This window comes from Tasmannia lanceolata, unplaced genomic scaffold (genome assembly GCF_043159265.1).
Source record: "Tasmannia lanceolata isolate RefF3 unplaced genomic scaffold, GAP_Taslan_0.1 ptg000018l, whole genome shotgun sequence".
NCBI classification, from domain to species: Eukaryota; Viridiplantae; Streptophyta; class Magnoliopsida; order Canellales; family Winteraceae; genus Tasmannia; species Tasmannia lanceolata.
In genome coordinates this window covers 68860364-69004542 of record NW_027518695.1, presented here as the reverse complement: position 1 = coordinate 69004542, position 144179 = coordinate 68860364, and the positions used below count along the sequence as shown (strand labels likewise).

The 144179-nt window shown below is 38.2% G+C and overlaps 4 protein-coding genes and 1 long non-coding RNA gene across 6 annotated transcripts; 2 read left to right on the top strand and 3 right to left on the bottom strand.

Annotated features, from left to right (window-relative positions):
- The first annotated feature begins 36842 nt into the window (after window positions 1-36842).
- On the top strand, window positions 36843-50294 carry LOC143851550 (PPPDE putative thiol peptidase family protein). 2 transcript variants are annotated; one of them, XM_077361016.1, is made up of 4 exons: window positions 36843-37034; window positions 38861-39135; window positions 47804-48091; window positions 49642-50294. In XM_077361016.1, the coding sequence occupies exons 2-4, from the start codon at window positions 38925-38927 to the stop codon at window positions 49884-49886; spliced, it is 744 nt and encodes a 247-aa protein (XP_077217131.1). In that variant the 5' UTR covers window positions 36843-37034; window positions 38861-38924; the 3' UTR covers window positions 49887-50294. The 2 variants fall into 2 exon arrangements, with proteins under 2 accessions (XP_077217131.1, XP_077217129.1); XM_077361014.1 differs by having other exon boundaries at window positions 36844-37153.
- A 969-nt stretch (window positions 50295-51263) lies between these two features.
- Window positions 51264-53675, bottom strand: LOC143851043 (homeobox-leucine zipper protein ATHB-40-like). The gene is made up of 3 exons (XM_077360368.1): window positions 53516-53675; window positions 52943-53244; window positions 51264-51619 (listed from the first exon to the last, which is right to left on the bottom strand). The coding sequence occupies exons 1-3, from the start codon at window positions 53604-53606 to the stop codon at window positions 51383-51385; spliced, it is 630 nt and encodes a 209-aa protein (XP_077216483.1). The 5' UTR covers window positions 53607-53675; the 3' UTR covers window positions 51264-51382.
- Window positions 53676-64291: 10616 nt separating this feature from the next.
- On the bottom strand, window positions 64292-96078 carry LOC143849538 (uncharacterized). The gene is made up of 4 exons (XR_013235696.1): window positions 95604-96078; window positions 65060-65171; window positions 64830-64963; window positions 64292-64390 (listed from the first exon to the last, which is right to left on the bottom strand). It is a non-coding gene; the product is annotated as an uncharacterized LOC143849538 (long non-coding RNA).
- Window positions 96079-101388: 5310 nt separating this feature from the next.
- On the top strand, window positions 101389-109503 carry LOC143851095 (uncharacterized). Its single transcript, XM_077360421.1, has 4 exons — window positions 101389-101541; window positions 104104-104724; window positions 107486-107661; window positions 108562-109503. The coding sequence occupies exons 1-4, from the start codon at window positions 101459-101461 to the stop codon at window positions 109158-109160; spliced, it is 1479 nt and encodes a 492-aa protein (XP_077216536.1). The 5' UTR covers window positions 101389-101458; the 3' UTR covers window positions 109161-109503.
- A 1938-nt stretch (window positions 109504-111441) lies between these two features.
- LOC143851502 (NEDD8-conjugating enzyme Ubc12-like) lies at window positions 111442-136313 on the bottom strand. The gene is made up of 6 exons (XM_077360959.1): window positions 136156-136313; window positions 135003-135116; window positions 112809-112917; window positions 112367-112445; window positions 112102-112218; window positions 111442-111885 (listed from the first exon to the last, which is right to left on the bottom strand). The coding sequence occupies exons 2-6, from the start codon at window positions 135109-135111 to the stop codon at window positions 111748-111750; spliced, it is 552 nt and encodes a 183-aa protein (XP_077217074.1). The 5' UTR covers window positions 135112-135116; window positions 136156-136313; the 3' UTR covers window positions 111442-111747.
- Window positions 136314-144179: the final 7866 nt, after the last annotated feature.

Sequence of the window (144179 nt, the reverse complement as noted above, 5' to 3'; positions counted from 1 at the left end):
GAGGAAGATTTTTCGAAAACAGGTTTATGAAATATTTTTGTACTTTTTTAAAGAGTTTGAATGATTTATTTACAAAGGTTTGGCTGGACCTGGGATAAGAATCCCAAGCTGCACTACGTACCTCGTGAAAGAGGATCAAGCCAACGTAGTTCGAAACGAACTCTCAAACTACGCTTCTAAAAGAAACACTCACACTTCAGATTTTTTAAGGTTTTTTATATTTTCAAATGTTTTTGATACTTTTAAAGTTTTCAAATGTTTTTGAGTTTTAAATTTCTAATGTTTTTGGATTTTAAAGCTTTTCCAATGCTCTGGACCTTTAACTGTTTTCAATCTTAAAGGGAACACGCAAGTAATACCACAAACTAGGGCAAAGCCCTAAATCTAAAGGGGAAACCCCGAACAAGCAACTAGCGTCTCAAAGAGACGAACCACAACACGTAAAAATACACAACCTAATAGCAATCATAAAATGATAAACAACATAAATTAGTCCAGACCAGCCGCTGGATAGCCTAATAAAGCAAAAACAATATCAAACACTTCTATGCCCAACCACAAACACCACCCCAATATGGGGATGAAATCAGATGATGCTAAAGTAATCATCTGATATCATAATACACAAGATAATATTTCTAATCCCGCCTTGAAATCAGACAGTACTCATGTCGATAATATCGAATAGAGTAGTCATCTGATCTCCTTCTTTCCTAAAACAATTTATTTAAATAAAATTAAACAAATATGATAAGCTTCAAGATAATCTCACCTGAACAGTCCATTCATTATTGTCTTCACAACCTAACTCAATGCTGAAGATAAGAAGAGTATTAGAAATATCAAAAGATTATGATAATCCCAATTAGTAAAAATTTCAGTGCATACAGGGGACATCAACTTGTGCAGATCCAAGTGCGAAGCGGTGAGCCACAAAACACAAAGACGGACTCCAAGTAACCTTATCATTGCCCAGAGAAGGGTTCTTTTTTAAAAAAAAAATGGTTAAAAGAAATCCAAAAGGTTGGGTAGGCCTACTAAACAAAAGAGGAGAGCGCTACTTGGATTGAGCGAGTCCCCTAAAGATGGGCTTCGGCTATCACCTTCATCGCCCTAAGGCAGCCGAGGTCTAAACATTCGAATGCAGAAACCGCACTCCTAACTTTTAGAATGTAAACATTAGAGCAAAAGATGATCACCAATAGCTCTAAGTGCTCTGCAACAGGGATGGGGCTAGACAAAAATATTTAATCAAGAAGATCACGAGTTCAGCAAAACAAGATGATGTTTTGGTACAGGATTCAATGCTCTCATGCTATATATACTTACAAATTCAAAAACCTAAACTTGAATTTCTGACAATATAACGCATTCAGTGCAAAATTTTCTCTAATGAATTTTTCATTAAAATAATGAGAATCGATAAGGTAATATCATCACCAGAATATGCAACCTTCAAGTTTGGTACCATTATCCTAAATAGAATAGACTATTATTAACCACAATGCCCGATCCATGAAAGAATGTGAAGCCTGCTTATTATGTTTTGATCTTGGCATAAGGAAAGAGAACTATTTTCATCGGACTATTACTCCTTTCCTAATCAGTCATCAACAAATCATCATGCAAGCATATTGCAAAACACTACGCTTCAAGAAAAGAACATAATCGAGTGACACCAATTTCCCCCAAGAATTTCAAGGTCCTTTCAACAAACTCAATTTCAGTCATTTAATTCAATGGCAAACAATTTTCAGTAGTTTTTAACTCATTAATATCATAATCGAAAGGACAGAACTTCATCTCACCTTACTGATATCATTCAGAATACATATTATACCCTATAATAATCAGCGAAACAACATGGCAATGATATGGCCATATGAAACAAATATTGTACTTCAGAACGATCAATCAAAGAGCTCTAAGAAAGGATGAAATCTATCATTTATTATCATAACACTGACTTTCTCATCAAAAGAAAGTCCAAGCCTTATGCAATATTTTGGAAAGATATAGATCAGGCTATCACATTATTTTCTAATACCAATCAAAATCCACTGACTTAAACTTTTGCTTGTAAGCATCTCCAAACGAGAATCACTTTTTCAAACCGAAAGCATAGCATAACCTTTTGTAAACACAAATTATTACCACCTCATGAAGGAAACCAGGCTTTTAAAACACACGGCAGCATCTGATCTTGCATATTTTACATTTTTATGAGATTGAATTATATAAAATCACATCAGATGATCAAAATGAAAATTATTGCACAAGAACAACTTATGATTCAACATATTCAATGTAAGACATCAATTCAGCATAAATCTTTAAAAAATAAATATACATACCTTCCTCTTTGTGCGGAACAGAATTGTCCTCTAGCTCTTCAACTTACAGTGAAATCCTCAAATGAAAATCTGCATAGCTTTCTCTTTATGCAAATCGAATGCGAATCCTCCGAAGCTAGGGTATAATAATTCTTCAGATCCAACACTTATGAATAAGAATTCATGATTTGAGAGATCAAATTTGACAATCTTAGGGTTGCTCGATTTTGCAGAAATGGGTGTGGATGGCAGTGATGGTTGCTGTAACTTGAAATAAAGAGGGTGGGGTGGAAGAAGATGGCCGGCCGGACGGCGGGAATGAGTTGGGTCGAGATTCCCAGTTAGGGTCGAATTTGTGATGAAAAAAATGAGGGAAACGAAATGGGTTTGGATATATATAAAAGAAAATGGTGGAAGTAGGTGGCTGTGGTGATCGGAATCTGGGTTGGCTCCTCGGAGAAGATGGGATATGGGTCTGGGAAAATATTAGTGTGGGCTTCAAACAATGGCTGACAATGATGGGGTTCTTGGGAAATTGAGGAATGGGTTGGGGATAATAGGATTTAGAAATGGGTTTGGTATGTTTATTTTATTTTATTTTATATGTGGCTGCTGTGAGGGGAAAGGGAGGCAGAGGAAGAAGATGGTGGAGGAGGGATAGGCCGGAGACAGCGACTTCGCCGGATTCCGACGAGGTGTTGTCGGAGAAGAGGAAATAGGGTAAAAGAAGGTTTGGTTATGGGGAACCCAAATGGGTTTGACGAAAATGAAGATGAAGGTGATGGCTGTGAAGGAAAAATGAAGAGGGTTTTGGAATGGGTTGAGTGGAGTATGGGAGATGGGTGGAGGAGCTCAGAGGTGGTCGGAATCCGGCACTACCTTGCCGGAGAAGAGGAAGGAGAAGGGAAGATGATGGTGGTGCTGAGTGGTGGTGGAAGATGGGTCCGGCCGGAGTTGATGCCGGAGAAGAAGGCCGGCCAAAAAAATCCCTCTCTCTGCTTCTGTGCTTTCTCTCCTTTTCTTTTTTTCTTTCGACCGATGAAAATGGGTTTCAAGGTGGATGGGGTTGGCCGGCGGGAATGGGTCGGTGGAGAGGAAGAGAGAGTTTGGGTGGTGGAAGAAGGCCGGAGGATGAAGGTGGCTCGGATTCCGGTGATGGTGGTGGTGGTGCAGATGAAGGTGGGTATGGGGTGGCTGCGAAGGAGATGAGAATGGGTTTAGGAGAAATAGGGGTTTGGGATATTGGGTTTTAGAGAAGAAGATGATGGTAGATGGATTGAGGAGGGTGGAAGTGGTGGCTGAGAGAGGGGGGTTGATGGAGGCGGTGGCCGGTCGGTGGGTGGCTTACCGGAGGCGGAGGCGATGCTCTTCCTCCCTCTGCTTTTGCTATGCGGCTGCCCTCCTCTCCTTTTTTTTTTCAAAAACGAAATGATAAATTTGACCCATCTATTCTACCCGTGGACAACCCCCTTTAAGATGATTCACCCTCCCTTTCTACATCTGTACTACGCACATTCTCTCGGCTCGTTGGCTAGGTGAATGGGTTCAAATCTCGACGAAATTTTGTGAGGATCTGGACGGGACCCTAATCTACGCTGGGGTTAAATTTGGGGCACGTAATCACTCATTGGACAGGATTTTGCACAATCAATACGAATTTGGGTTTGATCAAAATGGGGTGTCTACACCGATGCTCTCAATAAGGGACTGAACAAAGATCGAATATTCAAAACTGTGGGGGAGATGGGGTTAAAGACTGTATAGACAGGTCTTAACCTACATCCATGTTATTTTGAATTTTTTGAATCTCCCTATCTTGGCCAAGATAAGTACTTGATATGTTTCAATGATGTTTACAGTTGTCTTTATGTCATTCCACATTTGAAGACATGCCCTTCTTGGGAAAGTTATTTCATTTCAAACTTGATGATCAGCTTAACTCAATTTGGGTATGATGACTGTAACATTCTAAATGGAAACATGGAATGATTCTTTGCAAAAGAAGCTATTAAGGTCTTGTCCTTGAATGAACTTGACATTGATGCTTATTGATATTTACTTTTCAGCCATTATAAAATTGTACTAAGTTCTTCTAGTAGAATTAGATACTTTTAGTAATTTACACAAATTATTGGATTCATTTTTAATGAAATTCATATTTGGTAATTTACAGGAGTTGGCAAAAATGGAGGAGATTGCCTCGATTTGGATTTTGATGAGGATGACTTACTAGATGAGTGAATCCTTATAGAGCAATGGGGACTATTATTTTCATTTTAGTTAAAAAAATAATTCACTTACATGTGAAACTGCTTTTGTTTGAGTTTAGATTATTTCTAAAACTCTTGGTTATTCTTAAAAGTATTCTTGTTTTCAGTTGGATTACAAATCTTTTTTGATATGGTGATATGGATGATTCAATATTTTGGTTAGATATCACATTATCTATCTAATGGATTGTGCTATATTGTAAGCCCAATGGTTCCCACTTGGCATTACCTTCTTGTTTTGATGATTCCAAACACAAGTTGATGTGTTTTGTTTATCAAATGTGTTTGATGTTTCAAAGTGCATACATTGAAAATCAAGGAATCAAACACCAAAGTCAAGGAAGCATGGATCGTGGCATGACCCAATTGAAGACATCTCATTGGAAGCCAAAGGAATTCGAAGGCTTGGATAAATCAAGGAGACATCTTGAAGAGCCAAAGAATCAAGAGAAGATCCATGGAAGTGACCAAGATATGAAGACCTTCAAAGTTGAAGATTTGTTTGTAATTGTCTTGTGTTAGAATATAAGTCTAATCCCACTTAGACATCCCTTTTAGAGGCATACGTAATTGAGTTTCAAAGGCCTTAAAAACTATTTGAAATTAATTTGAAAATGCATTTGAAATGAACTTGAAAATGTATTTGAAAGCATAGGGAAAAGCCCAAAGACCTTGGCCCAAAAGCCCCTGAATTGGGTCGTTTGCCTCTCTCTCTCTCTCTCTCTCTCTCTCTCTCTCTCTTTCTCTTCTATCGTTGAAATTTTTAGTGGGTGTTCTACTATTCTTGGTGGGCGTGCTTATTAACGATTCGTTTAGGGTTGGGGCAGATTATATTGGGTCCTTTTTTCAAACTTGGGTTAATCAACGTTCAATGTGTGAATTAAAGTAAACAATTGGCCAACGTTCAATCTGTGAATTAAAGTAGACAATCGGCCCCTACCTTCTCTCTTTTTCAAACGTCTCGATCTCAAAGCCTTCTCTTTGGGTAGATTCTTTGGAGGAAGCCACCGAGCATGGGAGAACAGCGCACAAGCTGTGGGTTCAAGTGAACAATCGATTTGGCTGTGCGTTTGTTTCCCACAAAAATTGATTTGGGCGTGGCCTCAAAATTCATTTTTGGTAGTGGGTTTCTTCTCCGACAGTATTCGTTTGGGCGTGAGACTCTTCCCTACCTCATCACGTATTCCAAGAGACGTGGTTGTGGTCCGTTCGAGCGACCGGTTGTTGTGGCTCTTATTTGGGGTTGATTACTTTGGTAATCGTTTCGGGTCCATTGGATAACCTTGCCGTCGGGTTCTTGCTATTTTTCGCGATCGTTCTTTGTTGTTCAAGATTCGGTTCTCAGAATTGGTTCGTGATTCGATTCTCGGCTTTTGTTTGCAATTTGGTTCTCAGATTGGGTTCTCGCGATTCGCAATCAGGTGCACTCTTTCCAACGTTTACTATTATCTAAATAATACAGTGGAAAAGAGTTCTCTTCTGTTTGAGATGGTCAAACTTCAGTCCTTTGGTGGGTCTGAGTTTAATTCATGGAAGCGAAAAGACTCAATTCGGTCTAAAATATATGAATTGTTTTTACACCGTTTTGAGTACATTTGTTGTGACGACTGAAGAAGTTGATGGATCTCAATAGCTTAAAGACTACTTGTTGAATTGTCTTTCAGACCGTCTTGCAGAAACCTATAGTAAATTTACAACTGCTCAAGAAATTTGGGATAATTTATATGCTCAATTTAAAAAGGAGGAGGAATTGTCCAAAACTCATCTGGTGGACAAATTCACGGATTTCAAGTTCCAAGAAGACAAGAAAATCACTCCTCAAGTGACTGATCATGAGAACTTGAGATCTAAAATGAATAATGAGAAAATAGTTGTCTGTGTTTCGTTTCTAGTGGGTGCAATCATATATAAGTTACCATATGCATGACACTCTTTTAAAACTGAAATGTATAAAAAAGGTACAAGTTGGACTGGATGATCTCGAATGAATCGAAGATGAGAATCGAGTCAGGAATAACTTGGAGATGGTTAGACAGCAACAGTCTGCTGCTAATGCGGTAACAAATCCCAAGATTTTTTTTTGAAAATCTAAGTTACCTAAAAGTGAACCCAAGTTGCAGGCCAAAAAAACTATCTTTCAGAAAAAGAAGGGCAACTGCCACAACTGTGGGAAATGGGGTCACTTTGCTGCAGATTGTATGCAACCTAAGAAGGTTAAATCTGGCACACCACAGAAGGAAGCTCATATGACTAGCATGTGTTCTTCATTTTGGGTGGTAGAGTAACTTTATCTGTTAACTCTTACTATTTTGGCTGTGCATTTTTAATCCTTGGTATGTATAGATTGAGTTAAGCAAATGATACTATTAGTCAGGTTAGTTCAAATCTAATTGATCATAAGTTGTTACACTGTAAGCCCAATAGTTCCCACCTTGGCATTCCCATCTTCTTTTGATGATTCCAATACACAAGTGATTTTATATCACTAATGTGTTTGAATGTCTAAGTTGTAGATCATGATTGTGTTAATCAACCGAACCCTAACTCTTAATTCTTCTCCTTCTCTGGCCGTTCTCACTGGAGCGCCAACGAAACTCCGGCCAACGCATTTTCTTCTCCGTTTCAGCCATAGATCTCCTCATGTTTCCTTCTTTAGAAACCCTAGCTTGGAGCTTTCTATAAACCCTAGATCCGGGAGGTTCACTGTGACATTTTACCTTTAAAGAATTCAGCGATTCCCGCCGGAATCCATCCGGCATTTTCCTTGGTTCGTTCCATCAGATCCAGAGAATAAGAATAAAATTTGAGAAGGACTAAAAAGAGGATGCGAGGGGACTCAAATTGCAATCGTTCAGCTTCGATTCTCATCTTGTCAAATTTAATCAAGTGGTACAAATCATTGAAGAAAAGAAAAGGTCAGAAAACAAGGTGACATCTCTGATTTTTTTTTTTATACCTGAAGGTATTTCAAGTTGTCAATTTCTGTTGAAGACATGCTTTGTGGATGTTTGCTAGTACCTGTAATCTTTTATACTGTTTATCCTCTCTTGTCCAATTCTTATTTTGATGAAAGATGGTAGGAAATTAGGATCGGGGGGCTTAAGCATAAATTTTTGTTTCATTGAAACCTTTCCTTTAATAATCTTCCTGAATTGATAATATGAGAGAGCGGCCACAAAGGCTCACTTCTCAGCAGATTTTGTTCTATCCAGTTAACTCACCTGTTTTAGAGGCCGTTCACTGTGAGCTTTGTTTTTATTACTCATGGTTGGACATGGAGTGTTAGATATAGAACGTGTCTAATGTCCTGTGTTTTAGCTGTGACATGTCAACTAAATTAAAGTTAAGGTGCATCTTATGTCTATTTCAGTTTTCCGATGTGTTTATGTAGAATGGGAAGTAGGAAAAGTAAGGTCATCAATGGGTTATAGGGAGTAAATCGACACTGGAAGTGGAGGGGAGGAAGTGGAATTGGTGGGCGCCTATCCTCTTAAATGCTCTTTCAATTAGGTTGTGGATTGGTGGTTCTTGTGTGTCCTAGCAGCATGCTCTATCTTGCATGATATGGAGGTTAGTGATGGGGAATGGTTCTTTCTCATTTCCAAATGCATTAGTGGCACAATGATCTTATCAAGCTCTTGTTCTGGCTGGACTGAACAACCATGATCCATGGGGTTAATATGGTATGCCATTGAAATACCTTGGGCTTATTTCGATGTTGAGCCTTCACTAGTGCAAGATTGGGATCCTGTGACTGCGAAGACATTGGTCAGGTTGAGGTAATAGTATGAAGGGGCTGTTGTAAGGGGTAAAGAGGCAATAATTATTTTGGGCTGCAATAGTTGACTGAGAAGGATAATATGTTTGATTGTCTTGAATGAGTGTAGTGACTTTTAGATCAGGGAATATTATAATATTTGGATGGTAAAAGCTTGCATGTTAAAAAGTAGTTGAATACACCTAAATTATGAATATTTGTGGTGATCAACTTGTTTTTCTTTTAGTTCTATTAGATTTACCTGTGAGTCTTGGAAATTTGTTATGAACTTGAGAATTACAGATTTTTGAGAAGGCAGGTTGTGCTATCTTCCTCAAGCTAGACTACATTTTGGTATAATAGCCTGAGTACTTTGCGTAGTATAAAAGTGGATTTGACTCTTGGCTTTAATAGTTCCTCACCATTCCATTTCCATACCTTGGTTTAGGTCTTTTCAGGTTGATACTGTAGATTTCTTAATGAGCATGTCTTCTTAGTATACATGTTTAAGCCTAGCATTGATAGATCTTAAAATGTGGTAGATTGATAGTGATACTCCTGTTATACTACATTTCATTCAACCCCTGTTTAGTAGGAAGTTTAGTCTTCATATTTAGTCCATGTTTAGCATAAAGTTCAGTTCATAATGCAGTCCATATTTCAGCCCTGTTTGGCAGGCACAGTTCAGCCCCTGTTTGGCACATTTCAGCCCTGTTTGGCAGGCACAATTTAGCCCATTGTTGCTCCCTATGTTGCACCAGCACTAGTTCATGGTTCAACCCTGTTTTTTTGCACAAATTCAACCACGACTCAATCCCTATCTTGTATGATATAGGGTCAGCTCATCCATTTGTATGATATAGGGTCAGGTCATCCATAACCTGGAATGATTTGCCATAACCTGGAATGAGTTACCATAGCCTAGAATTAGTTGCCATAACCTGGAATGATTTGCCATAACCTGGAATGAGTTGCCATAGCCTGGAATGAGTTGCCATAACCTGGAATGAGTTGCCAAAGCCCGGAATGAGTTGCCATAGCCTGGAATGAGTTGCCATAACCTGGAATGAGTTGCCAAAGCCTGGAATCAGTTGCCATAACTGGAATGAGTTGCCATAACCTGGAATGAGTTGCCATACAACCTGGAATTAATTGCCATACAACCTGGAATCAGTTGTCATAACTTGGAATTAGCTAACAAGTAACCTGAAAATAGTTAGCATCTGAAATCAGTTCTTCCATTCGTAGTATAGTTCATATTTTGAGTGTTTGTGAAATCATCTCATTTGTTTGAGGTTTAATTCATGTTCTATGTATGTATGTATGTGTGATATGTGTGCATATGTGTGTGTGCATATGTGCGTAGATGCGTATGTACTTTTGAGTATATGAATATTTATGTTCTTGTGAGCATATGTGTATGTACTTATGCGTGTATATGAGATGATCTTCATGCCTCATTGTTACTTGGACAACTGCACATGAATAAATGTGTTCTTTTATTCTTTACTCACGCTAGAAAGGTCTTTTTATCATATTAGAGGTTTGAGTTTGTTGTAGTAGTTTACGATATTTCCTTTTTGCATTGTTGTAATTTCTCTCTATTATATTAAATTTTTTTTGTTCAGTTCACCTGCTCTAGTATTAAAAGCCTAGAGATAGTGCTTGTTGATTTCAAGCTAGTCCTTGGCTAATCTTAAGACATTTCGTGAAACCTCAAGAAAATTCTCTATTCCCGAATACTTGTTACTAGAGCTATTGAATGCCCTTTTCATGATCACAGAGCAGATGATGAATATTTATGCTTTATGATTATTTACATGTACCTATTCAAAATAGGTTCTGAACGGGTATGCATAAATAAGGTAACGCTAATGTCATGATTTAATGGAGTAATTCTCTTCTTAATAGAGATTAGCTAAATCTCTTAGACATTAGAAGCCCGTTCATTGCAAGGGCGATGAAGGCGTTAGTCCAAGCCCATCCTTAGGGGACTTGCTTAGTCTAAGTAGTCTTCCCCTCTCTATTTAGAAGACTTTCCAAGTCTTTTAGATACATCTAGATAGAATCTTTCCAATGAAAGAGTCGTCTAGAGCCCTCATTTAGGAGACCATTGTGGTTTCATTAGGGTGTTACGCCAGGAGACATACTTTGTCTCGTTAGGCACTCCTCCCTTAGAGACAAGCCTTATCATTTAGAATCTCCCTCTTTGGGAGTTCGCCTTAGTTTGGTAAAGAATTTACCCATAGGAGGCATGCCTTGCCTCGCTTATAGAAACCCCCTATTTTGGTGGCTTTATTATAGAGTCTTTGACTCGTTCATCCTCTGTTTTGGTAACTTCATTAGAGAGTCTTTGACTCATTTATCATTTTGGTGGTTTTCTTAGAGAGTCTTTGACTCATTTGTCCTCTTAGTGGTATTATTAGAGAGTCTTTGACTCATTTGTTCTTTTGTTGGTATTATTAGAGAGTCTTTGACTCATTTACCTTCGCCTTTGATAGTGTTATTAATTAGGAGTTTGTCCTTAGTGTTGTTGTAGCTCTTCTTTATTAGAGACTAGCATAGTCTCGTTAAAGCTTTGCCTTTTGGGATCTTAAATCATTTCCTTGTCTTTGACATTGGTTTACCTGGTTCAGGGGTCTCCCCTATTGACCCTAGGGTTTGGCCCTAAGGTATTGCTTTGTGTTCCCTTAGGTCTTTGACCAAAAGGGTGAAAATATTTGGAATCTTAAAATCGCAAAAACATTAGAAATTTGAAACAAAAAAACAATTGAAATATCTTAAAATTCAAAAACATGTTAAAACATTTAAAAATCCCAAAAGATTAAAATATCTTAAAATTCAAAAAACAGTTGAAAAATATCAAAATCCTTAAGTCATTTGAAGTGCTTTAAGGTTTTAGAGAGAGTTCGTTACGAACTACGTTGGCTTGGTCCTCTTTCACGAGGTACGTAGTGCATCTTGGGATCATTATCCCAAGTCCAGCCAAACTTTTTGTAAATAGTATTGAAAATCTTTTTTTTTAAATAAAACTTTAAAACCTTGTTTTCAAAAAGTTCTTCCTCTAGAGTTAGGGTTTTGTTCTAGGTAGAGAGTTTTTTTTTTAGAGTTAGGGGTTTGTCCTTGATGTATTTGTTTGTTGTGTGCTTGTTTTAGAGTTAGGGGTTTGTCCTTAGGGGTGGCAACGGGGCGGGTCGGGGCCGGATGTTGGGGTCCCCTTACCCTTCCCCTTTGCGGGGAATTTTCCCCCTCCCCTTCCCCTTCCCCTCTGCGGGGATGGTGGGGAATCCCCCTCCCCTCCCCGCGGGGAATATCTAATCCCCTTCCCCTTCCCCTTCCCCTCCCCGCATCCTTCAGGGACAAAATCCCCGCCCCGCCCCCTCTTTGGAACCCAACCAAACCAGCAAACAGAGCTTCTTTCTTCTACGTCCATTACAGACAATATTGTGATGAATGCTATGATTCTATTCATGTGATCAACAAACAGATGGACAAAATCAGAAATGCATGGATGAGACAACAAACATAAATAACAACAGGACCTCATCTTTCAGCAATTTTCTGCATAAATTATGGAATGATAAATAGGAAATGAGCACCAGGATTACCTTCATTAACAGGCAGCCAATGTGCAAAAAGTAACTATTTCAGTAGTCACAATGAACTTTAAAAGTCCATAAGTGGGCGCTCACACACGCAAAATAATGTTCATTAGTTCATTCTGTATAGCATGTTAACCCCCAGATGAGCATGAGAAATGAGAATGGAGAAGAGAACAAAATCAACAAATGACTTATTTCTTTAACTGCAATTCAGTCTAGTGCTGACATGAAACAAATTTCTAGTAGCTAAATTTTTCTTGTTGAAAATTAAAACCTGCAATCCAACCCTAAAATTCTGTTGGCACTACGATTTTTTGAGAATTGCATACACTCAGCGTCTCAGGCTCTCAGCTTGTCTTTATTATTTCAACATCTGTGAAAAGGTTATTATAGTTCCCAAAATGCTCTCAGAAGCTAATTAAAAGGAAAAGACAAGCTAAGTTTATGTTTGGGGGAATCTTGTAGCCGATCCAGAGTTTCTAGTCGTTTTCCTTAAAAAAAACACTTAAAAATTTACAAAAAAATGGCATTGATTAGCGGGGCGTAGCGGAGCGGGGCGGGGCGGGGCGGGGCGGGGTGGGGACAACTCCATCCCCTTCCCCTTCCCCTCCCCGCACCGGGGAATTTTTATATTCCCCTTCCCCTTCCCCTTCCCCTTTCAAATCGGGGAATCCCCTCCCCAAACGGGGCGGGGCGGGGCGGATCCCCTCTTTTTCGGGTGAAATTGCCAGCCCTATTTGTCCTAGAGTTATAGGAGCGCCTCCGTCCGGTCAGTTGGCGATCCACATCGCCGACTGATGACTAGAATAGGATGCGTTAGTCCGCCCTTTGTTTTCCTTAAGAAACACAACCTAGTTACACATAGGTTGTAGGAACCACCTGCATTAGCTTAGGGCTAACCTGCATTTAGTTAGGGCATATAGGGTGTCCTAAAATCCACAGTCCACTGGAATTTAAATAATCGCTCAAGGAACTTTAATAACTAATCCGGTCTTTTAGGTCGAGTCTAGGATAGAGGTCTAGATGTGTTAGGCATCATAGCTTAGAATAGGTGCGAAGAACTACGTTGCCTTGATTCTCGTAGAGGCGGGGATACGTAGGCTTCTTTGGATGAACATCAGACCATCCAAGGACTCGGGCTAAATCGTTTAGAGTCTTAGGATTTGTTGTTTTGTCATGTTGTGTATTTTGTTGTGTTTTCTTATTTTTCTGTGCAGACATTATACCTTTAACTGTAGTATGCATGTGTTTGTTCACCAGAACTTAGACACCAGTTAGGCATGTCAGTCATAACCTAGTTGTAATTAGGTGACACATCTTTTATTTTATTTTGTGTGTGCTTATTATTTTATCCCCTGGTCATGCATGATTAGGTAGACGTCTTCTCGGGGATATTTTGTTCCCATTTCACATGATTTTACCCAAAATTCTTTGGAGTTAATGAAAATGGCATAAGAGACCAAGTGCTTGCACTCGAACGAATTGGGGGTGCTCTTCAGACTTTCTCCATTTGTAATCAGGCACGAGCCCATATATATTTCTGGTTATCCATTGCATAGAGGATTTGATTTTGGGGTTCCATGGCCTATCCATGGATGGCGACTCTGAGTTTATTTTAGGTACCTCTTGGTTTAGGGATTTATCCTTGGATCAAGAGGTATCTCATTCATTCTGTATCACCACTCATGCTATGCTATGAGAGTGACACTTATTTTGAGAGTTCCTTGGTAGAGCTCTCCTTCAGATGTGGAGATCTTTGAGGATTGCAGGGGATCTCGTGTCCTTCGCACTCATCCTTCTCGGGATCGGGGTCCACAAATTCAGACTTGGCTTTCAATAGCGGGACGGTCGACCACAGATGTGTTTTTGGAAATCTAGAAACAATCAAGTAAGGTCCGGCCGGTCGACCGCCATAGGGCCGGACGACCGCGGATAGAAATCTGGACAAAAATAAATATGTCCAGGTTGCTCTCCCGGGCGATCGCCATGGCCCGGTCAACCGCTGCGGTTTGAAATTTGAAATTAAAAGATGAACCCGATAAGGCTGGGCAACCGCCACACCCCGGTCGACCGCCGTGGCCTGGCAATGTAGCCGTTGGAGCCTACGGGACTTGACTTTTTCAACCCAGTTTTTTACCCTTTTGCCCTCAAACGGTCATATTTTCAAATGAGCTATATATACCTCATTTGAGACCTCTTAAGGAACAAATCTTACATTCCCAAACATGTTTTAATCTTGTGAAGAGTGATTAAACACCCTTGTGCCTCATTTGGGATATATCTAAAGGGATTAGATCTAGAGCTTCAATTTGTACATCTTGTGAGCAAGTTTTATTTGTATAAGCTTGAGAGCTTCATCCACCCTTGAAGAGGGTTTTATATTTTTATTTTCTTTTTAGATTCATTTGTATATTTGGCGAGTGCGAAGAGACGCGTAGCCATCTCAAGAGCGAGTGTTGGAGACACGAAGCTTTCTCCGGTTCGTGGTGAGTCTTGCAAGGCGTAGCCGAACCAAGTTGCAATGGGGTTGATTCCTCGCCATTAAAGGAATCCGTAGTGAAGCCATAACGGTTTTGTTGGTGGAGTGGAGTAGGTCCGAGATTGGGACCGAACCACTTAAAAATCTCGGTGCACTCTTTCTTTACCCTTGCTTTTTATTTTGTGTTGTGCATTGGATGTTTACTTTGTGTGCTTGATTGTTTATTTGCCATTTGATTTCGCTTCAACATTTTTTTTTGCAAGAATTTTTTAATACCCAATTCACCCCCCTCTTGGGTTGCTATCTACCATTTCATATATGTAGAACATAGGAGGAGATTGTTGGGTATATGATATAACCCACATATGTTATAATATAAGCCAAATAAGATAATGGACCGGTGTAGTGGGCCTATATGGGCTAGAGTTCATTTACCAGTCAATAAAACCCTAGTGTATCTCTATATATAGGAGCTGAAGGCAACAAACTAGGTATTCCAAACTAGATACCTAGGGTGTAATGCTTCAAGCAACCTCTTGCTTGACCTAATTCCTCTAACATTTTATTCATCAAAGCGGTGAAATTGTTTACAAAGTTGCCTATTTATAGGCTTTCATTGTCCATCGACACAAAGTAAGAAACGAAAACAAGAAAAAGAATCCCAAAAAAGCTCTCGTCCAACTCTATCGAAAACTCTACGGCTTTAATCTTCTAAAACAAAAGTTCCTAAAATCTCTCCCTACTTTCTACTAAATCCTAAACCAAAGCTTCCTAAAACCTCTAACTCAATCTTTTAAAATCCTAAACAAACTCAAACTCCTAAAAATACGCCCCCAAAGTCCAATTTTAACTTTTCTACTACTTCTAAAATTCCTAATTTGCTAAAACCATGGCTAATGCGAAAATTGCTAAATAAACTAAAATAAAATCGAATAACCCTAAGACTCTAAAGCTATGTGATCAATGTGAGCGGTTGATCTTTGTAATATGGCGGATGCAGCTATATCAAAACCCTAGTTTAGTTGATACAGGAGAACGCTAGGGCATGAAACTCGACCAGAAGAACACAAGTGGGGTTGGTAAATTAAGACCATGGGACCCTTAACTCCTTGAGGTTACATAGTACTTGAATTATTGCATGCATTGGTAGGAGATGAAGAATGTCCAAATAGTATGACCTTAGAAAATGCGACCAAGAGAGCTAAAGGTTAAGTAAATGCATCGTCGATTGATCCATCATGTCCCCTTCGTACCTATTTGTCATTTTCCCAAACCATAAAGTTGACAAAGACCCTAAAACATACGAGAGTTTTCATAATTTTTATAGGGAAGTGATATATCCATCACCGTTTTTAATTCTTTTTACTTGGGACAGCTCCTCTAGGGTATTTATATATGAGTTAGGGTTACTCCTTTACACTAAAGCGGGCTGTCCCAAGTAGAAAAAGGGGACAATATATCATTTCCCTTTCTCATATCCTCTCATTAGCCGATCATAGTAATAAGGGATTTGTTAGGGACCATCGAAGAAGGCATTTCGCAGGCCGGCTGTTGCATAAGAGAGCATTTCCCTTCCACACTCCCATGTTTCAGTAATAGCACTCCATTCTTAGTATTATGTCTTTTATAGGCTCTTGGAATTTTCTTATTAATAAAGTACGGAGTGCCATTATCAAAACAAGGGAGTGTAGATATCATTTCTCTTCTTGATATTTCAAGCATACCCAATTACCATACTACCCATAGAAATAGAGGAAGGAACGAACGTGGGCCCAATCTAGAAGTATTGAGGATATGTTATTAGTGCCAATCCATGCAATTTACACAGGTGGGCCCTACAGTTCTATTATGGGCATGACCCAATTTTCGAACAAACGTGGGCCCAATCTAATAGTTGTGATGATATGTTATTAGTGCCAATCCATGCAATTTACACCTGGTGGGCCCTATAGTTCTATTATGGGCATGACCCCATTTTCCAACCAACGGGTGCCCACTACTAGGCAAAATTACAAAAAATGTCCTTCATGCTATCTTAAACGACCACTAAAAAGGCCCCACTTTTTAGTGTAAAGTGGTAATATTGATTGAATTGATGGGACCCACTTTTTAAATGCATTTCAGTTACTTGGTTTGGTACTTTGTAGTTTTGTACCCCATATCTTTATTTTAGAAACAGACATAAAATCAAGGGAAATGACATCAACACAACCATGTTTTAATAATTGCACTAGCTCTTCTTGTCTTTTATTATTTGAAGGGGTGTCAAAGGTTATTAGTTATTACAGTTCCCCAATACCAGGGGTGCAACTCGGGTCGTGTTGAATCGGATTGAGGCCAACCCTAACCCAACCCAAGATAGCATTCGCTCAATCCTAACCCAACCCAACCCGAGCCTCGGGTTGAGGATGGTCAACCCTAACCCAAACCGCATCTAAATCTCTACCCCCTAACCCAACCCAACCCAACCCAACCCGCGGTTTTAAATTTCGACCGGAATCTGAAATTACGGATTTTGGTCAATACCGAAATCGAAATCGGTAATATCCGAAACCTTACTTTATTTCGATCGAAAATTTGAAATTTTGGTCCAAAATTTAAGGAATTTCACCAAAAAATCCAGGATTTATTCATTATTTAATATTTTCCCGAAATCTCCGAATTTTGGTAATTTTGGCCGAAATCTTGTACGGGATAAAAAAATATATTTTTATTTCGTTTGATTTCGGCTGAAATTTTGAAATTCAAGTTTAGGTGGGGAGCGAAACGCATTTTGAAACCGAAGTTTGAAACCATGATCCAACCCATCTAACCCGAAATCGAGCCGGGTGAGTCGGGTTGGGTTTGGGTCCACCTAGGGCCAAATAGCAATATGCAAGGAAAAAACATAATCCAACGAAAATCAAGATAAAATTACAGGAGGGAGGTCGGGTTGTCAATGCCTCAACCCTAACCCAACCCAAAATTAAATTGGGTTGGCTTATCCCAACCTTAGCCCAACCCAACTCGAAGAAATGCCAACCCAACCTGAGCAAAAATCGGGTTGAACCCGTCAGGTTCGGGTTTAGCCCAACCCAAGTTGCACCCCTACCCAAAACTCTCACAAGCTAATTATAAAGGAAAAAGACAAGCTGTGTTTGTGTATCAAAATGGAGATGCTTTTTTCAAACCCCCCTAAGGATGGATATGTTCGTGAGATAAATGGCAAGTCTTCTGCCATTCAAGACAACTTGCCTCATGTTGAGTTTTTCGCCGAAGAAAACCCACTTTAATTAAGAAGCAAATAAATATGTGGATTTAAAGAACCAAACAATCAAGAGAGCAATCACACAAGAGAACACGAAGATTTACGTGGAAAACCCTCCAATGAAGAAGGAAAACCCAAGGGGCGAATCCGACGAAATATCTACTAATCAAATAAGTAATACAACATCTCTTTCTCAAGTTTTTCACCCAAAACTTGAGACCATACAAGAAACAAGAGAGATAAAAGGTTACTTCATTGCGAACAAGAAAATCAACTTTCTCACCCAAAATTACCCATTTCGATCTTCAAGTCGAAGAAACCCAAATCTTCGCGAAGTCTCCGTGCAACGAGAGAATCCAACGGCGATGGTGAAAATCTCCAAGAAGAACGCCCCAAAATAGGCCTTAGGTTTTGACTCCAAGCAAAACTCTGAAGAAGAACTGTAAGCCCAAGGGTTCAACCCTGCCTATGTTTTGATAATCCACGAACTGATCAAATTGATTATATGATGCTAATGATTTTGCGAGTGTTGTGATTTAGACAGGTCATATTCATATCAACACTTGAAGCAAGAAGAACAATGGCTAGTCTCGGAGAAAGTCAAGTCTTGGTGGTCAACCTTGGAGCCGCATAGTCTATCGAAGAATCAAGGGAACCACAAGTGCGAGATCAAGTTTGAAGACTATCTCAAGATAAGGAAAGGCTCAGCTGTGATTTGCCTTGTCTTCTTTCTGGTTAGCTAATGGGTTGATATCACTCCTTGGTTTTGGCAATGTGGCCCCATTCTTCTACATTCTCTTGATAATTGCAGCCCACACATTTTTTCTTTTTTTTTTTATAATTGTTGCCCACACATCTCTTGATAATTGCAGCCCCACATCTCATTTTTAATAAGGAGAGCCCTCATTCCTTTTGATATGGACAGCCCCATACCCTTTTGATGTGGACAGTGTAAGCCCAATGGTTCCCACCTTGGCATTCCCATTTTCTTTTGATGATTCCAATACACAAGTGATTTAAGTTCACTAATGTGTTTGTTTGTCTAAGTTGTAGATCATGATAGTATTAAGACAAGATTGCTTGGATTGAGGCCAAGAAGCTCTCATTGGACCACATTCGGAAGGCCAAAGACATCAGAGATCCAAGAAGCATGAAGACAAGCATGAAGACTTGAAGCATAGCAATTGAAGATCGAAGTCACTTTAGAATGTATAAGATCCAATCATAGTTAGATTTTAAGAGGCATAAATTAAGTAATAACACACACCCGTAATTTGTCTAAGAGTTTGTCCTTGTGGTGTTCCAACACTTTGGAACCCTCATAACAATCCCAACTTGGTGTAAAGTTTGAAGCCCAGAAACAGAATTGAAAATTTGCTGAAAATAGGCTTCTCGGAACTCCGAGAGAATTCTCGGAGCTCCGAGCTCGGAACTCCGAGAAATCCTCGGAGCTCCGAGAAATCCTCGGAGCTCCGAGTTTTGGTCCAGTAGCTTTTTCCAACTTCTGTTTGTATTCCCGGAACTCTGAGATAATTTCTTGGAACTCCGAGAAAATCTCTTGGAACTCCGAGAAAATCTCTCGGAACTCCGAGAAAATCTCTCGGAACTCCGAGAAAATCTCTCGGAACTTCGAGAACACTATAACGGGAAGAAATATATCCGTTGGGGAACTTTGCCAGAATTACGACTATGCCCCCAAACGGTCATATTTGGTTTTCCTATATATATGGGTACTCTAAACTTCCCAATTATCATTCCTAACACTCAAAAACTCTATTTGAACATCCAAAGAGTGATTAAAGCTTGTTTATGCCTCTCATCCTCTTGAATTAGGATTTGGATCATTAGGCTCAAATTGTACATCTTCTACAAAGTTTGTAAGCCTTTGTGAGGGATTTTTGTTCTTTCTTTCTTATGCTCAAGATTGTATTCGGGTGAGTGTTCGGAGAAGCGGAACCCACTCTCCGTGGTGAGGATTGCCACCAAGGTTAAAGCAATTGGATTTGTAATCGGCACCGATCTTCGCCGAAGTTAAGAAGATCAAATAGTGAAGCCATCAACGGGTTTGGTTGGTGGAGTGGAGTAGGCCTCGCGTTTTGAGGACCGAACCACTTTAAATCTCGGGTGCACTCTCTCTTATCTCTTGCTCTATATTTTGCACTGCACTTAGGATTTAACTTGTTGTGCTTATTTTCATCTTTGATCTCCTCATTAGTTGCCATACTCGGGACCACCCTTGGACTTTCAGACAGCCCCCACACCACTTTTGATATGAACAGCCCCACATCTAATTTTTGATATGGACAGCCTCATACCCTTTCGATATGGCCAGTCCCCACACCACTTTTGATATGGACAGCCCCCATACCCTTTTGATAATGGCAGCCCCCATGTCTTTGATAATGACAGCCCTCATCTCATTTGATAATGGCAGCCCATTTTCTTTTGATATTCACAGTCCACTTATCACTATGATGTTTGCATTTTCTCTTTATTTTGATATTCCCAGCCCACATACCTTTGATTATTTGCAGCCTTCTTATAGTTTTGACTTTGGCACCACTCTTTCACTTCGAAATTGGCAGCCCTTTATCCCTTATCCCCATGTTGGAAGGTGATAATGATAAAACTATGACTCTACTTTGGTTACATTTTCATCTTTACAGCTTTTATATATACTAGCAACTTTATATATAAGAAAAGTATAAGGGAAAAATAAGCTGACCATCTTGAAATTATTTCATCAAAATATCTAGTGTGTTGGTTGAAAGTTTAGCATGTCAGGGATTCTTTTTTCCTTTCAAAATAATATTGGTGACCTGCATTTTGGCAAAATTGTAAAAATTTTGGGTCTTTTGTGTATTGACTTTTGCAAAAATGGGAAATATCTTGTATTGGGAATTATTCTCACTAGATTAATGATTACCCAGGTCAGATAGTGTAGATGTTGGGTGTTTAGTTTAAATAACCATGCAAAATCAGTTGCGATTGTAGTTTATGTTTTGAAACTTTGGGGTCGAGAATAATAGGCATAGTTTAGAATAGCAAACTCCTAACTTTCTGATTTGGTCCCTATTAGTGTGGAAGAGCATGGATTGCCCACCTATAGCAACAACAGTTTCATTTATAGATGGAGCCTTTTCCACTCTAGCTAGAACAATGACACTAAATTTATCCATTTTCAGTAATTACACTGCTACTCTTTTTTTTTTTCCTTTTTTCTACAAAGTCTGCTATTGTGCGAAATGGCCTTCAATCTTATGATTCTTTTGATGCTAATGATCAACCTTGAGTGTTAGAGTGCTTTAAATGGACACTGAGTGTCAGTGGTTTTATTCTGAATAGATACTTAATGTGAATCTTGATCATCCATTATGTGGTATTCTTAATGTCCATTTACCCTCGTCCTTAAATGACTCATGAAACCTAATATATTTTATGGTATTAGAATTATTTGGATTGTCTATGATATTTTATATTAGTGTCAGCAAAACAAGGTTTTAAAGTTGTTTGAATAATTTTTGAAAGATTTACAAAGTCTATTTACAAAGGTTGACGGAACTTGGGATAAGAATCCCAAGCTGCCTACGTACCTCGTGGAAGAGGATCAAACCAACGTAGTTCAGAAACAAACTTTCCTAATACGCTTTTAAAATCTTTGAATATTCAGATATTTCAAATATTTTTTGAATTTTAAAGGTTTTCAAATATTTAAATGGTTTTTGAGTTATTAAATTTCTAATGTTTTGAATTTATAATGCTTTAATCCTTTTAGCCAAAAGGAACAAAATAAAAAAACACATTCTGTAATCCAAATCGCGGCAGAGTACAAACACCATAAGGTAAAAACTCCCAGGGCCCAAAGGTAAAAAACTGAAAAAAGGTAAACTGATGTCACAAGAAAATGAAATGATCTCAAAATGAGTAAACTAGTGTCCCACTATGAAAGCTAAGGTCCCAAGTAAGCAAAGCTCTAGCGAGGCTAAAGGCTAAACAAATCTCTTAAGGGAAAAAGGGGAGTGACAACAACATTAAAAAAACAAACTCTTAAGCTAGAGGTCAAACTAATAGTCAATGAGATAGACTCCTAAACAATCAACACTAAAAGAGGTGTAATAAGACAATGTATGTCTCTCTACTTTATAAAGGGGTGTAAATAAGTCAAAGACTCGCTAAAAACGCTACAAAAAATGAGGGTGAATAAGTCAAAGACTCTCTAATAACGCTGCAAAAAATGAGGGTGAATAAGTCAAAGACTCTCTAATAACGCTGCAAAAAATGGATGCTAGTGAGACCGGGCAAGTCTCCTAGAAACAAAGGTGGGCCTTTGAGATTTGTTTAGCCTCTTGGATATATATTTTTGGTTAGTTATTCCTTCATCATTGCAAGGGCGATGAAGGCGTTTGCCCAAGCTCATCCTTAGGGGACTTGCCTAGTCCAAGTAGCACTCCCCTATTTTATTTGTAAGACTTGCCCAGTCTTTCAGATGTGTAACCCTGTACATTAGTTCCCTCATTCATTGCTAGGGCAATGAAAGAGTCATCTAGAGCCCCCATTAGGAGACATGTTTTGTCTCAAGAAGGCAGTTCTCCTTTGGAGACAAGCCTAGTGTATTAGTAAAGCACCCATAGAAGGCTTGCCTAGCCTCATTTATAGGATCTTCCTCTAGAGTAAGGAGTTTGTCCTAGATAGAGAGTTTTAGAGTTATGAGTTTGTCTTTGATGTATTGTGTGTTTTTTTGTGTTTGTGTTAGAGTTAGGAGTTTGTTATGCCTCCGTCCGGTCAGTGGGCGATTCACATCGCCGACTGATGACTAGGTTTAGGATGCGTTAGTGATCATATTATTTTCCTTAGAATACACAGCCTAGTTACACATAGGTTGTAGGAACCACCTGCATTAGCTTAGGGCTAACCTGCATTTAATTAGGGCATATAGGGTGTCCTAAAATTCACAATCCACTGGAATTTAAATAATCGCACAAGAAGCTTTAATAACTAGTCCGGTCTTTGAGGTCGAGTCTAGGATAGAGGTTTAGATGTCTTAGGCATCATAGCTTAGAATATGAGCGAAGAACTACGTGATGTTGATTCTCGTAGAGGCGGGGATACGTAGGCGGCTTGGATGAACATCAGACCATCCAAGAGTCGAGGAGTACGTTTAGATTTTAGGCATTAGTCTTGTTGTATTGTATGTGATGTTGAGTTGTGTTGTATGCTTTGTTGTGTTTTCTTACTTTCCTGTACAGACCTTATACTTTTAGTTGTAGCATGCATGTGTTTGTCCATCAGAACTTAGACACCTGTTAAGCATGTCAGTCATAACCTAGCTGTGATTAGGTGACACTTCTTCCATTTATTTTGTGCATGCTTATTATTTTATCCCCGGGTCATGCATGTTTAGGTAGACGTTCACTCGGGGATATTTGTTCCTATTTTACATGATTTTCACCCAAAACTCTTCAAGGTTAATAATAAATGGCATAAGAGACCAAGTACTTGCACTCGGACGAATTGGAGGTGCTCTTCGGACCTTCTCCATTTGTAATCAGGCGAGCCCATATATATTTCTGGTTATCCATGGTATACAGAGCATATTTGTTTTTGGGGTTCCATGGCCTATCCATGGATGGCGACTCTGAGTTTGTTTTAGGTACGTCTTAGTTTGAGGATTTATCCTTGGATCAAGAGGTATCTCATTTATCGCCACTCGTGCTATGCTATGAGGGTGACATCCATTTCGAGAGTTCCTTGGTAGAGCTCTCCTTCACACGTGGATGATCTAGAGGCCGTTGGGGGCTCGTCCGCCACCTCTCTCTCTCTCGGATCGGGGTCCACAGTACTTAAAACCAAGACTTGAATATTTATCTTGTAAGGTGTGCTGAAATGTAATATCATTTGAAAATAAACTTTAGATGCATGTGTGTGCCAAATCATTTCATAATTTCATTTAGTCTATGGAAAGCATGCAATATTGTAGCCCAAGGGTTCTCCTTCACCTATTCTCATTATTAACCCTTGAAGACTATGGTAGGACATCCCTTTAGATTCACTTATTGTGTGAGTCATTAATAAAGGAGGAGTTTTAAAGTTATATATGTCCCATTTTAGACTTATCAAGTGGTACCTCATGTGTTCATTATTCGCCCTTGATAGGATTTTGACTTTGAGCATTAACCTGCAATTCCATTGAATTTCATCCATAGGATTCCATTTCACCTGATTAATCCTTTATCCTATGTATCTTTATGCTTATTATTTGCTTTTGAAGATATACACATCTATCTCCATGATAAGTTTGTTCAAGATAAGCTATCATTGTTATATCTTTAGCTATCTTGCTTGTCATGCCTTACCTTCAATGTTGTATCTAAGGCCAATGACAAATCCTTAGGGGGAGAGCTTTTGAGTCTCATTTCTCATATTCATATGGACCATCATAATATTTTCACATTGCTCATTATCCCTCTAGTTGTGCTCAATAGGTCAAATCATTTTAGTTCAATAAAAAAAAAGGGGGGGGGAGAAAACTACTTAATGGTTATATCTTGTCCCCACCTTTTTGATGTGACAAAAATATGGACTAACTTTGTTCATATTTCCCATATCATGCTCATATGTCCCTTTATGATCACATAGCATTCATATTCTATGCTTATTGTGCCTTAATGTTGAACACTTGCTAAACATACTTAATATCATCATTTGAAATATTTATTATAAGCATAGATTGAGGAAGAGCTAGATTTATATTTTTCAATCCCTAAGGAGGAGCTTCCACCTCATAATCAATTTGGTTTGTCATCATCAAAAAGGGGGAGAATGTAAGCCCAAGGGTTCAACCCTACCTATGTTTTGATGATCTACAAACTCAAATTGAGTATATGATGCTAATGATTTTGCTAGTGTAGTGATTTAGACATGTCACATTTATATCAACACTTGAAGCAAGAAGAACAAGGGCTAGTCTTGGAAAAAGTCAAGTCTTGGTGGTCAACCTTGGAGCCGTATAGTCTATCAAAGAATCAAGGGAACCTCAAGTGCGAGATCAAGTTTGAAGACTATCTCAAGACAAGAAAAAGCTCATGCAAGTGCCCAAGATTGAAGCTCGAGAAGACTCAAGGTTCTTTAGATTTTAGAATGCATTGGAGTCCTCTTGGCATTTAGTGTTTGCATGACTTAGTATTTTCAAAACTCAGTTAAACCTATCTTTACAACTCACAAAAAGTATTTGAAAACACATGTACAAAGCCCAAAGACCGTGGCCCAAAGACCCTTGAACTAAATCTTTAAAATCAAGTTTTTAACACAGGGCCGGTCGACTGGGATAGGCCGGGCTACCGCGGAAGGTTAGCTGGAAATCCATGAACCTCCGAATTTAAGCGGGCCGGTCGACTGAGGTAACACGGTCGACCGCGGATGGAGTTTCTAAAAGTTAAGAAACCTTCCAGGAAGGTCTTAGCGGCGACCGCAATAACCCAGTCGACCGCGGAAGGTTTTTTGAGCCAAACAATTTTCAAAACAGAAAGCCCTTAGCGGGCGACCGCGTAAGTTCGGTCAACCGCGCCATGTTTTTGAGCTTAAATGTTTATCGGACAGGTAGCCCTCGGCGGGCGACCGCGGCCACCTCGGTCGACCGTGGATGTTCGAAATTCAAAAATAAAAAAGAGCGTCCGATAAGGGCGGGCGACCGCTGTAGCCCGGTTGACCACTCTGGTCTGGCGAAAGAGCCGTTGGGACCTGCACAGGTTACTTTTTTTTACCCAAAAATTACCATATTGCCCCCAAACGGTCATAAACTGGTTAGGGCTATATAAACCCCATTAAAGACCTTAATTACAAATTTTGAGAGATTTTTATCAAACTCTAGAGTCTTAAAATTTGCGAAATCAAAAGGAATCATCTTCTACCTCTTATGCATTTGAACTTGCATCCATTACTTGTCAAGGGGATCTACATGAGCATTTAGTTTCAATCATTTGGAGACTTTGTGACCTTGAGAGTTGTATTTGCCTATTAAGAGGCTTGAGAGTGTTTATTTCTTTCTTTCTTCCATTTTTGTAAAGAGGATTCTACGCTTCAATCCAATAGAAGAAGAAGTTTGCTTGTAGAAGGGGTTTCACGCTTCGGCCCTTGAGAAAGGAGAAGCTCATGTGTAAGGGGTTTTACGCTTTGACCATTGAGAAAGGAGAAGCTTGGTTGTAAAAGGTTTTACGCTTCGGCCTAAGAAAGGAGAAGCTTGATCATTATAATCGGCTCATTGATCCGGCCATTTGAAGGATGATCGAGATAGTGGAACTGTGGACGTGAAGAGTAGAGTAGGTCTTGTGATAGACCGAACCACTATAAATCTCATGTTCATTGTCTCTTTCTCTTTTCTCTCTTTTGTGCAAGAATTGTGGTAATATCTTTTACTTATTTATTTATTAATCAACAAGGGCTAGTTGCACTTTAAATTTCTAGGGTTAAATAAATTACAAATTGTGGAGATTTTTAATTAGACCCAATTCACCCCCCCGCTCTTGGTTTTCCTATTGGAATTTCAAGAACCCACAAAGAAAAACCCTAGCTTTCTTTCCTTCTTCTCCTCTCTCTCTCTCTCTCTCTCTCTCTCTCTCTCTCCCTTTCTAACATTTTTCACTAAACGTCAACACACCCCCACTCATGGCACTTTTTTTCCTTTTTTTTCAATCAGAACTCTTGTTTCTTATTTCGATAAGGAAAACTTACTTTCCTAATCTTGTTGGGAATCGTGTAGTGTAGAGGGTGTTGGGCCTACACATGGGCTGGACCCACAACAATCTCCCCCTCCAGGCCCATGAAGCGAAGACACCAACCTTGACTCTCACTTGGAGTCCAAATGAGCTATATCTACGCATAGCTCAAACTTTCCTTTGGAAACAACCTTCATATTAGACAGATTCCTTTCGCTTTGAATCTTATTCAACTACACTAACTGTGTCTCGATCACATCACGGATCCATCGGTTCCTGAAAATCCATTTCACTATTGTCCAGTGTTCTTTGCCTTTTATGAGATTGTATCTTCTGAAACATTTTTGGCTCCCTCTCACTAGTAACCAATATATAATCAGAGGTAGGATATCTCGTTGATGACTGATGCTCTCTAGTAGATCTTCTAATTTGAGATTCCACTATCTCTGTCTGTGGGGGTTGCTCCCCCTACTCATGATTTATCACAGTATCATGATCACTTGCATCTGATCCATGATCACTACCATCTTCTTGTACTTCCCCCCATGTGTAACATGCTTGAATAGAGAACAAATAGATGTAAGATCAATAATACCATCAACCACACCTTTACCTCTAGGGTCTTCAAGCCTCTCAAAATCTGCAAAAGTCTGGTATTCATGGAACACAACATCTCTGCTTCTGACTATCTTTTTTTTTCAACCTTTACTCTTTGGGCACATGAGCAAAAGCTTTACACCCAAACACTCTCAAATAAGAATACGAAACATCTTTTCCTATCCACACTCTTTCTGAAATATCAAAATCTAACGCAGCTGTGGACCCCGATCTCGAGGCGCCCGAGGGGCCTCTCGATCTTCCACACGATGGAGAGCTCCGCTGTGGCTCTCTCAAAGTAGTGCCCTCACAGCATGAGTCATGGCGTGTATGATTCCTCTTGAGTCGGAGTAGAACTCGGAACCAAGACGTACCTAAATATAAAGAAGAATCGTCATCCAGGAAGTAGGCTTGGAACCCTTAAAGTGCTCTGTGCAACGGATAACCAGAGAAGAAAAGGTTCGTGCCTGGTTACGAGTGGGGAAGGTGTTAGGCACCCCACTCGCCCGAGCGAACTCGGTCTCTTATATCATTTTTATTATTTTTGAAGAATTTTAGGCGAAAATCATGTGAAATGGGAATAGACGTCCCTAAGAAAAAGACGACCTATCTAAGCATGCATGACCCGAGGATGAGTAAAGAAAATGAAAACATCCAAGTCCTAAGGAGGGTTGATATCAGTATCACCTGATATTGGAATGAACACTAGAATCCGCCGTCTCCTCCTCTCAAAATGAAAATATATACAATGCTGAGTACGTACATTAGAATATCTTCACATCACTCATGAGGTGGCGAAGAAGACTAATGATGATCAAATACCAGATAACCCTACTACCAGTCTCCACACATCACATCTAATCTTAACTCATCACATCTAAGAAAGCAGTAAACAACTACATGGACAGCTATAGCTAAGCAGATAATGGGAGATATAACAAATATATGATGAGATAAAATAAGCAGATATCTTGAACAGATAAGCAAGAAATAATAAACAAGTAATCTGAAAAGAGGTACAGCTAAGCAGATAATCAAAAGATAATGAGCAAATATATGCTACAGCTAAGCATGTGAACAAGAAAATAGACAAGATAAGATAAACATGTAAATGCTACATCTAAGCATGTCAAGGAACCAGTTAAACTGCGCAAGAGATGTATCTAAAGTGAATAAACGCTCAAGACAAGGAAATAAACACACTAACATGTCCTTATACAAGAAGTCATGAAAAGCAACAGACCACAAGCCCTACGACCTTAAAAGCTCTAAAAAATGTGCCACGGTATGGTCTGGACCTGGATGGCCGTCCAAGCTGCCTACGTATCAAAGCCTCTTTTTGAAATCAAGATCAACGTAGTTCAGTGGCACTATTCTAAGCTATGATGCCTATTTTGCCTAGAACCACTAAACTAGACTTGACTTGACTTGTGATTACATTTTGTTGAAGGTGATTAGTTAAATTGAAGTTGATTGTGGATTTTAGGACACCTTATATGCCCCTAACTAAATGCAAGTTTGATCCTGGACTAATGCAGGTAAGCCCTACATCCTATGTGCAACTAGGCTGTACCCTAAAGAAGCCTAAACATTACAGCACTGAAAAATGACTCCTAATATTTATACTAAAATATGGTTGTGACAAGATGAGTGTCCACACAAAAAATGAAAAGTTTCAGAGAAGAAAACATAAGCCCTCTGTTTCTCAAAAACAAAAGCCAAGAATACTGAGCTATGAAAAATTGAGTTTGCATCATCATGAATTGAATACAAAAAAGAAAAATTCTATCCAAATCACCAATTAAAGATCAATGAAAGAAATTACCTGAATGGTGGACTAAAGATATACCTTGGCTTTTGAACTAATGATGATGGCTGCAGAGCCTATAGATCTGACGGGCAAAAAGAAAGAACTCGCCTGTAATGTCAAATGTCACCTTAGTAGCCAATTCAACTTCTAAGATTGGCCTGATTACTATGAATTTTTTTTCTGAGTGAACAAAACTGGAATAGAGATCATTTGCTTCTATTGTTCCTATTTTTTCTTTGCCATCAATTCTATGACATTCAATTCCGTTTTGATGCCAATTTTGCTAAAATCAACATGAAGTTTTGGAGATTTCGATCTCCTTTGTTTTTTTTTCTTTTTTGACAAGAAGATCTTGATCTCTTCCTCAGATTGCTAAATCAATTCTTCAACTAGTCTATTAATTTTTTTTTAAATGATCTGAAGAATTAGAATAAGCTTCCAACAAGAAATTTTGACCGAAGCTTCCTAGTGCAAAAAATCAGCTAGAAAACTTGTTCCTTTCTTTTTTTAGCCACTCTATTGAACAACATGAACAACATTCCTAAACCTATCAGCTGATTGAATTGCAGAGGAAAATCGCGATGCCGCCCTATTTTGTCTCTCTTGAAATTGAAAATTGGAAAAAAGAATTCATGATTTGAAGAAGAAAATGAAGCAAAACCGCAGTGGATTTTCAAAGATCGAGATAAGATTAGAATTGACCGGAGCTAAAGCTAAAGCTACTTCAATTTAAACAAGAACGATCATATCTTTGCCAAAAATTCTTAGAACTAAGAAACTATAAGAGGATCTGAGCAATTAAAAAAAAATTAAACCAAAGAGATTTGAGATCTATAGTATGAGCAAAGGAAGAAGAACTAGGAAAACAAAATAGCTAAGAACAAGGATCTAACCTGAGATTGGCCGGAGCTCCGGCAAGCATGCCGGAGAAGATGAACAGAAAAAAATGGAAAAGAGATTCTCTCACTCTGTGTGTGTGTGTGTGTGTGTGTGTGTGTGTGTGTGTGTGTGTGTGTTTGTGGATAAGCTAGGGTTTTTCACCCCCTGATTTTCCCCCAAAATTAGAAGAATACCTCTCTCCTCATTTCTAAACAAAAATTCTCATCCCCTGCCGTAATCCGATGACCTCATTTTATAGACAAATGATATATTCACCCCTTGCCCTTCCTACTGGACAACCCTTTCTAGTGCATTATATGACTACTCTTTCTATCCTACAGGGGCTGGGTGAAAATGAGCCCTAAAAATGTATAGTTGACCCCTTTTCCTCTTTGGACAACCACCTTGTTAATTCATTTATAACTACTCTATTAGTCTAAAAGGGGTGGTCCGGGTAGTAGATGGGAGGGGCATTTGAATCTTGGTTTCAATGTACATGGGTTGGTATTGGCACACCCTTACTACGATAAACCACCTCCCTTTTTTACACTAAATTACAAACGGGTTCAGTTAGGGTCGGGTCGGGTTCGTGTTTGGGTTGGGTTCGGGTTGAGGGCTTGGGCAACCCGACCTGAGTTCAACCCGACATTTTTAATTATTTTTTTATTTTTTTGAGCTTAAAATCTCGGGTTGGGTCGGGTTGAACTCGGGTTGGCAAAAAGGGCTCCTAGGGTTGGGTTGAACCTCGTCAGGTTGGAACTCGGGTTGAGTAAATGGTTGCTCGGGTCCCGAGTTGCACCCCTACCTAAATGGGATTCTAACCTACCCTAGAGTTAAATTTGGGACACCAACTCACGTAGTTGAAGGAATTTTTATTCAAAATAAGAGTTTAGGGTTCGGTCAAAATGGGGTGTCTACAGCAGCCGAGGGAGATCTGTCAATCAAGTAGCAAGCAGTGCAAACTGCTTCACCCCAAAATGACTGAGAAAACAAACTTTAGCACTAGAATCCAAGCACAATTGCCGGAGATAAGCCAAAATCTGGTAGAACTGATCTGAGAAGATGATCGGAACAAAGAATAGGGTTTGGGTTTTAGTGTTTCCTCACAGCTCGTTCTCTCTTCTCAAAATTTTTAACGAAAATGAGAAACCCCCTCCCTTTTTTCATCGAGCTTTTTAATACTAAAATATGGTGATCAATATCAGCACTATTCGACTTGATGGGCGCGCGGTTGCGCACCTTTTGATAGAGCTTTTTAATACTAAAATATGGTGATCAATATCAGCACTATTCGACTTGATGGGCGCGCGGTTGCGCACCTTTTGATAGGCGTGCAACAACGCCCTGTCCTTTTATATATTTTTTGAATCCCCCCCTTTATTCCAAAGACAGCACCCTTCTAGTGTATGTTATAACTACTCTTTAACTCTACGGGAGATGACTCAGGTAAGATACGGGGCTAAAATTTGGCTCTCTTCTTTATGTCCACAATTGGTATTGACACACCCTTATTGTTTAAATCACCCCCTATCACATTACGCTACACTACGCCATAAACTACGCTCATTTATTAGGCGAACATTAACGGATTTGGACGAAATTTTAGAGGGATCTACCAGGGATCCTAACCTACTATAGGGACAAATTTGGGACTCTAAAACACTATTTTACTAAGGTTTTATTTAAATCAAGGGGTAAAAGGGTTCGATCAAAATGGGGTGTCTACACTGACACCTCTCTCTTCGTGTGTTTCACCCCTTCTGGCTGTGTACTGTTACTCTTATATGTGGATGATATAATTGTCACTGGCAGTGATCTAGCTGGTATCCATTCGTTGATCGCATTTCTCTCCTGGCACTTGGACATGAAGAATCTGTTGGAGCAAACGGTTGAAACAATGGATTTTAACTAAGAAAATAGTGCAAAACTATAAAATTATACTGACTTGAATGGAAGTTTGATTAGAAAAGATCTTGATTGTGATACTGTCGTACGTCTTTGAACACCCACCTTAAAGTGTTATTCGGCCCAACTCCAGTGCAAGGATCACATGACCGAACCACCTCCAGGAACAGCAGGAGAATGGATTGTTGTAATGCACGGCTCAACAATCCGATTAGCCAAGCTCTCTAATGAATCACACTTTCTATTATCTTTAAAGGCTTTAGAGTAGTTTTCTTTTTTAGTGTCTCTGGATGTTAGAATGAGGGCTCTATTTATAGAGTTCAAGTAGCAACCCAAATGACACCTATTAAAGGTGACCATTAATGGATTCATGTATTTATAGGTGAGTCTTCTAAGAGTCATACATGAATCCTTAATCATAAAGGTCATGCATGAATCTCTAGATGACTCTCCATAAATTCCAAGTCCTTAAGAGCCATGCATTTCCATGTCCTTAAGAGCCATGCATGAATCTCCACATTCATTGAAACTTCTAACATTTAATGTTTCAGTAAATATAGAGCCATACTTGAATCCTAATCCAAAGAATCGTGCATGAATCTCTATATACAATGTTCACTATTATTAGATACATGTTCAAGGTTTAATAGAAAATTTGAAACTCATTATTGAAACAAAATCCAACAATCTTGGTGCCCTTAGCTATTTTCTTGGCATGGAAGTTGTTTGCACACCTGCTTCAAGCCTTCTCACACAAACCAAGTATACACTTGAGCTTCTCGATTGGGCCTCTATGCTTGGGGCAAAACCCCTCACTACCCCTGTTTCTCCTGGTTCCAAGATCTCTCAAAATCAAGGCACCCGTCTCATTTACCCGACGTTCTACCGCTGCATAGTCGGAACCCTCCAATATCTCACGATGACACATCTTCTAAAAGATACCTATGGTTAAGAGACAAAGTCACCATCGATAAACCTCCAGTGCATTTGAAGGAGGGTGTTCGTGAGATAAAAGGCAAGGCTTTTGCCATTCAAGACAACTTGCCTCATACAACATCAGATTGCAATTCCCATAGAGTGAAATATAGTAAGCTACAGTTGCAGCTTTCTCCAAATGGAAATAAGGATATCCATGCCAATAGCAAGAAGTCCCAAAATGGAAGCCAAATGTTTTCTCCCAATGACTGCCATATATCATGAGATCCTATGATCTCTTCAATTGGCAACCATGCCCATAGTTAGCAATCACCAGCTTCTCTCCCTTTATCTCCTGAATATATTACATGTATTTCCTTTACAAACTTTATGTGAGAATCATAATTGTAAATGTAATATTCCTCACCATTGTATCTATAAATACAAGTTGTTCTCCCATGCCAAAATAAGCTAGTGTGGAGTCTGTTTCCCAAATCAATAGCCTTCTTCATTTTCAGGATACACTCCCCACAATTCACGTAAAAGGGGGGGTGTACCATCCTACAGTGGGGGTGAAAAAATCATCTCCCTAAACATTGTTTTGCTGATATCATTTACCAAAGTTTAGATCACATAATCAGTGTAGGTGTACAATGTCATGGAGAAACAACCTCATTCTAAATACCCTCCAATGGGGAGTAAAATGAAATCTTCCTTCATAGGTAAGGGGTGGCCCCTCTTGCCAGTCAGATATGTAGGGTTATTCATGTGAATTGAGTGAGTGAGTACGGTTATTCGTTTTATTTCGCAATCCCGTGATCATGTCCTTTGAAAGCTATCAACGTTAGCCCTTTTCTTCTGTTGGCTTGACCGAATTTAGGTCACTTCCTTTCTCGCTCGCCATCTTTCCATGTGCAATACTACCCTAGCTTTCGAAAATATTTACCCTTTTATACAACCACTTGATCCAACTTATGATTTTCAATACTGATATTTTCATCCCCTGTTTTGATTTTGACACACACACACACATCCCTTTCAATTCAAGAAGCTCTAGAGGCTGTGATAAAACATAGAAGATAATTTTATATTGTCCTTGGAAAGACTTGCTATCTTCTTTTTTATATGGATAAGCTGGGGTTAGGCGGACCCCTACCACTTATATTAAATATAAAAAATTGATACAATAGCAGGAATAAGACCACTGACCAATGTTTAGAACAATGTCTAAGGAACAATCAGCTAAAAAGAGGGGCCACACACGAGGGAGAGTGTTAAAGTAAAAAAGATTTAATAACACCTTCTCCAACAGCTTATGCTTTTGGAGTAATTGGTTGTCTCACAATATCCTGGAGATAAACTCAAAACAAGCAAGAAAAAAGGAAATACACCAACTGGTGGGGCTTGGAGGCACATGATACTTACAGCCAGTCCCATACTTAGGTGAAGCCGTGTTTACTATGATCCAAGTGGGCATTTGATAAAACATAGAAGTTACAGTTTTAAGATAACTTATCCAAGTGGGCATATCCTAAGAACAACTTATCCAAGGATTTCTGTCCCCCCATGGAACAACCCCGATACAAGAACCGTCCAACCGTCCATTTAAACGAATAGACAATTGAGATTAGGGAAGTGATTAATTCACCCCCCCTTTCTTTCTTGGGGCTCCCCTAGTTTATTTATGAGTTATGACAACCCTTTTTACACTATAGGGGATGGCCCGGGAAAGAAATGCAGGCAAATATATAATTTTTCTTGAGATTATTTTTTGAGCGTTGATTTTCTTGTCAAACCATCTTGTCTAGGGGTGTAAACGAGCCTAGCCTCGGCTCGTAAAGCTCAAAAGCTCGGCTCGGCCAGGCTCGCAAGCCTTATCGAGCTCGGGTTATATTAAGTTCATACCCCTCTTCTTCCCTGGACAGCCCTATCTAGTGTAATTTGACTACTCATTTTACACTACAGGGGGGTGGTCCAAGTAACAAATGGGGTTCTAAAAAAGAAGTGACATATTTTGCCTCCTCCTTTCACTCCCCTAGACAACCCTTTTAGTGTGTGTGTGTGTATATATATATTAAATTCTTAACGAGCCTTAACGAGCCGAGCCTGGCCTAGCTCGGGCTCGGCTCGTTAAGCTTAATGAGCCTGGCCAGCCAGCTCGGCTCGGCTCGGCTCGTTAAGGATTCCAGCCGAGCTTGAGCCAAAATCGACACCCTTAATCTTGTCATAGGGCTTACAAAATGAATGGTCTAGATCACAAAAAAAATGATATGGATAGACAGTAACTATTGGGTTTGTCATGACATTCTCATATTAGTTTTTTCTTACGGTATCTGTCCATTATGCACGTGTAGGCAAAACATATAGTGGGGCCCATATTATTGGATGATCCAAACCGATCATTTGTTGGGCCCGACTTAGGTAGGCTGCGCCCTAAAAATCATATCCATAGAATGATCCTGACCATTCGATCTATAGAGGTTTATATGGACAGCATGATTTATATAGCATGGTATTACTATTCGATCTAGCATGACTCATAATGTGGGCCCCCACTATTATTTTTTCACTACCCTTGCATGTAAGGATATGATTTTCACATTTACCATTTTCTCCTTTTATTTTAAACTTATTTCTGGAAATTGCAACAACAAAGGAGGGAAAGCCTGAAATAAAAATTGCAGCGACAAATTCGCACTCCCTGTAGGATAATTCGCACCCTTTAACGTGAATTGTGGCAGACTTTTTTACCACAATTCACGTTAGGGAGTGAATTATCCTGGGGCGTGCGAATTTATCATCTCCCAATAAAAAACAGGGTGTTCATATCAAAAGGAGGGAAAACGTAATACGTGTACGGTTAAAATATGACGGGTTGAATTAAAAAAAAGAATAAATGTAGGTGGACTTTTGTAAAAGAGCTGGCAATATCCTTGAAGATATTCCTCGTGTTGAAGGAAAATTGCAAATCTACTAGACCCTAGATAATATTTCCTCGGATTATTTTTTCTATGGAATATTTTTTCCATGCCGAGTTGGGCACGACCACAGTGTAAAACAATGAGGCGTGGCCGCTATCAAATAGTAGGTCTCATCTTTGAATGATCCAGACCGTCCATTCATAGGGTTCGTTTTGGATCTCGGATGGCTAAAAAATGGACGGTTCAGATCAATCAAAGGTGGGACCCCAAGCCATAGCCAAGTCTCTCACTGCATATTTCTACCATCTATGATATCAGATGCAGATTTTCTAAGGAGGGTGTTTGGGTCTAGAGAAAAATTTATTGGAAAAAGTTTTCATGGAAAAAAATTTCAGGCCATGGTGGAAAATTCGTTATTCGTGGAAAATGTTTTTGGAAAAAAATTGCCATACATCCAATCAGCCCCATGTGGACAATCCTAGCCATTGGATTGGAGGAGGCCCACTAAATATACTGTGGATCGTGCCAATATCATGTAAGTGGACCCTATTGTGGGGACTCTGAATTAGGTCCAACTCACAGCAGTCATCATCAGTCAAGGAATAAAGTACAAAGAATTATTTTTTTAAAAAGTAATTACAAAAGGGTATTTCAGTTATTTAAACGGCATCAAGGGGCAATATCGTCATACGAAAAGAGGACAGAAAAGAAAAATGGTAAAATTTAAGTCTGGATCGTGCCAATCCTAGCCATTGGATTTGGGTTATGTTTCTGTCCGAACAATCCTAGCCATTGGATTTGAGGGGGCCCACTAAATGCACTGTGTGTGGATCGTGCCAATATCATATAAGTGGACCCTATCATTGCATACTATGGGGACTCTGATTTAGGTCCAACTCACAGCAGTCGCCAGTCATCATCAGTCAAGGAACAAACGACAAAGAATTGTTTTTTAAAAAAGTAATTACAAAAGGGCATTTTAGTTATTTCAACGGCATCAAGGGGCAATATCGTCATACGAAAAGAGGACAGCAAGATAAAATGTCCCCATACAAAATTTTACTTTCAAAGCATTTGTTAAAAAAGGGTTGAGATTCTCGAAAATGTTATGTTAAATATAAAGAAATGCATTTTTATATAATTTTATTTATAAAAAATTACGCTACTGATATTGGCACTACCATCGTTTAATAACTTCACAAACACAGGTTGTCTTTTCTTTATTAACTGACTTCTGAGAGCTTTTTTGGGAACTGTAATAACCTTTGACAACTGTTTTAGTAATAAAAGACAAGATCAGTTAGTATAATTATCAAAACATGGTAGTGCCAATATCAGTACCCAAAAAATAACATTTGAAAAAGAAAAGAGCCTGTCTGTGATTTAACAGTAAGAACTAAGAAGATAAAGAGTAGAGAGAGAGAGAGAGAGAGAGAGAGCGCTTTGCCACCTTTATTTCTCTCTAAATTTCAGATATTCTTTTCTCTTTTTTTTTCTGGGGTTTTTTTGGAGGATTTCAGATTCCTGGTTTCTTGTTTTCCCGGTTTCTGGTTTCTGGTTTCTGTCAGAATAAGTGGTTTTCTTTCACAATAACAATGGTTTTCTCAGGTGGGTTTTTCAGGCTGTGAATTTTAGTGGGTTTTTTTTCTCTTCTAGAAGGTTGTTTACAATGTTTGGTGGTGGTGGTGGTGGTTTCCTTGGATTTTGATTATGATTTTCTCAAGACGGTAAGTCATTTTATTTTCTCTTTCTTCTTTGTACTTTTATTTTTGTGTGTACTTTTCTTTGTTTTGGTCATTGTTCTTGAGTTTTTCTTTGCTAGAATTTGTAACTTTAGATGGGTTTCTTATATTTTTGTTCATCTTGTTGTTTTGATATGCTTTTTAGCATGATTTTGTTGTGTTAGCATGAGTTTTTCTTTGATATCCATTTGATCTGTTCTTTCAAGGATTAGATCTTGTAGTTTCATTAGACTTTTTGTAGTTCATTTTCTTTACTGGGTTTTATTTTTCTTGGAAAATGTACATCTGACCTCTTATTAAAATCTAAAGAATTTTAGTATTTTCCCCATTTAGTTTTTACCCAATATATATCCTTATTGTTGATGAAATGTTGGTTTTATTGATTTTTTTGGGCCTTTTCTTTATCTAGTTTCTTTCTTTTGTTGTTTTTATTTCCTTCAATTGATTCTTTTTTGGAAATTTTCTAATAATCTCATGTTTTCCCATTTTATACTTATCTTGGAAAAATATGTAATACTGTTGTGAATTCAGATTGTCACATTCGGTGGTCAAAGTACTTTTGTGTGAGAAATTCTCAGAAATGCTATGGAAATTAAGAGTCTTAAAATGTTTTTCTGCTATTTCTGTAATTTTTCCTTTTTGCCTTTTCTTTTGGAAAATTTCCAAGAATTGTGGGCTTCCATAGATTGCATGTTCTTCCCTATTTTACTTTTTCCTTGGAAAAATGAAATGGGTATGATTTTAATTTAGAATTGTTCTTTTGGGTAATCAGGAGTTCGTCTCTTGCATGAGAAATTTTCAGTAATATACTGTAGAAATCGTGATCTGTTCTGGTGGCCTTAGGAATTTCTTGGTATCTTTTTGACTGGTCATTTTCGTGTTCGTTTTCTTTTTCAATCTTATGAAACTTATATTTAGAACTGAACAGTTTCTGGTCATATTTGATTTACAAATTTGGTGTTTTTCCTAATAAAGTTGAATTTTCTGACCCTAAACATTGACTTTGAATAAGAATAAAGCATGGGGGTACGAATGTAGTTCTGTTATAGTCTCTAGTTGTGATTGATGTTGACATTTTGCGGTTATCTTAGAAAAGATGAATTTCCTGGTCCTGAACATTGACACTTAATAAGAAGTTAATCATGGTATGTATGTAGTTCTCAATTTTCACTAAATTGTTGTTCATAGATCGCAAGCTTTCCAAGCTAATTCTTGAATTTATATTCTTTCTTTACTGTTTTCTTTTTGCAACTCCCATGGTGGATGTGTTTTGGTTTTGTTCAGTATCTTCATCTTCTTCTTCTTGATTTGTTTTTGGTCATTTTCCAGGAATAATAACTGGTTTGATGGTTGGAAATTGTTTAATAGTTTTTTTTTTAAATTAAAGAGAGGGCTACACTTTGCGATATTTTCTTTCTTTTCCCTTTCCCTTCTTGTACAAATGCCCGAGCTATAATTTTTGTTTCTGGTCAGAAGTATTCACTCTTTGGAGTCGATGACTGATAGAAATAAATAATATGTCGTTTTTTTGGTTCTTTAGTCTATTGTAAAAAAGTGCATAAATCCTCTGATCCCACGGATTATGCCCCATGATTTTATTTATTTATTCTCTTTTTGTCTGTATTTTCTTAATTTTGACATGTTTTCATAGAGAGGGCTGTCGGTACATATGTTGTTTCTCTATATGTGCAGGCTGGAATTGGGTATTGATTAATTCCCATTCCCATTCCCATTCCTACTGTTGAAACTACGAGACATGAAATCAGGTTCAAAGAAGAGTTGGAATGCCATCACACCACTTCGCCTGAGGGGAAAATCAGCCGCCCGTTTCTGCTTGTTCTCCAAAGTGCGTTCCGCAGGATTGACTCCAGGCAACGCGGCAGTTTATCTCAATGTCTACGACTTAACACCTATGAATGGCTATGTTTATTGGGCAGGACTTGGTATATTTCACTCTGGTGTTGAAGGTAGTACACTCTAGCTTCTAAATTGCACTTGTCTTGACTAAATACTATTTTTCATCTAAAGCATTAATTTATTGATAATTTGCTCTCGGAATGGATGATTTTGGTTGGTGGTGCTTGTCTAAGAACTATGAAGTTTTGAACATTTCCTGTTCTTATATTGATTCCTTGTAAGAAGTTCTAGTAGTTTTATTGTTAACAAGAAAAAAAAAAAAAAAAAACAGGCCTCAGTGTGTGAATACATGCCTCCCCCTATACTAGCTCCTGAATTGTAAGAACTATAGTACACTGTTGGGAAGTGTGTAGTCGAATTGAAGATCTACATATCCTATATGGGATTTCACCCTCTTTACCAATCATATTGTAGCCCATTTCTATTGTGATAATGTACTTTACAATTTGAAATATTTCTATGAGTCAAACTAGGTTTGCATCAATTTATTTTTCTTACTTGTTTTCTTTTGGGAAAAATCCATTTCGTCCAAGTTCTATCATTGTCAGTAGAAATGCTTAAAAACATGATCTTCCTCAAAACCCATATACAGTAATTGTTCTTTAGAGGTAGGGTATACCGTGTATAAATACTAATGGATGTGTATCGTAGACAAGGATGCATGTAATGGGAGGGGATCATGTTACGCTAGAAAAGTTATGGAAATGGAACTAGTTGAACTGCCTTCAAAATTACTTGGGCAAACTGCCAAAGTCCCCTAATCTTATTTTAGCTTGTCCGTCTTTGCTATTTTTGGATTAAGGAGGCATTATTTTGGAGTCGCCTGAAAATGATTATCTTGAGAGGTGCTTTAATGAAAACAAGGAGAGACAATGCTTTCGGAACTCAATTGAGTAATCATTACGATTTTCAATATTGTGATACCCGGTTAGGAGAATGAAGCTTAGGGAATTCTCATGAGATCATTGCTTATTTCAAACTATTCTATTGAACCAAGATAAATGATATCCAAGGTTGGATGTTATAAATTTTACATGGCTAATCATGGACAAGAAGTTTTTTTGGAGTCATCTTTCTCCATTGATATGGAATATGCCGTCTTTAACTTCCAACACAGCCTAATACTTGGTCCTAATGGTCTTTTTACCCTGCCTTCGTACACGACTCTTATCTTGTAACCGTAACTTTGTGCAGGTCTTTGAGGATTGTTGATGCTTTTAATACATTCTTATTCATAAAGTTAGAAATTCTCCTTAAACAAAGGAGTTCTGTCCCAATAACCTTGTGGGAGGAGTGCACAAAATTCCGAGAAAGTTTTTAGCCCCTTGTTGTCGTACTGATAAGCTTGCAAAATCAAGGTTGTCTAGACTTATAAGGCATTCAGGACAATTACTGCCAGTTGATAATAGAATGTAAAATAACCTCATCAATAAATTGTCCTTTTTCTAAAAGAAAAAAAAAAAAAAACTATAGTAGGAATTGTAACTGGATCAATATAAGATAAATATGCCCTAGGCGAAGATGAAAGTGACTCATATAAAGCGAAGTTAGTGATTGGATGAGAAGTGCATGAATGTCTACCCTTTTTGTCTCTCTGTTTTTTTAACAGGTAATGTCTACCCTTTCTTAAGGCAATAGGTAGGTCAGAATGATCCCACGGGAATTAAAATAAGGAACACATTCATACTCATGAGATGTCTCCATTGAAACGTATCATTCCTTTGTGTTTGGATAATAACATTTGTAGCCATTTTGGATGTTTGTGTATCCAAGGAAGACACTCAACGACTTGTTCTCTTGGAGTATTACTTCCTTGACCAAGATTATGAACGAAACATATAGGTCCAACCGTCCAAGTATATTACGATTGACGAAAACAATGAGGAATGAGTTTTAAAGACTTGAATTGGATATTTACCACTAAGAATTTGAGATGACATTTGGTTTGTCACATACGATGTCGCAAGAATGGCTTAAATAAACCTTGTGAACAGTTATTCCTAGAAGGAAGAGATCTGGTGACTTCAAGGTGACTATTTTCTTTGTCTATCTTCTCCATGTTGTTGAGGTTTCTAGGAATAAGAACTTTGAGACTCAAAATTGTTCTTCAAAATATAATTTGGTCATGATAAATATACTCACCACTCACCATCATAATCAACAAAGGATTTTGATATTAGTCTCAAATTGATTATGGGTCATCTTATGAAAGGAATTATAGATAATTTATTCTTTATTTATAATCTTCTATAGCTCAACATAGAAACTACATGAGGGGAGCGTCCCCACACACCAGAATTCGCAATATGAAAATGAATTAGACTTTTACTAATACTCGGAAGAAAAATGGTTCTACAATGTATTGATAGCTAGCATTTCTCACATTTTAATTTGAAGATAAAGTTATTGTAAACAACTAACAAAGACTAAACAAAGGAATGTGAAAAAGTTGGGAATGCCACAATATCACCTAACCTGTATTTATAACGGACTATGAATGAAGGGCCACTAGAGACGGATGTTCAACACTCTCAAGAAGAAATAAGCAACCAGTCTCTTGACCACCACCAATCACCCTCCTCGTTTTTAGGGGAATGCCACAATATCACCTAACCTGTATTTATAATGGACTATGAATGAAGGGCCACTAGAGACGGATGTTCAACACTCTCAAGAAGAAATAAGCAACCAGTCTCTCGACCACCACCAATCACCCTCCTCATTTTTAAGTCCCAACAACTGCAATACAGAGTAAAAAAGTTTACACTGCCATTTAGTTATCTGATAAGATTGGTCACAGAAAAATGATTTGAAGAAAAAATGAAATATGAACGGAGGATAGGGTCAAAGAGGGAGACGCCTTAAGGGTCATGGATAATGCCACATCCAACTCCATTGTGAAACCAGTCTCCATTCACTTGGTTTCTTGACTATGTAGCCAAGGCCAAGCACTCAGGAAGAGAATTACCAACTTCTAGAGCCTTAGCATTAGCTCTTCTGCTACTCTCACTGCGAATGCAATTTCAGATCACATTCAAGAGAAGGGGAGAGTCCTTTCCCAAACCTAAACTCTGCAACTCAAGATCAAGGTTTCAGTGGGAACTAGCAAGTCGAGTTTCCTCCTAGGATCCATAGAAAGAAGTTACAATGGTACCCCTAAAAATAGGGAGGTTTTCACGCACTTGACAACCACAAAGAAGATTTACCTCTGAATCCGACACACACTCCTCAATGTCCCTTTAAAGATTCTCATGTTCCTGTTCTGCCGGACTAACCAGAGTGAAGCAACAAAGAAAAGGTTCCAAAGAACTCTTCCTCTTGAGTGCCAAGAAGAGAAGACTCATTGCTTGAAAAAATTTGTAAAATGTCTAGAAAGAACCCAATTTAGTTCGAATAGACAAGAAAGTACTAGATCTCACGAGCAAAACTACAATGAATTAACAAATTGTCAACAAACTCAGCATCAGCAAGACATATACACAATGATTAACAATAATATTTCGTCTTCGACAGAAATGTCTACTGTTGATATCTTGTCCAGACACTTTCGAACAAAATGCTTTGAATGTAAGAAGAGCCTGAGAATTCTAAAATCTCCAAGCAAGAGAGGCTTAACTCTTCTAAGAAAACCGTGTCTTCGAATGAAGTTTGCCCAAAAACAATAATGCTTTCGAATAGGCATGAGAAATTAAATGGAATAAAGCAGCTCGATAAGAACCCATCCCTGGAGCTAACATAATATAACCCAATTGAGACATTGTTGAATAAGCTAAGCTTCTCTTAATGTCTCTTTGAGCAAGAGCCAACTCCTAAAGAAGCACTTCACGAAGCTTCCCGTAATTAGTTTCTTATCATTCAATGAGCATCTTGTATTTCATAGAAAGAGTCAATCCTATCCAAGAAAGAATTTACTATATCAATCTCCCATTCAAAAAAATTCCTTCTAAAACTAACATTGCAAAGTATTTCCCCATTATGTCTCTTGAATGTATCATCAACTCTAACTCTTTATCAGTAGCCATGTAAACCAACATCAGAAAATATCCTTCTAAAGAGTTTCTACTGACCGCTCATCTCACCAAAATCTAATCTTCCCCCCATTTCCAACTCTAATCACATGCCAGCTTTGAAAAGAACTCAATACTTCCTAGTATCGCTAGCTGAGGATCCAAGAGATCTACAAACGCCCAACGAGTACCATACTCTAAAATTGGCTCCGTACTAAGACTCAGTTAACTTATCGGTCTCTAATGGCTAAGTTTATCCTCACCAAACTTCCATATCCATTTCCTAAGAAGAAACCCTATTCATCAATTTCAACAATATGGTACCAAGACCACCCTTCTAATTTGGCTTGTAAACCTCGTCTCATCTAACTGAATGATATTTCCTATTTTATCATCATTCCAAAGGATGTTTCTTTGGAGCTGCTCAACTGTCTAGACCACGATAAAGGGTCAATGAAAAAGTGACATGTAGTAAATGGGAAGGTTAGCCACCGCGGCCTTGAGAGTAATTCCCCCGTCCGTATAAGTTACTTTTCTTGTGAGGAGCTAATCGTTTTCCTTACATGTAGGCCTCAACTCTAGGAGGGGGCTGAGAATTCCAAACTCTGCGATCAGTAGAGGGACACACATGTCGAGCGAGATCATTATAATAGGAAAGCACTGCAGAGGAAGTTTAGCCAACACGACCTTGATGAGAGTAACCCAGTCTTGTGCATCTTCTTCTTTACGCCCTTACGACATTGCATTCGAGTGCAGCTCCACTGCTCGACGTCAGCTCCAATTATGTCTGGGACCCTTATGTTTCAACCCGGTACATGGTGCATGTTGGATAATATATTCTTGACGGTTGTTTCATCCAAACTGCCGGCTTCAATGGCGACAAACATGCTGCTGGAATCTTCCATCTGTGATACAATTGTTATTGGGAGGAGAGTTAGCACTTGCAATATCTACTGACATGCCTTCAATCATGGTTTTAAATTTCGGCCGAAAGACCAAAATTTCGACCAGGACCCAAATTTAAAACTGAAACCGAAATTTAAAAATTTTCGCAGAAATTATAAGATTTTCACTGAAATTTCCACCGAAACTGAAATTGCCACCAAAATTTCGTTTTCGGCTGAGGCCAAAACCGAAATTTCAATCCTTGCCTCCAACCAGGTGGTGCCCGAAGGAAAGGCTATCATCGTTGGGGGACGTGCAATTCAGCTACGAATTTTATTCAAAATCTGACCTACTAATAGAAGATGTTGAATATAACTGTCTCTACCCTTTCTTCCAGCTCAATGTTGATGGAAATATCTTCATCATTGCTAACAACGACACCATGTCACTGGACTACAAGAAAAATGTAATTGTACAGACATTTTCAGAAATGTCCATTGGCAAGCAGTTAAATTCCCATAGCATGGTGTCGTCAGCTCTGCTTCTTTTGAAGAAATTCCATTCATTGGCGATGGCGGAGGTCGACTTTTTGATCTGCAGAGCGCAACGATCGGGCCTAATCTCAATATGATGTACAAGAAGTTCGTTGGAGCTATGCAAATTTTTGGAAGTATAATAATCACCGATTAGCCGCCAAAATGGTCGATGGAGTCAAGACGGTGGTGAGTCTCGAGCGTTTCAATTCAAAGCCAATCAATAGGGCCCACCAACAACTACAATCCCTCATATGTGCCAGTCCTCCTTCATTCTTCTCTGTGATGATTGAATTGTCGTAAGGAGAAGAAATCCTCATGAATCATATAATTTCACTAGTGTTGTGTTGCCGGGGGAGCTGAGTTTGGATTCATACTCCAAATGGATAAGATAGAGGAGTGATGTGAGGCTTTCGGGAGATGTGTGAAGAGATGCAGAGAAAAAGTGAGTGATGAGGGAGGGCGTGGGAGTCATGATATCATAACGTATCTCAACTCTCCATACAATCTCCCTTTCTATCATCTATGTTCGTCCTCTCCCAGCTAACCTTTTTTCATTTTTCTTTCTTTTTTCCTTTTGCTGTCCTGGCTAACGTCTCTTGCAAATTGAGAAAAACTGCAGCTGGAGTTTTATTTTTTAATTAGAATGAAATAATAAGATGAAAAAAACCCAGGACAGATGGTTTCCCGATTAGTAGTTTCCCTTTTTGTCACTCATGTCATCATTCACACAAACAAAATTCCAAAGGCAGTTGAAATGCTGAAAACTCTCTCTCTCTCTCTCTCTCTCTCTGACATATGCACAAGGGTAAAATCATCCTAGTCTTTAATTTGATGGTGGTTGATTTGAAGTATGTTTTTATATTCACATAAAAAATTAAATACGTTATAGACATAAAGCAGAGGGTGATCCTTGGCGCAACATTAAGGTTGCTCCATTGTGACCTGGTGGTCATGGGTTAGTCACGTAAACAGCCTCTCTACAAAGCAGGGGTAAGGCTGCGTACATCTAGCCCTCCCTAGACCCCGCAATGGCTGGAGCCGCGTGCACTAGTCCGCCCTTTATAAACATAAAGCAATATTTTAGTAGGCTTTAGTATTTAGTTTAACACTACATAGGTTTTGGTTATTTTTCTTTTAGACATGAGCATGAAATGTTTGATCTCTAGATGTCCAACATTCTTCCATATCTGTACTTTATATTGAGAGATATATAAATACTAGGTCATAAATGTGTAAGATACATATCAAACATAATATAAGCACAAGTTGCAGAAAAATGAAGAATTACATTTTGTGGATAATTCATTAAAAATGCCAAAAGTTGATTAGTTGAGATTTTTCTTTTCTTTTCATTTTCAGATACTTCTTAATGTGTCTGACCCAGACACTTCTTAGAAGACAACTGTACTGGTTTTGTAGAGAATCTAATTGGGTAGAACTCACCCCTAAAAGCTAGCTTTTCCGATGTGGGACTATTTTTGCTTTCACGTGGAACCCCCAACAATATCCCCCTCCACGTGGAAGCAACGTGGATAATCTCTCCCATCCACGCGGGTGCAACGTGGGAACTACGAGATCTACCCCGAGGGATTTTTCCGTCCTCGTAGGCATTATCGGGAGATCTTCTCTGACGGATATTTCCATCCTCGGAGACTAAACCGGGGTTACCACGGCCAGGCTTTGATACCACTTGTTGGGACCCTGGTAGAACTTGCCCTCAAAAGCTAGCTATTAAGGGGAGGGAACCCATTCCCTTATAAGCCCATCCACATCAATTTCACATGTCCAATGTGGGACTATTGCTTTTCGTCGAACCCCAACAATCTCCCCCTCCACGCAGCAGCAACGTGGACCATCTCGCCCCTCCACGCGGCGGCAACGTGGGAACCACGAGATCTTCTCCGAGGGAATTCCACCGTCCTCAGAGGCACACCAGGGTTACCGAGATCTTCCCGGGGTTTACCATGCCCCAGCTCTGATACCATTTGTAGGGAATCTAACCGGGTAGAACTCACCCCTAAAAGCTAGCTGTTAGAGAGAGGGTGCCCATTCCCATATAACCCATCCACATCCATTTCACATGTCCAATGTGGGACTATTGCTTTTGTGTGGAACCCCAACAATCTCCCCTTAACCGGGTGTCCGGGTAGAACTCTCCCCTTAACAGCTAGCATTTAGGGGTGAGTTCTATCCGGTAAATTCCCTACAAATGGTATCAGAGCTGGGGCGTGGTAACTCCCGGGAAGATCTCGGTAACCCCGGTGTGCCTCCGAGGACGGTGGAATTCCCTCGGAGAAGATCTCGTGGTTCCCACGTTGCCGCTGCGTGGAGGGGGAGATTGTTGGGGTTCCACGCAAAAGCAATAGTCCCAGATTGGACATGTGAAATGGATGTGGATGGGTTATAAGGGAATGGGCACCCTCCCTCTAACAGCTAGCTTTTAGGGGTGAGTTCTACCCGGTTAAATTCCCTACAGGTTTCATTGCTAGTAACAAACCATAGTTCATTTTAGGCACAGATCGATAGTTTAGGAAGCCCAAGAAGTAAAATTTTGATGTATCTGTTTAATTATTTGGATAAAGGAAGTTGGTCTATGTGGGCTACACTGTGGGTTGACAGTCATTGAGACGATAGGCCTCATAATGAATTGATGTGTCTGTCTCCTTGGAATTTTTTTTTTTGTCTCCATAATATTTTAGAGATGTCTCATTTGATTCCTAGAGGGCGAGCCTTGGCGCAACGGTAAGGTCGCTCCATTGTGACGTGGTGGCCATGGGTTCGAGTCACGGAAACAGCCTCTCTGCAAAGCAGGGGTAAGGCTGCGTACATCTAGCCCTCCCCAGACCCCGTAGTGGTGGGAGCCTCGTGCACTGGGCCGCCCTCATTTGATTCCTAAATTGAGAAAAGCAAATGATGTTGTGAATCTGTGGGCTAAGGAGGGGCACATAGAACTGCTTTAGTTTTGGGGAATCTCTACCCCTCCTGTAACTGCTGCTTTTCAGTTTTTTCTTCCTTTTGAATAAATTCTTGTTGTCATTCAAAAAAGTAAGTGTCGATAGAACATGTTGAATAAATACTCCTCTTGTGGGGCTTAATAGTTCTATGTTGGTCAATTTCAGGAATTTGATGGGATTTCTGTTTACTCTAGTCAAAGTACTACATTGGTTTCGTGAAAAATCCATTTTAATATTTATTCTCTTCTGTACAATAAACTGTATAGAATTTTTTTTTTTTTTTTTTTTTTTTGAGAACTGTTCCACATCACTAATGGCCTGTTTGCATGTATACAGTTCATGGTGTAGAATATGCATTTGGGGCGCATGACTATCCGACGAGTGGAGTTTTTGAGGTTGAGCCTCGGCAGTGTCCAGGCTTCAAATTCAGGAAGTCAATATTTATGGGGACAACATGCTTGGACCCAATTCAGGTCAGAGAGTTCATGGAGCGCCACTCTGTAAACTACAATGGGGATACCTATCACTTGATTGTTAAGAACTGCAACCATTTCTGCAAGGATATCTGTTACAGATTGACTGGAAACTCAATTCCAAAATGGGTTAATCGACTCGCAAGAATAGGTATCACTTTCTACTTTGTGGAAGATATTGATATACTCCTATACATTACTAGCTGACACGAGCATCTTAGATTTCCAATCCACTGCACACATACCTTATTTCTAACATTATTTCAGTATTTGTTAAATTATCAAGGTTGCCATCTATGGTGATTTTGCGAAAAAAATTTAAGGTTATTTAGGCATTTTGTTGTTAGGAAGGGAACTCAGCGTGTGTAATCTTTGTATATGTGAATTTCCTTTTGCAAAAGCATCTGTGCATCCTACACCCAAATAACTGTTTTTTTTTTTGCTTGCCAAAAACTTTTTGATTAAAATGTTACAAAGGATGCTTTGGTCTCCGGAATCTTTACCTTTATTTTCTTGTGTCGTGCTGAATTTTACATTTTTTATGAAATGTAATTTATGTCACCTCTTCCTCTTATACACTAGTGGTTAAGCATGCCAAACCTTTCTACCATCTGTCAATTGACTTCGTTGTTTAAGCTTATCCTGTATTCCTGTGATTGCATGGGACCAACCCTTGAAGTCTGTCTCATTCCTTTTTAAAAATAAATGACAAAGACCTTGAATTGTTGCCATGCTTGCATTTCAGACACATGACAAGAACACATGGCAAGACTTTAACATACCTTCCCCTATTTTGTTGTATAAATCATATGCTGTCTCTATTTGTTTGAGGGAGATTAATAGCACTGTCAATGGGCTGCCATGGTCTGATGGCTCTGACAGATCGAGCCCAACTTAAAGTCAATTCTGGACTGGACTTTCCTGTTTGATGGATCCAGTCTTGATCCAAATTCATGCTTCGATTATGTAATTGGTTTGTGACCCTGACTTAGGCCCTGTTCGTTTTAGATTGTGACAACCGATTGTGGGCCCCAAACCGATTATTGGAGTCAGAATTAAAAGCATTTTTGAGTCCAATAATCAGTTTGGGGCCCACAATCGGTTGTCACAACTTGAAGCGAACAAAGCCTTACCTGGGTCTGCCCCAAACCCAGCTGTTGTACTGAATACTGATAGTGTACCCTTTTCTATATTTCAAACATCTGTCATTTCCTGTTTATGACGATCATCTCCGTTTTCTTTAATTTAATTTATTTCTGTTTATGCATATTTTTATATGCTATTTTTAATATATAAATCTTTTATCGCAATATCAATTTATAGTTGGCTACTGATATTGGCACTAGCATGTTTGATAATGAGCCGAAGCCACATCGTTGGTTCTTTTTTAATTGGACGCTGAGAGCTTTTTGGGAATTTTAATAGCTTTTCACAGTTGGTTAACTAATAAAGGACAAGGTGAGTTTGGCCCATTATCAAAACATTTTATTGCCAATATCAGTAGCATTTATATATTTTTGCTTTTTTTTTCTTCTTCTGACACCCATTATTCCTCTCTGATCTTTATGTGTTCCTCTCCAAGTTAACATAGCCTTATCTATCAGCATCATCCCTATTAGACTGATCTTCCTACTTGTCCATGTAATAAACTCTTCAAATATCAAGTTGTAAAATTTAGTTGTTCAACCATATTTTCTGTAGGATCACTCTGCAACTGCATACTACCAGAGGCTCTCAAGGTTTCTGCCGTGCGGCATGAGCCCGACTACCAAGCTTTAGATGGTGAGAAGAGGAGACTGAGAAGTGCTTTCAGCTGTTTGTCTTCGATCTCAAGTCGACAAAAACAATTATCAACTTCATCTCTCTTCTTACACTCACCCCTGAAAGGTTGCCTGCCACCATGGGAGTTAAGAAGGTCCAACACCAGCTCATCGAAAGAAAGGTAAGGATTTTATTTTCCTCAGAAAGGTCTCAACAATCCTTCTCAACTAAAGGCTGTTTTAGGATTTCATAGCTTCATTGTTATGTGGTGACCAAAATCTCTATAAGCTTTCATGCCACTTACAGAAAGTCCACGAGGGTAAGCTGTGTAGGATGTTGTTCTTTGTGTCTGTACTAGAAAGATACAGCTTTGCTGCTTTTATAGCTTCTCGGTGATTCCGACTGTCCTTGTGACTTGGTAATCTACTGTTACACCTCTGAAATAGGCATGTTTCAAAAGCATGAGAAAAACCCGGGTGTATTGGAGATTTTTTTAAAAACCTTTTTGAGTGTTTGAGCTTGTACGTGACTGACAAGAAGATTTTGTATCATGCCATTGAAACAACAAAAAAAGAATGTTTTTAATTTCCGTATTGTAACGCCTTTCTCCAACAGCTTAAGCTTTTGGTAGTTTAACATGGTATCAGAGCCAAAGTTCTCGAGTTCAAACTTCTTGGATAGCAAAAATTCACATGCGATAGTCGGCCCAAAGTGGGACCACATGTGTGGGGGGGAGTGTTAAAGTATAAAAGATTAAATAACGCCTTTCTCCAACTGCTTAAGCTTTTGGAGTTACTGGTAGTTAACACGTATCACTCGAAACAATCCATTTTCTTTCATCTCTGTATTCAAAATTAGCCTAAAAGAAATTTGCTGGCCCCCGCTCGTGACCCCCTCACTATCACATTGTGGGTCCCACCTTTGATTGATCTGAAGATCTGAACCTTCCGCTTGACATTCGCAACCTCTTAAGACTAAAAAATAAGACAAATAATACAATCCTTAAATCCAATAATATGTAATTTGTGTTGTTCCCATGCCAAAGCAATATATAAGCAACAGTTCACAATCAATGACAAACAGCACATATCATGGGATGTTCTCAATGCAAAACAAGTATGGGCCATAAGAGATCAAAAGCAACTGCTATCAAATGAATGGTTTGGATCAATCAAATGTGGGACCTCTATACTTTTATTACAAGCAAGTGCTATCAAATGAACGGTTCGGATCAATCAAAGGTGGACCTCTATGTTTGCGGGGTGCCACATTTTATTACCAATGAGGTTTCAACCTACTGAAGAACTCCTCCTGAATAGTCACCATCAAGTGGATGGTTAAAAACAAAAAAAACTAATCAATAATCCGTATTTCAGGGATGAAGTCCACTAATAAGACATGTCTGGCATGATCTATGTATAGTAGCACGTCCATATTGAGGCCCACCATAGGGAGTGCCCATATCAATTATCCATGCGCCTTCATTTATGATCTTGATTAATGAAGAACTCCTTTGAATTGATGTAATGCCATGAGTTATGCAGTTGCTAAGAAACTATAGCTAACAATTGCTAAAATAAAGTGCTGATCACATTTCAAAATCTGTACAATAGATTACAAAATTATTTTCCTATGTAGAGAACAAAAAAAAAAGAAGATCATTTACATGGATTAATAAGATTTATAGTAAAAACCTTGACATGTAATCATCCCACTCCATACCAATAGTGTAATAGATTTCAGGCAAGCAAAACAAATTCTCATTTTCTTTGAATCCAAATTCTCCAAGAAAAGGGTGGTAATAAGAATTCATGGAAGGTGAAAAGCTTGGGCTCCAGCTCTGTTCTCCATCTGATCCCTCCAAAAGCTTTTGTGTCTCTTTTTGAGCTTCTGAAAGTTGCTCTGTGAGCTCTAATACCTGTAACCCATATCTTTTTATTCAGCCATAGAGAAATCTTTGTGTAGCCTTAAATTCATGTTGAAAAATGTTTTTACTATGGAAAAAAGAAAGTAATATAGTAAAAAAAAAACAAAGAGGGTAGAAATGAAATCGTTTTTGGGCAAAGGCAAACCAAATATGGTGGTGTCAATGATGGTAAAGGTGGTGGAAATTATCACCCCCCCCCCCCCCCCCCTTTTGTCTTTTCCTAAAAAATGGCTGCCAAGGGATAATCAATGAGGTTAAATGCTTAAAGCCTAACCATCCCATCCCATCCCAAGCCAATGGCAATATAGAAATGATATTTCCAAAACCTTTCCCAGCATTTTCACCCCCTGTTGTTGTTTGTCTTGAAAAACAAAGATAAGAGGGTGGAAATGAAGTCATGTTCGGGAAAGGGTGTAAATTCTATGAAGGTGGAATTGGAAATATCATTTTTGATTGCAATAAAATAAGGGAAATGATTAAAAAAAAGGCTGCATTGACACTCCCTTTTGTTTGTCTTTCTCTTTAAGATTACTAAATTTTCAGGAAAAAACAAACAAAAGGGGGTGCAATGCTGGTAAAAGAAGGGTGCAATAATCATTAACTAATAAGAACAAGGGAGATGATTTCAGTGCTCCAATGTTTTGATAAACCTGCGCTCTACATGTTTGTCGTGTAGTTTTTAAGGGCTTTAAGAGCTTTCTAACAACCCTAATATTCCTCTGACAGCCCTTTAAATACTACACAACAAAAGTTAGAACATGTTTATCAAAACATTGGAGCGCAGAAATCATTTAAGAACCAAAATACGTACACCCAATGTTTTGATACAATCACGCACCTTGGGATTCTTAACTGTCAAAAGGTAAGAAGTTAGAAAGAGAGAAGGTTTGCCTTTACACCTCCTTGGGAATTATACCAGTCAATGACAAATGCTAAGGCAAAGTTGTGTAATTGGTGGAATTAAATCATGTTTTGTGAAAGTTTTGAAAATAAATGCAGCTGATTATATATAAACATTTATTGACGTTTAGTGAACGCTTGTGATTAATCCTGGCAAAATTAATGTCGGGGTCGCGTGAAAATTCTATTCACCGGCGTTAATGAAATAGCGCCGGAAATTATTTTATTTTCCGACGCTTTTTCTGGACACTAGTAAACGAACGCCGCTGAAGGTCAACTTTCTTCAGTACTACAAAAATGAAAGGGTTAAAACTTAAAACCTCTCTCTCTCTCTAATCCAGTAACTCTCTCCCTTACTATTTTAGAAGAGCAATGTAAAACAGATCTCTCTCTCTCTCTCAAACACACACAGACCTTAGCTTCAAGCAGGCTCTTCTCAACGACGATGGCCTCATGCAAAGTCTTCAATCTTGCACACTCCTCTTCCAATTGCTTATTCTTCCACCTTGCTCTCCGGTTCTGGAACCACACCGCCACTTGTCGGGGATCGAGTCCGAGCTCGGCCGCCAGTTGATCCTTCCTCGCGGACTCCAACTTACGCTCACACCCAAAATTCATCTCCAAGAAATTCGCTTGCTCCACACTCAACTTCCTCTTCCTTCCCACCTCCACTCCTACTTTTCCCTTCTTCATCCTTCTCCTCGGCTTCGCTTCACCTACACATACCAAAAAGATTACTACATAGAAAGACGACTAAGTACACACACATCACTATCTAAGCGCTCGATCAACCTTTTACCTTGGCAGAGTTTGAGTTTTGTCCTACCAAGTCAATAAAAACTCCTTTGACTCACTCGAGTTGATGAAAATTTGATTGAATCAATCATTAACTCGACTGACTTAACTGTCTTTTACCTTGGCTGAGTTCTTGTTAGGACTTTGAAACACTAGAATATATTAAGTATAAGAGCGAGAGCGTCTTCTAACCTTTTGGTCTTTGGGTCTGAAGGCCTGAGCAGAATGAAGAGAAGAACATCATTTGCTCTTCTTCAATTTCATTCACTCTCTTCATTGCCATACTTTTCTCTTTCTTGCTCTTGCTTAGAGTAATAGAGTCTAAGGTCTTGTTGGGCTTTTTTTTTTTTTTTGGGTTGTTAAGGGGACACAGTAATCTTGAGGTTTACCTTATTTATAAGAGTTTATTTGTACAATAGCCTGGATTCTTGGAAAAATGTCTGTATTGCCAGGCTTTCATTTTGAGAAAATGACTATATTAACCTTGACAGGGATAAAAGCCCAAAAAGGAAAAAATAGTTGTTCTTCTTCCTCTTCTTTTTACACGTCTCTTCGTGGAGGGCACAAAGACCACATATTTGGATGCTATATGTAATTTGGGATCCCAATTTTAATTTATTGGCCTTTTAAACTATGTGGCCCAATAGGGTGCTGCCTTTCCTTTAGCCAGCCGAGCCGTGGCTCGGCTTTTTGCCTCGTCCATGGCTTGTGACAGTTTTGCCAGTTTTTATAGGAACAAATGTGACACTCCTACACGAGTTTTTATACCGTGTAAGCTCTTATAGTCCTGTATTTTTTCAAAAAGTACTATACGTACTATATTATAGGATGATCCAAACTGTCTATGTCATGGGCCACAACATAGATAGGCTGTACCCAAAAACTCATTTCTATAAGATGATCTCAACCCTCCGATCCTCTATAGATCGGAGGGCTAGGATCATCCCATGTAAATGATTTTTGGGGAACAACCTATTTACGTTGTGTTCCATCAAATGGACAGTTTGGATCATCCTATGATGTGGTCCGTACGGTGCTTTTTAAAAAGGGAAAAATACACTTAGACCCCTGTGGTTTCAATTTGTGTAAGGTAGACCCCCTCAGTTGACGGTTCGTTCACAGGTTGAAGGGTTAGGATGATGATCCTATGAAGCTGATTTTTTGGGCACACCCTATCTATGTCAGGGCCCATCAAATGAACGCTTTGGATCATCCAAACAATGTGGGCCCGCTGTGTTGTTTTTGGTAGTGGGCCCAAACCCTATACCCTCGAATCCAAACACTACAAAAAACACAGTGGGCCCACATTGTTTGGATGATCCAAAGTGTTCATTTGATGGGCCCTGATATAGATAGGGTGTGCCAAAAAAACTAGCTCCATAGGATCATCTTAACCCTTCAATCTATGGGCGAACCGTCAACTGAGGGAGTCTACCTTACACAAATTGAAACCACAGGGGTCTACTTGTAACTTTTTAAACAATAGGGGTTAAGTTTAATGTGTCAAAAATAGGGGTGTTCAATCGGTTATAACCGAACCAAAATAACTGAAATTTGATAACCGAAATAATTTCGGTTATCAAATTTTGGAAACCAAAACCGAACCGAATTTCATGAAAACTGAACCGATTAAAAATTCGGTTATTCTGTTATAACCGAATAACCGAATAGTGGTAGAAAAAAGACAAAAAAAATATATCTGGACGGTTTGATCGGAGGGCTATGATCAATCTATCGAAACGGTTTTTTAGGCACAACCTATTGAAGTTGTGATCAATCAAATGGACGGTTTGGAATATCCTACGGAGTGCCCATACATAATTTTTTGAAATAATAATGTTTATTTTTGGTTAATTCGGTTAACCGAATTTTTTCCCGAGATAACCGAAACCGAATAACCGAATTAACCAAAAATAAAAACCGAAACCAAACCGAATTAGCAAAAAACCGAACCGAACCAACCAAATCAATTCGGTTTGGTTCGGTTATTCGGTCAAAACCGAATAATGAGCACCCCTAGTCAGAAACCACAGGGGTCTAAGTGTATTTTTCCCTTTTAAAAAATACGGGACTATAAGGGCTCATACCATATAAAATCTCCTACTACACGAGCATAAGAAGAGAGGGTTGCATGAGGTGTTTCTTTTCTTTACTTTACGATTGTTCCGGAGTGTAAAACATTAAAAAAAAGTCTACTGATATTGACACTATGATGTTTTAATAATTTCATAAACTCAGATTGTCTTTTCCTTTTGAATTGGCTTGTGAGAGTTTTTTGGGAACTATAACCTTTCAAAGCTCTTTAAATGCTAGAAGAGAAGATGAATTAGAGCAATTATCAAGACATGGTTGTGATGATATCCTTGAAAAATCTTACTCAAAACGAAAAACAATTATTTCATTTTCTCGCCTTTTTTTTTCCTAGGAGGATTCTCCACTCGCTTTCATTTAATATTTCTAAAATTTCCTATTTTTTGACACACTGAGAACTTGAACTAACTCTATTCAATTTGTAATAGGAAATGATAAATGTGCTCCTTTTTTCCACTTGGGACACCCAACTGCAGTGTATGTGACAATCAAATACGTTGATCAGCCCCTCTGCAGTCATTGATACACTGCTGCTGGGTGTCCCTAGTGATGAAAAGGGATGCATTTATCATTTCCCTTTTTAATATTGGGATCTTCAATTCATCATAATATCCCTCCAAATTAATCATAATCTTATCCTTTTACATCTAGATCTTGGAAAGAAAAATTTTCCCGAGAAAAAAAATTCCATCATAAATGTTTTTCATGGAATCCAAACATGGCCTAAGCCTAAATGTGCACAATATAAGTAGAAACTAGAACACTCAGATGGTTGAATTCAAAATGGATTATGACCCATACTCGAAAAGAGAGATCCGAACAGGATTTGTCAAAGCAATCCGAACTAGTAGTGACCCAAGATAAATGTGGATCCGATCTGTCAACAATCCACCCAGAAATCCACTCTTCGATAAATGGTAAAAGGCATTTTTTAGTCTTACATGATGAGGCATGGGGATGGGAATGTATGTGAAATCAAGAACGTTGATCTTGTGGAACATCATGAGGTGGCTCACATGGTCTTGGTCTCATCCCAAACAGACATTGCATGCATAAGATTAACACATACAAAAATCAATGGTATATCTTTTTATTTTTATTTATTTTTGGATAGGTAAGCTGGGATCAAACCCTCGACATCAGGGTGAAGGAACATAGAAGCTCAACCCCCATATATGTTTTTATTGATAAAACCATAAACGAGACTTTGATGGATCATGGGCCTAGAATCATCCCAATCAAGCCCTCTCAACTTCATTAGATCAGACAGAAGGGAGCCCAATAACTGTCTTTTAGGTGGTAACCCCGAGCCTTAAAACCTTAAACCCTATAACCCAAAAACCCTAAACCCGAAACTCTAAACCAAGGGCCTAGGATCATCCTGATCAAGCAGGCCACTTTCAACAACATTTGGTCAGACAGAAGGGGGCCCAATAACTCTCTTCTAGGGGGCAAGCCTAAACCCTAAACCATTAAGCCCTATAAACCCTAAACGAAGGGCCTAGATCATTCCAATCAAGCCGTTGTCAACGGCAGCATTTGGTGACATAAGGGGTCCAATAACTGTCTCTTAGGGAGGAATCCTAAACCCCAAATCTTAAAATTAAACCATCTAAACCCTAAAACCGTAAACTAAATCTTAAGTCCGAAACCAAGGGCCAAGGATCATTCCGATCAAGTTGGTCTCCATGCCATTTGGTGTGACATAAGGGGCCCAATAACTGTCTTTTTCCCTCTCTCAACATGTCCACCCCTTTTGCTTGTCTTTTACGGATGCTTGAAATGGGGTGGACATATCATTTCAAATGCCCTGACCTCAATACCAGTTCCACTCCTTTTCTCTCTTTTTTTTCTGAAAATGCGTGAAAGGGAGTGGAAATATCATTTTTCCGAACCTAAATCCAATATCAATAGAAAGTTAGCCGATTAGCCGAGTTTTAGCCAACTTACAATGCAAAAAAGAAAAACAAAAGGGGGCAATGATGAATTCGCACCCCCTATAGGATAATTCACACTACTTAGAACGCATTAAAAGTCCGTCACATAAAGGCCCCGCCACACAGAAAAGCACGTCATTGTTGAAAAGAAAAGAACTTTTACACGTGTTGCCACCCTAATCTCCTATGAGGACCACAAAGACCCCTCGTCCTCCACGTTGTACTCTGTCATTGGTCCACGTGTCCCACACCACTCCTCTAATCACGCAAAAGCTTATACAACCTAGATAGTTCATAGTTGATAAATGATATCCACACCCATATTTGCCTAAGTTACAATGTCATCCACCATTTCATAAACTATGCTTCTGTCATGGTTTTTTTTTTTTTTTTTTCTATTGTAAGAGAGCTTCCCTGTTTTTGGGGGTGGAAATATCATTCAAGCCTATAAATAGATAATGGGTCACTTAGGTTTTTCACCTTTTTATCTTATAGCTTGAAACCCATTCTTTTTTAATCCCAACCTTATCTTCTCCATCTACATTTTATATATTAAACTATACACTTGCAATTCTTATCTCTACATCTTTGCCATTTAAATGTCTTAATACCACAGTTGGTGCAGCTAAATCATGTGATTGTTTTCACCACTATTTCAGGGTCAAATTTAGGAATGTGGGTTTGATTTTGCCTCAAGAGTTTAACAAGGTGGGCCCTGTTTTGAAAACCTTATTGTGATTCATCAACCACTATTTTTGGGAGGGTCATATTTAGCATTGTGGGTGTCATTTTGCCTGAAGACTTAACCAATGTGGGCCCTATTTTGAACACCCTTTAACAATAGAGTCAAGAATTGCACTGTAAGGGGGGGATGTACCCCAACTGGGCGTTTGGGTAGTGAGTGGAATTCTTCTGTGTTTCCATCATTGTTGTCTGAGTTCTTGTTCTACATGAATTGGATTTGTTACATACTTACATCACACCTTTTCTTTGATGTGTTCACCTGGAGATGAAGGGGACCATTCTACTTCCTTGTGTTCCATTTTAAGGTAGTTTGAAAGATAAAGGTTTCAGTCAGAAAGTCACTATTTGGAGTTAAAAGTATTAGATTGCAAGGTGGTAAGGATAAGATCATTTGATCTTTTGTATAGGAGAGAGAGAGAGAGAGAGAGAGAGAGAGAGATTCTACAAGTAAGCAAATTGGGTTTTGACTACCTCTCACGTTTTGTACTAGTTTAATGAGGAAAAATTGCACTATAGGTGGAAAGGGGAGTTGAAGATACGCACGCACCTTAATGGATTCCCTGCACATGCATGAGACCTTTTTATATGCTTAATCTCTTTTCCTTGACTGTATAACATAATTTTAAAACATTAAACTATGTGTGTTATCTTTATACCGACACCCCTAACCCTCGTTTCCCATCTACCAACTTCCTCTTAAGATATTAAACAACTATAGAGGCTATTCTCGAAAGGGGTTAGAATTCCTTGATAAGCTGTTCTTCGAATTCTTGGATAAGTATATCTTGAAATTATTTTCTTTATGTTTCACCAATTTTGATCATGTAACATTTTATCCAAGAACAATGTCGATATGAACAGAGGTTTGCAAGCCTACCTAAGGACAAATTAAATGAACCGCTTCAAGTATAAATCATTAAATAACACCCTTTCTAACTGCTTAAGCTTTTGGACTAATTGGGTTTTTCACATGGTATCAGAGCTATTGCCTCACGGTAGGTCCTAGGTTCAAAACCCAACAACTCCTTGGTATTAGAAATCCACGTGTACCGGCAACCCAAGAGAGGGGCCACATGTGAGGGGGAGTGTTGAAGAATAAATTATCAAACAACACCATGTCTCTAACAGCTTAAGCATTTGGACTAATTGCTATCCCTACGAAAGTGGGATAGGGAATCCCACCCCCACTTTATATGTCAAATCAACCAATCCCCTTAAGCTTAATTCTCATGTATTAGGAAAACATTATACTTAAAAGAGCCTCAAGGGCTAGGGGTAGATAATTTTTCCGTAAAGATCCTCAATAGCATCGTTTATATTTTGTCGGGTTGATGAATGTGGTGGGACTACCCTCTATCGTGTTCATTTGTCAGGCATGGTCCCAACCTTTGCACTGACTAGGATAGGTGTCCAAATTCTCCCTTCCGAACATTTCCTCTATATATCTCCAAAATGTAAGAACCAATCGTATTCTCCATTTCATGATTAATCAAGGTTTTCTATTGATTAAGCTAAATTAACACCCCTTTGAAGCTGATTTAGAAACCGAATCGAGAATCAGAAGGGGAGGAATATCCGTGACACGTAAGTTGATTGGGCCCAGAGGAATATGTCGCTATTTTGTAATGGTTTTGTTGTTCTTCATTCATTGGAGTGGTTACATCATGCCTTTTCTTTGAAGTGTTCACTTGAAAATTAGGGACCATTCTACTTTAATTTTGTTCTATTTTAAAGTAGCTAGTTTGAAAGAGCCCTAAAGGTTCAAGTCACAAACTGACTATTTGGAGTTGAAAGGATAACTAGATCAAGTTGCAAGGATAAGATCCTTTGTTCTTTTGTATAGGAGAGAGAGAGAGAGAGAGAGAGAGAGAGAGAGAGAGAGAGAGAGAGAGAGAGAGAGAGAGAGAGAGATTGTCCAACGCTAGTAGCTTGCTTTTGATTGTGTCTTACGTCTTGTACTTGTTTTATAAGAGAAATACTAGAAGTGGAAAAGGCAGTTGAAGGAGATGCGCTTGCACTTTGGAATGGATTCTCCTCACATGCATAGGATTTCTTTCTAAAGTTAATCTGCTTCTTTGACCATATAACTAAAGTTTAAACCATAAACTATGTGTGTTATCTTCATACCAACACCCTCTAACCCTTGTTTCCCATCTTCCAACTTCCTCTTAAGATATTAAACAATTATTGGGGCTGTTCTATGTGGGGATAGAAATCCTTTGGCCTTGATAAGTTGTTCTTGGGATTGTCTGTGTTGGGTTTCCGTGCATGTATTGTTCTCCACACAAATGGAGTGGCCCTAGGTCCATCTTAGTTTGACTATGAGTGGGAGTCTCTTCTCTTATCTTTTTTCAAATAGGAAACCAGAAGAAAAAGGACATGAGGTTGCTATGGTTGTATCATAGTTTAACTATGAGAGAAGCTTACCTGCCTAAGTGTATATAAGGTATTATGTCCAATAAAATTTCATAGAATTTTTTTGAAAATATCATCTACCACCAATTCAATAATCATAAGCAAAAATGAAAAGATACATAAATTAAAAAAGTTTGGAAATAGCCTGTATATGGATCGAGGCATGATAGAAATCACTCACTCTTTATTGTCTACAATGGGTTTGCCGTCGGTTGTCTCCCAAGTTATAATGATCGATCATTTGAGTCTTTTCTGTGCAGAGTATTAATCCCATGAACTTTTAACCACGTATCGCAAAAAGGATGATACAAAAGTGAAAAATGAAGAAATTTTTTTTATGCAGGGGTTTTTTGGAGAGGTACGAGAGAGTGAGAAGAGAGCATGTTCAAAGAATATGAAGAGATACTAGCATTCTTGACCCATGCTATGCATGGGTGCAAAATGGTGAGCCCCATCCTATGCATGGGTTTGGCTAGAGATGATGGAATCCACCAATCAAGACATGTGGTGTGAAACGGTCGGCCCCACCCTGTGCTTGGTTTGGCTAGAGATTATTGGACCTGCCAATCAAGACATGCGGTGTGAAATGGTGGGCCCTAGGCCATAAAAATGAAGTGACCCCATTAAAATGATGGGCTCTACGCCTCTACCCATGTATGCATGAGCATGGTTTTAAATTTCGGGTTTCGGTCGAGACTGACACTGAAACGTCTAATACCTGAAATGGTATTTTATTTCGTCGGTCAAAATTTTGTTTTTTCCAAAATTTCACCCAAAAACATTATTTACTGAAATTACTGACATTTCGGCCAAAATTTGGTATCGAATAAAATATTGTTTTTAACATTTCGCTGGATTTCAGGTATTATTTCGAAATTTCGGTCAAAATTTCAATTTCGGTGGGGTCCAAAACCGGTACCGAAACCGAAATTTAAAACCATTGCATGAGAAGTAATATGATGGGCCCCACCCGCTTCATGGGTTATTTTAGGGATGAGGGGACCAACTCACCGAAACATGGGGCATTAACTGGTAGGCCGCATAAAATTGAAGTTTAAAATGGTGACCCCTATCCTATGCATAGTTTGGGTGGAGATGGTGGCACACCCTGTAAAATGTGTTTTGTAAAATGGCACGCCCCACACATGTATGCATGAGATGTAAAATGGTGGGTCCTACTCATGCTATTCATGGGTGCAAATCGGTGTGCCCAGGCCCATCCAAACATGGCGTAGCTGGAAACGAGAAGAACAAGCTAAGTCGGAGTTGATCACCGTCAAACACCGATTCAAAGGAGGCTCTTTGAACCTAAAGAAATAGAATGCAAGCAAAGCCTTCTAAGGGGAAAAAAAGTCTGTATTTCTGAAATTGTATCCAAAAAAAATGTTCGTGCAACAACTCTGGACAAGAGTATTGATATGGAAAATGAAAAAGAGAGAAAGAAATTCCTACCTTCCTAATTATAGTTCAACTCTTGCACTATTCTAGGATTCTTGCTGAAAACGAAACATATTAAAAGAAATGAATATGTTGCATATTCAGAAATATGGCCATGCAAGAAAGGAATTTGGAAATATGGCCACGCCATTCCCCTCCACTTGAGGAGAACTCGACCTCGAGTTCATTGGTTATGAAATTCATAGAGGTCCGAAACATTGAAAGTCTTGGATATTCTGAGCTCATTCGGTAAATCCACCACATATGCATTATCGTTGATCTTCTTTAGAATCTTGTAAGGCCCCACCTTTCTTTTCTCAAGCTTGTTATACGAACCAACCGGAAAGGGCTCTTTCCTCAAGAAGACCATCACATCGTCCCCAACCTCAAAGACTTTGGCACATCGACGTTTGTCCTTCTTGGCCTTGTATTGAGCGTTAGAACAAGCTTTTTTTTAAAATTTACGCCTTCGTATATCTCTTTCATATGTTCCACCATATCATTTGCCCGCTTGCTGTTACTGGTGGAATTTGGTAAAGGAACCAAATCAAGTGTATGCCTTGGAAGCCGCCCATAAACAACTTCAAATGGTGATAAACCAGTAGATCAACTCTACATGTTGTTGTATGCGAGCTCGGCTTGAGCTAGAGCAAGATCCCACTGCTTTCGCTTCTCACTTGACAAACTCTGTAGTATGTTGCCAAGCGTCTTGTTCACCACCTCTGTTTGTCCATCCCTCTGAGGGTGATAGGCACTACTATATACTGCAAAGAAGTATCGAACCGCCGCCATAAAGTCTTCCAAAACAAGCTCAAAAACTTAGTGTCTCGGTTTGAAGTAATTGTCTTGGGAACCCCATGAAGCCGAACAACTTCTCGAAAGAAGAGATTTGCAATGTTCTATGCATCCTGTGTCTTTTTGCAATTGATAAAGTGTGCCATTTAGAAAATCGATCAACCACAACAAATATAGAATCCGTACCTCGTTGAGTCTGCGGAAGACCCAACACAAAGTCCATAGAAACGTCTTCCCATGGTGCATCTGGAACTGGAAGAGGCATGTGTAATCCCGTATCCTGAGATCGTCCTTTTGACGTCTGACAGGTAATGCATCTCTCGACAAATCAAGCCACATCTCATCAGAGCTTAGGCCAAAAATAGCGCTCTGCGACCATCGCAACAGTCTTGTCACGCCCAAGGTGACCTCCTAGACCACAACCATGTAGCTCTGCTATAAGAGTCTCTCTTAGCGCACATCTAGGCGCACACAACTTACTACCCCAAAATAGGTAGCCGTCCTGCACAAGAGAGTCGTATTGCTTCCCTGCATGATAATCTGCCCAAATCTGCGAGAAATCCTCATACGAAGCGTACATCTCCTTTAAGAAGTCAAAGCCCTCAACCTCCATCCTCATAGTAGTAAGCATAGTAACACGCCTACTCAGTGCATTCACCACCTTATTTTGCTGGCCTAACCTGTGTTTCAGAACAAAAGTGTACTCCCGGATATAAGAAATCCATCTGGCATGGATACAGCTAACAACTGATTGGCTATTAATAAACTTCAATGCATCATGATCGGTATAAAGAACAAACTACAAGAAACATTGGTATTAGCGACCCACTAAATTGGGTCTCTAATACTAAAAATACCGTCGCTAATAGTAATAGCGACCATTTTTTTTGGTCGCTACATGTCAAACCGTTGCTAATGACATCATACAATCGTAGCTAAAGGTTTGTATGCAACCAAAATAGACAACCAAATTAAGCATTAGCGACGGTCGGAGCGGTCGCTAATGACGAAATATGTTGGTCGCTAATAGTGATTATTAGTGATAAGAATAAATTCGCGACGCTAAAACTCTGTTAGGGACCAACATATTGCGTCGTTATTAATCATTAAATCTTTTTAGCAACCAACTTAATTTGGCTGCAAATACTATCTTCAACGTAAACATGTTCTCCTGTGACCAAATTAATTGGGCAGCTAATACTCAATTTTAAGATTTTTTTTTGGAAATTTTATTTTATTATCCTGCACCTGCACTTGCACCTGTACAATATATATATATATATATATATCAAAACTTACATAAATATCCAGTCATAACACATTCAATATTAAAATTGAAATGACATAAATCAAAACTTACGAAAATATCCACTCATTACATACGTTCAATATTAAAGTAAAAAATTAATTGTAGCCATCTCCATACACCCAACACCCTTTAAAACTCCAAAAAAAAAGTGAGTATTCATGTATATATATATATATATATATATATATATATATATATATATATATATATATATATATATATATATATATATATATTATGAGTCCTAATACTCCCCATCCTCTCCGTCAACATCTTCTCCACCATCATCTTCCCTGCCACCATCTTCTCCATTATCAACATTTTCTCCTTGCTGAGTTGCTGGCTGCAAAAAAAATGCGAGAAATGATGTATTTTTAGAGAGTTCAATTGAAAATGAGTAGTGTATTACTATTAGCGAATTAAACACCAATTAACGAAAGGCACATACAAACAAAGTCGTGTATTTTTAGAGGAGAAAGTATATGATGCCCGACAGTCAAAATAAAGGGCAGAGAGAGACAAACCTCATCTCCCTTAATTTTTAATCCAAGGGAAAGCACCGTTTTTGACTTTTTCTTGGTTCAAAAACCAAGGCAACAGGTTTTGTCTCCTTCCGCCCTTTACATTTTGACGGTTGGGCATCATATAATTTCTCTTTTTAGAGAGAATTCAATTGAAAATGGGAAACACATATATGAGAACCACAATAAGCAAACATATATTTATGTTTTCAAACAACTACTTGTACAATTCCCATTTATTGTAATATGGCTTGCACCTGCCTGCATCTCGTCCCTCATTGCCTGTATTCCTTCATAGACATGGAATATGACAATTAGGGCACAAGCCTTTCCTCATTCTTCTCAATATTTGTAGGGTAACTGTCCTGGATAGAATGAATTTCCAAAGCACCTGCAACAAATTGATGTCCTACTCAGATCAGCAAATTTTGCATACATATATATTAGCAAATGACAAGTGTAACATACAAAAGGATCGGAACATTACTAGCATTGTCCTTCTCAAGATCCATGGGAAAAGAAAGCAATCTTTTATAGCCCAAGGAATTTGGAGTCTGAAATAGCTTCAGCCGTGTGCAAACTGTGCATAGAACTAGTCCCTACAAGATACATGTACCGATTGTAACAAAGAGACGAAAGAAATATACATAGACAACTATAAGTAAAGGATTCAACCCCAGCTACTGCTAGTATCAATACAGTTCTTTTTCCACAATCAAGTGTAAACCACACACACACACACACACACATATATATATATATATATATATATATATATATATATATATATATATATATATATATATATATATATATATATATATATATGAGAATAGAGTTTCTGCGCTTGAGCGCAGCTAGGCTTCGCTCTGCTAAAGCACAGAAATAGGGGGTGGGGCCATTGGGGGGTGATCCTAACCATTCATTTGGAATGCCCCATCGTGGATGCGGGGTCTACCAAAAATCAGCTCCATTGAATCACCAATGGGTGTCCATTTGTGGGGCAAAAAATGGACAGATACTGTTTGTCCACAAATCTGTCCATTTTTTGCCCCACAAATGGACACCCTAAGTTGATCAAATGGAGCTGATTTTTGGTGGACACCCTACCCATGAAAGGACCCATCAAATGAATGCCTTGGATCCCACCCAAAATGTGGCCCCACCCTGTTTCTGTCCTCGAACGCAGCTAAGCTTAGCTGCGCTCGAGCACAGGAACTCTACTCTCTCTCTCTCTCTCTCTCTCTCTCTCTATATATATATATATATATATATATATATATATATATATATATATATATATATAGAGAGAGAGAGAGAGAGAGAGAGAGAGGTGGGGGACGAGCCCCTAGCGGCCTCTGGATCATCCACGTGAAGGAGAGCTCTACCAAGTAACTCTCGAAATGGATGCTACCCTCATGGGATATCACGAGTGGCGATAAATGAGATACCTCTTGATCAAAGGATAAATCCTCAAACCAAGACGTACCTAAAATAAACTCAGAGTCGCCATCCATGGATAGGCCATGGAACCCCAAAAACAAATATGCTCTGTATACCATGGATAACCAGAAATATATATGGTCTCGTGCCTGATTACGAATGGAGAAGGGCCGAAGAGCACCCCCAATTCGTCCGAATGCCAGCACTTGGTCTCTTATGCCATTTATTATTAACTTTGAAGAGTTTTGGACGAAAATCATGTAAAATAGGAACAAATATCCCCAAGTGGACGTCTACCTAAACATGCATGACTCGGGGATAATATAATAAGCATGCACAAAATAAATGGAAGAAGTGTCGCCTAATCACAACTAAGTTATGAGTGACATGCCTAACTGGTTTCTAAGTTCTGGTGGACCAACACATGCATGCTACAGTTAAAGGTATAAGGTATGTACATGAAAGTAAGAAAACACAACAGAACATATAACATAACTCGACATCACATATGATACAATAAGACAAATCCTAAACTCTAAACGTACTCCTCGAGTCATGGATGGTCTGATGTTCATCCAAGCCGCCTACGTATCCCTACCTCCACGAGAATCAGAGTCACGTAGTTCTTCACACCTATTATAAGCTATGATGCCTAAGACATCTAGACCTCTATCCTAGACTCGACCTAAAAGACCGGACTAGTTATTAAAGCTTCTTGTTCGATTATTCAAATTTCAGTGGATTGTGGATTTTAGGACACCCTATATGCCCTAACTAAATGCAGGTTAGCCCTAAGCTAATGCAGGTGGTTCCTACAACCGATGTGTAACTAGGCTGTGTGTCCTAAGAAAAATAATGGGATCACTAACGCATCCTAGACATAGTCATCAGTCGGCGATGTGAATCGCCAACTGACCGGACGGAGGCGCAACAAACTCCTAACTCTAACACAAACACAAACAAAACACACAACACATCAAAGACAAACTCCTAACTCTAAAACTTTCTATCTATGACAAACTCCTCACTCTAGAGGAAGATCTTTTTGAAAACAAGGTTTTAAAGTTGTTTGAATGATTTTTGAAAGATTTTCAAAGTCTACTTACAAAGTTTGAAGGTTTGAAAAGATTTATTTACAAAACATTGGCTGTACTTGGGATAAAGATCACAAGCTGTACTACGTACCTCGTGAAAGAGGATCAAGCCAACGTAGTTCGAAACAAATTTTCCTAACTACTCCTAAAACCTTAACATTTCAAATGCTTTTATAGTTTTTCCAAATTTCCAGATGTTTTTTAGATTTTTAATATGATTTCAAGTGTTTTTGGATTTTGAATTTCTGATGTTTTTTATTTTTTTAAAAACGTTTTCACCCTTTTGGTCAAAGACCTAAGAGAATACACAAAGCAACACCCTAAGGCCAAACCCAATGTCTAATAGGGGAAACCCTAAACCTGGTAAGCTAGTGTCAAAGACAAGGAATGTTCTAAGATCCCTAGATAGGTAAACTTTAATAAAACTGAATTAGTCTCTAACCAATGAGAGCGACAACAACTCTAAAGGAAAAACTCCTAACCAACAACACTAGAGAAGGGAGTACAAATGAGTCAGAGACTCTCTAATAACACTACCAATGAGGCAAGGCATGCCGCCTAAAGGCTCGCTAGAAGAAAGGGAGGCTCTAATATGAGGCTAAGTAAGCCTCGTAAAGGGTCTCTCTAAATGAGACAATGCTTGTTTCCAAATAGGGGCTCTATCAATGAGGCAAGGTATGCCTCCTAGACACAAAGGTGGGCTCCAAGTATACCTATCATCGCCCTTGCAATGATAAAAAAGTTAAGGCAACTAACATACCAGGTTGGTCTTCAACTAGTAGGGAGTACAAGTTTGCAATGAGGGAAAGATTCTATCTAAAGGGTGTATAAAAGACTAAGAAAGTCTACTAAAATAAGAGGGGAATGCTACTAAGACTAGGTAATTCCCTTAACATCATTATCCACCTTTACTGCTATTCCACTAAAGAATTATTAATGAAAAAGACAACAAATCATATGAAAGCTTTTCAACACAAGTTTCTCTAAGCAAGTATATGGAGTGAAATTATGACTGATACCATTCCAAATGAGTAATTCAGAATGAAACCTTTTCAGTACAAGTTTCTCAAAGCAAGTATATGGAGTGAAATTATGATTGATACCATTCCAAATGTGTAACTCAAAATTTCAACACCAAAGCTATTTCGACAAAATCAAAATCTTATCTTTTCCTTTGAAAGCATCCAACACGTAACATATATGCATGCATCTAGAACAGTAGAGACATTAGTAAGTGTTACAAATTCACAAAACACTAAAACAGTTTGGGACCATTCCCCTTTTATGTATAGTGATTTAAATCCAAGTTTCTCAAAAGGTATTCCACTCAGAACTTTAGCTATTGAATAAGATCAAGAGAAGTAAATTCATTTTCATTCTATATACATACCAATAGAAATCAAAACAAATTTACCATATCATTCCAAATTTTGCAACACAAAGAACGTGAATGGTTAGAAAATAAAGCTTACAACAATGTGATAAACACTACAGCACAGATTCAATAAAAACTGAACTTGCTATTCTCATTTTTATACTTGGACCACCAAGGAATAACTAACTGATTTTACAAAAGAGTTCATTTCTATTGCCTTAATACATACATGCATACATTAAAAAATGTAGCCATGATCAAAATATGGTGAGCTTCATATGAGGGAGTCTAAAACTTCTCTATTTTGTCTCCTACCATAGAATACTGTATCTTTTAATGACTTGAAGATAACATGTAAATAAGAATCGCAACCATATGTATTACCTCTTAACAAGTGGCAAATAATTTGTCTTCAAACAAGGTATATGATTCAAAATCGATAAAAATTACTTAAAATATGGGACCCAAAAAGTCAGTAACCATGGTAAAAGAATGAGAAACTGTATAAGAATTAAATCCATGGCACTCTTCTATACCTAACAGAAGTTTAAAAAGGGATATCCTAAGAAGCAAAAGAAGATTGTATTCATTAGTAACCATTTCAAGAGGAACATCGAAGAGATTAGGAGAAGAAAAATAAATTTAAGCTAATTGTATTTGCAGCTATGAATCAATTGGAGGTCAAAATTCTGGACTGGTAACCATGAAGTTAAAGTGCCAAAATGGAAAAGAACTCAAGATGAAATAGAATATGCTCAGATAAAATATTCAAGCCTTAACCATTTGAACAAAAGAGTGTAACAGCCATGAAATTAGAGATTGAAATTACACAGGGAATGAAAGATAAATCTCCAAGTTATATATAGAAGAACGTAACCACAATCTCTTTGCAAATGACCCACTAGCTCGAACCCAAATATACCATAAAAGAAATGATCTTTGGGACATTACCCGAACACATCAAAAAGAAAATCTCAGCTAGTTTTTACAATTATCCCAATGACTTGAATTCATGTAGCAGGTTATACTTTCCCTACTTCCTTTTTATCATAGCTCTATGTGAAACTCTCAGAAACAAAATTTCATAAACAAAATTTTAACTAGTATGTAATATAAAATATGCAAGGTTCATACTCATACAAATCTCAAGAAAGTACAACTAATATCCAAGTGAAAAGAGAGACATAATCATCAAAGAAGAAATGGCCGCAAATATCAAAATGAAGTGTGGGCTGCCATTATCAAATGGGTGGAGGCTGTCATTATCAAATGGGTAGGGATTTCAAAATCAAGGTATAAGGGCTGCAAATATTAATTATCCATGATGATGTTCTAAAAAATGATATTACCACAGCCATGTCCCCACAAGTACAGTAACTCATTCTAATTCACACAGACACAGACAAGATGGATCAAAGATCTTGCTAATCTTTTAGCCTCATGAATGAACTAATAGAATTAAAACCTGTTTCAAGGCCTCGAAAATTGAAATGGAATTGAATTTACCATGTAAACAATCTCAACTTCCAGCTCAAGACTCAAATATCAAAGGAATCAGGGATCATTATCATGATAATCAGGCTTTATACATGATCATTTGAGTTACTAAAAAAAAACTTTTAGCAAGAACACTCCCAAACAAACAAAAACTGTAACCAAAGAGTAGACATAATTGATAGTAGTAATGATAAAACATCTACACTCAAGCTTTAAATATTATAAACTTTACAAAAATCGGTTCAAAGAAGATGAAATCTACCGTTGGCTCATTTTGGTGAAAATAAGGGCATTAAAGTCAAAGAAATATATGAGCGGCACAATTACCGTGCAATTAATCTAACAATTTAAAACCTTCATGTGTCATAACAAGATGTGATTTCCAATTCATATTACCAGAGGAAAGAAAGAGCTATATTCACACAGGTATAAGAAGAGTTTTATTTACACAGTCATAACAAGATGTGACTCCTAACTCATACTATCATAACAAGTTATATTCACATGGGAAAAATCACATTTCTTGTCAAAACATGTTAATGAAAACCTGGATCATCGATGAGACTTTGATTCAAACAGATTATGATTAGTTCAGAATAGAGCTATGTATTTCAATCCTTTACTCTAACACTTGAAATGAGTAGTTCAGAACGGAAATAAAGCATAATTGATAAAGATGGATACAGTAAACATAACCGTCTGATCTAAACGTCTATCTTCCAAGAAAACATGAATACAAATGATATATCTAATAGGGGAATAACCATCCAAATGACAAAACATCATATCATCTGATAATTCAAACATTTATACCTTCGACATGAGGTAAAGAAACGAGATCAAATAATGTACACAATCAAACCCTCGACATGGGGTCTCCTGTGAAATCAGATGATACTCATACCCATGACATGGAGTAGAGTAATAATCTGATTTCCTACATCAATTAAGCCTACATCCCTCCACCATCCATTCATCAAAAAATTAGATTACCACCTCATATTCAAGAGCCAAATTAGCACCAAATTCATGAATTACTGCTACCATACCGGAAAACAAAGTAGATATCTATGTAAAATTTCAGCCATACAAGGGTTAGAAGAGTTACCTGTAGGATTATTAAAATTATCAAGCAGATGATGGGATAACTGCTCTTGGTGTTGATGAAATCAACGAAGAAGATGACCACGCTCCACTTCAACAACTTTCAGATCCTGCGCTTTTGAAAACACAGCTGAGATTGGTGGTGTCGAATCATGTGGTAAAGAGGGAAAGGAGATTTGGATAGAAGAGAGGGTTGGTTGAATTAGCAGAGAAGGTGGAGGGGAAAGGATGAAAATAAGATAGAAATAGGTTTGATGATGGGGATAAATGAAATGGTGTTGGGCTAATGGTCGTGGTGGATTTGGGCCTTGGGTTTTAGAGGTTAAGGTGACTGGAATCCATGGAGAATGGTCTGATGGTGGATGGCAATCGAGGAAGAAATGATGATGGTGGAAGTACAGGTTGGGTGGTGGAACAAGATGGTGGTGGTAGTGACGATGGTGGAAGAAGAGTAGATGGTGGCTGTGAGGATTGGAGGGGAGCAGATGGGGATTTTAAGTTAGAAAATGATGGAAATGAAAATGAAAGAGATGAGAGAAACGGAAGAGATGTGGATGTTGATGGTGTTTGGAGGATGGAGGACCGGATCTAATGGAGGTTGTGGCCGGATTCCGGAGAGAATCCCACCGGAGAAGAAGGGTTTAATGGTGGTAGAGAGGTTTGGGTGAAATGGGCTTTGAGAAGAAAAAGATAGAAGAAGAAGAAGAAGAATACGATGTAAGTGGGTGGCTCGGCTGGTGGTGGGAAGGAGAAGAAGAAAAAGAAGATCGGAGGTGTATATGGGTCGAATGTCCGGTGGATTTGCCGGAGAAGAAAGCAAACCCCTCTCTCTCTCTCTCTCTCAATGAAAATGAGAATCTCCTCATTTTTTCGTTGTCTTTTTTATATATCTAAAAGATGGTTGCTGATATTGGCACTACCGCTTGATTGGTGCGTGGTTGCGCGGAGAAAGTGAGCTCACGACCAAATCGTGTCCCATTTGCCCCTAATTCGTCTCTCGCAGGATAAGTTCACCTCCCTTTCAGGATAAATTCACCCCCCATCTGCAATTGCACTACGCTCATTGTCTCCACTCGTTCGCTAGACAAACACGCTCGGATTTCGACGAAATTTTATGGGGATCTTGGTGAGAACTTAACCTAGCTTATGGTGGAATTTGGGGTCCTAACTCACTGATTTGATGGGGTTTGGCACAAACAAATGCGAACTCGGGTCCTGTCAAAATGGGGTGTCTACACCCGCGAAAAGGTAAACCTTGTTCTAAAAGGAATTGAGCATTCACAACTGAAGTATGCAAGCGAATTCGATAGTCACTTCATTGTTGCTCTGTTTGCTTATTTACCAACGCTTCAATATGTTGCTCTTGATTCCTAAAAGCTTCACATTTACTCTAAGCTTGATTATGAGCACTATTAGGACCCCTTATATGTTTTCCAAATCTTTCTACTTTCTTTCAATTAGAGAACCCCTCAACAACAAAAGCATCACAACTTCCCCCATGCTCCTTACTATCCGATTTAAAAAGATAGCGAAACAAGGAATAAGCCGCGTCTTTTGCAATGCTATACTCCAACCAAGTAGGATAATCATCAAACCATTTTGGATTAAACCGCCTATTCTCTTTTCCTTGCATAATTTGAGGGAAATCATGATTACGTGGTTGAATTGGACCCATTCCTAAGTATATCATTCGAACTTTTGTCCTACAATTAGGATGATAATAAGTTATTGGCCTTCGTAATCCGGGATCAGCAGGAGGATTTTTAGGATCAAGTTCCAATCGAATTCTTTTAGAATTTTCTCGTTCTTTGGTGGGGACACTTGAAGTTGTAGGAGGGGTTATCAACTTTAATGACGGTACTCTCGAAAAATATTTTTCCATAACTAAAAAAACAAACAAGAAAGACAAAGAACTTTTATCACTATATCAGAAAAATATTTAATTATCAATCACTATATCAATGTAAAAGAATGCTAAAAAAGGTATTCAATAACTATTGATTCAATAACAATTAGTAATGACTTACCCTAAATAAAAAGCTTCCAGGAGACAAGGAGAGGAGAGGGAGACGCTGCAATAGTAAGCAGGGAAAAAAAGAGAGCAAAAGAAAGGGCGTGTGGTGGCGTCAGGCGTGGTGGACCTGCTGCTGCTTAGGGAAAAAACACAAGTAGAAGTAGTGGATGGATGTGGACGGAGACCTAGGAAGAATAAAAAATAGAGAAAGAGATGAATAGGTTACGGGAAATGTGTTTTACAAGACTTGTGGTATTTATTTTAATTGGTTTTGGAATGGTGGAGCATTTACTTGGGAAGGGAAAAATATATTTTTTAGAAGGAAGGGATATAAAAATGGTAAAATTAAAATTTTAAACTTATTTTCTATCTTAGGGATGATTGGAAAGGGGGGCATATTTTTTTAAAAAGGGGGTAAGTATAAAAAAAATATTAAAAAATAAAGGTATATTTTTTTCCCAAAAAATTAATGGGGGCAATTGTCCCCCCTTCCCTTTCAAGTGACTTCGCCCCTGATTACCGCATAAAACTTCAACTGATATGTAGACCACTTCTTGCGAGCATCACTCAGCTTCTCGCTGTAGTACGCCACAGGTTTGCCCTCCTATAATAGAACAGCTCCAATCCCAACTCCAGCAGCATCACACTCCACCTTAAATAGCTTCTCAAAGTCAGGTAATGCCAGAACAGGAGCTTGAGTCAACTTCTTCATTATAAGATGAAATGACTGCTTAGCTTCCTCAGTCCGTATAAACTTGCCTTTCTTCAAGCACTCTGTCACTGGAGCCATGATAGCACTAAAATTTTGCACAAATCTTCTATATAAAGTAGCAAGGCCATGAAAAATTCTGACCTCACTCACACTACGACGTGAAGGCCATTCTTAAATAGCCTTGATTTTCTGCTCATCAACATATATGCCATCGGCTCCGACTATAAAGCCAAGAAAGACTAGCTGACTCGTCATAAAACTGCACTTCTTAAGATTCAAATATAATTTCTCATCCCGTAAAATAGTAAGAACAGCCTTAACATGTTCAATATGCTCATCCTCTGACTGGCTATAAATCAAAATATCATCAAAGTAAACTACTACGAATTTACCAGTGAAGGTATGTAATACCTGATTCATCAGCCTCATAAAAGTACTCGGCGCATTAGAAAGTCCAAACGGCATGACCAGCCACTCATATAAACCCTCCTTAGTCTTAAATGTCATTTTCCATTCATCTCCCAGTCGTATCCGAATCTGGTGATCGATAACCGCTTCTTAGATCTAGTTTGGTGAAGACTCTGGAATCGGCTAACATATCAAGCATATCATCGAGCCTTGGTATTGGAAACCTGTACTTAGCTGTAATCTTATTGATAGCTCGACTATCAACGCACATCCTCCAAGATCCTTCTTAGGAGTGAGTAATGCCGGGACTGCACATGGGCTCATGCTGAGTCTCACAAAGCCCTTTTGAACCAAGCCATCCACAATATACTGCTCTCCTTAGGATTCATCTTGTAGTGGGGTAGGTTCGGCAAATTGGTACCTGGAACAAGATCAATATGGTGCTGTATGTCTCTCAAAGTTGGTGTCTAAATTCTGGTGTGCAAACACATGCATGCTACAGCTAAAGGTATAGGATCTGTACATGAAAGTAAGAAAACACAGCAAAACACACAACACAAATCAACTCTACACATGACTGGACAAGACGAATCCTAAAACTCTAATGCAAGACTTGACTCGGACCAGAATGGCCGTCCATCCCAGCTGCTCTACGTATCCCGGCCTCGGGAAGAATCGGAGTCAATGTAGTTCGATGACCTATTCTAAACTACAATGCCTAACCATCTAGAACCGCTATCCTAGACTCGATTCTCTAGACTTGACTGATTTTTAAAGTTTTTGCACAATTTACTTAAGTTCAAATGAATTGTAATTTTTAGGACTCTCTATATGCCATAACTAATGCAAGTTGATTAGCCTTAAGCTAATGCAGGTGAGCCCTACATCCTATGTGCATCTAGGCTGTGCAACCTAATGAAAATCAGGAGCTGACTATATGCTTCCCAGTCTAGCCATCGGTTCGACTAAATCTCTAATCGATCGACTCGAGGCCTCCTAACTCTAGGGACACTCACACGACAGGACACACCATATTAATACAAATCAGGACAGACTCCTAACTCTAAAACACCCCAAACAGCTAAGACAGACTCCTAACTCTAGGGGAAGATCTTTTTTAAAAGGTTTTGAAGAATTTTTGTATTTTTTGGAAGATTTGAAATGTTTATTTTTTAAAGGTTTGGCTGGACTTGGAATGTGGATCCCAAGCTGCACTACGTACCCCGTAGAAAGGGATCAAGCCAACGTAGTTCGGAAATGATTTTTCTAACTACTCCTAAATGACTCAAGATTTTTGAGATTTTTGGTTTTTAGATGTTTTTGAATTTTCAAGAGTTTTTGACTTAAGAGGACAAATTCCTATCATCATAGGGGTAGGATAGACTCCTGATATCCCGCAAACGTTGGACAACATCTTATGCTTTGCGGGGAAAAATGACAGAATAACAACTCTGCAAGGGTTGGACAGCATCCTATACCTTGCAGGAGTGGATAAAAATCACATGATTTGATGAGAGGTTGGAAAGAATCCTAACCCCTATGATGATAGGACAGACTCCTGAAAGATTGACTCTCTAACTAAAGACAGACTCTCTAGCTAAAGACTGACTCATATACGAAAGGACTGACTCCTAGCTAAGGACAGACTCCTATGCTAAGACTGATTCTTTTAGACTAGCGACTCTAAGAGGGGGTGCTATCTAAACAAGGCATGTTTCCTAGGGATGGACTCACTAATGAGACAAAGGTTGTCTCGAAAGGATAGAACATTCTCTGTATGAGACATAGCCTGTCTCCCTAAAAGGTAAGCTCTAAAGGGTGTCGCATTTCTACACGAGACATAGCTTGTCTCCTAAAATGGTTTGATCTTTCTGTTGAGATATAGCTTGTCTTTCTAGATGGTGGGCTCTAGATAACTCTTTCATTCCCCTTGCAATGAATGGAGACCTAAGATTTAAGGAATGCACATTTAAAAAGACTAGGCAAATCTTTTTAAATCAAAAAAGGGGAGTGCTACTTAGACTGAGCAAGTCTCCTAATGATGGGCTTGGGCTAGCCTTCATCGCCCTTTGCAATGATAAGGGCTAATGAATAACAAGGGAAAACATCTAAAAGACTAAATTAGTCTCTATACAGGGGAAGAAAGAAGAGTGAATAGAGGTCACTATTTGGACTAAGCAAATCTCCTAAAAGATGGGCTTGGGCTAACGCCTTCATTGCCAAATCTCCTAAAAGATGGGCTTGGGCTAACGCCTTCATCGCCGCTGCGATGAATGGATTACCTAAAGTATAAGGGCATCTAAAAGATTACAAACTCTCTACCTAAAGAAAGGGAGATAAGAGCAGAGGGTACTACCACATCAGGTAAGCTCCTCTAAGACTGGGCTTGGGCTATCGCCTTCATCGCCCAAAAAAAGACAAAAACATTCCTATCTTAATGACTTGCAAACATGGTCATCAAATCTGAGATCGTCTTGAATAAGGTCATACCATTTACTTGTGACTGAAATGTCATTGTGTGCAAAATTACGAAAGTAACCTCAAAGGAGACCAAAGCACTCATGGTAATAGAGATAGATATTGACAGACGGATCATAACTACATCCGAATCCTAAATGGCTTAAATGCAAGGAAGCGAGGTTATTCTCATAGCACAAAGTCACTAAAGGCATCTTGATCTTCTAGTAAAACAGACCTTTCACTACAATGTAAAACCACTTGGATTCATTTTCACAAGATAAACAAAGTGGGTCATAAGTGTCTCGGGTTACAAGTGAATGAGATAACCTTGTTTATGAGTTTGACTCCTATTTGATGACCATGCTAACAAATCATTAGGCTACATAATCTATTATAGAGTATGAACAAAGTAACAAGACTTCTACTGCAGAAATTCCCATAGATCAGTAAAGCTTGTTCAAACCACTTGATTGGGCATTCTTACTAAAACATGGTCATGATGACTGCTCGAAACTCAAAAAAAATATTACAGCTATGGAAAATTATTATAGGCACAAGTATTATATAAAACTCATCAAAACCATGAGAACTATCATGTTGTATTTATTTCCCTTTCATAGGATTCATTTGTTATTTCTGAAACAGGGTTACGGGAACACCATTTGAATGGACAGAACCAATCACAAGGAAAGGCCTAAATCCCATTTTTACTGAATCATTTTACCAAGATGAAGAAAAAAGATTTTTTTGGTCATTCCTATAGCAAGAGTGGCATTATTTAATGATCCAAACACAAACAGTTCACATTATTTGATGATCTGAACATGGCTGGTCCACAACAGGTTTGCCTTATTTGATAGTCCAAACCATTCATTCACTATACCCCGTCATAAGCCCAGAAAATGTTCCCTGTAAAAGAATTCTAATCATAGGATCATGATCAAACTTGTGGAGAGGATTTACCGGGTACACCTCATTCGGTTCAGGGGCCAACAAACGAATAGCTTGGATCAGTCAAATAATATAAGCCTTGCTATGTTTTGGGCTGCATTTACACCACAGTGCCCTATGTAAATTCTTATGTAGATTCAGCCCTATGATGTGTGGACTAATTGTAAAATTATTCAAAACATGCCAAGCCTAATAAATTCAAATAGATGACTCTTTTGGCTATCTTCACAATCACTATAAGCGATTAAACATCACCCAATTTTATGCAACTAAGAGGATAAACTAAAAGGTACTATAAGGAAAAAAAACTAAAAAACTAAAAAAAACTCACCAGGAAGAATCTGAGAGATCTTGACCGCCGGATGCTTGATGGAGGCATTCCGATTCCTCTCCGATGGAATGTTGATAGCCACAAACAAATATGTCCTAAATTCGCTTGTTCTTTCTATGATCACGTGCAACCCCAATTAGGTAATCGGATCCGAAATCGACGGAAATCGAGATGATGATGGCGAAATTTTGCGGATCCGACCGGAGAAGGAAGAAATTCGCCGGGGAAGATGATAATGACCGACGACAAAGGTGAAACTAAATGAAGACCAGCCGAAGATGAAATGCCAACAGGAATCGATCGGCTGGTAGAAAAAGATGACTGATGGCCACTCTCTCTCTCTCTCTCTCTCTCTCTCTCTGCGCATCATTTTATCATAGATCTCTTTATTTTCCTGCAATTTCTTCACATATTCTCTTTTGAAACCTTCACTGGATATGGAGACTGGATTTTCCACCGGATTCCGACAAGATTTGCCGGAAAAAAAAATGAAATTCAAGAGGACAAGAAAAGAAATGTCTAGATTCCAGCAGAATCACCAGAATTGCAGAGGAAGTAGAAGAGATAACAGAGATTTTTGCTAAAATTGTCAAGGAAACGATAAAAATGATGTAGATCTATAACCTGTATAATCGAAGATTACGATCGGGAGGCGAAGAAATTCGGACGGATTGTGACTGGAGCTTCGATGTAATGACCGGAGAAGATGGAATTTAAACCAGATAGATCAAGCTAAGAAGTTAGGGTTTCAGCTCCCTCATCTTCTCTCTCTGTCTCTCTGCTAGGATGTTTTGGGAAAATGAAAAAAAAACTCTCCTGAAAAATCTAAACAAACAGGTTTTATAGATGGGGATTGTGCTGATTTCAGCACACCTCTGCTTTGGTATTTGCACACCCTTTTGCAATATTTCACCCCTCTACTCTAACTACTCTCTCTCTCTCTCTCTCTCTCTCTCTCTCTCTCTCATTTTCACTCACACCCCCTCTGTTTTCTGGAAAAAAAATGAGATCCCCTTACCAACAGACTTTAATTTGATGGTATATAGATGAGGGGTGTGTTGATTTTGACACCCCCTTGCCTTAGTAAATGTACACCCCCCGCTTGATTTATACCCACCTTAGTGACTTGCACAGCCCATGGCAATTATCTTGCTTCAAATTTTTGTTGTCCATAGGGGTAGTCCCAATAAAACAACCCTATCTATAAATGATATATTCACTCTTTTTCCTTCACAGGACAGACCCCTCATGATATATTTCGACTATTTTTTTATTCTAAAAGGGGAGGTCTAAGTTGAAAATGAATAGGTATGGCTTTGACTTCCACCCCTTGAAATATTGGCTTTAAAGTTAATAACCCAATAAAAAATGCATCCAACAACCCACATATCAACAGCACTTTTATAATGCTCGGCCCCATGGAGCAACTCAGGTGCACGATACCAAATAATAACCACAACCTCTTTTTCAGATAAAGGCGCCAAGGGAGATTGATATATTCTATGAAGATAAATCAGCCCATTGAGCAGCTGCCAGAGCAATGACTTGGCGGCATAATTGATGTGTAAATTCACAAATTTGACCACATTTTTCATGAAAAAATTTCCCGCATCAACATGATCTCTCTAATCGTGGTGAGAGAGACATCATCCCCATCCTAGGACTACTTGAATTTCTTGATGGCAATGCATTTTCCTCTGAATTTTTTCGAGCAGAAAATTACGGCCACTCTCAGTAGGACAATGACAATCTTTCAAGGGATTTATTCAATTTCGGGTTTTCAACTTTGGGGTTTGTCCAATTTTAGGGGTATTAGGGTTCGGTCAAAATGGGGTGTCTACAGATACTAATGAATAGCAAGGAAAAAATCTAAAGACTAAATTAGTCTCTATACAAGGGAAGAAGGAAGAGGGAATAGGGGTTGCTATATGGACTAAGCAAGTCCCCTAAAAGATGGGCTTGGGATGACTCCTTCATCGCCCTCTACTTACCTATTCCTGTATAGACCTCAATCACCAATAGACCTTTATATACTCTACAATTCTGTCCTTTATTAACTTATCAAAGACCTAATAACCTGATTAATCTAGCCACCTATTATCCAGCCAGTAACAATCCCTTACCCTACTTCTTTCCAAACTCAGTAATTCCTGCATACTATTATCTTAACCTGACCATTGCCATATTATTCACCGAATCAAATAATCTAGAGACCCCTTATCATTTTACTCTTCTACCTATAATTAAGCACCTCTTGAAGGTCATTTGGTCAACAAATTGAATAGCCTTTAGAGGAAACTTTGCCTCTTAGATAATGAGGTACGATTATAATAGGATAAGAACTTCTAGAACCTGATCATGTAACAGAAATTGTACCATAATCTGAACGAATGAATCAATATATCATTTGCTCTCTTTAATCTTTACAATTAAACACATCTCAATTTGCATGCTTAACAAACATCAAATTCCCTGTGATCCTTACCAATGTAAACCATTTATGCTACAATTATTCCATTCCTTAATAACTAAAAAAAATCCATTTATAACCCAAGTATTTACTAAGATCAAAACCAAAGCTAAACTCTGCCATTCATTGAATATCATTTTTCGCTATTAGACCAGTGTTGGTATTATCACCATTTCACTTTTGAAATGAAACCTTGTAATCACACAACAGTTGAATAATTAAATATCATCAAGAGAGAGAGGGAGATATATATACATGTCATCAAGCTTATTGAATTCATTTTCACACCAGTAAAAGTCATGACAATTTTTACATGTTATTCCTAACTTTACAATACACAAAAGAACACAAATGATTGGAAAATAGAGTTACATCCAGATGATAGACATTACAACACAAATCTCGTGAAAACTAAGCTCACTATTCTCATTTTGCATTCAAACTAATTATTTTACAAAGAAATCTACCTCTATTTTCATCATTACACACAAGCATGCATAAAAAAATGTAACTATTGACAAAATATGATGGGGTGTACATAGGAAAATCTAAATTCTTTCTGTTTCAATTCTTATTATAAAATATTGTATCTTTTAATGACTAAACAAGTGTGAGTCAAAACAGTGCATAGAACTACAAGTATTATTCATCTATTTAGAAATTGACTATTCAAATCACATGCATCACACTTGAGATTACCATCAGAAATTAATTTCAGGGCATGAACAGGGAAGTAGTATTGCCATCAAAACGAAATAGCAGATTTATAAATCCCTTATAATTACTTCATGGATATGTGTGGACCTCGATCTGAGAGGACCGGTGCCGAGGGACGCGAGACCCCTCCTGCAATCCTCTAAGATCTCCACAACGTGGAGGAGAGCTTTACCAAGGAACTCTCGAAATTGTTGCCACCCTTACAACATAGCATGAGTGGCGATACAAAAAGAAAGATATGCATCCTAATCAGGAGCCAGGGCTCGAAACCAAGATATATCTAAAAATAACTCAGAGTCGCCATCCATGGATACGCCATGGAACCAAAACAAATGCTCTGTTTGCAATGGATAACCAGAGATACAAAATGTCCGTGCCTGATGACGAATGGAGAAGGTCCGAAGAGCACCCCCAATTCGCCCGAGTGCGAACACTTGGTCTCTTATGCCATTTATTTATTAACTTCAAAGAATTTTAGGTAAAACCAAGTGAAATGGAAACAAAATATCCCCGGGAAGACGTCTACCTAATCATGCAGGACCAGGGGATGAAATAATAAGCACGTACAAAAAATAAAAAATGTGTCGCCTAATCACAACTAGGTTATGAGTGACATACCTGACTGGTGTCTAAGTTTTGGTGGACAAACACATGCATGCTACAGCTACAGGTATAAGATCAGTACAAGAAAGTAAGAAAACAAAACAAAATATACAACACAACAAATCCCAAGACTCTAAACGATTTAGCCCGAGTCCTTGGATGGTCTGATGTTCATCCAAAGAAGCCTACGTATCCCCGCCTCCACGAGAATCAAGGCAACATAGTTCTTCGCACCTATTCTAAACTATGATGCCTAAGACACTTAGACCTCTAGCTTAGACTCGATCTAAAAGAACGGACTAGTTCTTAAAGCTTCTTGTGCGATTATTTAAATTCCAATGAATTGTAGATTTTAGGACACCCTATATGCCCTAAGCTAATGCAGGTGGTTCCTATAACCTATGTGTAACTAGGCTGTGTGTCCTAAGGAAAAACAATGGGATCACTAGCGCATCCTAGACCTAGTCATCAGTCGGCGATGTGAGTCGCCAACTGACCGGACGGAGGCGTAACAAACCCCTAACTCTAACACAAACACAAACAAACCACACAACACATCAAAGACAAACTCCTAACTCTAAAACTCTCTATCTAGGACAAAATCTTAACTCTAGATGAAGATCTTTTTGAAAACAAGTTGTTTGACTAATTTTTGAAAGATTTACAAAGTCTACTTACAAAGTTTGGTTGGACTTGGGATAAAGATCCCAAGCTGCACTACGTACCTCGTGGAAGAGGATCAAGCCAACGTATTTCGAAACGAACTCTCCTAATACTCTACAAAACTCAACACTTTAGCTGATTTAAGATTTTTTAATGTTTTTCAAATGTTTTTGATATTTTTAAAGTTTTCAAATGTTTTTGATATTTTTAAAGTTTTCAAATGTTTTTGAGTTTCAAATTTCTAATATTTTTGGATTTTAAAATATTCCAATGCTTTTGGATCTTTAGATGAATTCACTCTTACAGAGAACAAACAAGCATAACCATAAACTAGGGCAAAGCCCTAAAGCAAAAAGGGGAAACCCCAAACAAGCAACAAAGGTCTCGAAGAGACGAACCACAACAACCAAACAAGCATCCCAAGAAGAGAGAAAATGATCCAAGATCCCAAGCAAGCAAAGCTCTAATAAGACTGAGTTAGTCTCTAATCGAAGCGAAGTAATCAACAATTCTAAAGGAGAAACTCCTAACTAATAACACTAAAGAGGGGTACAAATGAGTCAATGACTCTCTAATAACGCTACCAAGACAAACACTCACTCTAAAAGAGGAGGCCACTCTAACATGAGGCTAGGTAAGCCTCCTAAAGGGGAAACTCTCTATATGAGACAAGGCTTGTCTCTGAGACACAAATGACGTAAACAAGAGTTCTGATGAGACTGGGCAAGTCTCCTATATACAAAGGAGGGGTACGCTAATTGGACTGAGCAAGTCCTTTAAAATATGAGCTTGGGCTAACGCCTTCATCGCCCTAACAATGATTAAAGACATAGGCAACTAACTGACCAAGTTGTTATCCAACTAGCAAGAGTACAAGTTGGGATACAACTTGGAGAAGAACTCTATAAATGAGGCAAGGCGTGCCTCCTATGGGTACACTATCTTTCAAAAATCAAGGCAACCTCCCAGAGGGTAGGCTCTAAATGAGGCTCGCTTCCAAAGGAGCACGGCCTAATGAGACATAGCATGTCTCCTAGTAGGGGTCTAATTTCTATCAGTGTTTAAAAGACTAGTAAAGTCTACTACATAAACGAAGGGAGCTCTACTTGGACTGAGCAAGTCCCCTAAGGATGGGCTTGGGCTAGCGCCTTCATCGCCCTCTCCTCTGTTACCAAAATGAGACCCCCTTCTCTATGCTAAGGTTTGCACAATTAGGGTTTGAGAAGCCTTGATCTAGTTCTTGATGATGTGAAATTGAGGGAATTGAGAAGAAGGCTTGGAGTGGCTGCCATGGAAGCAAGAGATGGAGGCAAAGATGATGCTGGATCTTGAATTTTTGAGAAGGAAAACCATTAAACATAGGTTCTAGGGCAAACAATAGCAGATCTAGGGTTTTTAGAGAAATGGAAATGGAAGTGATCGGAGTGAGGGTGGATCCAATCGGGTTAGGGATTAGTGAGGGGAAAGCATCATAGAAATTTCAAAATTTGAGTACCTGCAGCTACTGAAATGAAACAACAAAATTCTATTGATACTTATAACACCATATCTTCATAATGAGACAGACCAGGGGATGTAAAAAGAAGATTACGCCACAAGGCCATTGACGTAAACTATACAGTACGTGATCAACAATTAAAACTTCAATCACCTCTTCTTCAATTCTTACATATAGCATTAGCACAAACTGCAATAACCTTTGTCGGTTGACAGAGTCATAAGAGAAAGATGAATTTATCTCATTTCAAAGCATAGAAATGGCTTACACAAGCTAAGTTAAGGAATTGAAGCATGATACATAACAATATCGATATGCATAAGCAGTGGTAAGCATGAAGTTGAGACAACAACTTAAGTACAACAACTTGACAAGCAAATACAAATCATAATAGGATTATGTTTGTATGCAAACTAGAAAATAAATTTAGAATAAAAAAAAATAATAGAGTTCTAAGTAAAAACTTAGATCAAGCCAATTTTCAGAAAATCAATGTGAAGGTGAATTCTACAGACTTGCCTTTATCTTTCAGAATATCAAAGAGAATGATCAAATATGGGGCATACAAGGCATCAAGATCCATTAAAAAAACCATCATTGAAATGAACATCCATGGAAATGAGATCTAGGGGCAGATTAAAAAGCAGGCATACCAAAGATAAGAAGAGGAGTTAAAAGGGTAACCTTCCTATCAGTTATCCTTCCTCGAAGTTACGGAATGGCGAGGTTGCAGGCTCATCTTTTCTACTCCGAGAATCTCCAACGATGGAACCTAGTGATGATCGGTAAATGAGGTTTTAATGGTGATTTGAGATGCTCTTCTGAGAAGGTAAAAATGATTGGAGCATATTGGGGTTGAAGGAAAAGGAGGCTGAGATGGCACAAACTAGGGCAAGTGCGAGAGTTTTTACGGAGAAGTGAAATGGGTTTGTGAATGGAAATGGGGTCGAATAGGTGTGGAGATGGGGAAGAGATGATGATAGCTCGTAGTGGTTGATTTGGGCGAAAAAAAAGGAATGAAAATGGAGATGGGGTGAAGCAGATAAGACAAGATGGTGGTGGATGGTGGTTGGGATGGTGAAGCTCCGGTGGAGGTAGAAAAGGAGGCCGGGAGTGATGGAGGAATTGCAGAGGTGGGGGTTTTGGGTTTGAAATGGAGGAGATGATGGCTGCTACCGGAAGAAAATTGAAGTGGGTTTGATGGTGGCTGTGATGGGGATTTGGGTATTTGAGAGGGTTCTACGAATCTGGGGTGTGGGACAAAGGTGGTGTTGGTGGTGGAGAGATGGGCGAAAATAATGGGGTTCAACTATGGTGGAGGTGTGACCGGAGTTAGGGTGGTGGTCGGAATAAATGGGGGTTGATGGTGGTGAAGATTGGAGACACAGAGATGGTAATGGAGGTTGATGATGGCTCGGATTCCGGTGGGGTTTGAATGGTGTAAGAAGGTGGTGGGATTCGGGGAGAGTAAGAGATGGGGTTTAGGTTAGATTGGGGGTTCTGTAGAGGGGGATGATCGGATTCCGGCAAGGCCACCGGAATCCATGGAGGTTGGAAGTGGATGGGTAAATGAAAGGGGGTTTTGGTGGTGGTGGAGGACCGGAGAAGATGGCGTTGGGCCGGATTTCCGCAAGGATGGCCGGACGGTTGGGGAAGATGATGATGGGGCAAGCTCCTTCTCCTCCTCCCTCTCCTTCTCACTTGCCTGCCTCGAACGAAAATGAGGCTCCCCCTTTTTCAACCCTAATTTGTTTAGTATTTAAAGGAAAAATGATAAATTCTCACCCCCACTATTTCATGGACAGCCCCCTTTTTAGTGTATTTGACTATTCTTTTATACTACAAAGGGGGGGCTCGGGTAAGAAATGGGGCATAAATTATTTTCTCTTTGCATGCTCTTAACCCTCTGATTTGATCCAGCGGCCAATAAAGATTGCTTGCGAAGGAAGCAATATAAAATTGCCAAGAATGCCCTCCTTCACATGGGAAATGACGTATTTCACCCCTCCCCCTCTGAACTTGCACCACGACACTGCCTTAGCTCGTTCGCTAGGCAAACGTGCTCGGATCTTGACGAAATTTTACAAGGACCTTGGTGGGACCCTAAGCCAGCCTAGGGTGCAATTTGGGGCTCTAACACACTGATTTGAAGAAGTTATTCATAAAACATGAAGGTGCAGGGCACGGCCAAAATGCGGTGTCTACAATATGACATCACCACAATCATGTTCATAGATTTACACTAAATCGTCTTGTCTTCTAGCCTATAAGGAACCACATATTATTGTGACTCTTATAACAAATTCATTACAAGTCAAAAATGAGTCAAAGCCATGCAATTCACAGAATATGGTGATAGTGTTGAATAGGAAAACGATATTAACAATATCATGTTTTGTTAATTCCATCCAAGTATTCCATCCCCTAGTGGTTAAAGAACTCTAGAAAATGCTATCACAATTTTCAATCCAAATAAAAGAAGAGTATAACCATAATAACTTGGGAAAACAATTAGAACATGATATGGTTCATATTAGCAGATCAGAGTACTAGTATTGACACTATATATATATATATAAAAAATCATTACTGAAGGAGTAACAAAACAAGAGAACCAAATAGGCTTTCTCAATGGATTCGAAATTGGTGTCTATACCAAAAAGTGGTCAAACAAACTCTTTTAAAATAAAAGGAATAAGTTACGTAATTGCAGCTATCAAAACAAGATAAAAGAAGTGGATTTAGTGTCATTAACACTATGCAATGTGAGCTATACACATAGGAAATCTAAACCACAAAAAGTAACCCAAATTCCAAACCCCTTATACAAAACAAGCCATGAATGGGAGGAATCTGAATAAAAAAAATTGACCAATATCTAAATAATGAAGCAAAAAAAAACAACCAAATATAAGAAATCCAAATCAAAATTTTAACCTTTCACAGTCGCAACCTGAAAATTATGAGTGAAATCAATGAAACTTGTAAGCTCTGTGTACTTTAAAGCTATACAACATGAGAGATATTAACAATGAAAATGCACAATGCAAGAGAGACAAGTTCAGCTTTTGTGCACTCCTAGTGAGAAACAGGTGATTTCTAAACATGTGATGACTTTTCTACTCATACACAACCTGTTCATTTTTCATCTTAATAAGTTTTAATATGAACTGAAAAGCTTTACCATCTTATCTTATCCAGTTCAAAGTTCAAAAATGAAAATTTCTTGAAAAGCTAAACTGGTGAAACTGAAATACACAAGAGGGGGGGTGAATTGGTTTTAACACTAAATTTATACCTTTTTCGTTTTGAGCATTAAACCTAATTTGAATTTTCTTCTCTTGATTAGATTTTGGTTAGTTCAACAAGATCAAATCAAAAGAAAATACCAAACCAAAATAAGAATGAAAATACAAGACAAGGAAAGAACACACCGATGTATAGTGGTTCGAGCAAAGCCCTACTCCACTCTTCTTAAGATCGTACTTAAGGATTTCCACTATTGTGAGACCTCGACGATGCCCGGCTCTGAGGCGATTACACTTCCAAGGGATATTAAATGAGGATGCCCTTGACACCTTTACACCGACTCTCCTTCTTCGCCGAGTTCTAAGCGATACTCCTTAGGGAATTAAGATAGGATGCCCTAGCCACCTTTACAAGAATACAAGATGACTAGCTTGGCTTCTCTTGAAAGCTTGATGCACGTTGTAGTCCCTTGAATGCTTCTCCAAAATAGGTTGCAAATGAAAGCCTAAATCCAAACTCAATCGATTTGCAAGAGCAAGGCAAGTTTAGGGAGAAAATTAAATTCTTAAGCTAAAATGAGTTGCAAGTTGTTTTAATGCTTAAGGAGGTTTTTTCAAATATTCAAGAGAGGAAAATAATCCTCTTGAATGTGTATATATAGCTTCTCAACAAAATATGACCGTTTGGGGTTAAAGAAATCAAAAAATAATTTTTAATTCAAAAGCTAACGGCTATATTTTGAGCTGTCGCGACGTTCTCGGAGTTTCGAGAGAACGGCCAGAAGAAGAAAAATTCTACTGAACCATTTCTCGGAGTTCCGAGAGAAGGGCCAGAAGTTGTTAAAAAACTACTGGACCATCTCAGAGTTCCGAAAAGCCTAAAATTAGCAGACTTTTTATATTTTTGATGCTATTTGATTTTGGGCTTTTGGAACTCAATTCCTAAGATAATTTGGAATGTTTATGAGGGTCCCAACATGTTGGTCCACCACATAACCATTCACTAAACCATTCAAGTTCTTAAGTGTTTTTGAAAACTCTTTTGGAAAACCTTGCATTGACTTAGAAATCTAAAGAGAAAAGATGTACAATGAAATCTATGTAACATTCAACTTCTATTTAGCCTTGGTCTTCAATTGGTCTTCCATTTTGTGTATGCTTGCTTGAGAGATGATGTGAGCTCCACTTAGCTCCTTTGACTCTTGTGTGGTACATCTTCAAGCATGACCATGTGGAGTGTTGGTTTCTTCAATGATCAACCTATCTTAACACAACACTTGAAGGCAAATTGATTAGTATTCAAGAACATAATCAATTATGTTTAGAATCATCAAAACAAGATAGGAGAGTAGACCCTTGGGCTTACAATCTCCCCCTTTTTGATGATGACAAACAAAATTGATTATGAGGTGTGTGTGGAGTGACATAATAGGCAAGTGAATGCAGGAACTCCCCCTCAATATATGCACACTGATAAATGATAAAAAGTAAAAGTATATAGTGCATATAGGCATTTGAATAGATAATCAATTTCAAACTTCTCCCCCTTTTGTCATCGACAGAAAGGGCGAACTAAAATGTACAGCAGTTTAGGAGTGAATGAAGATTGAGTTAGGTACTCCTCCTAAATCAATGCTTATGGTATAAAATATGTAGCCAAGTAATGCACATATACCTGTTCATGATCGAGATATTGATATATTGTCAAATTTGTTAGGTATTTTAATTAAGGTAAAGGTACCTCTCCATCTTAGAGAACTAAGAAGGCTAAGAGTACCAATTGAGTGATTTTTAAGATTAATGTTTGACATCTCATTTATGCAGATACTACCAAACAAGGATGATATATATATATATATATATATATATATATATATATATATACTTTATAGATAAGCTGTTGAAAGGCACAAAGTATTTAGTTGGCAATTTCTTTGACTTGATCCGCACTCCAAATGTTTAAGGCACTTCGGATATAACATATTATATCATCGCTAAGGGGTTTTGTAAAGATATCAGCCAATTGTTCCTCAGTGTTGATATATTTTAAGCAAATAGCCCCTTTTTGTTAGTGATCCCTAAAGAAGTGGTGCCTAATCTCAATATGTTTTGTTCTAGAGTGTTGTATGGGGTTCTTTGTCAAGCTTATAGCACTAGTATTGTCACATTGGATGAGAATATTTTTCATTTTAATTCCATAGTCCATCAATGTGCTTTTCATCCATAGGACTTGTGCATAGCAAGCTCCAGCTGCCACATATTCTGCTTCTGTTGTGGATAAAGCTACTGAATTTTGTTTCTTGCTAAACCAAGAAACAAGTAATTTGCCCAAGAATTGACAAGTCTCACTAGTGCTTTTCCTATCCACTCTACATCCAGCGAAGTCTGCATCTGAATATCCAATGAGAGTGAAGGCAGTAGATCTTTCATACCATAGTCCCAGACTTTGGGTTCCTCTAAAGTACTTGAAGATCTTCTTGACTGCCGATAGGTGAGACTCCTTTGGATCCGATTGAAATCGAGCACAAAGACAGACAGTAAACATAATGTCTGGTCTGCTGGCTGTCAAATAGAGTAAGCTACCTATCGTACCCCTATACATCTTTTGGTCCACAGATTTGCCAAATTCATCATTTTCTAGCTTAGCAGTTGTACTCATGGGAATTATTGATGTCTTACTGTTATCCATGCCATACTTCTTTAATAACTCCTTTATATATTTTTCTTGATTTATAAATATCATATTTTGGTATTGTTTAATTTGGAGTCCTAAGAAGTAGGTTAACTCACCCATCATGCTCATTTCGAATTCATTTTTCATTAGAGTTGCAAATTCATCACACATTTTTTGATTTGTTGAACCACAGATGGTGTCATCCACATAAATCTGGACAAAGAGGATATCTTGCTTTTCTCTTTTGATAAATAATGTTTTATCCACCTTTCCCATCTCAAAACCTTTTTCAACTAGGAATGTGCAAAGCCTCTCATACCAAGCTCTATGAGCTTGCTTCAACCCATATCAAGCCTGAAGACATGATTTGGATGTTTGTAGTCTTCAAAACCTGGAGGTTGCTCAACATACACTTCCTCTTGGATATAGCCATTTAGGAAGGCACTTTTGACATCCATTTGATATAGTTTAAATCCTTCATGAGATGCATATGCCAAGAGTATCCTAATAGCTTCCATACGGGCAACAGGAGCAAATGTCTCATCATAGTCTATTCATTCCTCCCGATTGTACCCTTGGACTACAAGCCTAGCTTTATTTCTAGTGATAATTCCATTTTCATCCATTTTGTTTCTATACACCCATCTCGTGCCAATGACTGGATGATCACTAGGCCTAGGCACTAGCCTCCATACCTTGTTCCTTTCGAATTGACTCAACTCTTCTTGCATAGCCATCAACCAATATTCATCTTTTTCAGCTTCCTTGATGGACTTAGGTTCTAATTCGGATAGAAACGCCAAGTTGTTACTCACACTTCGATAGTATGATCTAGTTCTTACCGGCGATGTAGCATCACCTAAGATTTGGGATTCAGGATGATCTACCAATATTCTCCTATCCCTAGGTAATGAGTCTTCATCTAAACTCTCAACTTCCTCACTAGGTAATGTATTACTTGTAGATGCATGGGGAGGAACATTTGTCTTAGGTAAGAGGTGTTTAATAGGTTCATCATCATCATGTGGCATTTCTTGAGGTGTTGGCTCTCTCTCATCAAATGTAACATGCATGGATTCTTCTACAACTAGGGTTCTTCTATTAAATACTCTATATGCCTTGCTATGTGTAGAATACCTTAAGAATATGCCATCATCCGACTTCTTATCAAATTTGTGTAAGTTATCTTTAATGTTCAAGATATAGCATTTACAACCAAACACTCTAAAATAGCTTATATTTGGTTTCAAGTTTTTCCAAAGCTCATAAGGTGTTTTCTTAGAAATTGGCCTCATATATACCCTATTTATGATATAGCAAGCGGTGACCGCTTTCGCCCAAAAGTATCTAGGGAGATCATTCTCATGTAACATAGTCCTAGCCATTTCTTGGAGGGTTCGGTTCTTTCTTTCTACAACCTCATTTTGTTGAGGTGTCCTAGGTGCCGAAAAATTGTGTTTGATGCCATGTTCATTACAGTAAGTGTCAAAGAGTATATTTTCAAACTCCGTTCCATGGTCACTTCTAATGTAAGATATGGCAATACCTTTTTTCATTTTGGATTTGATTACACAACTTAAGAAAATTTTCATAGGTTTCATCTTTATGTGCTAAAAATATGACCCATGTAAATCGTGAGAAGTCATCTACAATGACAAACACGTACCTCTTTCCACCTAGGCTACTTGTCTTCATTGGTCCAAAAAGATCCATATGAAGTAGTTGCAAGGGGTAAGTGGTTGAGATCATATTTTTAGGGGCAAATGAGCTTTTCAATTGTTTCCCTAATTGACAAGTTCTACAAATGTGATCTTTGGTGTACTTGAACTTAGGTAATCCTCTAACAATGTCTTTTGAGGAGAGGGTTGAAATGAGATCCATTCCGGCATGACCCAATCTCCTACGCCTTAACCAAGAATCTTCACTAATGGCATTAAGACAAGTTATGTTTTGGAGTCTAGGATCATCTAGCCCAATAGTGTAAATGTTATTGTCTCTAGAACTTATGAATTTTACTTTTCCATCTATCTTATTTTTAACAATGCATTTGTCGGGATTGAAGACTACTTCAAAACCATTGTCACACAATTGACTAATGCTAATAAGATTATGAGATAAGCCATCAACATAAAGTACATCATGTATGGGAAAGGTAGAGTTACCTATGGTGCCTTCTCTTTTGACTTTTTCTTTCTTATCATCTCCAAAGGTAACATCCCCACCATCCTTGAGTGATAGGGATGCAAATTGAGTGAGATCTCCGGTCATGTGTCTAGAGCATCCACTATCAAGGTACCATGTGTTCTTCTTATTATGGTTTTTAAGGCATACCTACATATGAATAGGCAAGTGAGTTCCCTTAGGTACCCAAATTTTCCTAATCTTGCTAAGTTCATTTATTTTTACTTTAGAGTTCAATTTGATTTTATCTTGTTTAGCATATATGCAAGCAACCTTATAATGTCCTTCTAGACCACAATAAAAGCAAGTTTTAGTACCACTAGAAGAAGCTTTTACAAATTTATTTTTATAATTTGACAATGTAGTATTCCATTTATGTCCAAGTCCACTTTTATCATGTGACAATCTTTGAATATTAACAAGCCTATCCAATTTTAGTGAACCATGTTCAAATTTTTCAAAGAGTTTCTTTAACTCATCATATTCATAAGATAGTTTACTATTTTCATGCTTTAGCTTGTTGTTTTCAATAGATAGTTCTTGTCGGTTTTCATTTAAAATCTTGATGGTAGCATTTTGATTATGAATTTCAATTTTATATTTTTCATTTTCATCATCTAAAAATTCATAATCTTTCTTTAACCAACCAAATTCCTTTGTCATGTTAGAAAGAGAATTTTCAAGTGATACATTTTTATCAAATTCAATTTCAAGTTCATCATGTGCATTTTGTAAGGAATCAAGAACTTCTTTTAAAACAATAACATCATTTAAGGTACTTACCTCTTGATTGTCATTTGTTGAGGCCATGAAGCAAACATTTTTTGCTATCAAGCAATCTTCTCCATCATTTGGTTCGCCTTCACTTTTATTTTCCTCATCCCATGTGGCGGTCATTCTTTTCTTGCCTTCTCTTCTCTTGAAACGATTGTTTGAGGTAGGCTCATTGTTGAGTGGACAATCCGGGCGAATGTGTCCAAGTTTCTTGTATCCATAGCATCGGGGTTGAGATGATCCGTCACTGAGCTCTTCTTTCTTCTTGAGTGGACAATCCGGGCGAATGCGTAGATAGATGATTCATTTTAGATTCTTTAACTTGGTTGGTTCCCTCATGGGTAACTTCTAAGGTGTCCCAAATTTTCTTTCCCGAATTCAAATTTGACACTCTATTGAATTCTCTAGGTGACAAAGCACAAATTAGGGAATTCATGGTTTTGGCATTGTAGTTTGAAGCTTGTTGTTCGGCTTCGGTCCAATCATTTAGATTTCTAGTGGGTAATGTATATCCATTATGAATGGCTCTCCACATTTGGTAATCTTGGGTTAAAAAGATTTTCATTTTGGTTTTCCAAAATCCATAATTTGTTCCATCAAAATAGGGTGGCCTAGTGTTTGAGTATCCTTCATGGTGCTGAGGGTAGTTTGCCCTTTTTAGAATCTTTTCTCTAGACCGGTTAGGGTTTTAAATAAAGTAGAGACGGGGCTCTGATACCAATTGAAATACACAAGAGGGGAGGTGAATTGGTTTTAATACTAAATTTATACCTTTTTCGTTTTGAGTATTAAACCTAATTTGAATTTTCTTCTCTTGATTAGATTTTGGTTAGTTCAACAAGATTAAATCAAAAGAAAATACCAAACCAAAATAAGAATGAAAATACAAGACAATGAAAGAACACACCGATGTATAGTGGTTCGAGCAAAGCCCTACTCCACTCTTCTTAAGATCGTACTTAAGGATTTTCACTATTGTGAGACCTCCACGATGCCCAACTCCGAGGCGATTACACTTCCACGGGATATTAAATGAGGATGCCCTTGACACCTTTACACCGACTCTCCTTCTTCGCCGAGTTCTAAGTGATACTCCCTAGGGAATTAAGATAAGAAGCCCTAGCTTGGCTTCTCTTGAAAGCTTGATGCCCGTTGTAGTCCCTTGAATACTTCTCCAAAATAGGTTGCAAGTGAAAGCCTAAATCCAAATTCAATTGATTTGCAAGTGCAAGGCAAGTTTGGGGAGAAAATCAAATTCTTAAGCTAAAATGAGTTGCAAGTTGTTTTAATGCTTAAGGAGGTTTTTCCAAATATTCAAGAGAGGAAAATAATCCTCTTGAATGTGTATATATAGCTTCTCAACAAAATATGACCGTTTTGGGTTAAAGAAATCAAAAAAAAAAAATTAATTCAAAAGCTAACGGCTATATTTTGAGCTATCGCCACGTTCTCGGAGCTCCGAGAAATTCTCGGAGTTCCGAGAGAACGGCTAGAGGAAGAAAAATTCTACTGGACCATTTCTCGGAGTTCCGAGAAAATGGTCAGAAGTTGTTAAAAAACTACTGGACCATTTCTCGGAGTTCCGAGAAGCCTAAAATCAGCAGACTTTTTATATTTTTGATGCTATTTGATTTTGGGCTTTTGGAACTCAATTCCTCAGATAATTTGGAATGTTTATGTGGGTCCCAACATGTTGGTCCACCACATAACCATTCACTAAACCATTTAAGTTCTTAAGTGTTTTTGAAATCTCTTTTGAAAAACCTTGCTTTGACTTAGAAATTTAAAGAGAAAAGATGTACAATGAAATCTATGTAACCTTCAACTTCTCTTTAGCCTTGGTCTTCAATTGGTCTTCCATTTGGTGTATGTTTGCTTGAGAGATGATGTGAGCTCCACTTAGCTCCTTTGACTCTTGTGTGGTACATCTTCAAGCATGACCATGTGGAGTGTTGGTTTCTTCAATGATAAACCTATCTTAACACAACACTTCAAGGCAAATTGATTAGTATTTAAGAACATAATCAATTATGTTTAGAATCATCAAAACAAGATAGGAGAGTAGACCCTTGGGCTTACAGAAACTTATAGTGTAATAGTGAAGAGAAAAAATTGAACGCATACCACTTGTAATGCTAAAAGTGAAAAGGAAAATTAGACTCATGTAGCTTTATTGTGTAAAAAAAAACATCAAAAATTAAAATGAAACAATGGCTACAAGTTATTCACCACACAAAATAAAATGAAATGAAATAAGAGAATACACTGTCCTCTCCCAACATCATTTATACAATAGCTATAGATTTTCACATCTGCTAATCACTCTGGGTTAAAATTTAGAAAACTCATAATGACTATACCTATATAATTCAATCCATCTGATTCTAACAATTCCATGTCCCAGAATTTCAACATCAATTAACAGAATCACAGTAGCTATTTTCCTTCATCCAATCCCCATATATCTTGCTTTTCATCTTCTTCTTTTACACATGTATTATTTATATCTTCTTACAACTCAAGATTAATAAAACAAACAAATTCCTTTCTATTAAGAATTATTTCATCGATTAAAGCTAAAATTAAGACACACCAGTGAATATGAACTCATGGATCAGCATCATGAAGGAGATTTCAATGAGATTCCTTCAAAATTTTAGGCCAAATAATAGCTTCTAAAACAACTACATCATTTTTCACAAAGAAATTGAACAGGATTTAGAGAGATTTCACCTATCTGAACTTTAAAAGCATATCAAGAACAATCATAGAGCTATCTATATTACAGCCATTCAATCACAAAAATTTACTAACCTGAAGTGAGATTTTCCTTCCTCTTTTAGCTTTCTATTTCCACTGATGTTGCAAAGAAATAAGAGCTCCACAAGAAAATGCTTGATCTGGTACAGATCTTACAAGATTTGAACCTTGATACAAAATCGTGCTTGAGAGAAATGAAATCTGACCGAAACTACAGATCTTACAAGATTTGAACCTCGATACAAAATTGTGCCAGAGATAAATGAAATCTGACCGAAACTCAAATGAATTCACCAGAAGAGGTAACCAAAGGAGATGATTATGATCGAAGAAGAAAGGTTTAGGAGTTAGGGTTTCTAGATTGAGCTTCAAAACAGATCAAAGATGGAGGCAAGAGTAAAAAGATTGTAATTGTAATGGATGTGTCACCGGAAATAGGCCTGCATCTCGCTGGAATCTGGCAAGGATCTGATCAGAGAAGAAGGTTAGGGTCTAGGAAATTAGGTTTTCTCCTCCCTCTCTCTCTCTCTTTCTCTCTCTGATTAAGTTAGAATAAAATTCTAGATTATCACAAATGATGGCTTAAGGTTATATTTATAGTTTTTTTTTTTTGTGTTGATATTGGCACTATAAGTGGATTGGGCGAGCGGATTTGCGCGAAAAATTGATGGGCGCATGCCCAAAACGTGTCTTATTCGGCCATGCACGGCCCTCTCCAGGATAAATCCACCCCCATTTTCTGCTTACACTATGCTTCTTGCCCGGCTCATCTTATTTGGCAAATCTGCTCGGATTTCGACGAAATTTTGCAGGGCCTAGCTGGGACCCTAAGCTAACCTAGGGTGCAATTTGGGGTCCTACATCACTGATTTGATGGGATTTTCACAAATATAGAGGTTTCGGGTACGGTCAAAATGGGGCGTCTACACATAGCCGCTCAATATTATCCAAACTTCAACTATCTGATTAAGACGGGAACTAGAACTGACGATGCTTTGGCTAATGATCGCGTTGCGAAACTGCCCACTGATCTGAGAAATGAAAAGAAACCTTTGGTGGTTCTTAAAGGAGTTAACAATGTGGAGACCTCTCGTTAATCTTCCAAGAAGACAATTCAGAAAGGAGACAAGCCTATTCATAAGCCGAATAGAGAGTTCACTCCATTGTCTACCCCTCTTGATAAAGCTTTGAGAGAATTGGTCGAAGTGGGTAAACTTGAACTTCCTGTCCGGATTACAAGAAAAACAATCTCTATGCCTTCTAGGACCCAAAGAGCACACCCTTGAAGCCCTTTAAAAGAGTGCCTTAGAAAACCCACACATTTTCTTCTCTTTCTTCAAGTCGGATATGTACTCTTTTTTCCTTGGTTCACAAAACTGTGCATCAAGAGTTAAAGACGTTTTACTTCTGCTTGTTTTTTTTCCAAGTCGTACAACCACTCTCCTATTCACATTGAATAGATCCGAGAGCAACAAAAAAGGGTCCCGTTTGGTTTTTCCTTCTTGGGAGTTATCCATTTGGAGATACAACAAGTGTCCCTTTGTAAAACAGTTTCTATTCTATAAGAAACCCACAAAACATATCCTGCTGACCTTGCCAAATTCTAAGGTAATCGTAACAGTTTTACTCTCTTGGGCTGCGGCAAAACAAGAGGAAACGTGAGAGAAACAGAGAAGGGAAGAGACAGATAAAAAGAGAAAGAAAGACGGAGAGAGAAGGAGAAGGAGAAAGTGGGTTTCTTCTTTAGTGTTTTTTCTTGGGTTTTCTATTGTGGTTTTCTCTCGGGTCACTCTTGTACGGCCTTTGTTTGAGTGAACCATGGAAAGGGTTGTGGGTTTTGGTTTTGGTTTAATCCATTGTTTTCTCTTAGTGAAAGATCATGTTTCTTGCCCGTGGATGTAGGCTTGACCGAACCACGTAAAATCTTGTTGTTCATCTTGTGGCTTGATTTATTACTTTTACTTTCTGTTTAATTTGTGCACGATCGGATTGTTTTACACAATAGATTTTCTCAACTAGTTGTATCAGAGCTCAGGGCGTGGTAACCTCGGTTGGCCTCCGAGGGCGGGAATGTCCCTCGGTGAAGATCTCGAAAACCCTGGTGTAGTATCTCGTGGTTCCCATGTCGCCGCTGCGTGGAGGGGCGAGATGGTCCATGTTGCTTCCGAGTGGAGGGGGAGATTGTTGGGGTTCCACGCAAAAGCAAATAGTCCCACATCGATTATGTTAAATGGATGGGGATGAGTTATAAGGTAAAGGGCAGCCTCCCTCTAATGGCTAGCTTTTAGGGGTGAGTTCTACCCGGTTAAGTTCCCTATAACAAATTACTAAGATCTGGTGCACGATCAGTATGCATGTATTTTAAAAGGAGACTGATATCCGCATTACCACTTTGTTTTTCACTTTTTAAATGCAGTATCATCTGAAAACTGTAAAACAAAGTGAGTAGTGCCATTACGAAAATAGGTAGTGCTGATATCAGCTGCCATTAGAAAATGCATAAATAGTGGACAAAAGAATAAGTCAGGGCCACGTGTTTGATAACATAAATCATACATTGTTGGATCATGTACACGAGTCCAGTGGATGAACGGTTGGATCATTGAAATAGGTGGGCCCAATTTGTACCTCTTGCTAATATTGATCTAGGTTGTTATCTACTGTCGATCTGAATATCCAAATCCCTTGATCCAACTGTGCGTGCTTTTAGGGTAGGAAAAGTTTAATCGTTTATTTACAGCCCTAGATCTAATGGATAAGATCTTTGTTAAGCATTCCTTACATGATGTGAAGCACGAGGACATTAGATTTAGTGGGCCACTATTTACACCATCTAGATATGCCGAAATAGTGACCGTTGGATGATCCTACCTCCTTTATCAGAAAAGGGATTTCTGAGATATGTCTCATTGATGGTGGGTTTAGATTTCCTGAATCAGGCGCTGGAATCGGGATCAGATTCCATTCTACTTGATTCTCTTGGTTCAGAAAAAGAAAGATAAAGGAAAAACTACTAGAAATACACTAAATAAAAACGTATCTACAAGAATCCCCCGAGATATTTTAAAGGGGAGTGATAAATCGACCCCTATGTCTCTCTCTCTAACCCAGAGGAGAGAGAAAGACACGTAGGGTCGATTTTTGTGCCTTAAGTAGCTTTTAATCTGTTCTTTTACCCATTTACCCTTGCCCCTAGTTGTGATAATGTAGATTATGAAGAAACCCCTAAAATCTCTCATTTCGTTAGTAAAGGCAACAAATTGGTTGGAAATCTCTCTATCAAATAAAGGTAAGGATAGTGTACGCCCATACTGTCCAATATTGTTCAAAAAGTATTATCTGGGCCACACCATAGGATGATCCAAACCGTCCATTTGATGGGTCACAATGTAAATAGGCTGTGGCCCAAAACTCATGGGAATGATAAATGCGCCCCTTTTCGTTACATGGGACAGCCAATAGCAGTGTATGTTGCAATCAAATCTGTTGAATCCTTTACATGTGAAGTACAACAGCCCCTTTACAGTCATAATATACACTGCAGCTGGGTGTCCCAAGTAATGAAAAGGGGCGCATTTATCACTTCCAAAAATCATTTCCATAGGATAATCCTACCCGTCCAATCTTATATAGGAACCCCATATTATGGATATGGATACCTTTACAGATCGGGGTGTTGGGATCATCCTATGGAAATGATTTTTGGGCGACAACCTATTTATGTAGTGGCCTGGCAGATGGACGGTTTGGATCATTCTATGGTGTGGCCCGTACAGTATTTTTTTTTAAAAGAATGGATTATACGGGAGTACACCATATAAAATCTCATTTAAAAGAAAGGGAAAGATAGAAATGTTTCCTTTATTTGAGAGAGAGGAGAGATTTAAAAGGTAAGGGTAAAATGGGTATTAAAAGCTATTTAATGTACAAAACGGTATAATTGGTAACTAAGAAAATTTTAGGGGGATTCACTCGTGAATACGTTTTGATCTAGGGAGTTTCTACTTTCTAGTAGAAATTTTAATGCACAAAACGGTATAATTCGTAATTAAGGAAAGGGCGATGATATTTTCGCCCCCTACAGTACGCATGCGCCCTCTTATAACGTCATTCGACGTCGAAAAGCATTAATGTTTCCCAGCGCATGCGTACTGCAGGGGGTGAAAATATCATCTCCCTTAAGAAAATTTCGCTATACTGTATATAGTGAAAACGGTATAATTGGTAATACCGTTTTAGAAATGATTTTTTGGGCACAACCTATTTACGTTGTGGCCCATCACATGGACGGTTTGGATCATCCTTTAGTGTAGTCCCTACATTACTTCTTGGAAAATACGGGACTATAAGGGCTTACACCATATAAAAAGGGAAATGTTGTCAGCACTCCTGTATTTTGATGAGAGCACTCCTCACTTTATTAAAAGTACAGTATGGCCCGCACCATAGGATGATCCAAACCGTCCATTAGATGGGCCACAGCCTAAATAGGTTGTGCCCCAAAGTTCATTTCCATAGGTTGATCCTAAGCCTCTGATCTATCAGGGTTAGGATCATTGAATCCCTCTACAGATCGGAGTAGAGGATGTGGACTTCCCCATTGATATGTTGTAGAGAATCAGATGTGACGATGAAGTTCAAAACTTTGGGGTCCCAGAGGATCCAAATTCGCCCTTTAACTGCGTGACTGTAATTTGCATAAGCAGCCCAGTTGTCACAAATTTCATCAACATATTCATCAAAAATGTCAGAGGTAGCTTTTGTTTCTAAGAGGCATACAATAGTGCTGATAACATTTCCCTTAGGCTCTGTTCACTTCTTTTCCCTGGTGCTGTTTTTCCTGGAAAACAGCCTTTTTTGTCCCTGACAAGACAGAATTTCTGTGTTCACTTCTTTCCAGAGAAAAATATTATCAGATGTGGAATTTCTTGTTTAAAAGCTGAAAACGATGTGGAAATTGACTCTTTCCCTGTTACTCAAGATTTAGTTTCCAATTAAATATATCGAAAAGAGGCTTTCCAAGGAAAACGAAACCTTTTCCTTGACAGTTTCCTTGGATTCCTTTTCCTTCTGCCATGTCACCTGGAAAGGAAAGGAAAATGAAATCCTTTCCTTTCCTTTCCGGAGAAAAGAAGTGTACAGAGCCTTACAGAAAATTTTACTATACGGTATATAGTGAAAACGGTATAATTGGTAATACCATTTAAGAAAAGATTTTTTGGGCACAACCTATTTACGTTGTGGCCTATCACATAGACGGTTTGGATCATCCTTTAGTGTTGTCCCTACATTACTTCTTAAAAAATACGGGACTATAAGGGCTTATACACCATATAAAAAGGGAAATGTTATCAGCACTACGGTATTTTCATGATTACTTTCCTCACTTTATTAAAAGTAAGGTATGGCCCGCACCATAGGATGATCCAAAATGTCCATTAGATGGGCCACAACCTAAATAGGTTGTGCCCCAAAAAATAATTTCTATAGATCGGAGGGTTAGGATCAACCTACGGAAATAATTCTTGGGGCACAACCTATTTAGACCGTGACCCATCAAATAAAGGGGTTTGGATGATCCTACGGTGGTGGTCATACCATACTTTTAATAAAGTGAGGAGTGCCCTTATCAAAAAATTATCTCGACCAATCTCAATTTCTCGCGAGAGAAAAAGACTATCTCTCATCTCGCCGGTCTTTTTATCTCTTATCTTGCAAAACCATTCGTATTTCTTCGTATAAGACGCCATAAATATCCAACCCGTTTTAGAAGTATATTCCTACGTTTTTTTGGTAGGTAATATTGTAATAATATCCAAAACCCTTTGAATCTTCTTTTCCAATAATTCCCAATCTATCCCTCTTCCTCGGACTTTTGATAGACCTTACTTGCATTATCTTTCTCAGATATGTTAACGAGAGTAAGGGAGGTGGAATCTCGAACTGCTCGTCGATCTAGGGTTTCGATCTCAAGATTAATACGAGAAATGAAGTAAGTAGTAGATCCACTTCTTATCAGTTTATAAATCCAATTTTATCTCTTCTTTTGTTGTTGAATTTTCTCTTGATTTTGTTTGTTCTGTAAAGTTTTTTTTTTTTTTTTTTTCATTAGAGTTTGTGAGATTTATTTGAGAAACTTTTGAATTTGTCAGATTTAAAGCGGAAATGATGGATTCGATTGTGATGATTTGGTAGTTTTAGTGGTTAATTGTAGAACATAATCGATTATCTAATAAAAATTATGAAAGATCCCACATCGGAAAGGGAGGAAAAGTTACTTGGCTATTTATACGTGGATTTCCCCTCTCCCTATGTAGACGCGTTTTCAGCATCTCCAAGGGGCGGGCCTCGCGGAGTGAGTCGGGTAGATGACCCAGAACCGGACAATATCTACACAGTGGGGTCAGGGCGTGACAAATGATGCTTTGGATCTTAGTCGGATCTTTTTTTTGTTTTTTTGGTAGTTTTGGTGGTTAATTGTTGGTAGTTTTGGTGGTTAATTTGATGTCTCTAGATCTGTTTGTAGTAGAAATGATGCTTGGATCGGCGTAATGTAATGATGATGAGATTCAAATTCAACAAATATAACTCTTTTAATTCTCACTTGTCTACGTCGAGGTTCGTTGCGTAATGTTTAGTTAATCAAGTGAGTGCTCATATGGTTCCGTCTCACTTTTATGTTACCTGTACAGGGGATCCAATAACATTTGCTTTCTGTGTCGTCCAATGATGTATGAGATATCCTAAAGATGATCTGTAATGCCCTAGTTTAACACCCTAGCAACCAGCACAATCCAATGCATATCCTATCCAAGGTTTTAAATTTCGGTTTTGATTCTGGTTTCAGTCGGCGGAAAATGGAAACATTTCAATTTCGGTGGAAACCTTGTAAAATTATCGAAACGTAAGGAAACATGTGGAGATGATGAAATTTTAAGATAAAACTTCGGGGAAATGCTAGAATAAGCACAAATACATACTTAGAAACCATCATATAAGGAAGAAAGCCTTCCATAATGGCTTAATCACATGGAACACCTAGTGATATGCGTTGTTGCACATGTATGGAATAGTAAAGTCAATAAAGAAGTACAATATAATGAAGTATACGAAAGTACAATGACCAGTCTCCCTTCTAAGGGCCCTAACTCCATGTCAATATCACCTAGAGTTACAAGGTATTATTGGTCCTATGCCCGATCTAGCATCCCATGCCTAATATACGGTTGCTTTGTTGTGTAGTTCGATGATGTTGCCTACCAAATATCATTCTTTACATTAATGAAATGGAATGAAATGTAAATCATAACATTGTTCAATTTTTTGTCATTCCGACTATTTCGGTTGAATTTAGGGAATTTCGGTCAAAATTTCAGGGACATAATGATGTGAAAGGAATTCTTGTAGATTTCGTTTCGGTGAGGATGTAAATGGAAACATTTCGGTCGTTTTGGGGAAATTTAAAACCATGATTCTATCACATGACTACCAACAAAATAATGGATGTCACTCCCAAGAGAATGTCTAGTATGTCTTGGATTTGTTCCAAATCTTCTTCATAGATGAGGATGTTGTTCAATCCTTAAATTAGGTAATGGCACCGATAATCTAGAAACGCTGACCTTCTTATGATACGATAGGTGTTCATGGTATGCATCTGGAATGTTTGGGCTTCCAGAGCATTGAAACTATGATTTACAGAATTCAGATACTAAATGGATGACTATCTAGTTCTTGTTGTCGCTGTTCCTGTCAAAGCTATTCTAGCTTCCTGCCATTTGGAAAGAACACCAACAATGTGTTTACATTTGGATGATACAATACATTATTGAGTTTTATTATTTCTACCTAAATATATTTATGACATCCTCATTGAATGCTCACCAGTTCCAGTTAGAAAAGAAGAATACCAGAATGGTGATTCCTTGAGTGGGGACCTATTTCTGAGTGGAATTATTTTTGGTCAGATTCTCAACACAACACTTCACAATTGCATCACTGAAGTTTCATAATTATGTACTCTTAGACTTGCACTCTCCTTGTATTATTCAGATAGTATCATTGTCCCCTTAGATAGATAATTCGTATTAAAATCTTCTTCTTATTTGAGAATTTGGATAGGGTAGTGAATCATACTGGTTTATAGCATATCTAGATGTAATAGCTATTTAATTATGGTAATATGTTTTCTTAAGATCTGTAATCTTCATGATGCATTGACAACGTCTGCTTAGAAAACTATTCCTTCAAAAAATTGAAATCCATATCTTTGGGCTGCAAGTCCAAAGTGTGTTTCAAAATGTTTCTGCATATGATCTTATCACTCTAAGAACTGCAACTAAAAGAAAATATGCCAATACCTTTTAGCAAGGGTCACGACACAGCTCCCATTCCAAAGTATCATTAGCATTTTTAGTTTATTTTTGATGTTGAATAAAAGTTGAACCCTGCATGAAATATCAAGTTGTGTAGAAAAGTTGAACAAAATCTACTTATCTTTTATGTGAATTGACTCCCTCTTCCATATCCTGCTATTATGTTTGTCATCTTACAGAACAAGGAAGGTCTTTGGGATTTCTGTCTCTCTTATTCTCATCAATATGGCTTCTATAATGGAGCGTGCCGATGAGAATCTTCTCCCAGCTGTTTATACAGAAGTCAGTGAAGCGTTCAGTGCTGGCCCTACTGACCTAGGATATCTTACGTTCATTCGGAACTTTGTGCAGGCACTGTCATCGCCCTTGGCAGGTATACTAGTCCTTCACTATGACCGCCCTACAGTTCTTTCAATGGGCACTGTATGCTGGGCCTTATCAACAGCTGGAGTGGGTGTGAGTCAACATTTTCACCAAGTTGCATTCTGGAGGGCAATAAATGGTTTTGGGCTGGCCATTGTGATACCCGCACTACAGTCTTTCATTGCCGATAGCTATCTGGATGGTGTACGTGGCACAGGATTTGGATTATTAAGCCTTGTTGGGTCTATAGGCGGCATAGGAGGTGGTGTTCTTGCAACAGTTATGGCTGGTAAAGAATATTTGGGTGTACCAGGATGGAGATGCGCTTTTGTCATGATGGCACTACTAAGTTTGCTGATTGGGTTCCTTGTTTTCCTTTTTGTTGTGGACCCTCGGAAAGCACTTATTACTCATGGGACTGGTGAGAGCTCTGAAAGGTAGCATTTATTTTCTTGAGCATCTTTGGATCCAGCTACTCTGTTACCAGATAATGTTGCTAGTTTCATTCAATCTAAGATCTTTATGCAGCTATATGTTGTGCAATAGATTCCAGCTTAGGAATTTTACTCCTGGGGACATCATAAAAAAAAAGGGCGGCCCAATGCACGAGGCTCCCGCCATTGCGTGGTCTGTGGAGGGCTAGATGTACACAGCCTTACCCCTGCTTTGCAGAGAGGCTGTTCTCGTGACTCAAACCTGTGACCGCCAGGTCACAATGGAGCAACCTTACCTTTTTCGTGACTCAAATCCTGGGGACATCATAGAAAGGGAAAAGTTTCTGTTTTGTTAATCAAAATAGTATAGATGGTCCCCTTTTGCATTTCTGGTTTTGAACATCTACCTTCGACAACCTTGTCAAACCTTGGCCCAGCAGTTATTCTGATTGTTGAATTTTCAAATGTATGTTGTCTGTAAATTGTGGTTTTGTTGGATTCATTATAAACCTGTTGACTTGAGCTCAAGGACAGATACAGAAGTGAGTGTGTGTGTGTGTGCGCGCGCGCGTGAGGGGGCGGGGTTGACCCCCCTTCAAAATGAGATCTTTTCCGGTATTTGGTTAACTTAGGGTTTTTTTTACACTAGCAGTTTTTTCATTTTCTTGTTTTTTACATTAATGATTTTTTTCGTTTACCGTTATTCATTTCTTTTTTCATTTCTTTTTTTTCCATCACTCCCACAAGCTCTTATTGGAAGGTTAGGTCACTTTTGTTCTTTCCCTACTAGTCCGTCTATATTTGGATCACTTTTTGGTTTTTTCGGATGAGGCTTCTCTCTCTCTCTCTCTCTCTCTCTCTCTCTCTCTCTCTCTCATCTGCCACCACTTCAATATACTCTGGCTGCTGTTTGACTTATCTTGCTGGCAATGAATATTTCAGTTGCCCTACTATTGTTTTCTTTTTCATTTATGATATTGCTACCCAACTCTAGTGAACACAAACAAATACATGTATATTGTCTAGGATCTTTTCATACATATATGCCCCCTGAAGGAACATAAAGATGGATATATTCATGTTTCTTCAACAATTGATAGGCACCATCTTGCTTTCCATTTTAATCACTTAGGGCATAGTTATTTTACACTGTACGTTCTTCTCTTTGTTCAAAGGTGTCCCATGTCCAGGCAGATTACTGGAGAAAATGTAAGGAAGATACTGTATATATTCTTTTGGACTACTATTTTTATGCTTTTAACTAGGTTTTGAAAGAATTAAAGTTGCGGGAAAAGACTTTTTGAATTCAATTAGGTGTTAAGGATTTTAGGTGGAGCATGTTGTTAGATTTTTTTTTGGGGGGGATTTCTGTTGGTGACTATTTGGAATTCTAATAGAAGAATTTCAATTTCAGTTGCATCTAGTTGATTAATTTGATCAATTAGAAGTTTCGAATGTGTCTGCTTTGTTTTCACTTCTCTTATCTTTTAAGTCGACAGTACAAAAATATATTCTGGTACTGTATTACATAATAAGAAAGTCAAGATGAACAAGAGAAAGGTAGTTGGTTTCTGCCATATAACCTTTCTGGAGCAATATCATAAAAAATAATCAGTTACTTTAGGTGAACTCTCATAGAAAGTGGAGGAGGAACAAGAAATTGTATGGTATTTTTCTCACATTCTTCCAGACATAATACCCTCACACCGAATCAAGAAAAAGGGCAAATAAAAATCAATACCATCTCACTTTAGACTTCTTTCGACATCTAAAGCAATCCAAAGAGCATGTCCCCAAAAGACATCATTACATTAACATTTGACCACACATCAACAAAGCCAGGAACCCAAGCTCCGGTGATACTAGTCAACTAGTCGACATCACACAAGAACAGGAAAATACAAGTCATGAAATTGAACTTGCTATTCTAATTGAATTTGGATTCCAATTGCTCCCTTGAACCACCCTTCTGGTGAGGCCCTGCAAGTGCTGACTTGTAATTTTCTTTTAATATATTTTTTAGAATCCCTTCCAATTACAGAGGTACTAGATGATAACATATATGTTCCATTAACAAGCATGAGAAAGGCTTTCCTTCCTTTCAGTCATCAGCCCCTCTATTGGTCTGGTGTCATCTTCATGATTTTGTTGATTGAGAGAGAAGGAACTCCCTTTAATGTTGTGCAAATGATCATCTATGTAGCTGTCACTTATAAAAACTAGTAGTAATCTGAAAGCACTTGTCAAGAAAATATCTGTACATTTCTGTTTTTAATCTATTTGAACTACTCAGATTCAAATACCTGTGAAGAAAATATCTGTACATTTCTGTTTTTAATCTATTTGAACTCTACTTAGATTCAAATATTTTCTCTTCTCTTTCTTGAAAACTTACTGTGAGAGTCCTTATTACCATCTAGAAGTAAGCAAAATAAGTGACCACAGAAGCACTGGTTTAGGAAACAGATCAATACTTTGTTACAAGAGTAAGCAACAATAGTTTTTCTCTCTAATAGGTCTCCTTGTTTCCATTCAAAAAAGAAGAAGATCTATTTGTTTTATTAAATTGCAACAATTTCAAAATCTGGTCAGGCATGTTTACGGTTTAGATACAGTCATACAGACATGAGGATACAATGGTATGTTGGTGTAGCACTAAATAACATTTTTTTATACAATTTCATAAAAGCATATAATTCTTCCGTCCACGGGATTACACTAACATGGGTCCAATTAATTATTTATCTGATTTTTTCATTTCCAGGTCTGATTTAATTGAGAAGGGCAATGCAATGTCACCATCTTTATGGAGTGATTCTTGGATGGCTGTGAAAGCTGTTACGAAAGTACAAACGTTTCAAATCATTGTCTTGCAAGGGATTGTTGGGTCGCTGCCTTGGACTGCTATGGTTTTCTTCACCATGTGGTTCGAGCTGATCGGTGAGCACTGATTCAAACCCTTACAGCTCTTATCTACTCTACAGAGTTTGTTCATGAAATATTACTGATTTAATGGCCCAAATATTATAGTCACAAATATATCAGATATTTTCGAAAATATCGCAATTTTTTTTGCTATTTTTTTATAAAACAACAAAATCCTGAAATTTTGCCAAGATTTTGAAGAGGCAACTGATAGTGTCACTACCATGTTTTAATAATTGCATAAAACTTAGTCTGTGTTTTCTTTTTTAATTGGCCTGTGCTAGCTGCTTGGTGTAATAACCTTTGACCACTCTTTAAATAATAAAAGACAAGATTTGTTAAAGTGAAATTATCAAACGAGTTTTTATATGGTGTAAGGCCTTACAACAATACGATAGGGGTGCTACCCTTGATATTTTATCCAACAGCAACTCACTTTTTAAGAAGTGTTGGATCAAATATCTAGGATGGTACCTCCACTGCACAAGGGTCTTATTGTTGTAAGGCCTTACACCATATAATTTCTCAAAACGAATTGTGCTGGTATCATTTCCCTTTAAAAGTTCACTGTGATATGTTCATATTTTATTTCTATCGTGAAAATATCACAAAAATGCCTGCCAAATGTATTTACGAAATTTGAATGAGGCTGCACAGAGGGGGGAAACCCTCTCATGACATTATGAGAGAGGGAAAACCCTTCCTGAGAAATTCCCTTGACAAATATGTGTGTGACTATATTCAAAATATACTAATACTTATCAAAATCAACCCCCCCCCCCTCCCCCCCGCCCCCCGCCCCCCCACTCCCCAAAAAAAAACAGCCAGAACAACAACAGGAAATCCAGTGAATTTATTCACATCATCTTCGCATACGTGAATAACATCAGCATACATTATTTGATTCTTTCGCAGGCTTTAATCATAACAGCTCAGCTGCCCTTCTCAGCCTTTTTGCCATTGGCTGTGCCATGGGTTCCCTCTTCGGCGGATTTATCGCAGACAGAATGTCGCGTATATACCCACAAGCTGGCCGTGTCATGTGCGCTCAGTTCAGTGCCTTCATGGGCATTCCCTTCTCATGGTTCCTCCTTACAATAATCCCTCAAAAAGTAGAAAATTGGTCTATATTTGCTGCCACCCTCTTTCTCATGGGCCTCACAATAAGCTGGTGTGCTACCTGTGCAAACAACCCCATGTTCGCCGAGGTTGTCCCCTCGAAGCATCGCACCATGATATATGCATTCGATCGTGCTTTCGAAGGTTCCTTTTCTTCATTTGCCGCACCTGTTGTTGGCCTCCTTTCGGAGAAGATCTACGGTTATGATCCAAAGTCAGTGAATTTAACGCACGGATCGGCACGTGAGGCATATGCACTATCAAGGGGATTACTATCAATGATGACGGTTCCTTTCGGATTGTGCTGCATGTTTTACACCCCATTGTATATGACTTTCAAAAGAGACCGCGAGAATGCTAGAATTGTGATTTTGAAAGAGCAAGAGATGACATGAAGAGCCTTACTTTCTAGGGCATTTGACTGTGAAATCTTAATCTGAAAGCACTCTCCAAACTGAGCTGAGCAACTATACAACACGAGGAAGGTGAAGATGGCTGATAATTTATGGAATCCAAGGCTAAGTCTCCTGAATCAGAACTGTAAGTTCCTTGAACCCCCACCATTGCGAGTTTTGTATTTAAACTTTGTATGACTTGTATTCATGATTCCATGCATGAGAAAAGTGCAGTCCTCTGTAAATTTGGGGCTGTCATTTTTTGTCCAAACCATTCACTTGTTGGGGACAGGACCCAAAACTCTCACACCCATGGAGGAATACTAGCTGTCCGATTTGCACCCTTTAAATGGTCAGTTTTAAGAAAATAGAAAGGCCACATTCCACATTAACAGGGAATGCTTTTCACAACTGAAGAGGTTTAGACTAGACCCGGCAAAAAGTGACCCGGACCTGCGGGTCTACCTTGCCCGCCCGTAAATTACACGTCCGGTTCAATAATTACTGACCCGTTTGAAATTGACCCACGGGTCCACCCGGTCTATCAAAACTGGGCCGGGCCGGGTGGATCCGCAGGTGCACGTAAAAAACCCCGTCAAAAGTCAAAACCTCGTATTTTCATTTTTTTTTTTTTTTCATTTGCCGACCCTGTATTTTCAGTCTCAATACAAATTGTCGTTACTAATTTGGTTGCCAATATTAATTTAGAATCTCCACTTAATCAAATTTTCCAATAACATTAAATTTATCCCTAAAAATTAGGTTTTTTAAGTTGTCCTTATTCAGTCCGTTTGTAAGGGATATTTAGCCATATTCAACGCCCATCCAAAGCTATATTCCATGATCAAGTTATATATTTAAAATTCAAATTTCAAGTTTGAATATGTTACAACTCATGAATGTAATATGGGGAATCCCCTCCCTTTCAGGGCAACATTCTATGTATTTTTTTTGGTGGGTAACATTCTATGTTTTATGCCTTCTCTTAATGGATAGATTAATTGCTCTTTGTATATTGTAACGTATAAAAAAGAAAAGACAAGTTGTAATAAACTTAAACAGTGGTTTAAAAAAGAAAAGACAAGTTGTGTTTGTGCGATTATAAAAAAAAAAACGGGTGACCCGCGGGTCGACCCGGCCCGTACGGGTGGGGTCCATGTCAACCAAATTGTGACCCGTAAGATTCCTGGTCATTTTTTACCCGGACCCGTATGGGTTGGGTGAAACCCGGCCCGGCCCACTCGTTTGCCAGGTCTAGTTTAGACTCAGCTAAGAGATTTAGAATCAGAGGTATGACCCACATTAGGTAAAGATGTGGTCATATGGTACATAGAAGGTCCAGATTTTTGTCTTTGAATTTCTTGGTAAGCTTAAACAAACAAACAGCCTACAAAACAGGGTTATGTGTTAAATCAGACACAAGACTGTGGCTGTTCACACCAACTTTTAACAGCTATGATTTCAGAAAAATGCAAAAAAGAGCGGCTGTTAAGTTCTTCCATAATAGCCACTTTAACCCCCAATCACAAGCCCAGCTCATTGGCGTTTTCTCTGCCTCAATCAGATGATCCTAGCCCTAGATCATCAAGCCTGAGTTTAGGGTTCTACCATCAATTCATGTAGTACTTTTTGGTCCTCTTTGATTTAGATTTTGAGAATCGATTTAGTTCAAAACTGATTATTGTACTCAAAATTACAAGTCCAACAATCAGTTTTGTGACTTAAAATTGACTCGCAAAATCCAAAACAAAGGCGGCCTTAGGAGTTGGATGTTTGTCTCACATGTGTCCGGTTTCATCAGGATCATTTCACAATTGCCTACAAGATCAACGGTCTCAATTACACATACAAGTCCTCTTGTGTGAGAGCCTTTAGTTTTCCTTTTTTTGGATTGATTTATGTGAGTATATTGGCTCTATATCCCTATTAGTCTATTTTGTCAGCAGAGCTTCAGGGATCTGTTCCATTTCATGGAACAAGATTTCACTTTATCTTTTCTTCAGGTTCGTTTTATTTGAATGGATCCCCACAATTAGCCAATCTACATACATGCTGAAAAGGGATTTAGTGACCTCTCAACTGATCCTGGATTTCCATAAGAGGCGATTATCTGCATCAAATTTCAGGGCATTGTGTTCTTGATTGTGTCTTGAGAATCGAGACCTTAACCTGATCAAGTTATGTAGCAGGCCTAAGTTTATGCTGGATAAGTTAGAACTACCTTCCGACGAAATATTCACATCAGATAAAAAGATTGCAGACCATTAAGGGACATGGATGATGAGGCAAAATACAGCTGTAATATAAGTTCATGTTTGTTTTTCTGTGAGCAATTTGAGCCCAATCTCCCTTGTTTAGAACCCACAGAAAGTGAAACAGCACTCAGCATTCCAAACCAATTACTTAACTTGCACAAAAATATAAAACACATCTTCCAGTTTGGGCTTTTCTTTTGGTTGTTTCAAAGGAATTTGCCCTAGAGCAGAAACAAGCTTGAAAAGTCAGGGAAGATGATACAAAATATAATTTACAGAAACTGGGCCAAGCATTGAAAATATTACTTACGGAAGGTTATTTCCGACAAATGCTACATGCAACGCGGAAATAAGGTTTGACCCACATACCCTCCGGACATTGCCCTCCTCACATTAGCTTCAAACATCTTCGGATTGTCCCTCAGAACCGCAGCTGCATCGTGATTTAGGGGATCCTCATGGTTAGGTTGCTGCACAGAAAAAACGAAATTGCAGAGGTCAGAAAGGTACGGAGTTGCTGGACCTCCAGCAGGGAAAAGGGATTTTACAAATAAAGAGGCATTTTATGCAAATCAGTGGAGTTTAAATGCCTAATGAAAATCACGAGAAAATGCCAAAGATGGGTGTAAATGTAAAACCAAATGCAGGTCGAAGGGTAAAACCAATGTGATTATCTCAAAATGTACCGTGAAAAGATGATGCAAGCCGTATATAATGGTGTTTATACTGAGGACAGGTTTCCAATCTTCACGAAGAATGTTGAGACAGACATTTCCTTCTAAGTCGATATTAGGATGGTACACCTGTGTTAAGACATAATATAGCACGCGTAAGCTGGTCAAGACATAATATAGCACGCGTAAGCTGGTCAAGAATGTTAACTAGAAACTAATGGCTAAAGGGTACTGTGGATGAAAATTAATTTGCTGGTCAGAATTGGAATCATCATACCTTTGTCTTGCACTTGACCTTTGGTGCCTCGTGAGGATATATAGAAGGGACTTGGAAAGTAAACACAAATATGCCACCCCTGAGAACGACATGGAAGCAAAACGTTAATTCTTAAACAGCGGTAATCACAAAGGGGAAAAAAATGAAAGATTTATCCACCAGGAGTGTGCTCTCTAAGGCACTGTTCATTTGAGATTGTGGCAATCGATTGTGCGCCCCAAACCGATTATAGGACTCAAAAATCAAAATTATGTTTAATTTTGAGTCCTATAATCGGTTTGGGGCCCCAATCGGTTGCCACAATCTCAAACGAACAGTGCCTAAAGTAGATGAATGAATCAGTAAACCTGGAAATACACCGAGCAGAACACAAAATACAACAAATTTTGTTATCAGAATAGTATCCTAGGATACATGGATGCGTCAGTGAAGAATCACTTACTGATAATATCCTTCATCAGGCCGAATGGCGACCTCAAAGTTCATTAGATCGTCCTTGCCATTGGGAAATGTGATGGTAGTTGTTTTGGGTAGGTTCAGCTCACTGATATCTACAAGATTGGAAATACCAATTTCAAGAAAGAGCTCATGAAATTACAGACAATGCAATGCAAACAAATAAAATGTTGGATATTATGAGAGCCTAGTTTAAATATCAATAATTTATATTGCAAATTAGTAAGTTAGCCCAATCCAGATATGCAATAAACAAATAGATGTATCACTCCACAAAATTTGCTAAATAATCTCTTGAGACACGTGGCCCAAAATTTGCTAAGCATTTGTGGTAACAAGATTCAAAGACCCAAAACCAAAAAAAGCTAGCCTAAGCATAAATTCAAGACTGACATTAGGAGGGATTAGCTAGGCAATTTTGTGGAAACCCATTCAGCGGCTGAGTTTTGCATGGGAGAACGGCCACACAGACTCACTTTTTAGCAGATTTTGTCTCATTTATCTAATTCGTCTGCTGTGGTTGTTCTCCCATGCAAAAGTCAGCCGCAAAATAGCCCTTACAAACAAGCAATAAAAGCAAAGACGACAAGCACCAAATCAGTATCTAAAAACACAATTCAATTGCTGCACTGAATTCCATTAATTTCAAACCTTCACTACTACTAAATGAACAAAATACCAATTTTCACCTATGCATCCTTAGTTTCTAGTGGCAAAGCTCATCAAAGCTCCATGATGAAAAAACAAAATTACGGCCGGAATGCCTGAAAACATCGATACAGTAACCTTCTGGCTGCCGGCAAGGCTTTCCAAAATCATGTAACATATCTACTCATAAAAAATGAGATCCGAATGCATATATTTTCTCAAATGGTATAATCAAAAGTGCATCATAGTGAGAGTAAAATATTGTGCTTTGCTACCTTAAATGCCGGCCATCGCCAGATTTTCCTACGAGGTAATTCTGATTTGAGAAATAACGAGCTTTGTCACACACACACACACACACACACACACACACACACACAGAGAGAGAGAGAGAGAGACAGAGAGAGAGAGAGAGACCAGCTATCCAAGACATCTCATATTAATCTTGGCTGCATCCATAAGTCTCCAAACCACTCATATACACAAGACCAAACTGCTGCAGCAGCTTTACAGTGCACTTAGAAGAAGATCAGAGGATCGTTCCTCCTTGCACAGTTGCATATAATGCACATATTCGCCAAGTGAAACTTACATTTCTTTGTCCTCTGCAATGTATTAATTTTTTGCAAACAGCCCTCCATGCGATAGCTTGCACCTTGGTTGGGACTTGGGACCAGTAAGTACTAAATCTTTCTCCAATGGGATAGGGGATCCCGTGTGAGGAGCAAGAGCTCCAAAGAAAGGTTTAACTATTAATTCCCATCTTGGATCCAGAACCCACACCCTTCTATCCTTGCAAACCTGAGAAACATAGCATTCTTCAAGTAAACAAACTTAATCAAGTAATTGAATTAGGATTCTTTGAGCTTCCTAAATTGTACTCAGCCAGAAACTACCACACCCCCCCCCCCCCCCCCCCACCCTTTCTTAACATGGATATTTTGGCTTCGTTGTTCTTTTTTTTTCTTTTTTAAATGGATTAACTGAAAGGGACTCGGCAAAGCTTGACATAGAGAAACATCACCTATTCAGGTTCCCTCCCATCCCCATACTCACCCAATATGACCTTCCTCTATCGAGCTTCCTTTTTTCTCTCTATATGTCTTCCTTCTCCTCAAATCTTCACAGCCATTTTTCTAGAAGCACCTTATTAGGATAACTTTTCCAATGCCCGAACCTCCATTAATCCAAGGCTTCCACATCATGTACCATTTGATTAAGTGATTTAGCCTTTTTCCTTCATCTTTTCCTTCCCACAAGTTACTTTGAGTCCTTTCCATTCTCTTTGCCAAGCCCACCAAAATTCTTAAGAGACATGAAATAGATCTAAAGATTATATGGTGCTGCTTCTTTTAATGGTAACTTATATTACCTTAAAAGAGTAACAAGGCGATAGTGATGGTCCATACAAACAAAACAAAAAATAAGCAAGAAGAGAACAAAGCCACACAACCCCTCAGTCAAGGAGGAAAACGGTCAAAAGTGACAAACTCTGTACGGGCAAACCTTGGAGTGGGTAACATAATTAGCCTCGGAATTAGCCAATGCCACACATGTTGAGAGACAACCAAATGACCCTTCACCACTATCCTTCACCACTATCCTTCACTTCGTCAATTGCATCTACAAATCGTCAAGGGTAACTATCCCCTTCACTCGCCTAATAACATTGAGGGATCGCCTTCATCAATAAGGCCATTAATAAGGTTCTAATCCCCAGCAGAGTCGCCAGTCTGTGGGACCCGATCCCGCGAGAGGGGCGGCGCGGCCCGCCTCCCTCTCTCTTGGTCTCTCATACCCACGCGGTTGGCGTGTGCCGTTTATTATTGATTTAATCATCTTTTCTGTGAACTTGGGATTACTAAAGCAATCCGAATTTCACACAAAAGAGAATGACAGAGTCGCCACCTAGATGAGAGATCTAGGACCCATAAGTGACCAGAAATCTAGATTCGTTACCTGATTACGAGAATGGAAGGTATGGGGAGTTACCACCATATGCACAATTCTTGCCCGATAATCCGGTCTTCAATTTCAAAAGTTAACTCTCTTGAATTTCTTTTAAATGGCTTATTTAACTCTATATTAATGTGCGAACTATGTGACATGCATCCTAAAATCTAATTTCAATGTAATTCCTAATGTGTATTTTGATTTTCTTAATTTGTTTGGATTCAATCTAAGTGAATGTTCTCCTAAAATTCTAATTTGAGGGAAATCCTATATATTTTAATTAATTTAGTTAAGAATTTAGAAAAAACTAATATACAAAACCCCACCATTTGTGGTGGGCCAACTCGTGCTCGGTATGCCATTCCAAGCATCCAAAGCTGTCTACGTATCCAAGCCTCACTGGAATAAAAGTCGATCGTAGTTCGGTGCCTAAACTAAGCTACATGCCTAAGACATCTAGGACACCAATCTAGACTGAATTTATTGTTTCAACAATTTTCAAGAGATTATTTAATTCAAGTTGAGTAAATTTTATTATCCTAGGACTCCATCTAAGATATTATATGGTCCTATGTAAGTGCAAGACATCCCTTAGACTAATGCAGGTGAACCTACATCTTAGATAACTAGGCTTGTCCTATGGAAAAAAGGGGTAACTAGTGTAACTAGTTCTATGATTCAATTGCTAATAATAGCAATCAGTCGTGATAAGGCTGAACTCCCTCACTCTAGAACACCATAAAACCTAGAACATGACGTAAGTGTTCCTAATTGGTTCTAACAGTTCCTACGATGGGAGACCGCAATCCAACGGTTCCCAAAAGACATGGAGTAAATTAATTCAATTTACTGAAATTAACGATTTTTAGTTCTTTAAAGGTTTCCGAATCCTAAAATCTAATGAATACCAATGGCTCTAATACTGGCAAGTTTCAGCCTTAAGTTGCATCCATGGAAGGGAATCGTGCTTTCCACTCTTACATAATTTAGCACGTAAATTATAGTATGTTATCGTCTGGCATATTTCTCAGGATTTCCGTGGACAGTAGACCTCGAAGCCAACAACATACTATAATTTAAATGCTCAAATTATTAAGGATTGATCGCAATTAAGATACGATTATGAACACAATCTTGGCGGTAAAACAATCATAGCATTGCAAATTTGCAAAGAAAATCAATGATTCCTAAGGTTTCTATTTCGATAGTTTAAAGATTGAATAATTAGAATTTTCTAAAAAATTTTATGACAATTTGAATTAATTTCAATTTTCTTAAACATATAGCAATTCTACTCCAATTAAGCTCAAATGTTTACATAACATGCTCTTGACCAGGGAAGGTCACTGTATAATTTTTATGAATTGTCAAGGTGATTTACTATCAATTTTCAAATTTTGAAGATATATGTGTAGATTTACACAGCAACTTATAACAAATCTAATCTAAATAAGTTCAAATTTTTACAGTAACTTGCTCTTGCCCAGAGAAGGTTATTGTACAATTTTCATGAATTGTAAATATGTTTTGCTATCAGTTTTCCCATGTTGAAGATTTCTGTCCAGATTATAAATTTACACATAAGCTCATAGAAAATCTAATCGAAATAAGATGAAATTTTAACAGTCGATTTCTCTGGACCAGAGAGGATTACAGTAAAAGTTTCATGAATTTTAAAGATGATTTACTATCAATTTTCGATTTTAACAGTATCTGTCCATATTATGAATTTACAAAGAAACACATAGTAAATCTAATCCATAATCCAAACTTTATGAAAACATGTAATTCCAGTAGTAACTCTCAATAAAATATTTCTAGAAATTTTCATTGCAATTTACTATTTTTTTTTTCGATTTAATTTGGCATGCTTGATTTGGCATAAAAAATCATAAACAAGTATCTAACAGCAACCAAAAATCTTGAAAAATTCACAGGAGATTAGATCAAGTCTTAGTTACTTCTCATCCAAATTTCATCTCTGAAAACTCTATATTTTTCGAAAATCAGTTTTTTCCAAAAATGGCCCTAAGATTAAATAAATTTTTAAACCCCTTAAATAAAATCTAAAATTCTTCAAAAAATCCGTACTGTTCCAAAACCTTAAAAGTTTGTTATGTTTAAATTTTCATTGATTTTTGATCTGTTTTGACATCTTTTTAAATTCGATCTTTGGAATTTTACCCCTTTAAGGGTAAAGTTCAAAAGGTGAAATCGTGGTCAAAACAAAGTCAAAATTTCTGAAAATTCCAGATTTTTATGTTCTTTAATGCACAAAAGACTCAGAGATTGAAAAATTCAAGAAATTTCAAAGGCTGATTAAAGTTGCTTTGTAAAGTGGATTTAAACCCTTTTAATTTCAAAAATTAGATTTTAATATTAAAAAATAGATTTTCCAAAAAAAATTTAGATTATGAAATAATCTAAACCTAATCTCATCTCCTCAAAATTTCACATGCAAATAATTTCATCTTCATAGTTTTTCAAAGAAAATCACAAATTCAATCCTAGCATGCTTCTAGTTTAAACTACATGAAGAGGGTTTTGGAAGACAAACCTTCCTAACTCTCCTTGTCTCTAAGGTAAGTAATCATTGGATATATGCTTTGACTTACCCTTTTAATCGCAAAAGAAACCCCAAAGAATCATAAACTAGCCTCCAATATGTTGAATCTGTTGAATATGTGAAAGTACCTTGTGTAGAACCAAATGGAAGAGATGAACACCAAAGCACAAAAAGAATTGAATGAATTCCAAGAGGAAAGAGAGAGAGAGACCAATTTTCCAACGGAAAGAATTTCCTGGGGAAGGTTTGATTTTATAAATAAAAGACTTAGGTTGAATGATTTTGAAAATTCCCATTGTGAGCACTCTTCCCTTTGGCATGTTTCCAATTTATGCTTTGACTTTCTCATTCTTTAATTTCCATATTGAACTTATTTCTAAACCTTATTTCTTGCAAGCTAAGCAATGCTAAATTACACAATGGAGATCCTTTAAAATCAATCTAGAAGTTTTCTCACATAGGAAACTAGTTTTTATAAATGATTTTCGTCCAAAAGAGGCTGCCCGACGTTTGAGCTCGTTTTGACCTATTAAGAGGCTGATTCAGGAAAAGTCATAAACTAGAAAGTTGTAGATCTTTTCGAGACGTTCGAAACAAGTATAAATGCAAATTTTTGGACGAGAAGGTAAAAAGTTATGGCCGTTTTAGTAACATGACCATACAAACTCTTGCTAATTATAACTCTTCCTTTCTTTATTATTTTTTCAAAACAAATATGATGTCACCAACCACCTCATCCCATGTTGGACGTTTTTGCATGTGGCCTCCTCATGTGAGGCGCCCACTTATGTGGCCGACCCACATGGGTGGGTCCACATGTACCCCCACCTTGTGGGCTTTAGCCCAATGGGCCTTATGACATGTATTTTGGGTTTTTTTTCAATGAAAATTTAATAAAATCCTTTAAATTTAAATTTTTTATTGATGAACCCAACTCATATGACATTTATGGTGCATCATCGACATATGGTCAAACCATCCCCTTAAAAATAAAATAAAAAATTCAGACCAAAATACCCCTATTCGACCATTACACATCCAAATGCGACCAAAATACCCTCAAATTGGAATTCAGACCAAAATACTCCTATTCGACCATTACACATCCAAATGCGACCAAAATACCCTCAAATTGGTTTACCCCTTAAAGGGGAAAGTAAAAAATGGAAAGCCTTTGTAGTCAAACTTCAAAAATAGAAACTTCTAAATTTGGGTCCTTTTGGTGGGCAATATCAAACAGGATCATTTGGTACCCCTGGAAATACCCAAAATACCCTTGACACATAAAATTTCCAAGTCAAGCGAAACCCCTGAGAAACTATAAATTTAGCAGGCTTTTCAAAATTCATGAAATGATCTAAGATTCCTTAGACACACCCTAAAGGTTAAATGAAACATATTGGAAATGACCAAATTACCCCTGTAGTACAAAATTTGGTGAAAGTAGGAAAAATCCTGAGAAATTCCAAAAATAGCAACTTTCTCAAAATTCAAGAAACGACCTGGAATTTCTCAGACACGGCCCAATGATCAAATGAATCACACAGGAAAAGAACAAAATACCCCACGAGTGCAAGAATAAGGGAAACCCTGAGAAATTTAAATTTAGCAGGTCTTCCAAAACTTATGAAATTACTCATGATTTCTCAGTCATACCCTCAAGATGATTTTGGATATATAGGAAATGGTCGAAATATCTATAAGATCATGAAAATATAGGTGCCCTACGAGTTTCTAAAAATAGCAAGTTCCTTAAAATACTTGAAATTTTCGAGGATTCTTCAGTCATACCTTAAAGATAATCTTTAGGCACACCAGAAATGACCAACACAACCCCAAGTTACACAAAATGGGGGAAATCTTGAGAGATTATAAAAGTAGCAGCTTTTTCAAAATCCATGGAATCGCTCAAGATTTCTCAGACACAACTCGGGGGTCAAACGGGACACATCAGGAATGACCAAAATACCCCTGTAGTGCAAAAATAAGCAAAAATGAGGAAAACCCTGAAAATTCTAAAAATAGTAGATTTTTTCACTTACTTGGAAACTTGAACTTTCATCTTCCAGATACTATTGGAACACCCTAGAAACCTTTAAGATTGCGAAAACACCTAAAATGAGATGAAATCTACCCTAGAATACATAGATGCCTAATCTATTGCAGAATATCGACTCAAGACTCGACAGACCAACTAAATCTTTTGCTTCTTAAGGCGTAACAAAATGGGGTATCTACAGATGCCCCTCTTTGGTAAAGATGACGTAGTCATCGAATACCAGAGCAAAAGTAACAGAACCATTTTGCGTAGCGGCAATTAACAAAGGATTTAGGAGTTTGAATCTAGATCCCCTCTCGCGGGATCTAGATCTCAAAACAAAGCTGAAGAAAAAATAAAAGAACGGAGTTCGAAGATCTGCTAGACTGAAAATCTGAAAGGGCGATCTAGGCAAAATTTAAGATCATTCCCCTGCTAAGTTGAAAATCCGGAAGGGTGGCTTAGGCAAAAGCTAAGGGGATAGCTTACTGGAACGAAAACCTAGAAATGTGGTTCAGGCAAAAGTTAAGGCTAACACGGTTCATCAATTTAAAAACCCTGAAGAGGTGACTTGATCACGGTAAGAGAATCATTGTAAGAAGGCTAATCTTGCTATCAAGATTGAAGAACCGAAAAGAAGTTTGAGCAAGCTTAAATGTCATCCAAGAAACTTGGGGGCATTGAAACCAAGCAATCCTACGAGTGGTAATCAAATCCTAAGAGCATTACTGTTTTAAAATAAATAAATCCAGTGTTTATCAATTGAGAAACTACTCTTTCAAAGGCTAGACTTACCAAACAAAACGTCAACCAAGTCAGGAGCATCACTGTGTATCAGTCCAGTCAGTCCATTCCTGTTCGTTTTAGCTCATTCTTTCAGAAACTTCTCGTTCCTCAAATAGTGTCTTTTACTATCTTCCCCTTTTGGGTAGAGTTGATCATTGTCCAGTTAGTCAAATGTTGCGACTGTCATCGTGAAAGAGGCCCAGTGTAGCTAGCTCCCTGTAACTATGCCAGAGTCATGCTAATCTTGAGGGAAGGACTTCAGGAATCAAGTGAAAATGATCCAGTTTAAGCAAAAATCAATTCAGAAAGTTCAGAAGCAGAAACATCAGTAAGCCCAATTCCCATAAGAAGATCGTACCCCAGAAAGGCACCTTAAGCTTGGAAGAACCTCAGATGCAATGGTGGTTGAGCCAGTTTCTCAAGAAAGGTGAATCATAAAAGTTTAGAATTTCCTTCCGATTCATTTAATACCATCTTTGTCAAGAAATATTTTTCCGAATGCTTGTCAAAAGAAGAATTCTCTGCACTAGTGTCTAAATATTCTGAGGTCCCAGTTCATATCCCCAGTAAAGAAGATCTTCATCTAAGAAATTTCACGCCCTGTGAGACTTTCTTGTTCATTCTCAGTAAACAATTCAAAATGCAAATAACTTGTGTAAAAACCAGTTTACTAGTTCATCAATTACCAATTCCTAATTCGCCGGTACCAGTTCACCAATTGCAGCCTCCAGTTTATCCATTTCCAGTTCTCTAACTCCCAAATTATTCCGGTCCTAAAATTATCAAAATGACATCATTATCATTAGTATTCTAGTTCCGACATCCGGTATCCAGTATTCCAGTTCCAGCATCCAGTTTCAATTCCAGTATTCCAGCATCCAGTATCCAGTTTCAATTCCAATATTCCAGTATTTCACTACGCCAGTTCTAGTCTTCAGTTCCAGTATCCAGTATTCCAGTTCGACGGTCGAGTATTATCCCTATCACCAGTATTCCAGTGTTCCATTTTCCAGTATTCATATTCCTGTTCCCAGTATTTCAATACTCCAATTCCAGCACCAGTTCCATTGTCCGAAAATCCAGTGTTCCAGTACTCCAATTCTAGTATCCAGTATGTCTTTGTTCTAGATTCCCAGTTCCCGGTGTTTAGATCAAGATTTCAGTTCTCTAGTTTCCAGTCCTAACATCCAGTGATCAAATTCCAATCCCAGAGGAATCAATCACAATGTCAATCCAATCTAATCTCCAGTTCACCAATTATCAATTTTCGACTCTCCAGTTTTTCGGTAATCAAGCTCTACAATTCCTAGCGAACCAGTTCCTCAGTTTCTCAGTTTCTCAGTTCTTTAATTATCCAGTTATCCGGCTATTCCCTTAATTATCAAATTCTCCAGTTTTCTGCTTTATGAGTATCCAGTGCCCTATTACCCAGTTATCCAATTCTCTAGTCCCTAAATTTTCTACTTCTCCAAGCCTCCAATTCTCCAGTTATCGAGCCCTCCAGTTTTTAAATTGTCATTCACAGTCTCTTTCTCAATTATCGAATCCAATCATAAATCCATTAGCCTCCGGTCTTGCTCGCAGACAGGTTAATTCTTTCTCTCCGAGCCCGTCTGAAAATAGCGCCACATCATAATTATCTTTCGTTCTGGGTTGCGCGATTTTTCCACCCAGATTAAATCCAGTTCTCCATTATTCTAGACTACCAGGTCATGGTGTCTAGAGTAAATGATTATTGATAACATTCTAATTTTAGGACTTCATCTAGGGTCTTGCATTAGGTTAGGTTGCATTGTCAAGTGAATCATTTGTTGATTAACGCTACGCAAAATGGTCATGTCACTTTTGCTTTGGTATTCGATGACTACGTCATCTTTACTAAAGAGGGGCATCTGTAAACACCCCCATTTTGCTACGCTTTAAAAAAAAGGATTCGATAGTTTCATCAAGTCTTGAGTCGATATTCCGCAATAATTAGGCACCTATGCATTTTAGGGTAGATTTCATCTCATTTTAGGTGTTTTCGCAATCCTAAAGGTTTCTAGGGTGTTGCAATAGTACCTGGAAGATGAAAGTTCAAGTTTCCAAACAAGTGAAAAAATCTGCTATTTTTTAAATTTCTCAAGGTTTTCCCTAGTTTCACCAAATTTTTGCACTACAGGGGCATTTTGGTCATTTACAATGTGTTTTATTTGACTTCTAGGGTGTGTCTAAAGAATCTTAGATAATTTCATGAATTTTGAAAAACCTGCTAAATTTAGAATTTCTCAGCGGTTTCGCTTAATTTGGAAGTTCTGAGTGTTGAGGGCGTTTTGGGCATTTTCGGGGAATGCTAAATTGTCCTGTTTGATGTCGTCCACCGAATAAAGTGATTTTCAAAACTTTCTATTTTTGAAAGTTTCCTTCAAGACTTTCTATTTCTGACTTTCTTTTTTCGAAGGCAATCCCGTTCGAGGGCATTTTGGTCACTTTTGAGGTGTACTCATCAAATAGGGGCATTTCGGCCCGCTAAATTATTTTTTCTAAAGAGGATGGTTTGACCATATGTCGAGGGTGCACCATAAATGTCATATGGGTTGCGTTCATCAATAAAAAAATTTGAATTTAAAGGATTTTATTGAATTTTTATTGAAAAAAAAAAAACCCAAAATACATGTCATAATGCCCATTGGGCTAAAGCCCACAAGGTGGGGTCCATGTGGGTCGAGCACATAAGTGGGCGCCCCACATGGGGAGGCCACATGCAAAAATGTCCAACAAGGGATGAGGTGGTTGGTGACACCATATTTGTTCCGAAAAAATTAATAAAGAAAGGAAGAGTTATAATTAAAAAGGGCTAGTATGGTCAGGTTACTAAAATGGACATAACTTTTTACCTTCTAGTCCAAAAAATTTGCAATTATACTTGTTTCGAACGTATCGAAAAGATCTACAACTTTATAGTTTACGACTTTTCCTGAATCAACCTCTAAATAGGTCAAAAATGAGCTCAAACATTGGGCAACCCTCTTTTGACGAAAATCATTCATAAAAGCTAGTTTCCTATGTGAGAAGGCTTCTAGATTGATTTTGAAGGATCTCTATTGTGTAATTTAGCATTGCTTAGCTGGCAAGAAACAAGGTTTATAAATAAGTTCAATATGGAAATCAAAGAATGAGAAAGTTAAAGCACAAATTAGAAACAAGCCAAAAAGAAGAGTGCCCACATTAGAAACTTCTAAAATTATTCAACCTAAGCCTTTTATCTATAAAATCAAACTTTCCAAAGGGAATTCTCTGTCTGAGAAAATCGTCCAACCCTAGGAGGCTTCTGAAAAATTCGTCCATCTCTCTCTTTCCTCTTGTAATTCATTACATTGTTTTGGTGCTCATCTCTGACACTTGGTTATTCACAAAGTGCTTTCACATTTTCAACATATTGGATGTTAGATTATTATTCTTTGGGGTTTTCTTTTGCGATTGAAATGGTAAGTCAAAGCGTATATCTAAGGATTACTTACCCTAGAGACAAGGAGAGCAAGAAAGGTTCGTCGTCCAAAACCCTCCTTCATGTAATCTAAACTAGAAGCATGCAAGGATTAAATTTGTGATTTTCTTTGAAAAGTTATGAAGATGAAAGTGTTTGCAAGTGAAATTTTGAAAAGACGAGATCAAGTTTAGGTTCTTTCATAATCTGAAATTTCTCTTGGAAAATCGTTTTTTTTTTAATATTAAAATCCGATTTTTGAACTTAATAGGGTTTAAATCCATTTTACAAAGCAATTCTAATAAGCCTTTGCAATTTTTTGAATTTTTCAATCTCTGAGTCTTTTGGGTATTAAAGAGTATAAAAATCTAGAATTTTCAGGAATTTTGACTTCGTTTTGACCGCGTTTTGACCTTTTGAATTTTACCCTATTCCAAAGATCGAATTTAAAAAGATGTCAAAACATATCCAAAATCGATGAAAATTTAACCATAACAGACTCTCAAGGTTTTGAAACAGTACGAATTTTTTGAAGAATTTTGGATTTAATTTAAGGGGTTTAAAATTTTATTTAATTCTAGGGGCATTTTTGGAAAAAACCAATTTTCGAAAAATATACAGGGTTTTCAGAAGCGAAATTTGGATGAGAAGTAACTAAAACCTGATCTAATCTCCAGTAAATTTTTCAAGATTTTTGGTTGCTATTAGATATGTCTTATGATTTTTTATGCCAAATTAAGCATACCATATTAAATCTGAAAAAATAGCAACTTGCAATAAACAATTCTGGAAATATTTTATTGAGATTTACTGCTAGAATTACATGTTTACACAAAGTTTGGGTTAATTCGGATTATGTTTACTATGTGTTTCTTTGTAATTTCATAATCTGGACAGGTATCTTTAAAATCGATTACTGATAGTAAATCATCTTAACAATCCATGAAAATTTTACAGTAATCTTCTCTGGTCAAGAGAAAGCTATTGTAAAAATTTCAACTCATTTAGAGGAGATTTGCTACAAGTCGATGTGTAAATCTACAATCTGGATAGATTTCTTCAACATTGGAAAACTGATAGCAAAACACATTCAAATCCATGAAAATATTACAGTAACCTTCTCTAGTGAATAAAAAGCTACTGTAAAAAATTGAAATCATTTAGATTAGATTTGCTACGAGCCGGTGTGTAAATCTAAACTCTGGACAGATACCTTCAACATTGGAAAACTGATAGTAAATCAAATTTAAAATCCATAAAAATTTTACAGTAATCTTCTTTGGTCAAGAGTAAGCTACTGTAAAAATTTCAACTCATTTAGATGAGATTTGCTATAAGTTTATGTGTAAATCTATAATCTGTACTAAAAATTTTAAAATCCTTAAGAAAATACAAATTTCCAGAGAATTCTAATTCTCCATCATTAAACTATCAAAACAGAAACTTAAGGAATCACCAAGATTGCATTCATAATTGTATCCTAATTGCGATCAAGCCTCGATAATTTGAGCATTTAAATTATGCAAGGGTGAAAAGCATGATTCCCTTCCATGGATGCAACTCAAGTCTGAAATTTGTCAAACCTTAGAGCCTTTGGTATTCCTTAGATGTTTAAGAATTGAAAACCCTTGAAAAATTAAAAATCATTAACTTCACAATTTGGGTTAATCAAACCCATGTTTTTGGAACCGTTGGATTGCGATCTCCCATCGTAGGAACCTTTAGAACAAATTAGGAACACTTACGTCACGTTCTAGGTTTTAAGGTGTCTTAGAGTTAGAAAGTTCAGCCTCATCACGACCGATTGCTATTATTAGCAATTGAGTCATTAGATGTTTAAGAATTGAAAACCCTTGAAAAATTAAAAATCATGAACTTCACAATTTGGGTTAATCAAACCCATGTTTTTGGAACCGTTGGATTGCGATCTCCCATCGTAGGAACCTTTAGAACAAATTAGGAACACTTACGTCACGTTCTAGGTTTTAAGGTGTCTTAGAGTTAGAAAGTTCAGCCTCATCACGACCGATTGCTATTATTAGCAATTGAGTCATAGATCTAGTTACACTAGTTACCCTTTTTCCCATAGGACAAGCCTAGTTACCTAGGATGTAGATTCACCTGCATTAGTTTATGGAACGTCTTGCACTTAGATAGGACCATATAGCATCTTAGATGAAGTCCTATGATAATAAAATCTATTGAACTTGAACTAAATAATCTCTCTTAAACTGTTGAAACAGTCAATTCAGTCTAGATCGGTATCAAGAACGTCTTAGGCATATAGCTTAGTTTAGGCCACCGAACTACGATCGACTCTGATTCCAGTAATGCTTGGATACGTAGGCAGCTTTGGATTCTTTGAATAGCATACCGAGCACGAGTCGGCCCACCACAAATGGTGGGGTTTTGTATATTAGTTTTTTTATAAATTCTTAACTAAATATATAAGATTTCCCTCGAATTAGAATTTTAAGAGAACATTCACTTAGATTGAATCCAAACAAATTAAGAAAATCAAGATACACATTAGGAAATACATTGAAATTAGATTTTAGAATGCATGTCACATAGTTCGCACATAGTTAAATGAGCCATTTAAAAGAAATTCAAGAGAGTTAACTTTTGGAATTGAAGACCGGATTATCGGGGAAGAATGGTGCTTGTGGTGGTAACTCCACATACCTTCTATTCTCGTAATCAGGTAACGAATCTAAATTTCCGGTCATTTACGGATCCTAGATCTCTCATCTAGGTGGCGACTCTATCATTCTCTTTTCCGTGAAGTTCGGATTGCTTTAGTGATCTCAAGTTCACGGAAATGACGAATTAAATCAATAATAAAAGGCACGCGTCAACCGCGTGGGTACGAGAGACCAAGAGAGAGGGAGGCGGGTCGCGCCGCCCCTCGTCCACCAAAATTCTTAAGAGACATGAAATAGATCTAAAGATTATATGGTGCTGCTTCTTTTAATGGCAACTTATATTACCTTAAAAGAGTAGCAAGGCGATAGTGATGGTCCATACAAACAAAACAAAAAATAAGCAAGAAGAGAACAAAGCCACACAACCCCTCCGTCAAGGAGGAAGACAGTCAAAAGTGACAAACTCCGTACGGGCAAACCTTGGAGTGGGTAACATAATTAGCCTCGGAATTAGCCGATGCCACACGTGTTGAGAGACAACCAAATGACCCTTCACCACTATCCTTTACTTCGTCAATTGTATCTACAAATCGTCAAGGGTAACTATCCCCTTCACTCGCCTAATAACATTGAGGGAATCACTTTCATCAATAAGGCCATTAAGAAGGTTCTAATCCATGACATGAAGATCGGTGCAAACCTATAGGTTTGCAGATAACTTTCTGAGAATTTAGGAGTACAATATGGTTTTTTTAATGATTGTACCATATGGGTTTTAACACAACAAAACAGCAACATGCATCCCCAAATCAGTATAACCAGAACATAAATAATTAAATATAGCGAAAATTTTCAAAGAAATGTTAAGCTTAAGAGTGGTAAATAAGGGGGTGATGGAAAGGAGCATGGTAGGGAGTATGGGTGACAAGAGTAGTTGATTAGGTTAAATTTGGGCAAGTATAAAGAAAAGTAACAGGAAAGGGGTTGGGGATGTAGAAAAGAAAGGAGAAGGTTCAAAGGGTGAGATTATGGGGAAATAGGTTATAGAAAGTAAATGTGAAATGGAATTGGTACTTGGGTGGATGCACCGGGTTTCGTGCCTTGATCATTCGATGCAAGCAGTGTCTTGAGGCCTAAGGGGGGGAGAGAACAAGCGGAGAGGGAAAGAAGGGTTGTTCACAGCCAAGTTAAACAGAACAAAATAATAAAGAGTCAAGATTAAGAAAGAAGAACGATAAGGGTAGAAGGGGGCGACTTATGAACCCACCTTAGGGCAGGAGGGGCGACTTATGAACCCACCTTAGGGCGATAAAGAGATGGGAGAAATGAAAAGGATGTGAGAAGGGAGAAGCATATGGGTACCGTATGAACCCAACTGGGAGGCAGGAGGAGAGTTGAAAAGATGTGAGAATGGAAAAGGATAGGGAGAGAGGTAATAGACTATGCGAGAGAGAGAGCGTGGGCGGAGACTGAGAGGGTGGAAGAGAGACGTCAAAGGGAGTGAGATAAAGGATGTTGACCAAAAGGAGAGTTTCTACACAATGTGAGAAGGGAGAAGCATATGAGTACCGCGGGGGGTGGGGGGATTATGAACCCAACTGGGAGGCAGGAGAAGAGTTGAAAAGATGTGAGAATGGAAATGGATAGGGAGAGAGGTAATAGACTATGCGAGAGAGAGAGAGAGAGGGTGGGCGGAGAGCGAGAGGGTGGAAGAGAGACGTCAAAGGGAGTGAGATAAAGGATGTTGACCAAAAGGAGAGTTTCTACACGATTTCCCAGATTATTTTTTTTAATTATGAGAATTGACTTTTATTAATTAGCCGAAACACCCTTACAAGGGGACAAGACGTCCCCATGATGTAGCGAGGGTGATCACCCCACATCCTTACATTAAAATTAACTCATTTACATCAATATTCCAATCAGTCACACCCAATACCGGCATCCCACGTACCAACCCAAATTCTCGTTGTTTCCAGCATAACTCCCTCTTTTGCCAATTTATTTACATCTTCGTTAGCGGTTCGTATTCGATGTTCAATTTGAGGATGAGCCTTCCTGACCAAATCTCTGATTTCCGCTATAATGTCCTGCAGCCTCCGTGGTCCTTTTGATTTTCCAGAGGCCCATGCAACTACGTTTGTAGAATCCCTTTCAATGATTAGGGGTATTGAGGAGTTGAGCTTATACCATTTGAGTTCAAAGAGAAGAGCTCGCGCTTCCGCCTCGTTAGCGTCACACGAACCAGCCGGTACCGATTCCGGCTTTCCCCGGGTTGTCCAGCAAGCTCCCATCGAAGTTAAGCTTGATCCACCCCTCCGGCGGTGCTGTCCGTTTGGGCGTGAATTTTTGGGCGATCCTCCTTTCTCGGATTATAGTAGACCAATTTCTCAATATTTCCCCCATGCCATAAACACAACCCATACTACCTTTCGCCCATGAGATTAAATCGATCTTAGTCTCCATAACGATCCGCGCATCATTTTTTTCTTTTTCACCAAAGATGCGATTATTTCTCTCCTTCCATATATTCCAAATAATCACGTACGGAACCAATCTCCACTTAGCTTGGCCAATTTCACCAAAAGCCCCTCCTAACCAATTCAGTAATACATTTCTAACCGTCTTCGGGAAGACCCATTGAACACCGAAAGCCTTCATCGCACTCATCCAAATCCGGAACGAGAATGGGCAATAAAGAAGGAGATGATCCAATGTTTCACCCTCATTTCTGCACAACACACACCAGCTGGCTAATTGAAATTTTTGCCGTTGTTTGGGGGTGCCTTAGTTTTCCAAGTTCTAGAACGACGAGCTGCCACCTTGATTCCGTTGCTTAATGAAGAAAAGAAAGATTTCACAGTGAAGCCACCCTGAGAATCCGGCGCCCGGATTCTTTCGCCGTCTTCAAGTACCGAGAAATAAACAGAATTTAGTGCACACAACACAAAGATGCAAAATTCGCAATTTCCTCATCCTTTAAATTTCTACGCAGTCTGACGTCCCAAATCATCCAACCATCATGTCTGCTTCGTATTAAGTTTTCCGAAACCTTAGACTTTCCATTCATGGCTAATCGATACAAGATGGGATACGCCTCGATCAGTGGTTTGTCCCCCATCCACAAATCAGTCCAGAAACGAACTTCTTCACCTTTACCCACTCTAAACCTCATTAGTTTATGGAATTCCTCCCAAGTAGAACAAATTGATCGCCATACTCCCGATCCCCCTCGAATACTTGGTCTACGGGCATTCCAATCCCCATCTTCCTTCCCATACTTCTCTCCAATAACACAGTGCCAAAACGCTTCCTTCTCCTCGCCATATCTCCACAGCCATTTACCGAGTAAAGTTTTGTTGCGTAGCTTAATTTTACCCATCCCCAAACCGCCATGTTTTTTAAGCTTTGTTACCTTCTTCCAGTTCATCAGATGGTTCGATCCATTCGACTTCCCTTCCCCCTCCCATAAGAAGTCTCGCTGCAGTTTTCTATTCTTTTTGCAATGGAAGCCGGCACCTTAAAAAAGGACATGTAGTAAACCAGCATATTTGCAAGAGCCGCTTTGATCAGTGTATTTCTTCCACCCAGCGAGATATATCTTCTTTTCCACGTGGCGAGCTTTCTTTCTAATCTTTCCACCACTGGGTCCCATTGTGCCGCCCTAGGTATGCCGAAGCCGAGCGGGAGGCCTAAATATGAGATTGGAAGTTTTCCTACCTGACATCCGATTTGTTTTTTTTTTCCTGCCCCGGGAATTGTTTTAAGTAGTGGAGCCTACAGTTGGCCAAGAAGATATAAGCTTAGGTTCACTTAAGGGTTAGGAGTTTTAAAAGGAGTACGCTGTGGCTAGGTTATGAAAGATAATTTTACAAGGGGATAAGTGGGCCATGGAGAAAAGGGATACGATTGGTCATAGGCTGATGTGACAAACCTCATATCTAGGCTAAATTAATACCTCAAAATCAAAGTAAATCCTACATAAAAAATAACATGTCCAATAGAAGAAAAAAAAGACTAAATCTAATGGCTAAGATGGTTGGATCACATCAAATACCTATAAGGAGGAATTGCACTTCTGTTGTATCGGAGTCTTCAACCATAATGAAGCTAAAAACGCCATACTGAACTCATTCACGCAATAAACCCCCAATGCCAGCATGACTTGGGTTTCCTAAACATTTTCTGAATGGCAATTTATTAATAGAAAAATCAAACTGAGGTGAAGGTACAACAAAAGCAAACAAAGAGAAAATACAAAATCTCTTACATAAAAGAGAAAGAAGAAAAAACTAACAATTTACAGAGGAAGAAAATAAAACATCTCCAACTGTTGCCTATCAATTCCGGGCCGGGCTAGTCTGTTCGCATCGCTATTTGCTGACCTCCAAGCGTGGTGGAAAGCGTGCCATATGACTCTCAATCAATCCAGGATTTCTTATATGGTGTCAGCGAATATCCAAGGATAGGGAGTTTTGTTGCTCATTCACCTGATATCAATGAGTGAGTCTCCTTCCACTTTAATATTCTTGAAGACTCTAAAATCGACTAGCCGAATCCCGAACAGAATCGCCTAAACTTCCACCTCATTAGAATCGCTTTGGCCATATTGGACCTGAGAAAGCCCAAAAGGTGGCACCAATTTCATCCCTTAGGACCCCACCCACTGCCTTTGGACTCAGATTACCTAAAACAAGATCCGTCAAAATTAAGTTTATGGATATTGGGCTCAGGGAAGACGCAGCGAAGCAAAGGGGAAGGGTGGGGACTCTTGGCTACTGCAAATCTCCCACAAAAAATACCAAATCCAATAGCAAGATATTCCTCGAAGGCACAAGAGAGCCCTTGCCCATGAAATGGTCAAGGCATAAGCTTTAAAGAAAGTAGGAGCCCTTTTCTACTTATTTTTTAATATCCAGTTGTTCCTTTATTTCCAAATCTCCCAGATGTTAGCCTAAAATGCTAATCGCCAGAGTTCGGCCCCTCATAGGCCACATATCAAAAAAACACTCCTCAAAGAGATCATCAATGTGAGCAGGAAAGACCCACAAAACAAAGAGCGAAAGGGTCTGACTCCATATCTCTCTAGCAAACCTGCGAAAATGTGGTCGACACCTTCACCTGCTTCTATACACAAAACTCAATGGTTGATAATCCTGACTTTTATTCTAAAAAGGTGGTCAATTGTCAAAATGTTGTTAAGGAACCTAGTCCAGCCAAAAGCACATACTCTAGGAGGAGCGGGGATCCTCCACACCCACCTTGTTAACTGGCGAGGCATGCCAAGTCAGCAGGAAGGTTGCAGTAGGAAGATTGAATGATGAAGACCCCCTTGAATTCTATTTCCAGAGCCTTTAGTCCTCCCCTACAAGTCTTATAAATATCCTTTCTAAAGAATCCATGAGCTCAGCAACCCTATCGATTTCCCTGTCAAAGAACTTATGGCAGAAGCAAAAGTTCCAGGATATCTTCCCACCAGTACTGACCATAGCATCTTGAACCATGGCCTCTTTTCTGCTAACCACCGTGGAAAAATCGGGGAAAATGTTCATAAGGGGCAACTCATTACAACAAGGATGTCTCCAAAACAAAATTTTGCAACCTCTACAAGCTCTTTATCGAATCCCTTTTAGTAAAGACGTCTTGAGTCTTATAATATCTCTCCAAATATAGGTCCCACGTGTCTATATATATCACACACAGAAAATCTCCCAAATTCATGACCATAGTTGTGCTCTATGATGGACACCCATCAGTGAGATCTTTCCTCTCCAAGCGTCCATGGCCATTTCCCAATAGAGCATTGATCAAAGCTTTTATATTTTGAAATCCCATACCCCCACTAAGTTTAAGGAGGCACATGTCCACCCATCTAACAAGGTGGTATCTTCTATTAGCAGGAAAGTTGGCCCAAAGAAAGTTTCTCTAAATATGATCGATACGGTGGATGACAAACATAGGATAACTGAAAAGCAAGAAATAGTAAATAGGGAGGTTCGATAGGACAGCTTTTATCAAGTTTATGCAGCCTCCCAGGAGATCATGTTCCTCTTCACAATGCATAGACGCCTTTCCATTTTGCAATAACATACCTGGGTTTCCTAAACTGAATCAGTCAAAGTTCTGCTTAATAAAACCAGGAGGCAGATAGGACCACATGGGAGCCAGTTTATCAACAATGACTCTGTTGAGATGAATCTCATCCCAATATCTCTGAAACGACTAGCCATGGAACCTGTGAAGGATCGTCGCACACTAGGCAATAGTGCTAATACCTGTTGTTGAATTGATCAGTTATTTTTCGATATTTTTTGAGACAGCCTAGAAAACTCTGTTATTTCTTTTCTTCCAAAGTACCCAAATAGCTGCAGCATTCATAAGCCCCCAAAGAATAAAACCTTTTAGCGGCCTAGGGGCAAATGCCATTGATCAAACAGCTCCCCAATATGACATGGAAAAAATCCATAAGATCCCAAATCTATTTAATAAAAAAGACCAAACCTCTCTAGCGACTCGGCAATGAATAAAACTATGGTCCACCAATTTGATAGGGCGGCCTTGATTAGTGTTACATGCCTACCAGAGGGTAACAAGTACCTCTTCCATCCTGGCAGTTTTTTCCATTCTTTCAATGAAGAGTGCCCATAAAACACTCGTCGAGATACTGAACCTCAAAGACAATTCTATGTACGACATCGAAAACCCCCTTTGCAATTGCGTCCAAGTATTTTCTCTTCTTGGGCTTACAACCGCAGTGCAATAATGTATGAACATGTGCACACACGCAAATGTAAGACACGTGCACACATGCAAATGTATAAATTTCTATGATTTGTAGACACGGACACGGGTGTCGTGTGTCGACACAGACACGGAGTGTCAAACATAGCAACTCAACTCAACTCAACAAAGCCTTTGTCCCAAACTAGTTGGGGTCGGCTAAATGAATCCTTTAGAAAAAATTCATGAAGAAGGTAAAAGGAATCTACCCGGCTCTAATCCTTCTTCTAGTTGGGTTCTTCTACGTGGATCATTTTCTATCATTCTATCCTATCCAAGGTCATGTTCTCTGTTATGTTCCTAGCTATCAAGTCTTTCCTCATTGTTCCTAGCTATCAGACATGGTAAATCCCGAAAATTTAGAAATAGGGACATGGCTAAAATAGAAAGTATATATGATACAACAACAAATGTTATTTAAAGAAGAGCTAAAAACGAGTTTATAATACAAGAATAGTTAATAATAAAAGAGGTAAACACAATGTGCAATAATAAAACAGAATGTCACTCTTGACACAACATAAAAACATGTCCACACACCCACATTAAGTCTCACACTTATAGTAGTAGATTTAAAAGTGTCCAAAGGAGAGTCGACACGGGTGGACACGCGTGTCGTGTCGGACACGGCAGCACACGTGTGTCGGCAATAAATTCAAAGTGTCGGCCAAATCATAGATAAATTTATATATGGACGCTATTGTTGTGTAAGTAAGGTGTGAGCATCATACAAGCATATTTACAAGATTCCATTTCATGCATTTCCATATTTATTCCGGATGAAAGGAGTAGTAAATGTTTGCCGGCACAATTCAAATCTAAAAAATCACCTTAAAGATATCAAATTGTTGCTTTTAATTGAAGTAAATATATCAAAAATGATTAAAAATAAACACAAATACATGATCGAAACAATGTGTCTCACCCTATTCTTGCAAGCAAGAGAATTAATATCACCGAATTCATATCAATGTGACAAATATGTATAATATTCGACCTTTGGAGACTATGCTAACCGATATCGATATTTTGAACCATGCTAATATTGTTATTCAACAAAACAGTTGAGGGCTTAAAAGGACCAGGTGAACGTATTTTTTGTTATCAGCAATTCAGCATATACTAGGATTTGCCATTTACTATTCACAGAACTGTTCCCAGGGAAAACAAGATTGTATACAAAGATATGTTATTACAAAGGTGAATACAATGATTTATGATACCTATTAATTGCTATTTAGAAAAAAGTAAAAGATAAATGAACTTGCTAAAAGACATGCATTTGAGGAAAGAGAAACCTTTATGAAGACGTAATTCTCCATAACTTTGCTTCTTAACAGGTGCCTTTCCATTGGCATTTTCAGCAATTTCTCTCTGCTTCTCCTTGACTTTAAAAAGCCTAATCATTATTCCTACAAAAAGACAAACGTAATATAAGGAATTAAAGCTTATAAAAAAAGTATACACACACACACACACACACACACACCATTTGAGTTACAATTCACACATATTTTTAAAACAGCTGCAGCTAACAAAATAATCTATTATGATACAACTACCTAGGCCCTGTTCGTTTAAGATTGTGGCAACCGATTGTGAGTGCCAAACCGATTTTTGGACTCAATTTTACATTTAAATTTGAGTCCAATAATCGGTTTGGCACTCCCAATCGATTGTCATAATCTTAAACTAACAGGGCCTTACACAAAAGAAGCAAGGCCTCTGAAGGTCAATATAAAAAACTTGGAGCATGAAACTAATTGTTACTTGAAATTGACATAATCCTTAAATTTCTAGTTGACTTAGTCAAGTTCATTAGAGCTGCATCCTTCCAAAGCTATTTTCAATACCAATGGAGCACTAAAATCACGTCATTCACATCACCTTCTTAGTCACACAACAAGGTTTTAACTTGTAAAAACCATGATTTTACAATCAAGGATTATAAATTGTAAAACCTAGGATTTAGCTTATAAAATCTCGATTTTTACAATCCTGGATTATAAAATCCACGTACCCAAACAGCGAATAATTTCCAACAAAAAAACCTTAGAAAAAACTCAATGAAGCATGAATACAAGAAAAGTAACTCCAAAAAATCATCAAAACCCTAATGGACCGTTTGGATATATGGATTTTATAATCCAGGATTGTAAACTCCTGATTTTTAGGGTTTTACAATCCTGGGTTACAAAATCCATGAATCCAAACTGCCAGTAATTTCCAACAAAACAATCTAGAAAAGGCTCAATGAAGCACTAATACAAGATAAAGTAAGTCCAAAAAAATCATCAAAACCCTAAAAATCACTAACTGCAACCAAATCGAGAGAAGAAAACGGGAAGAAAGATGAAATTAGGGTTCTTAGAGAGAGAGAGAGAGAGAGAGAGAGAGAGAGAGAGGAAATCTAAAATCCAAGAGGAAAAAAAAGGGAAAGGGAGATTTTACCTGTGGGAAGAAAAGCGGGGGAGGGATTTTAGGGCTCAGAGAAGGAAAAAGGGGGGTGAAAATTGCAGAAGGGGTTGGAAATAGGTCCCTGTGGGATCTATAAAAAGGGCTTTCAATCTTTCTTTCCTGGTAGACAAAGGAAAGCTCATGTGTCGTACAATGGAAGTAATGTGACAAATTTACCCTTTTCATTTATTTAATGCCCAATGTATCCTTTTTTTTTTTATATATATTTTGGTTTCCTATTATGTTTTTGTCTTTCTCAAGGAATCTGACTAACTTACCCCTTTCTCTTCCTTAATGCCCTATGTATCCTCGGTTTTTTGTTTCCTTTATGTTTGGGTCTCTCTCATGCTCTCTCTCAAGGAATGTGACAACTTACCCCTTTCTTTACTTTAATGCCCAATGTATCCTCATGTTTTATTTTCTATTATGTTGTCTCTCTCTCAAGGAATCTAACAACTTGCCGCTTCTTTTATTTAGTGCCCCAGGTATCCTCGGTTTTTTGTTTCCTAGTATGTTTGGGTCTTTGTCCCTCTCTCTATGGGAAAAACTTACCGCTACCTTTTCTTTAATGCCCAATCTATCCTTATTTTTTGTTTCTTATTATGTTTGGGGTCCTCTATCTCTCTTCAAAATATTTTGGATTCTTAGCTGATCTAGATTCAGCTCACGGCGGGTTTCTCTCTCCTAATCAATAGGGGAAGACAAGCCTAGTAATCTTCTCGTAGCTACCACATAGAGTAGTGGTAACTGGTAGGAAGTGTTTGGTTGTCAACTCATAGATTCGTAGTGGGGAGTGTCATTACCAATACAGAGAGGATGAGAGAGAAAGAAAAAGAAAAAGCATCAATCTTACGTTTGTAGGCATCATATATATTCGCCCTTTTTTAACCTGGGACAAGCCCTCTAGGGTAAAAGATTAAAAGAGTGATCATAAATACACTAGGGGGCTCTCCCAAGTAAAAAATAGGTAAGTGATTGTTGGATTTTAAGGGTCTGATCTGTGACTTAATCGAACCCAAAAGGTGCAAGTTAAAGCGAAAAATTGTTACTTGAAACGAAAAGCTTTTTCTATTGGAAATAAAAAATCGTAATGAACTAGTACTTATTTGTTTTGTAGAAACGTTTCTGAAAAAACAGATTGAGAAGAAGGTTGAGTCGTGCCGCTGTTCACTCTCCTTAAGAATCGTAACCGCCCCCTACCGGTGCAGCCGGGATCTGCGAATCGACACTCCAAGATAAAACTGCCAAAGTTGGCTCTAATCCACATGAAGTCGCTGACTGGTCCACCCATAACCACTTTGGAAGAGTGCTCAGACACAGAAGGAACAGAGGAAGAAGATGGTAAAAATCAGAAGAACAGAATTTGTATTTTTCTGTGTATAGAGATGTGTCCTCCAAACGGTTCCTTTTTATAGGTGAGGAAGTGACCGTTGGAAGATATTAATGACCACCATTAGTGACTTAAACGTTTCTCTCCCAACAGTCACAAATATGACTGTTGGATATGAAACGGTTCGCACACTTATTGGAGAATCAATACCAAAACGTGGGGAGATTAAAAGCTGATTTAAATTTAATAGGAAAATCAAATACGTTTTAGGCACTAAAAAGATACTTTAATTGTACCAGGACCTCGAACCACGGGCCACAGCTCGGCGAGGCGCCCGCGCTCGTTTTTGTTTTTACACAAGGGCTTGTGCTCTTCTAAAAGCCCAAGACCCAACAAATTCTAAAGCCCCTTGAAGGCCCAAGCCTTTCTTCAACTCTTCATCTTATGTAGATGAGAAGAAATTTCTTCCAAAGCAATGTGGGACTATTAATTTGCCTTTGTTTTAGAGTGCATAACATGCATACACACTCCAAGGTTTTGTTCAAGTCCCCATTCAATCAAAAGACATTTGTTTCAAAATAAGAGGAAAAACTTTAATTTGAATCTTCCCTCCAAATTTTAAATGCAAAGGAAAACACATCTTTGACTTTTCAACTTAACTTTTGATTTAAAATTCTAACAATCCCCCACAAGATTCAAAGTACATTTACAGTTTTGAAAACGGAAGTATCTGAGCACATTAGAAGAATAGAGTGAGTTTAGACCAGTGTCTTTTGGACTTCAACCGATATTTAGGATAAACATATTACGTTACCGAGTACGGGTAGAGTTAGACTCCTTCAACCTTTCCTCGTAAGTGTAACCGACTAATCTGTCATCCACACCCTACCTTCGATTCCTTGGTTATTCATTCACAATTTGGAACATTTTGGCCTTGTTCCCCTCTTGGTTCTCATGAATGTTCTATAGAATTACTCGTTAAATTCTCATAGGAAGCGGCATCACCTCCACATTCACTTAGGTCAGTCATCAAGTATGCACTACAAGTAATATACCACCCAATACAGGTTATGAACTGATTAAGAGTCTACAACTCATCCTACCTCATTTGCAGTGAACACTATCTTTCTTCATTTTGCATTTAGGAGTAGGGGGTGATAATGTTAACAAACCATCCGGTGACTTGTTAGTACCCATTGAACCTAATTCCAAGGATCTCCTTTCACATAGGTTGGGTGTCCATCACTAATGGTTCATGCCACGAGCTTTAACCCCATTCCTTGCAATGCCTCATAAACCATCTTGTTTATTTGTGGCTTTGTCAGAGGATCTGTCAGATTCCTCTCCGACCTTACAAAGTCGAGTGCTATTGTTCCCTCACTCAAGTATTGCATTACCAAATTATGCATCAGGCGAATATGCCTTCTTTTGCCATTATAGGTCTTACTTTTGACCTTGGCTAAAGCAGCTTGACAGTCACAGTGTAAAGACACTGAGGGAACCGGTCTTGGCCATAAAGGCACATCTGCCATAAAATTCCTGAGCCATTCGGCTTCAGCTCTTGCTAGGGCTAAGGATATAAATTATGCTTCCATAGTGGAACTTGTACTACATGTTTGTTTAACCGATTTTCAAGAAATTGTAACACCACCAAGGGTGAATACATATCCACTGGTAGACACTGAATCTCTTGAATCAGAGATCCAATTCGCATTACTATATCCTTCCAAGACAGCAGGATACCCCTTAAAATGCAGTCCAAAGTTCATTATACCTTTTAAGTATCTTAACAACCTAGTCAAAGCCTGTCAGTGTTCATGTCCTAGTCTATATGTGTGTGTTGACTAAGTTTTCCAACTGCCAGTGCTATGTCAGGTCTAGTACAATTCATCAAATATAACACTGAACCTATAATCCTTGAGTATTCATTTTGGGATACCATCTCAACTTTGTTTTTCTTTAGGTGAACCTGACAATCTGAAGGTGCCTTTGCAGGTGAACTATCATATTGTCCAAACTTCCTAAGAATGTTCTCTATATAGTGAGACTGTGACAATATTATTTCATTTTCTTTTCTGATGATCTTCATTCCTAGAATTACAACAGCTTCACCCATATCTTTGGTTTCAAAGTTTGACATTAAAAATCTCTTAGTAGATTTAACTATGTCCAAACTAGTACCTATAATCAGTATATCATCTACATAAACACACAGAATTACACCTTTATCACCATAAAACTTACTATAAACACATTTATCAGATTCATTTATCTTATATCCATTTGTAATTAAGACACCTATCAAATTTGTCATTCCACTGTCTAGGTGCTTGTTTCAAGCCATACAGTGACTTAATTAATTTACAAATTTTATTTTCATGTCCAGTTACAATGAATCATTTAGGTTGTTTAATGTAAATTTCTTCTTCTAAATCTCTATTTAAGAAAGTTATTTTTACATCCATTTGATGTATCACTAATTTATGAATAGAAGCTACAACTAATAATGTCCTAATAGTGGACAACCTAGCAACAGGAGAATAGGTATCAAAATAATCTATCTCATTTTTATGTCTAAAGCCCTTAGCCACTAGCCTTGCTTTAAACTTATCAATTGTCCCATCAGGTCTTAGCTTCTTTTTAAATATCCACTTGATATCTAGTGCTTTAGTTCCAGGTGGAAGTTCCATTAGTTCCCTAGTGTGGTTTTCTATTATGGAATCTAATTCACTTTTAATAGCTTCTTTCCATAATACAGCATCCGGAGAAGTTACAGCTTCAGTGTAAGTTACAAGATCTTTATCTATTAGATAGGTGAACATCCCATCTCCTAGATTTGTTTCTTTCCTTTATCTTTTACTTCTTCTGAGTTCTTGAAACTCATGGTCCAATTCCTTTTCAGTTTCAGTGTGATTTCTTGAACCATTATTAGGGTCTTTCGGAATTACTTTCTTCTTAGGGAAGTGATGTTCAAAGAACTCAACATCCCTAGATTCAATTATAGTGTTATATTCTAGGATACTTTCAACAGATTTCAAAACTATAAATATATAGGCAGTACTATTTTGAGCATATCCTATGAACACACAATCACAAGTTTTGGGTCTCAGTTTTCTTTTCTTAGGTTCAGGTATTCCAAACTTAGCCAAGCAACCCCAAACTCTCAAATGCGATAAACTAGGCATCTTGTTATGCCACAATTCATATGGTATATGACCCTTCTTCTTTGGAGGTATCCCGCTATATATAACAAGCCGATAAAAGTGCTCCCCCCCACAAGTTCAAGGGTAAACCAGAACTATTCAACATAGCATTGAACATATCATTTAAGGTTCTGTTCATTCGTTCTGCTATTCCATTTAATTCATGTTGGTATGGGGCCGTGGTTTCATGGATAATACCACTATCATCACAGAACTTAGTTATAGAGTATTCTGTACCTCTATCTGTTCTAAGTCTTTTTATCTTTTTGTCTAATTGATTTTCCGCTTCATTTTTGTACTTTACAAAGGCTTGTTCACAGCCTCATCTTTGGTTCTTAAAATGTATACTTTAGTGTACCTAGAGTAGTCATCTATAAAGGTTGCATAATACCTTTTACCTCCTCTAGATTCAAGATTTCTGAAATCAGCTAGATCACTATGAATTAATTCTAATAATTCAGTTTTTCTTTCAACACTAAAGTTAGGTTTCTTTGTGAATTTTGCTTCAGCACATATTTCACATTTGTCTTCACTAGGTTCAATTTTTCCATTTATTAAGCCTAAGTTGCAGAGTTTTTTAATATATGGTGTACTCCTATGGCCTAGTCTACCATGCCAAATATCAAAGGACTCATCTATATAAGTAGAAGAAGAGGATGATTTTTCATTTAAGATTTCAAGTACATTGAGAACAAATAAACCATTAGCATTATAGCCCTTGCCTACAAATACGTTATTTTTGCTAATAATTGCCTTGTCTGCTTCAAAAGTGAGCTTCAGTCCATTCTTGTCCAGGAGCGCGCCCGACACCAAGTTAGGCCGTATATCCGGCACATGCAGCACCTACTGAAGTGCAAGTATTTTCCCTAAAGTTAACTTCAGTAAGACCATGCCCTTACCAACGACTTTTGAGGTCTATGAGTTCCCCATGAAAACTTGATCCCCTTCCTTAACTATGGTGTAGTTGTAGAAGGAGTTTCGGTCTCCACAAATGTGCTTGGTAGCACCAGTATCCAGAACCCACTCCTTGGCATTTTCCACCAGATTTACCTCAGTCACAACCGCTACAATCACATCTGCCTCGGTTAAATTAACCTTGGCACTGGACGAACCAGTCTTTCGGTGTCGGCAGTCCTTCTTGTAGTGTCCGGGTTTTCCACATTCAAAACAGACTCCTTTCTTCTTAGGTCCAGATTTCTTGAATTTCTTTTCCTTCTTTGGTTTCAGATTCTTAGACCCATCATTCTTGGTTTCAACAATGTTTGCCTTAGAGGTATACTCTTTGGCTTTCTATTGCTTATCCTTAAGTATGTTTTTCTCTTCAATTTTAACCTGAATCACTACTTGGTCTAAGGTCCATTCCTTTGTCTTGTGTTTCATTCCGATTTTAAAATCTTCCCAAGACAATGGCAATTTCTCAATGAGAGAACCAGCCACGAATGTATCAGGTAACCTCATACCTTCCTTAGCCAATTCACCAATAAGGAATCGATACTCATCGATTTGGGCAGAAATAGGTTTCACATCTTCCATGGCAAAGTCTAAAAACTTTCCTATCACATATTTCCTATTTCCAGCATCCTCTAAATTATACTTAGTTACTAAAGCATTCTAAAGATTAGCAGCAAGTTCGTAGGAATAGTAAACGTTATAAAGCTCATTTGACAAACCATTTAAGAGATGGTTTTTGCAGATATAATCAGCATTATTCTAGTTATCAAAATCAGCAGAATCTTTAGATGGTTTTGGTTGGGTAAGAACAAAAGCAGCACCAATTTGTTGCAGAGCAAACAAGATCTGTTGTTTCCACCGTTTATAATTCAATCCACTAAGGCATTCAATTTTGGAAAAATCTGGAATGGTGTTGAGAATTCTGTTCACAACAGGGGTGCGAACAACCGAAGTTGGATTGGAATTCTCACCAGAGATGGGAGCAATAAAACTTGGGTTTAGATTATCAGAAGCCATAGCATCAGATATGAAATACGATTCTTAAGCTTGTTGGATTTTAGGGGTCTGATCTGTGACTTAATCGAACCTAAAAGGTGCAAGTTGAAGCGAAAAATTGTTACTTGAAACGAAAAGTTTTTTCTGCTGGAAATAAAAAATTGAAATGAACCAGTACTTATCTGTTTTGTAGAAAACGTTTCTGAAAAAACAGATTGAGAAGAAGAAGGCTGAGTCGTGCCACTGGTCGCTCTTCTTAAGAATCGTATTTGCCCCCTACCGGTGCAGCCGGGATCCGCGAACTGACACTCCAAGATAAAACAACCAAAGTTGGCTCCAGTCCACGTTCACTCGGTGACTGGTCCACCCAGAACCACCTTGGAATAGTGCTCAGACATAGAAGAAACAGAGGAAGAAGATGGTAAAAATAAGAAGAACAAAATTTGTATTTTTCTGTGTATAGAGATGTGTCCTCCAAACGGTTCCTTTTTATAGGTGAGGAAGTGACCCTTGCAAGAGATTAATGACCACCATTAGTGACTTAAACATTTATCTCCCAACAGTCACAGATATGACTGTTGGATATGAAACGGTTCGCACACTTAATGGGGTATCAATACCAAAATGTGGAGAGATTAAAAACTGATTTAAATTTAATGGGAAAATCAAATATGTTTTGGGTACTAAAAAGATACTTTAATTGTACCCGGACCCAGACCACGGCCCGGCGAGGCGAGGCGCGCACGTGTTTTTTACACAAGGGCTTGTGCTCTTCTAAAAGCCCAAGACCCAACAAATTCTAAAGCTCCTTGAAGGCCCAAGCATTTCTCCAACTCTCCATCTTATATGGATGAGAAGAAAATTCTTCCAAAGCAATGTTGGACTATTAATTTGCCTTTGTTTTAGAGAGCATAACATGCATACACACACTCCAAGGTTTTGGGTTCAAGTCCCCATTCAATCAAAAGACATTTGTTTTCAAAATAAGAGGGAAAACTTTAATTTGAATCTTCCCTCCAAATTTTAAATACAAAGGAAAACATCTTTGACTTTTCAACTTAACTTTTGATTTAAAATTCTAACAGTGATATATCTGCCCCTTTTGATTACTTGGAACACCCAGCAGCAGTGTACATGGCAATCGGCCCCATTGAATCTTTCTGACGTGAAGTACACTAGCCCCTCTACAGTCACTGATACATTGCTGCTGGGTGTCCCAAGTAATCAAAAGGGACCGATTTATCACTTCCCAAAACATAGGGTGAATACATCACTTCCTCTCTTAAAAATATGTCTATTATTTAATACGAGCCCTTCACACAAAAAAAGTGGAAGGCTGACATGGCAATACACTTAGTAGGGAGGGAGGTGAAACAATCCTTTGGTTAAAAATTCCTGCACTATTAAAAGAAGAACTATTTTTCGATTGAAGGTTTTCGAATGATTGTCCAATTTAGTAAAATGTGCCTCAAATTCGAGTAATTATGTGAACAGTGATCAAAGGATTGTTGGTTCAGATGCATCATTCTCCAAGATCG

Bases quoted from the DNA above. Each gene is read 5' to 3' on its own strand.
- LOC143851043 (XM_077360368.1), bottom strand. From the start codon at position 53,606: ATGGCAATGAAGAGAGTGAATGAAATTGAAGAAGAGCAAATGATGTTC. The intron at 53,245-53,515 runs GTTAGAAGACGC...TGGTATGTGTAG, and splicing joins TCAGACCCAAAGACCAAAAG to GTGAAGCGAAGCCGAGGAGA. The intron at 51,620-52,942 runs GTCTGTGTGTGT...TATGGGTTACAG, and splicing joins AGAGCCTGCTTGAAGCTAAG to GTATTAGAGCTCACAGAGCA.
- LOC143851550 (XM_077361016.1), top strand. From the start codon at position 38,925: ATGAAATCAGGTTCAAAGAAGAGTTGGAATGCCATCACACCACTTCGC. The intron at 39,136-47,803 runs GTAGTACACTCT...GCATGTATACAG, and splicing joins ATTTCACTCTGGTGTTGAAG to TTCATGGTGTAGAATATGCA. The intron at 48,092-49,641 runs GTATCACTTTCT...TATTTTCTGTAG, and splicing joins TAATCGACTCGCAAGAATAG to GATCACTCTGCAACTGCATA.
- LOC143851095 (XM_077360421.1), top strand. From the start codon at position 101,459: ATGTTAACGAGAGTAAGGGAGGTGGAATCTCGAACTGCTCGTCGATCT. The intron at 104,725-107,485 runs GTAGCATTTATT...TTTCATTTCCAG, and splicing joins ACTGGTGAGAGCTCTGAAAG to GTCTGATTTAATTGAGAAGG. The intron at 107,662-108,561 runs GTGAGCACTGAT...ATTCTTTCGCAG, and splicing joins CATGTGGTTCGAGCTGATCG to GCTTTAATCATAACAGCTCA.
- LOC143851502 (XM_077360959.1), bottom strand. From the start codon at position 135,111: ATGATTAGGCTTTTTAAAGTCAAGGAGAAGCAGAGAGAAATTGCTGAA. The intron at 112,918-135,002 runs GTTTCTCTTTCC...CCAATCTTGTAG, and splicing joins AGAATTACGTCTTCATAAAG to ATATCAGTGAGCTGAACCTA. The intron at 112,446-112,808 runs GTAAGTGATTCT...TGTCGTTCTCAG, and splicing joins CCTGATGAAGGATATTATCA to GGGTGGCATATTTGTGTTTA.